Genomic DNA, 144,179 nt, shown 5'->3' with positions numbered 1-144,179 from the left:
GGGTGTACTGGACTCCCCAAAGGATGTATTTGAAAGGATGGACATCAGATTTCCTATGCTAGAGGTGCAAAAAATTTGAGGGTCGCTGACCGATGTGATATGGGCATGTGATCATTAAGCATATTTTTGGAATAGTGTATTAGTATTTATTAATAGATTTATAGGAAAATCTTTAAATGTTAAAGATGTTAATGCAATGTTGAATTATATACCAAAGCTTCGGAATTTGACTGTTTATCAGGAATGGTGGTTGTTTCGAATGAGAAGGGGGTTGGGAGGAAGAATTATATTAAGAAATTGGAAAAGTGATGATATTCCAGTTACCAACGAATGGTTGTTGTTGGAAATTTGTGATTTATCTGTTTTGAAAAAGGCAGTAGTCTCTACTAATCAAAGGATGCGGTGTGCAGGGGTTTTTTTGTTTTTTTTTTTGAGAGCCAGTTTGGTGTAATGATTAAGACACCAGACTAGAAACCAGGAGACCGGGAGTTCTAGTTTTGTCTTAGACATAAAGCCAGCTGCATGACTTTGGGCCGCTCACTCAGCCCTTGGAAGGAGGCAGTAGCAAACTGCTTCTGAAATCTTGCCAAGAAAACTGCAGGGACTTGTTCAGGCCGTTGCAAGAGTCAACACTGACTCAAAGGCATAAAAAAAAGTTCGTATTTTTAGTTTATATTTCTATTTTTTTTCCTGAAAATTAATGATTGTTTTGTAAAAAAAAAAACAAAATTATTTTAAAAAATGATATCACTGCACAAATAAAAAATAATATATACCAAAAATGAAAATAACTTTTTCAAAGGTATGGAGCATATAATAAATTAACACATTTCACAGCCTTCTGAGGATTGTCTTACTTAGCTGCAATATGAAGCAAGCTCCTCTTCACACGTCCAAATGCATAATTGACATCAAACTTTGAATTTGACAGCAACTCTGAAACAGATCTAAGACATATTTTAGTTAGTGAGAGAGCTGTATTTTCAGCTACTTTTAATAGGGACCAGATGGCTATTGTGTATGACACGCCATTGTAAGGCAAAGAAAATAAGAACCCCACCTTACTGCATAGTTTCAATTTGAATACCCAGCTGAATACTAATTGCATCAGTGGAATATTTGAAGACAGGATGCCCAAGCGTTCCTTAATTGTTTTGCACAAGACAAATTTCAAGAGGTGTTGATTGCCATGAAATTTACTCACCTACATAACCATTATCAGCCACCCTGTAATCCAGTCAGCCTCAACACTTCCAGGAGCAAATTGTGATGAGCACCATTAATTGTTGGTATTAAATATATGGGTTAAACTTAGAAAATAGAATAGGTGTTCCAACAAGGTATAAACTGAAGAATATGTAGTCAGACCATAAGATCAATGTAAGGAACATACTCTGTACCCTTAAGTGACTATGAATCTGGGAAATAACAAGAAGAAATAAGGAATATCCTGAAAACGGAAGGGGAAAAAGGAGTCCAAAAATTTCTAGTAAGACTGAAGTTGTTTTCAAAATAAGTTATCATAATAGCCAGGATGAAAGTTTATGGCACAAAAAGAAAGCAAAACTAAACATAGATTTTCAACAGCAAAGAAGAAAGGACAAAGACACCTCTGAATATCAACAAAGGGAATAATATAACAAGAAAAGAAAAAATGAGAGATCTTTTAAGAAGATCAGAAGAACCACAAGAAATTTAACAGCTTTTATAGGAATACTCAAGAATAATCACAGAAGAGATCTGGCAAGTGCAAGACTAAAGGAAGATAGAACAGTTTTACTAAAATCCTTTAAAAGAGGATTATAGAATGATGGTATATTTGCTGAGAAAGAATCTGATTCCATTGTATCAGAAAAACAACAACTAGCAAGAGAAAAGCACCAGACACAGTTGAAATACCTACTGAACTGTAAACTTCAAAAGATGCACTTGAAGTACTAATATTCTATGTCAACAAATACAGAACAAGACTCTGTGGCCCAAAAATTGGGAAAAAAAATCAGTCAATATACCTATACTGAAAAAATAAATGCAAGAGAAAGTGCAAATTATTGAACCATTGAAACAGTTCTTCATACAAGCAAGGTTTGGCTTAAGATATTAAAAAGGAATAAAGCCTCACATGGAAAGAAAAATGCCAGATGAACAAGCAAGTTTCAGAAAAGGCAGCCATACAGATATCAGACAGCTATTAAAAGAGGGAGCTAGCAAGATAATATAGGAAGGTTAAATCATGTTTTACTCATTATAGCTAGCCCATTTTGCAGAGCAGTGGTTCCCAAACATGTGGAATTCTATGCTGGTTGTGGAATTCTGGGATTTGAAATCCACACACCTGGAGCTAGCCAAGGTTGGGTAACATTGGTGTAGAACTTTCTGGCATAAAGAGATTCCTCAGAAGAACAATGAACAGGACACTATTGTAAGAACTTACTCTGAAGAAAGAGAATGGTTCAGAACAGTGAAGGAAGAGAGACAAGGATGCATATTGATCCCATACCTGTGTAATCTATACAGTGAAAATATTGTAAGAATGGAAGGACTGAAAAAGATAGCTGGAATCAATTAGGAAACCACAATGTTACTACATTTGGATATGCAGATGGTACTACATTGTCAATTTAAAGTAAACAAGGCTTAGAAGAACTCATTAGGGAAAAACAAATGGAAAGTAAAAAAAATCTGGATTAATGTTAAACATTAAGACAAAGGAAATGTCAAGAAGCATGCTTAGTGAATTTGCAGTTGTTCACAGAAAGGTGAAGATGGTAGACAGTTTTGTTTCCTTGGGTTTGAGAATATACAAAGATGGACAGTGTACCCAAAAAGTAAAGGGATCAGTTGTAGGACAGAAGGCATTAATAAGCTTAGACAAGATCATGAAGAACAAGAACATATCAACAATTGTATCAAAATAGTTAAATTAATGGTCTTTCTAGAAGTAACAATGGTTGTGAAAGCTGGACACTAAGAAAGAGCAAGAGAACAAAAACATAAATTTTTGAATCATGGATTTGGATGTGGATATTAAGAATCCCATGGACTGAAAGAATTACTGACCAATTATTCATGGACCAGATGACAGATGACCTGACTCCATCAGGGTGATAATCAGCAAGCAGAAACTCATATCCTTCAAGTATGTGAGGTGAGCAGATGATGGACTAGAAAAGATTACTGTGCTTGGTAAGGCTGAGGAAGTACAAGGGAAAGAAAATAGATATGGTAGATAGACAGGATGAAAGGGATTTTGGGAGTATCCTTGGAAAACCTACAAGATGTGCATTGCTTGAGATAGGCTGACCAAGCAAGCATTTGTTCATGCAGTCACTAGGAAATGAACCCAAATTAATGGCATAATTACAAAATATTTTTCATTTGTTTTTCTCACTATTGTATGTTTCACTAATAGAGCCTTTAAATAGTGTTTAAAAAACACTCCTATCAATTTTCTACTTTATATAGGAAACCATAACACTGTAAAAAGTTCTAGTTTAAATTAATTTGTGGGAAAGATTATTACACCTAAAACAGTAGTGTATTATGTTTTTAAAAATCTACCTGGTTTAAAAATGACACATACATTGAAAAATTAAGAGCAATGCAGTTCTAGCTTGCTTACCAGCAACTTTATTAGGTTATCACCCTCAAATAAGCAGTTATGAATAACTGCTCCATTTTTTAAAAAAGGGATGAGAGAAATATAATTTGTTCAACACAGACATTTTCTCCAGCTTTGGTTAAAATTCTCGTAATACTTTTCTGGATCCCAAGCAAGAACCATCCAAAGGCTATCACTTTTGACAAATCTATGATGATTAGGATGAAAACATTTCATAATTTTAAAAGTAAAACTAAGCATCATCTGAGATCAAACAAAAATAGCATTAGGAACAAATGACTGTACTAAGAAACAGTGCTTCTTGGGATCCGATGTGTAAAGCCTTAACCATTTTTCTCACAGGGTTAACCATGAAGACTCACCTGTGTTGATCAGCCATTACCATTGGCATTAAAGTGTAAACAGCAGTTTCACTATCTGTGTAGAAAATAAAATCAGAGCTATAACACAGTCTGAAACATAAAGTAACCTTACTGCTTGGACAATACTGCAGAAGCATCAGCAAAGTTTTGTCTGTAAAGATATACTGAAGTTATATGAAATATATATGTTAATCAGTACTGTACATAAAGTATGTTTGCACCTCCTTCATTATACAGTATCTTTCAAACAAGTGGAGCTTCCTGCCTATTAGGTACCCGGGGAATTCTTTAAGTAGCATTAATACATTTGAAGCTACTTCATTCAGCAACTAAACAACATCCTCATCTCCAAATATTTCTGAAGAAGCAATGGGTAAGATTATAGCATTAACAAAAAGTAGAAATAAATGTGCTGCAGCCATTTATTCACACAAATAATCTGAGCACAGATAGCATAGTAACAATGAAATTGTTCCTTGGTAAGGAATAACTCTTTTGAAGAGTTACTTTAAAATGGAAATCACACAGAATGAGGATGTAAATTGCAGGTTAAAATGACTAGTAAATACAGGAAAAAAAATAATATAATAAACTTAACAATCCAGACCACCTCAAAACCTGTTGATGGCTCTCTGGGCCTGGGAGAAAAGGGGGAGAGGTTTGCAGCCAATTCTCAGTTATGTCTCCTACACTTTTTAAGGGCAGGCTAGCATACTTGCTGCTGACCTTCAGAAATAATTTAATAAGAGTTATTCCAGAGGGCATTTGGGGAATGATACAGTCACCATACTGTTTATGGTACTGTTTTTATATTTTATTTTTTATTTGCAATTGTCTGCTGTATATGTTCATTTGAATTTCCAATATGAACCACTGAGAATTGCTTGGAATAAAAATACAAAAAAATAAATAACTAAAACTCAGATAAAATGTTACCTGCTATATCTCAGTACTGTCCCATTAAAGGTTTTAAAATAATGACCAGCACTTTCAACTGGGCCCAGAAACCTACTGTTAACCAATGCAGTAACTTTAACATTGCTGTAATTCTACACGGTGGGATTGTCCTGCCCACAATCTAGCCACCATATTTGTACCAGCTGCAACTTCTGAGCCCACTGCAAAGACAGTAGTCCAACTGAGTAGTGATCAGGGCTTGAGTTGCCAAGGCATCCTGGTCAAAGTGAGGGCATAAATGGCGCACAGCCAAAGTGCATTTGGGCCAGTTTCTACCTGCTGCTTCGACAGCAGTCAAGAGTCCAAGTCACAAGCCACCTCCTTCAGGAGAAGCTCAACACTGTGCAAGGACCAACGTTACTGAATTTCCTGGTAGTTTACTGCCAAATAGCAAGCCTGTCTTGGCTGACTTGAACCTGATCCTGTTTCACCCCAATCAGACCTTCACGGGCTCTAGATAGTGGTTCAGGTTTTCCACAGCATCCCTGGCTTGGCCCAGAGTGGCAATGTGTGACTAGGGGTCATCAGCATATTGATTACACTCACTCCAAATTGATGGATGACCACTCCCAGCAGCCTCTTTTAGTTTGCAAAAAAGGTACTACAGTAAGGAGAAACACGATAGCATTTTACAAACATTTAAAAGCTGTCACTTGCAAGAATGGGCAAGACTATTCTCTGTGGAAATCAACAGCAGGACAAAGAGGAAGAGGTTGAAATTTGAAGAAACATTCAGGCTTCATATCAGAAATGTTCTGAAAATTAAGTCAATAATAGCTACTTAAAAGAGCAACTGATTTCCCCTGGTTGGAGGTTTTCCAAGCGGGTCGAGGTAACCGCTGCCTGGGATGATTAATAGATTCCTGCTCCAAGCAAAGTGCTGGACTACACAACCTAGAAGAGCTTTTCCAACTCATCCATTATTTGACACAGGTTCCCAACTTCAGCACTTTGTTCTGACTTTCGCTGGCTGGAAACAAATTCCTAATGTATTTGGCGAGTAAATGGAAGCACAGAAAGAAGCTTCAAGCGATCCGCTTCCAAAAAGCTTTCTGCAACACTTGAGGCGTCTCGAGTTTTAGAAATAAGCACTTTTCCTCCCAGATCTCCGCTTCCCCGCGCCAAAGAACCTAAGACTTTCCTTGTTACTCCTTCCCACTTCCTGCGATCTTTGACCTGCAAATCGCGGCTCTTCTGACAAGCACACCAACCCCGCATCCCCCGTCCCCGGTGCGCGCGCTCTTACCCTCCGGCAGCTCGATGGTGCGGGCGCGACGCAGGGACCTGGTGAGACGGTTCAGCTGCTCCATGGCTCTCTCCATCCTCGGGGCCAGGCCTCTTCCAGCGCCGTCACTGCGGCCGCCTGATGTCCGGCCGGCCACGCCGCAACCCTGGACCCCGCCAAGCTCAGCCCATGACCAGCCACTCTGCGAAGCTAAACACAACCACTCTCCCACGCCGTGGTTCCTGGAACTCGAATGCTTGGTCTTCACAATACGCATGCGCCAAACTCCTAACGCTGGAACGCCATAGAGCTCAGTCAAAATAGACGGGAATGCTCTGGAGAGGCGCATGCTCAGATAAGCCCGAGGCTTGAGGAAAGCTTCCGCCCTTAAATCGTCCCTACCTCTCAATTGCTGGGCAGGCATTGAATATGCTGTATAGTGTGTCAGGACATACATAGGAGGAGCGATCCAAATGAGCCTACAGAAAATATCGTTTACTGAAGGAATCATAATCGCACAATATACTAAACCAGTGTTTTTCAAACTTGGCAACTTTAAGATGTGTGGATTTCCTCCCAGAATTCCCCAGCCAGCAAAGAGTTAAGAGTTTCAGTATGGCTTTGCTATCATCCACTGGTGGTCCAGATTTTTGCAGCCAAGTTCATAGGTTACCTAGAGTTACTGTGGTGATTTGAGGTGGCTTTAAAATTGATTAAATAAATCAGTAAATTTGGTACACCTAGGCCAAAACTACGAAAGTCACATAAGGACTATAGCATGATGAATCTAGGCAATACAAGTAATTTAGGGTTTTAACAAACAACATTTTGAACTGGATTTAAAAACTCTGTGAAAGACAATACTGTACTACCGGCACAATACCAGTCACATGATCCGAGCACCTGGCTTAGGGAAGTTCAGCCTAGTAGCCTTCTGCAGCACCAGTAGGAGAAGGGTGATGCCCAGCATTCGATCACTCTTTTGTGTATCAGCCATTTCACTTGTAAAACAAGAGAATGTTGGAGTTATCTCCAAGGTACCCCTTGCAGTTTTTCTTTTTGAAAAGAATTGGTTATAAGGAATAGGCTAACTGCCCTTTCTTCATAAAGCATCAGCCAAAAAAATGATATTGTAGAAAATTGCTACTTCCCCTTTCAAGTATTTCATGCTACCATGCCTACTGTTTTACCCATAAGAATTAAACAACATGGCATTTCACACTAAATCTGAGGCTTCTTTTTTAAGGGTACTGATTTTTTCAAATATTATACACACACACACACACATATATATGCTTACACCCTGTAATTAATTTGCCTTCAGTCATATTTGTTTATTGAATGTTTAGAAATAAAAGGATAGTATTTGTGTGTGTGTGTGTGTTTGCATATTCATGTGTACATGTACATGCAGGTCATTAAATGACCTTTCAATAAAACATCACTCACTGCTAGAATTAAACAACCAATCTTACTGTTCAGTCTGCTCAAAATGATGAGGAAAATAATGTCAAGAAAGAAATAATCCTCAAACTTGTTTAGCAGATAAGAAAATAAGAAGAATTCTGCTAGATCAGATCAAAAGCTGTTCTGGTCCATTTTGTCCCTAAAGTGGCCCAAGATGTCTATTGGACACTCATGAGGAACAAGATAAGGATGCAAAAACACTCTCTTGTTCATGTTTTCCAGCACTTGGTATTACTAGTAAGGCATGTTAACCAGGTTCACACACTGTGCCAAGCCATGGTTAAGCTCACACAACATGGTAAGCCAAAGCCAAACAAGCCACATTATGTTTTAGCACATGTACAAAGCCAGCTGATGGCAGCCAACTGCATAGGTGACTTTAGGAATACTTTTTTAAACCAATGCTGACTTTTCCCCCACTAGCTTGACTGGATTATCACTGATTCTAATACTTTGGGAGAAAAAAGTCTGTTGGTGTTGACTCTTAGCAACCACATACACTGATTTTCTCCTTGACCCTCTGTCCCTCACCAGGTCTTGCAGGTCTTCCAACAATGCATCGCCGTTGTAATTGAGTCCATCCACCTCACTGTTGGTTGTCCCCCTCTTTTCTTTCCTTCCACCTTTCCCAGCATTAGAGCCTTCCCCAGAGAGTGAGGTCTTTGCAAAATGTATTCGAAGTAGGATAATTTGAGCCTGGTCATTTGTGCTTCGATTGTGAACTCTGGGTTGATTTGTTCAATGATCCATTTGTTTGTTTCCTTGACTATCCATGGTATTCTCAAGAGACTTCTCCAACACCAAAGTTCAAGTGTCAATTCTCTTTCTATCCTGTTTCTTCAAAGTCCAAATTTCACTTCTATCGAGTGTCACAGAGAAAGCCATTGCTTGCACAATTCTGATCTTTGTACGTATCAACATGTCACAACATCTCAATATCTCAATGTACATGTCAACATGTCACAACATCTCAGTAGGGTTGCTTCCCTACCAAGTGGTGTATATCTTACCTGCTGGGTTTTTACTGTTGATAGTCAATCCCAAAGTTAGAAGCTATCCACCACTTCAATATCTACAATACATTGTAAACATGTCCCATTATTCTCTATTTATCCAAGGTAAAAATCCCCAAATACATTTACATTTTTTTTCTCAAAAAGAAGCTGCTCTAGTTCTATTATCATTTTGGCACCTTTTCATGCTATACAGTATCATTTGCAAGTTCATTCTAAAATATTCTCTTTGCTTTTGTTATTTAAGCCTATCTCATCTAGGAGCCAAAACATACCCTCCTGATTTTATAAGAAAGCACACCATGAAAGGAACTTTGGTAGATGTATCATGCAGATATAAAGACAAGTTGGAATGTAGGGCTGCAGTTCTCTATTCATTGAGTGTATACTAGCGGATAATTTTTCTATGTACACTAGAGACTTATTTCCAAGCACTTGTGGGAACAATGAATTCACTTTATAGCAGACTTTAAGATTAGCCTGAGTTAATAAAAATTAAATATTTCCACTTTCATCTAGTTGCAATTTAATTTTAAAAAATGTTTCAAATGCAATGAATAAGTATCTTTTCTATAAGCCTATTTGGAATCCCACTCTTTGTTAATTGAAAACCATGTTATCATTCAGCTTTCAGAATAACAATTTACCAATACTGATATAAGATTTTTCTTCTTTTATAAAGCACTTGATTTTAAAAAATCAGAAAAGAGATATTTAATCAGATGACAAATGTGTTGGTATTTCTTTGTTTTTGCAAGGACCAAGCCATTAAGGTTACTATGGTAACAAATCACTCTGGCAGGGTGAACAGGTCAAACTGAAGTATCCTTAGTTTTGGGTGTGAAAAGGCATGACCACATAAGGTAAAGCTTCTGATTTGCCTGGAGGGCAGCTTGCCTGGGCTTGTTAGTTTCAGTTTCCTTTCTATCTGCCTTCCTCCCAGTCCTCTCTGAGCGTGTGTGAATGCATAAGCTTGTAAATATGTTTATGTAAGAAGCTTTCTGTAAATACATTTATTTTTATAGAAATGCCTGGTGTGTGATTTTTCTGATCTCTCCTGGGCCAAAGGCTTTCCCAGCACTCTGCCACAAAATGAAGCTGTTTCCAGGCATTCACACAGAAAAACTCTGCTTGATCTGTTGGTGCCATTTATTGCTCAAAAAGTAGTAAAGGGGTATTTACCTTTTAAGTTAATGTTACTACAGTCTAACACTGCTCTGTATCTCTTTGGACCAACTTTCACATCTGAAGACCCTTCATCTCCCCACCCACCAATTTTGCTTGTACAGACATGGACTCAAGATCAGCCACATTTTTCTTCCTCTTCCTTTCTTTTTTCTTAGCAACTTGCCCAAAGAAACTTTTGAAACTCAAAAGCTTGCAGTGATTTTGTATAACATCAGTTGGCCTAACAAAATTGTTGACTCCAAAGAGTTTGGATGTCTTCTCCCTACCACCCACTGGCCAGCCACATAGCTCTTATTGCTTTTAACATTCCCTAGTTCTATAAACTTGATAAATTGGCCTAGCATGCAGTTCTTTGTTCTTCCAACTTCTGGGTTTCATTTCTTTTCAAAAACTGCCTTTAATCTTGCAGCCAATAATGCAGACCATGTGAAAAATGCAAGTTTGGGAATTTTTCTTTCTTTTGCTTAGTCTACTGAAAATCAGTTGACTTAAAATACAATCAATGCAATTTCACTATAATGTCAGTGGGACCTTTTAATACAATTAACTATTCATATGGACTGTGTTCATATTGATGAATTACAAATTGTAATTACAATTTGATCCGCTGTACTGAAAGTCTTCAGTCATGGAATTCTGAATGAAAGGAAAATTTACACCAAAGCAAAGGGAACTGCTCTAAAAGCCAATGAATTGGGGAATGAACCTCAAACCCTTAGACTAAAATCATTTATTTAGATTAACATTAGAAGGCTAAATCATATTATATTAACTACTGTGTTAAGCTGAAGTACATTGCTGATGTATTTTGTTTATAGAACATGTATAATCTCAACATACCTGAAGAGTCATTTTTCTGAAGATCCCCTTAAAAGCCCCAGATCTACCACAGAACAGTCTCACCAATACTGGTGACCCCATGCTCAGCTAGGATTTTTCTCAGTACAAATTCATGGAAGTTCAGGCATGAGCACCCTTCATACCGCTTGTAAAATCTGTTTATATCATTTGAGTCATAAGATAAGGTAAATAAATTATGAACTAGACAATGATGATGATTAAGAAAGGGTCATTGCCTTCCTCACTATGCTGCAAAGTTTCTCAAAATCCCCATAGCTAGAAGATAAAAACCAGGTGTTCCAGCAGAAATTTTAGAGAGTGGCTAAGCTTAATTGCCACAATGAAGATAGGGCAAATGTTCAGATTATCCCTTCTTTCCCCAGTAACAGCCTCCAGTAGAAATGCCTGCATTGCCTAACAGTTTTTTTAAAAAAGACGTTTTTCTTTGTTAGATTTTTTTTTTCTATTCTTCATGCCACATTGGGGAGACATTTTACAAAGGAGCATTGCCTAAAAGTTAAAGAAGAAGAAAAAAACTACAAAGGAGTCAGAATATATGAAGAGAGAAGGATTAGACTTTTCTTCTTTAGCTGTGTCCTCCTCCTTTGTAGAGCAATGAACCTTACAGGGAAATGCTTCTCTTAGTACCAGTAGAGACTGTTTTCTCTGCTAAGCCCAGTTTCATGAAGAGGAAAAAAGAAAGAAAATTGTGTGGAAAACGTGAAAAAAAAATGATTTTTTTTTCCTGAAAAAGCAATGAGTCTTGGGAAGAAAGTCCTTTTTTAAGAATACCAATATTCTGCTTTTTGTTTGTCTTAGTTCACATGCTGGGCTAAGCCCAAATAAGATGTCCTTGTTGGTGAGTTAATGTGTTGTGCAAACTAAGTCACTATGATTTATTCAATAAGCCATAGCTAAGCAAACAATGAGTAGTATTGTATGAATTCAGTCTATATGTGGATTTATGGTTATTGTTGTGGAAATCAAAGCTCAGCACAAGCACAATACTTTTCATTTTAGTTTTAATGAGGGGAGAAAAACTAATTCTGACTTGGCATGGCCTGTTCATTGAGAAAATTCACCCCTGTCCTGCTTGAATTTAACAGTATGCCCTTTGGGCCAACAAAGAGAGGGTGGCAGATACTTGTATCATACCTTTTTATTTGTAAAAAGGTAAAGCTGAACAGTTTGGGGCAGAAGCTCCTTTTCAGGAAATGGGTAAAATTTGACCCAAAATATCAGGAACATGTTTCAACAAGAACTACAAAGGATGCCCAGGTTTTGCCTTTTTTTACTGGGATCTCCATTTTCAGAACAGCACATTCAGAGAGGCATTTCATCATTTCCCCTCCCAACAACCAGCCAAGGCAACCTTCCTTGCTGGCTGATCATCCTCTGTTTTGTTGTTTGTTTGTTTGTTTGGCTTTTAAAAATGTGTTACATAGTCAGATGAGTGTGCCCAGAACTGCAACCTTGCAGTCTTACGTTTTTTATTTCTTTCAGGACAATTAATTTTTGTTCTTGTTCCTATTTTAATCAACACATTTCCTGTCACTTTTCTTGATTTTTAGGCACACGAATGCACACACACAGCCCACACACATATATCATAATGAACAGCTTTGAAATATTTCAATTATATGCTTTCTCTAGAATGACTACAAATATACAATGTCTGTAGTAGAAATCACAGTTGAGTCAATTTTCTTCTATGTAACCACAAAACAGAAAAAAATAAAACATGGTGCTATAATAAAAAATAAATATTTACATACTGTGACTAAAATACACACTTTCTGTGTGTAATGAAAATTGTGCAATCAGGTAAGACTTAAGTTTATATAACAAACAGAAATAATACAATGTCCTGTAAAGTTGTCTCCAGGAATTTAAAGGGCAAAAATCTCTTTCTGTGTCCAAGGTAATTAAAATCTCCATCCATACCCAAGGTTTGTTGTAATTTACTTAAATAATAACATTGACTGTTATTTATTACTATTTAATATGACTCTGGGCTATTCACAACGTTCAAACAAAGAAATTACAATGAATATCTTGTCCTGGATTTCGTATTTGTCTGGACCTGGAATAGTGGGTTAACTTAATATTAGTCATCTCTTCCCATCTCTGGCACAAAAAACAAAATCTAGTGCTACACCGCAAAAATGAGGGTACTCCATTGATTCTATCTTTGAGTCCATTCATTTTCATCTGCCCCACAATTGTTGAAGGGTGTGAAACAGGAACAGAGGATTTGGAGAAGGCAACCCCTCTCCCCCATCTCTGGTGACTCTGACCTCAATAAAGCTATTGTGGAGTAAAATGTATTTCACACAGCTGTCATGTACAAAACTGCTGTCATGTTCCCTGTTGCAAGGCATAAGTGCATCACAACGGGGAACATGCACATCAGGAAAGAGGAAGGGATAACCATTATCCTTTAAACACACACATCATCCCTTAAGCACCCAAACCCTTAAATAAATCATCAGGACAATAGAAGCACACCTCGGACAGGATCTGGAAACCATTAACAGATCAGGGGAACTCCCACCCATTACCCCAGGGGACGCACCTGCACCAGACGAAGGCAAGGAGACAAAGGGGAACATCGGAGATCGCCCGAATCACCCATCGCCAGACCCATACCAACGCTAATCACCCATCCGGACCTGGCTTGGGGGACAATAGGGGGTGGAGGAGAACAAGGTCCGCCACCAGGGTATAAACGGAAGACCCTGATACCACACCTGCATTCCTGTCTTTTTCTCCGCATGCATTCTGCTTCAATAAACCCGGAAATCCTTAAACCCTTTAAGTGAGTCCGTGTCTTATTCGGAGCAAGGCTGCCCTGACTTAAAGACAGGAATCGGAAAAAAAAATTTCCACTAGCATCAGTCCAGATCCAATCTGTGAGGGAACCAAGCTAGTGATGGAAGACTTCATCTCACGGCGAGGCGGCTACCCGGCGACCGACAACGGAACTCCCATCCCCACGAACGGAAGGTGCCCAAGGCCCCGACGGTGCGAGGCCCAGGTGAGCTCGGGATCGAGTTCGGAGGGGAAAGCAACGACGAACGCCACCCGTGAGTCCCATGGCACATGGGCCACCATCAACGAGACGGAAGGATCCTCACCCGGATCACCTGGAACCCCGGAGGAACCGTGGGATGTCCCATCATCCACGGCATCAGGAACCGAAGGAGAGCAGAGGGGCGACCGCACCAAGAAGGGCAGCAAGGCTGAGCGCGGTCGAGGAAAAGCTGGAGGCGATGCAGCAGCTGCTCCAGAGGTTAGCAGAGGCGTATGAATCCCACAGCCAGGGCACGGAAGGACCAGGCACCAAATGCCCGACACCCCTTACCCCCCCCCCCTCGGAGATGCACCAGCCAGGGAGACGGAGGAGAGGTCCAGAGGACAATGCAGCGCCAGGCAGAGTCCACTTCCAGGAACCCGCCAGATGGGCTGCACCCCACCCTCCCACCCCGATGGCAAGATGACCGGAACGAAGCGGGAGCCGGCAAGAGATGGCACCAACGCCACCCGACGCCCGATGGAGGGAATCCCCACATCAAGACCATGGAGCCCCGACTGCCCGAAGCACACCTAGATGCCCAGATGCGGCTTGGAGCCCACCGAGAGCGGCGATCAAGGACTTCGGCATTAAGTTCGATGGGGACCCCACAAAACTCTCCTTTTTCCTCACCAACGCGAGGAACTATATGGAGGAATGGGGCCCCTACTTCCGAACAGAGAAAGGCAAGGTAAATGCCTTAGCAATTAAATTAAAAGGATGGGCCGCCGACTGGTATGTCCAGTTATGCCAGGCAGGCACCCCGGAACTCGAGGACTGCAATGAATTCCTCTGGGCAGTGGAACTGCACTTCAGGGACCCCCTGGAAAGGGAGAGGGCAAAAAGAGCCCTGAAAGCCCTCAAACAAGGACAGCGCTCCATGGCAGATTATGCCATGGAGTTCTAAGCCTTGGCCGGTAAGGTCGAAGTATGGTCCCAGTCCGTCCTCATTGAGCGGTTCAAGAAGGGTCTAAACCTGAACGTGCTCAGGTGGGCACTGTGCAGAAATAACCCCGACACTCTGGTGGAGTGGATCCGGCTGGCAGGAGAGGCAGAGGACGCCCAGGACACTTTCCTCCAAGCAAAAAGGGAAGCGCAGCATGCAGAGGTGGCAAGAGGACCCCGCCCAACTGCAGGACCGGTGAAGTTGAGACCCCAACCTTGGAAGGAGGAAAGAGACCGACGGTTCGCCAAGGGTCAGTGCCTCAGGTGCGGGAAGGAGGATCACAAGGCGGCGGCTTGCCCGAAAGCGAAGGCGAGGGACAGCTCGGGGAAGGCACCAACCAAGCCAACCCCAGCACCCAGGAAAGTGCCAGTCGCGACAGGTGAAACCGCGGCAAAGGACTTCCCCTACTGCACCGAAGACGAGGAAAGCGACAACGACGAACTGGCGGAAAACGCCAGCCACCTGCCCTAAGGAGTGCCAGAGGACAGGTGGAAGAAAACAAGAGTCGCGACAACTTCGGGGTGAGTGAAAATTGTCCCACCCTATATGTGAAAGTCACCCTAACCCACGGTACAAAGATGGAAAAAGTTTGGGCACTAATTGACTCTGGCTGCTCGAAGTGCCTTATGCACCCGGACCTGGCGGCCGCGCTAAACCTCCGCTGCTATCCACTTCAGAACCATATTGTTTTTACACAGTTGGATGGATCAGCAGCGGGGGGGGGGGGGGTCACCCAATACATGGACAAAGTTGCACTGCGGCTCGGCAGCCACAAGGAAAGACTGCCCTTCATCGTGGCACCAGTGGGCCAACCCCTAATCATCCTAGGGATCCCGTGGCTTGTGCAACACAACCCACAAATAAACTGGACAACCAGGGAAATCACGTTTTCGGATGGGCGCTATCAAGCACCCACAGGGGATCGGGTTCCCCGTGCTGCAATGGGGAGGGTGGCAACTACCTCGATGCATCTGGAGGCAGTGAACCTGGAGGGTCTGCCAGCCAGATATGCAGAGTTTGCCAATGTGTTTGGCGAAAAGGAGGCTGACAAACTCCCACCCCATAGAAAAACAGACTGCACCATAGAACTGGTCCCTGGTGCAACCTTACCAAAGCCCAAAATCTATGCGATGACCCAGAAGGAGCTGGCAGCATTAAAGGAGTTCGTCGATAAAAATTTAGCGCGGGGTTTTATTGAGCCCGCAAACTCACCAGTCGGAGCCCCCATCCTCTTTCGGGAAAAGAAGGACAGGTCACTGAGGCTCTGTACCGACTACCGCGGTTTGAACGCCGCGTCCATCTCAAATAAATACCCCCTACCCATAATAAAGGACATTCTTGCCCACCTGGCAAAGGGCAAGATATTCTCAAAACTGGACCTGAGGGAAGCCTACTTCCGAATACGAATACAGGAGGGGGACGAATGGAAGACGGCTTTCAACTGCCCGCTGGGGTCTTTTCAATATAAAGTTTTACCATTTGGGTTGGCGGGGGCACCAGGAGTGTTTATGCAGTTAATTAATGAGGTCCTGCACGACCACTTATTTAAGGGGGTGCTTGTCTATCTCGACGATGTTTTAATATATTCAGAGACCGAAAAAGAGCACGAACGCTTAGTAAAGCAAGTGCTCAGGAAACTCCGCAAGGCAGAGCTATACGCCAAGCTCTCCAAGTGTGAGTTTCACAAGGACCAAATTGACTACCTGGGCTATAGAATCTCGGCAAGGGGGATCGAGATGGACCCAAGTAAGGTCCAAGCCATACTGGCGTGGGAGCACCCACGCACGAGGAGGCAACTCCAAAGTTTCCTCGGTTTCACAAATTTCTACAGGGGTTTTATCCAGGGGCTGGCAGAAATTGTGCTGCCTCTAACTGACCTACTCCGGACAAAGGGCCTGGGAGACACACATAAATCAAGGAACCCGGGGGTGCTCCTGAACTGGACAGCTGATTGTCAAAGGGCTTTCGAATGCCTCAAAAGCCTCTTTACAGCAGAGCCAGTACTGCAACACCCCGACCCCACCAGACCCTTCGTTGTGCAAGTCGACACATCCGACTTCTCCATTGGAGCACTCCTGCTTCAGCGGGATTTTGACAATCAGCTGAAGCCCTGCGCGTACCTTTCCCGCAAGTTCTCCGAAACGGAACGGAGATGGCATGTGTGGGAAAAGGAGGCGTTCGCAATCAAGGCAGCCCTAGAGACATGGAGGCACCTCCTGGAAGGGGCCTCCTGCCCCTTCGAGGTCTGGACAGACCACAAAAACCTAGAGGCTCTCAGCACTCCAAAACACCTCAGCCCAAAGCAAGTACGCTGGGTGCAATTCTTCAGCCGATTTAACTTTAAATTAAAGTTCATACCGGGGAGGAAGAACTTCCTAGCAGATGCTCTTTCCCGACGGCCTCAGGATGCCAGCCAGGCATCGGACATTGTGGGTACTGTGTGGACCGACACACAGCTGGGCTGCCCTGCTGTCACGCGCAGCCAAACAAGAACCCAACGCACCCCAGCACAAACACCCACGAACGGAGGGAGCCGCAGGTCAATTTCACCGAACTGGCAACAACGACTCGTTCAATCCCTCAAGACAGATACATGGTTGCAAACCAACAAACACCATGTATCTGTTACAAACGGTTGAGCCTGGAGACAGAAGAACCTGTATGTGCCAGAGACATTGCGAGCGGAAGTTTTAAACCGCTCCCACGATGACAAGACGGCCAGGCACTTTGGGTTTGTCAAAACATTACATTTAATCAGGCGACAATTCTGGTGGCCTACCCTCAGAAAGGACGTTAAAGAATATGTCGCTGCTTGCCCCACATGTGCCATGTCAAAACGAAAGGTGGGGAAGCCCCAAGGACTGCTGCAGCAAGTAGCAAGCCCCTCCCATCCCTGGGAGGAAATTTCCATGGACTTCATTGTAGACCTACCACCCAGCCAAAGAAAAACGGTCATCTGGGTGGTAAAAGACTATTTTTCCAAGCAGGCACACTTCATACCCTGCGCGTCCATTCCCTCCGTGCAACAGCTGTCACGCCTATTCCTTACCCACATCTATAAACTCCATGGTGCCCCCTCCCGTTTGGTGACTGATAGGGGCACACAATTTACATCTAGGTTCTGGAAAGAATTTTTAAAACTTATTGGGACCAAGCAGGCACTGTCCACGGCCTGGCACCCCCACACAGATGGCTCTTCGGAGATTCTTAACTCCACCCTGGAGCAATTCCTACGATCATTCATTAACTATCAACAGGACAATTGGGTGGACCTGCTACCTTTTGCAGAGGTAGCCTACAACAACGCAATGCACCAGAGCACAGGTCACACCCCATTCAAAGTGGTTTATGGCAGAGACTTCGTGCCAATCCCGGAACTGCCCCAACCAGACACCCCGCCCTGTTCCCCAGATGACTGGGTGGCACAACTGGCCACGGCTTGGCCCGTCATCCAGCTGGCTCTCGCAGACGCGCAAGCTACATACAAAAAGTTTGCAGACAATCACAGGGCGGCACAACCAAACTACAAAGTGGGAGATAGGGTCTACCTCTCCACTAAGTTCATCAAGTCCCCACAGCCCTCAAAGAAATTGGCACCCAAATTCATTGGACCGTTCCAAATCATAGAAATTATCAATCCAGTGACCTTCAAGCTGGACCTGCCCCACAATTTGCGGTGCATACACCCAGTATTCCACTGTGCCCTACTGAAACCGGCCACCCCTTCAAAATGGCACAATGAAACCCCCCTGCCTCCACCCATCATGATAGATGGGCAACAACATTTTGAAATTAAGGAGGTACTAGACTCCAGGAAGGGACGTGGTGGCGCTGCGGGTTAAACCGCTGAGCTATCGATCGAAAGGTCGGCGGTTCGAAACCGCGTGGCGGGGTGAGCTCCCGTTGTTAATCCCAGCTCCTGCTCACCTAGCAGTTCGAAAACATGTAAATGTGAGTAGATCAATAGGTACCGCTTCGGCGGGAAGGTAACGGCGTTCCGAGTCGTCATGCTGGCCACATGACCCGGAAGTGTCTATGACAACGCTGGCTCCAAGGCTTAGAAACGGAGATGAGCACCGCCCCCTAGAGTCGGATTCGACTGGACTTTACGTCAAGGGAAACCTTTACCTTTACTTAGACTCCAGGAAACAAAGGGGCACCCTACAGTACCTCATCAAATGGCGACATTTTCCACACCCAGAGTGGGTCCAAGCGCAAAATGTTTCAGCAAAACGGCTGGTCAAAAGCTTCCACAAAGCATACCCGAACAAACCGGCACCTTAGAATTCTCTTAGCGGGGCAGCATGTCATGTTCCCCGTTGCAAGGCATAAGTGCATCACAACGGGGAACATGCACATCAGGAAAGAGGAAGGGATAACCATTATCCTTTAAACACACACATCATCCCTTAAGCACCCAAACCCTTAAATAAATCATCAGGACAATAGAAGCGCACCTCGGACAGGATCTGGAAACCATTAACAGATCGGGGGAACTCCCACCCATTACCCCGGGGGACGCACCTGCACCAGACGAAGGCAAGGAGACAAAGGGGAACGTCGGAGATCACCCGAATCACCCATCGCCGGACCCATACCAATGCTAATCACCCATCTGGACCTGGCTTGGGGGACAATAGGGGGTGGAGGAGAACAAGGTCCACCACCGGGGTATAAATGGAAGACCCTGATACCACACCCGCATTCCCGTCTTTTTCTCTGCATGCATTCTGCTTCAATAAACCCAGAAATCCTTAAACCCTTTAAGTGAGTCCGTGTCTTATTCGGAGCAAGGCTGCCCTGACACTGGCTGAAATACTATCCAAGATGGATGATCCCAGTTTAATTTTGGTTCTCCTGAATTTCTTTGCTCATCTTTCACCAGATTACCAGGTTAATTTAGTTCAGGGTTTCTCAACCAGGGTTCTGTAGAACCCTAGGTTTCCATGAGAGGTCACTAGGGGTTCCCTTGGAGATCACAATTTATTTAAAAAATTATTTCAAATTTGGGCAAGTTCACATTAAAGAGGTAAGTTTCATTCTTTATTTTCAGTTTAAAAACACTGTTAATGCATATATACAGGCCTACACATGAAACGAATACAGTAATTTTGTAACTTCTGGCCTATATTTGAGCCTGAATGTGCAGGGGTTCCCCAAGGCCTGAAAAATATTTCAAGGGTTCCTCCACAGGCAAAAGGTTGAGAAAGGCTGATTTAGTTACTTAAGGTAGCATTAGACAGGACAAGGTGAACCCATGGAGAGCATGAAACAGTAGAAAGACAGGGGCAGCACCAGACAAATGCTGAAAATATTTTCTAGCACCTTAGCTTCAAAGCAGATCTCCAGAAAATAGTTCAAGACATAGGGGTGTGCATTAAACAGGAGGTGTATCTTTTTCTGAACCTGGAACAAAGCATCACATTCTGTAATTTCTGCCAATCTATTTCAGATCAGCCACGGTATAGCAGATACAAGCCCCAGATTGTTAGGGATATTCAGAACAAGATCTGGAGGGATTCCAGGGTGATTTTACAAGGCAGAGATTTTACAGGTAGGGGTATGCTGGTGCATGTTACCCCTCTCTCCCTCTCCTCAGCAGTTCCTAGTCTTACTTAGTCCATGACCCACCTGCCTTCTGATCTTTCCAGCATTTTTCCTTCTCTTTCTTTTCTGCCTCCCCTAAATTGCCATGACCTATGCCCTGCTCCTACCAGGCCTGCCCACCCCCAACCACTTTTGCCCAGACCAGAGTTTCTCAGCCTCAGCAATTAAGATGTATGGACCTCAACCCCAGAATTCCCACAGCTAGAAAGCTAGCTGGGGGAATTCTGGGAGTTGAAATCCACATGTTTCTGAGGTTGAAAAATGCTGACCTAGAGTTTTGGTCTGTAACTGGAACAAAACAGTACATGTTTCATTTTGGGGACTGAATACCCTTATCCAACTTTCAGTGCATGGAATGGCTTGAGCAGAGAACGTTTTGCGTTCCACTATTATAATGGGTTCTTTATCAGCTGACTTCACAGGATTCACCAAGTCAATAAATGGGGGGGGGGATGTTTGTTTTGGTTAAAAGTCTGTGTCCAGTATGGCCCCTGAGGGTATCATTGTGCTCACAAATACCTCCTTTGGTGCCTACCAGGCTCCCTGCCCACCTGACTTTTGACATGTCATTTTTGTCTTTATTTTTAAAGAAAAATAAAGCAGAATCTCATTTATTTCCAAAAATGCTTTTACCCATTCCTGTAATCCTTGCAATGTCTGTTTCTTGGCCTGACAGGATTGCATCCCAGATTTTTGCACTGCAGAGTAATTTCCCAGGTCTGAACTTGGGATCTGTCATATGCAAGACTTCTGTGTTTAAACTTCCTCAGATGATCTTCCTGGGAATAGCTGGGTCTGCTGTCAAATATTCCATCTTCTACTACTGCTATGGCTGAGTGGGGTGAGGGCACTGCACACAGTGAATGGTAGATCTATCTTCTGTTAGTTTTGGACATTTGCACAGGGCTGTTGACTGTATCTGCAAAAGCTTATTTGAAAAAGGTAAAGATGACCTTGAATTGTGGTGATTGCATCCATGCTATTTTCTAGGCAGCATTATTCAAGTAATAAACCACTGCCTTCTTTAAGGTTATTTTTTCCATTTCCCAACCAAGCCTAAAGGTTTTGTTAGGTCATACACCCATCCTGGTACCATACACACTTCTTAAGCTATGCTCAAATCTGAATATTCTATTTCCTAGCAGTGTTTTGTTTCCATGAGATGTGGGGGGGGGGGGTTGGAATAAGGGGCTCTTTCAAAAGTGCTGCTTAAGGCTTCCTTTATTGTCTTATTCCTTTTTCTTGTTCAACCTAGCAAGAGATTTCTTTTTTGCAGCTGCTCCAGTTGTTGTTTTCTCTGCTGAGGGAGACTGTGGAGATTTTGGAGATTCTTCTGGGTGTCTTTTCTTCCTTTCCTTTTCCTCTCAGCAAGTCACAAAGTCATTTATTTGGACAGTCTGTATGTGTAAATTGCAATATTTGCAGGTCCTTCCTACACCTGTACTTTTATATCACTCCTGCGCAGACCGTCATGTTTATGAAGTCTGTGTTGTGACAGTTATATCGGGTGTTCATATGTATGTGTTCTAATATTACCATGAACGTATTGGATTCTTTCATGCCTGGAGAGTGGATGAAGTGGAGATTCTGTACATAATGCTTTGAGACTATTATTTGTCAGCAGTGTTGCCATGGACACAAGGGGCATGTCTATCAGGGTTGCTATGTTCTTTGTTGTTTGAAGCTATCATTTTCATTTTCTGCTGGAGAACTCAGCTAAGCTACACTTAATTTTTACTGATTCGAGATTACTGTCATAAAGTGCTTCCCTTATAAGCTTCCTAGTTACATTAGTTCCTAACAAGTACATAATTGACTATTGCATTTTGTATATAATTAAATTTTCTTCTCTAAAGACAAATAAAGCAAATACTTCAGGCTCCATGAACACAAGCATTCTCCTGATACCTATTTGCTAAAGTGAAGATTTGCTGTTTATGCTGGAAATTAATTTCAGACTTCAATTTATATTGAGAAGAGGCACTATCACTGAGGCTTTATTCACCCATTTACCACAAGAGGTCAGTCTTAACAAAGCATGTTGCTGCTTCCATTCAAAAAACCTGCACACAATAATTTTAGAAATTAGGTTCCTTGTTTTGCTCAGTATTATGGATTAGAGATGTTTGGTGATGATGCCAAAAGAGTATCTTTTTAACTTCAGTGTAAGATGAATAAAAAGTAAGCAGGAGAACTACGCTGCAGTCAACTCCATTAAATTATATTTGGTTAAATACACATATATTTCTTATTGTAGGTTCCATAGTTCGTTGTTTAGACTTGTATACCTTTAAAGTACAGGATCCTACCCTGCACTGACAATTCTGCTTTTCCTGACCACTCAGAAATTTGTTAATGCTGGGAATTGCTTCTCTGACACGATTCCCACAAAGGAAAAGTTTGCTGCCTGGTTGGAATATATAAAGCAAATAGTTCTAGAAGTAAGTGTTGCGTTAAGTACTGAGTATCCCTATGCATCTCATCCAATTTGTCTGGACTCAGAAACTAAGGAGGATGAGACCTTTAATGGGAAATTTCTTAGGAATGCTAGAGCGGTAAACTAAACTGGGGAGTAAAAATGAAACATCCCAGAAGGAGGCATTGGCAAACTGTTTCGGTATTGCTGCCAAGAGGTCTACATCACCAGTCATCAAACAATACTAGACTGACTTCATGCCTTTCTGCCTGAGGCTAGAGGTGGCATACGTAACATTCTCCCCTCCAGTTTTTCCCTACAACAACAGACCTGGAAGGTAGGCTGGCTCAAAGGGACCTGGTGAGCTTCCATGGCTGAAGATGGACTTGAACCTGGATCTCCACAGTTCTAGTCCAACCCCATGACCACTATTTTTCACTGACTTGAAGAATTTACCATTTATGCCTAAGTATTAGTTACCCCACCCTCCCCCACCAAGGAATATTGGATGCCATTCTTATCATTTCCAGCAAGAATAGCAACTATTACAACAGTATGGGAGGAAATTGCTGAGTTATATATACTTCAACACAATTAGAGGGAACCAGGCTGAGAAAGATAGTGCTCTGCTGTTTATACAGTTCATAGATACTGAAAAAATAGTATTGGCAAATGGGGCAGTGCTATCAAAGGATATTCAGCTGCATTCCTTTGCTATTTTGTTCATAAGTTTCTCCTTTTCTTTCTTCTCTTTCTTTTGCGGGGAAGTGGGGAGACTCGAGAAGCAAGTTTTTTGAGGCAACATAATACGGTCAGCAATAAGAGAAAATATGCAAATACAGCTACTATAATTTCTCTTTTCACAAGAAGAAAGTAGCTTTATGGCTGCAATCCTAAGCACATTTATCGTGTGTGGTGAAGTTTCTGTACAAAGGAGCAAGTAATTATGCAGGAGTGAAACTGTATAGACTATATACAGGTTTATGACCTGAATAAGGACCAACTGTTTCTGACTGTGGATAATACATTCTTCCATAGATTTTCTCATCTGATTGCACATATAAATTCTGTTAGAAGCTTAGCATATATATCCCAGTGTAATATTAGCAACAGAAGCATTTATGCATGAATAGCTTTAGTGCTTCATATTAAGGAAAGATAACACAGATGCATCAGTGGTGGGCTGGAGAGTCCACAAAAGTGTTGATAGCTGTTTAAAAGGAATGCTTTGGGCACATCCTGAGAACCAGTTTGATCTGCTTTCTTCCTGTCTGGGAGGTGATCCAAAAGTATGTCAGCATTATTTACTCTGTCTGCATAGCCAGCCTCATTAATGAGGCCAGTGAGTGGTGCTGCCCCAGCAGTTTATTGCAGGGCAAATTAAGGTGCAGTGCTTGGTGGATTTCTTTGCTGGCAGGAAAACCTTCCACAAATCTCTGTCCCTGATGTTGGTTGGGGTTTTGGGAAAAGGCAAGTTTTGACGGAGAGCTTCATTCCGTGCTTTGGCTCCTCGTATATTGATATTTTCTGCATTTTCTGCCATAGCTGATGCCATCAGTCAGACCTGAATGCACTTTTCATTTCTATTGCTTAAATCTCCTGCTTCCCTTATATTGGTGCCTTGCCTGTCTGATCTTTTGGAATTGTTCTTATCTGTCCTGGCTCTTACCATATTTGTCCATTTTCTTTGCAGCTCTTCTTCTTCCATTCAGTGACAGCAGGCTGTGCTGGGGTGGCACTGGTTGTGTGGTGTGCTGGCTGGTCACACAGAGTTGACATCAAAGTGTCCTATTCTCCTCTCCCATATTCCCTATTTATCTTAGGTTACTGAAATCAAGACAACAAGGTAAGGTTTCAGATCTTCCTTCCTAACAAAAGCATGTCAAGTTCCAAAATGAAAGGGGAAAAAGTGCTCCTTATCCAGCCACCAAGATGCCCTGGGGTGCATATCATGGCTTGAGCATTTCTCTGTTGGAAGCAAAGAGGGAAGTGGGGACTGCAAAGGTCATCTAGACAGAAGAATAAACTTGGGGAGCCATCACAACCTACTGACATATCTGCCAGCACATTGTGCAGTATATCTGGGAGGGGAGAATATGGTTTCCAAGATTCATATTTCATCCTCCGGAACCACTACATGACCCACCGGCACTTCATTCTGTGTGTGGAATCTTTGCTGGCTGAAGGAGGAGTACAACCTCCAGATGATCAGCAGATACACCTGCTGGCAAGTCACAAAGAGATCTGGGAGGCAGCCACTAACCACTGCTGGTGACTGTTCTGCCACGTGTCCAAGCAGTGATCAGGTGCTCAGACAACTGATTCTTTTAGATCCAGAGACAATAAGCACACCAGTGGATAAAGAGAGTTTAAGCTTTATTATAAACTTAAGCAAACAAATTTAAACAGAAACACAGTTTAACCAGAAACACAGTTTAGGCAGATTAAACAAAAGCATAAATAGTATAGCATAAAGAAAGGAAATCATAACATACCCAGCAAGTTGAAACCCTATCCCTATTTCAGGAGCCTTTTGACCAAGACAGTGGAGATACCCCAGGATGGCTTAATTCCACAGCACCCAGCACTGAGGTCTGTGCAGAACTCACAAAACTCAAAAAACAATCCTAAGAGTTTTATCAAAGTCTGGCCCTAAAACCTTGTGACCCTGTTTCCATGGTACTGAGGTTGCATGACCCGACCTTGACTAGGATGGTTCCCAGGGTTTGGAGCACCTGTTTCCAAGAGCCTGGGAGGCTATACAGATAAGCTAGTGCTTAACAAAAACAATCTGGGGGTTTTCTCTTATCTCCCCACAATGCCAAACAGAGATAAAAAACAAGCCAGCTAAACTTTAGTACAACTCAAAATAAACTCTAAGCTTTTTCATGTGAAGGAAAAAATAAAAATATGTCACTTAAACTCCTCAAAATAACAATGGTCTTCTGCATTGCCACTACAGTGACCACAGGAGATGGAGAATGCCTACATCAGCTGGAAGCAGCCAATAATTGCTGGGCAGATCCCAGCTCCATCCATGACACCAAGTCAGCACCAAATCACTACATATCATGCATATAGCAAGGTTTATATCATGAAAAGGAGAATGTTACTTCCATCAGATCAGAAAAAAAACAGTTAGCTGGTCTCAGCTATGGACTAAGAAGGAGAAGAAGGTTTCATCATGTGGACATCTCCATAAAGGACATCAGAAAGGCATCCTTAAGCAGAAGTTAGGAGGATGTGTGGATGTGCTTTCACCTTCAAGAAATATTAAGTTTACCTCAGAAGGGGAATAAATGCCAAAACTACAGTAGTCCTCACTAAATGACCACAATTGGGACTGGAATTTCAGTTGCTAAGCGAATCAATCATTAAGTGAATCTGACAGGATTTTACAACCATTTTTGCAGCGTTTGTTAAGCAAATCACCACAGGTGTTAAGTGAATCGTGCAGTCGTTAAGTAAATCATGTGGTTTCCCATTGATTTTGCTTGCCAGAAGCTGGCCAGGAAGGTTGGAAATGGTGATCACATGACCACGGGATGCTGTGATGGTCATAAATGTGAACCAGTTGCCAAGCACCCAAATTATGATCATGTGACTTCAGGGACGCTGCAATGGTTGTCAGTGTGAGAACCAGTCGTCAGTTTTTTCAGCACCGTTGTAAGTCCGAACCATCACTAAACAAATTGAACTATTTGCAGTTCAATTCAGCAAAAGATACAGCTATAAGGTGTAATGGGAAAGTATCAAAATACTTGCAGCTGCTTCATCTTTTGGCAGAATGGGATAAAAACAATAGAATGAAAAAGGACATAAATCCTGTAAAATTGTTGCTGGATAACTTCAAGGGTTTCCCATCAGTCTGTCTGTCTGTCTATCTATGGTATCTATCTCCCCCTTGCTCCAACCTGAAGACAGAGATAGTCATGAGGGAAAGACAGCATAGCAGCCTCTGGGAAAGAGTCAATCCTGTAGACAGAGCTTACCAACTGAATCAATGAAGAAAATATCCTAATCAAACTTAGAAATAACAACTTCCAAAATTGTTTAAAAATTATTACTAAAGATCAGGTAGTCCACCCTTCTCTGACCACTTGATTTTCTGGACTGGCAGCTCTGCTGACATGGAATTTTTGTGGCATAATTTTCAGAGAAGTGTGTATGTATTTTCAGCATTGTATATCTAATGCACTACAATCTAAAGAAAGTTTGTATTACACAAAGTAGTTTAAGAATAAGGTATTTCAGACCTGCTCATGCCATGAAGAAAAGTCACTCAATATAAGAGAAAATTATACATACATACATACATACATATGTTGTTGTTCAGCCATTAAGTCGTGTTTGACTCTTCGTGACCCCATGGACCATAGCATGCCAGGCCTTCCTGTCCTCCACTGTCTCCCGGAGTTTACTCAGATTCATGTTCATTGCATCGGTGATGCTATGTAACCATCTCATCCTCTGCCGTCCCCTTCTCCTTTTGCCTTCAGTCTTTCCCAGCATCAGGGTCTTTTCCAGTGAGTCCTCTCTTAGCATTAGGTGGCCAAAGTATTTGAGCTTCAGCTTCAGTATCTGTCCTTCCAATGAACAGTCAGGTTGATTTCCTGTAGGATAAACTGATTTGACCTCCTTGCAGTCCAAGGGACTCTTAAGATTCTTCTCCGGCACCACAGTTAGAAAGCATCAATTCTTTGACGCTCAGCCTACCTTATGGTCCAACTCTCACAGCCATACATCACTACTGGGAAAACCATAGCTTTGATTATATGGACCTTTGTCAGCAAGTGATGTCTCTGCTTTTTAATATGCTGTCTAGGTTTGCCATAGCTTTCCTCCCAAGGAGCAAGCGCCTTTTAATTTCATGGCTCCAGTCACCATCTGCGGTGATCTTGGAGCCCAAGAAAATAAAATCTGTCACTGCTCTCATTTCTTCCCTATTTGCCAGGAAGTGATGGGACCAGATGCCATGATCTTAGTTTTTTTAATGTTGGGTTTATATAGTTATATATAATAAAAATATATAAGAAATTCTTATAAAATATAAGAAAATATGGTTCTGTCAGTGGATCTGGAGACCCTAGGCCAATATGGAACCAATTAAATGGATAGTTTAGAGTATGCTTGCTTCCATCACTGGGTGTTTTATTGGTTTTAAGTCTTTTAAGCTGCCCAGAGTCACTATGTGTGAGTTGGGCAGCGACATAAATTTATTTAATAAATAAACAAATAAAGGAAAACACGTCTTTAAGGAGTGGGGAAGTTGAAAGAGAAATGAATGGTTACAAGAACTGTAAACTGATGAAACACAATGATGTGCAAAGACTATTCCACAGGTCACTCAGAGAGTTTGAGAATTAAGGAAGGATAAGGATAAAGACATTGGGTTTGGGGAAAGTTAGGGTGTTACACAGAGAAAGAACAAAGGCAATGTGCATTCATTCCCAGATTGTAAAGAGCTGAAAATCAAGAGAAAAAAGCACACGCCCCAAAACTGGCCCTGTCCTTCTGATTTAAACCATTTGTTTGGCTGCCCATCTCATAGCAATGTCCATGACATTGCAGCATCACCAAATGGGTTCCCTGTGGCTCTTAAAATGCAAGGATCCATAAAGTATGTCTCCCAAGTTAGAAAAAAAAGTTGCTCAACTTTATGTAGAAGTCGTAACAGTCAGATACAATAGCTACAATTAAAGGATCATGGTTGGTTTTCCCCACTTATTACAAAAAGCAGAAAATGCTAATCAAGATGTGCAATAGTATAGGTTATGCAAATGTATAAATATCTGTGTCAGTACAATCATGTTTCCCTTTGGAAAGAAATAACTTACTTTATTGAGTCATCAATTGCTATTTAAACTAATCACCTAGTACATATATGTGCATGTTTTCTCTTCTGTAGAATGTTCAGCAATGCTGATAATTTATCTGAAAGCCTAAGAATTCTTGACATACTACCATAATATATATGTGGTTCCGAGCAAACCTGGGATTTTTTTTTTGTTGTTGGTTTGGTTGCTTGGTTTTTTTGGTGGTTTGTTTTCGTAAACTAAATGTTATGAGGTCAAATAATTTTAATTTGTTAGCTGTTTTGACAATTCTATTGTCAGAGCTCCTAATGCCAGTTTATTCCAGAATCTCTATATTTCCATTTGTAAATCCCAATATTTTACAGTCTTTTCCAGTTCCTTTTCAGCTATTCTGCTGTCATTTGGTATGGCCACATCTGTAAGTAAAACTTGCTTTTCTGCAACTACTGTGATGTCTGGTGTCTTGTATTCTAGATTTTACATGGTCATTCTGGACCATGTTTTTTAACATTATAATATTAATAAATTGGAGCATCAAATTCACACTTGTTACATACATTCCAATGTACCATTTTTGCTGTGTGATTGTCTTTTATAATCTCTTTTGGCAATTTTGCTACAGCTGCTTATTAGGTGTTTAACAGTCTTTTCTTTATTGTTGTTTCTGCTTTTTCTTTTTAATTTTTATAGCATTTGTTGCTAGTGCTTGTTCTTGTGCTACAAATATTAAGTCTTCTGTTTCCTTTGTGATGGAACCAATCTGAAGCTATTTCCAAGTACTATTACAATTAGCTTACCTTCTTTCTTTCTTTTTTCAGATATTGACTATGTAGAGGTTTATCTTTTCTATATTTCATTCGCCCAAAGGATGAGCAGCCATACAAATTGATTAAAATACTGTAAATAAAATTAAAACAATATTATTTCAGTGGAAAAGGAAGCCTGGATGGCACCAACAGAGGACAAGCACATAGGGTCTTGCAAAACGCTGCATTGTCTCTCCCTGGACCACCAATTGTACTAGATTTAACGCTGTTAGTTTCTTTTATTGGAGATGTCTGTAATGGATAGCTAGTTATTTAATCATTTAATGTTAGTTGAACTGACCAGAAAGGGATTCTTTTGTGAAATACTTTCAATACTTTGTATTTTTGAATAAAAGAAAGCATGAACAAAACCTGCCTTCTCTAGCAAAGTATTTTGTAATACTCTCTTCTTCATTTATGTTTCTTACATTCATTCATGTTTCTTTAATTTACATTATGTTATATTCAGGTTGTTGTGAAAAGCTGACACATTCATTCATGTATTATACTGTACTTCAATTGGGTTGGATTTTTTTAAAAAAAAAGTCCTCTAAACCCCACTGGTTTTGTTGCAAGCTTCCTTTAGAAAGATCAGAAATGCTGATTTAAATGGCAGTAATAATATTGCAGTGATTGAAATGATGGTAGCAGATGACTCAGACGAAAAGAAAAGCTAATTTACTGACCAGCAATGATGTACCACCCGCAGACTCCTTAGAAGGCACCTTCTCTCCTCTCCATCAAGTCATCCCTTCCTGCCTTAATTACCAAGGACTCTGAAATGCATTTTCTATGCCAGCAGACAGTATAACCATTTCTGAGCAGGCAGTTCCTCAAAGCAAGTTATTTATTCTTATTGGATGATCATGCTACAGATGGTGTTTGCCTTAAACATATTTATCGCTTTTAACATAATAAAATGAATAAATTGTAGCAATGTAACCTTAATCTTGTTTTAGTAAATTAACATTTCCACATCACTATCAAATACAACTGATAAGCAAAGCTTACTTTAAAGATCAGTAAATGATAGATATTGAACATATTTAGTTTCCTTATGAAATATTTGTATAAAAGCAAGATATAATCATTCCTTAATCTCGTTTTAGTAAATTAACATTTCCACATCAGTATCAAATATAACTGATAAGCAAAGCTTGCTTTAAATATCAGTAAATGATAAATATTGAACATGTTTAGTTTCATTATGAAATATTTGTATAAAAGCAAGATATAATCATTCCTGTATTTTAATGATTTTTTTTTTACAAATGATTGCTTTTACTGATTAGGACTATAAAGGCAGACTTACATTAAATGAGATTCTATGTGAAAATTGGCAAATTCAGCTTTTCCTCTCTAATGGCTGGGTTTACTCTCCATGCCAAACCTAAAGTGGATGGTTTGACTTTTTTTAGCATGCTGAATCCAGCCAACAATGAAATTATTGCTTGTATCAGAAGACGAGTGGGAAGCAATGTTGTTCAGGGGCAGATAAAACATCCCAGGAAATTAGGCTGAGCCAGAGTCTACAGCAAACAGCACAGGGGAATCTTATGGTGCAGCAGGTATGAAACAATACATAAAATATAAAATGTCACACTTACCCATGATGTACTCAACCCAATTTTTTGGATTTGAACAACAAATTGAACCAGACAGACTGAGCCCATACAACATACTAGACTAAAATATGTTTGGTGAATTTGTGATTGTGTTGTGTAAACAGCCAGAGAGGACATTCTTGGCATGTTTACAGAATACATTAAATCACTCTTTGTTGTTAATGTGAATGCACACACTGCCTTCTTACCCCTGATTTATTAACCAGAGTTAAATGGCTCTTCTGTAGTTTAGTGTGACATCCAGAAATGAAGTAGCCAGTATTTCTGGTTATCACCAAGCAGAACTTACAGCATATAATTCCATTTCAAATTCAATTTAGTGTTAATTGGAAGTGATGTTTAATCCATAGTTGCATATCACACTTAATACAAAGAGATATTTATTTTCCATCAGTTATATACTACTTAAAGTACTTACCAAATTCTAGGTGATGTACCAATGATGTTACTTAGTTGAGTAATGAAATGTCTGCAAGCAAACAATCAACCTCAGAGAGCACCAAGAACTCTACAATCAAATAAACCTAAAACCATTGAAATTCTCATATGAAAATATAATAAACACAATGAAAATGGAATAAAACAAAACCCAACAAAATTCAAAGTGTACGGCAACAACCTTGTGCCTTCAGTGATTATTCAGCGTCAAAGGCTTGCTGGAAAAGCCAAGTCTCCTTCCTGCAATATTGCAAGTATGGGGCCATCTGAGTCTGAAAGGAGTTTTTTTCAGAGGGCTTCCGGCCTCCACATCTCCCAAAGTGAAGGGGTATAAAGCATCCGAAGTCACAAAGTTATCTCTGGCCCAAGTCCAGAAAGGGTCCATTGGTCAAAGCCAGCATCTTCAGATCTACTTAGAATCCTATTGGCAATACCCTCAGGATATGTATTATACTGCTGAATTGGCCATCATCCAGCTGCCACATTCTATAGTCTCCACAGTCTTCAAGAGCAGGACAGCCCCACGTCCAGCACAATACAGTAATCCCATTTCAAAGTAAATAGGGCATGAGTTACTATTGCTAAGACCTCCCTTTCCCAATATGGCTGTAATCGATACAGCAGCCACAGCTAGGCAAAGGCACCCCCAAATCCTGGGCTTGCTCCTTTTGGGGGAATCCAACCTCCTCCAGAGCTAACAGAGGGCTGACAACGCATCAAGTGGTTTGTAAATGAATAGCAACTCTACCTTGCTTGGATTCACTCTGTATTTGTTTCAACCCATTCAGATACTTACTGCCTCCAGACCCTAGTTAAAGACCTGTTGGATGAGACTTTGCCCCAAAGTGGTGATCTCCCCTCATAGTTTCATACAGATTTTAAATGGGGTGGGGTGGGGAGAGAGCCTTGTGCCATCTCATACTGGAATAGCCATGGGCTCAAATGTTTTTCACCCATTACAACTCAATGAAATAGTCCCCTCAGGAGGGAGGAGGACTTCTGGAATATAACACAACGCTGAACCCATGCATGCTGTCCAGGATACTAGTGTCGAAGGCACCTCACACTGCTGAAAACCTAATAGGATCTGGAGAGCCACGCTCACTCTGTCCAGGTCACAGTGGAGCGACTAATGTAGTTTCATTCAGGCTTCAGACCCTGAAAGCTGATGGTATAATGCAGTGGAGAAAGGTTGTTCTTGGCTATTCTTTGTTCTCACCTGTCTCGTCAACAGTGTCAGTGGGATTAGTCACTGGTGGGAAACCAACACCACCCCATATAATGGGAAGAAAGCCCATTCATAGGGGGAAATAGATGAGACCTCTCTCTGAGCTTATGTAACACATTAAGCTAATACCTGACATTATGGCATAATGTGCTGTGCAAGTAAGCCATTACAACTTACACAGCGAAGCATGGTTAAATGATGGGGATCTCAATCAAGGTGTGGCTGCCTGCACAGAAACTGTTAACACTGAACAATACCGCAATACAGTACACAATTCTGGTTCAGCGGCTGCAGAGCCGTATCCCCTTTGAGTCCAACTACAGCAATACAGCGAATCCGTAGTAACCTGTAAAGTAGGGCACAATGGAACTAAAAATGATACCCGTGTCCTGTGAATGTAAGCTTGCTAGCTGTGTTTGCAGGAAGCTACTTAACAACAGTTTATGCAATTATCCCCACCTTCTGGATTCGCATGACCCCCACTGACTGGGCTTGCCCGACACTCTGGGCAGAAACGCGGCGGCTGGACTGGGTGGGTTGCGGTCCAGTGTGTCACGCGAAGAGAGCCGCCAGCAAACGCTCCGCAGGGGTTAAAAGCAGCCTTCGAGGAGGCGTGGTCTGGGAGATAAGGAGCCGAGAAGATGCGCGGAGGATCCCGGCGAAGCAGCCGGGATCGGAGGCCTCTGGGGCCCCTGCTCGTCGCCGCGACCAATGCGGCACGCGGGCGGGAGAGCTTCAGCAGGTGTGCTTAAGTGGTGACTGAGCTGCGCCAGCGCCCCGGCTCTGCTCAACCTCGTCCAAGCTTCCCGGCCAGCGAAGCCTTTCTTTTTCCTCCGCCTGCCCATCCTGCCGCCGCCGCCTTCTCCTCCCGTTACTCCCTTTCTCGCAAGTCCGAGCCTGCTCAGCTGAGTGACCATGACGCGCGCAAGGTGAGCAAACGTTTCGCCCCTCACCCGGCTAAATGGAGGGGCGGGGTCAAAGCGAGCTACAGCCGCAAGACCGGGGGCGGAGGCGTGTTATTTTCTGGCAAGAAAAAAAAATTGCCGGCAGGAGCGTGCAGTTAGGCGCCCGGCTGCCTGAAGTATGCTAAAGAGGTGGGTCTACTTCCGGGTGTGCACCTTTATTTCCCTCCCTCCTGCTAGCCCTCAAGTCTCTTGAAGCCGACGGCCAAGTCCCGCTTTGCTTTCCCTTCAGTGGAAGCAAAGCTGTTTCCTTCCAGCCCTTAAGCGGGAGCGCCAAGCTTGAGGTTAGAACGCGTTCAATTGCTTGCGCTACGGTTGAAACAAACAGCCCTTCCGCAACGTGGCCGCCAGGGGGCGCGCCGTTCGTCCCTCTGTTCCTCCCCTGGCCTCAGCCCTCTCCGCCTTGTTGCGCGTGTAGTTTCTTTGTACGTATGAAAAGCCAGCGAGGAAATAAGGCTGCGGTGATGGGGGTCAGAGGCTCGGGAAATGCCACCCAAAACTTGAGAGGAGACAGTGCGAGGAAGCTGGAGCTTAAGATATCGTACGTGGAAGCCCGAGGCAAGAAGCAAAGGGATGGATAGCTACATTGTTTGCTGTGCGAGGCGTGAGGCTTGTACTGATGGCAAGCTCCAAGGATGGAGTCGGTCTTTCGCTAAAGAGACTTTTAAAAAAATACACCTTGGTAACTCCTGTGGGGTATCTATGGGGGAAGAATGGGAAGGAGAGGTATATCATTGCTTGTGGTCTTTTGTATAAATGGGGGTCCCTAGAAGGGATTTTAAAACGTAAAGTAATGGGACGCCATCTTGGACTATTTCATGCACTAGAAAATGAACTCCGAGGTCTTGTGCGCTACTTTTAAATATAAATTTTTTTGCTCTCCCCTCTCCAACAGAATGTTATTTTCTTGATTGCTCCCAGGGCCGCTGTGTATAGGTTTGTTTCATGCAGGTTATTGCAATACTATGTAGCGAGAAGTAATTCCTTGTGAAACTGAATGTATCAGATGTTATGTAATATGAAAGGGGAAAATAAAGATCCTGAAGCATATGCTGTAAGCTCTGTCGTCTGTTTTCTAATAGCGGTAGAAATCTAGTTAGATTAATTTGACAGAAATATCACCATAAGGGTCCAAAACGGTGTTTGTACGGTGGGATTCTGTATTATTTCTTTTAAACAGGGAAATGGTTTCCTAGTTGCCTGTATAGATAAACTCAAATTTGCCCTGGAACACGTTGTAGTACATTAGTACATTGCAGTAATTGGCTGGCTTCTTTCTCAGTTGTGAAGCTCCCAAAAGACAGTTACTATTTTTTTTCTGGCCAATAAATTATGTATAGGCAACCACTATATTATATGACCTTCAAAAACACATTGAAGCCAGAAGTAAAAGTGAATTATCTTAAAGATAGTTTAGCTAACATCTTGCAAGACATTAGCCATACAGTAACATATAGGGATACATTATCAGGATGAGTACATTCAGTTAAAATAATGAGCACACAAGGGTTTGTCTTCCAACAATCTTAACTAGCTCAAAGGCAAAAAGAACTTAATAAAATAAATATATATTGGCCCTGCGATAACTATCAAATACTGTCACTTATTATTTACTATAAATACTGCTATTAGAAAAACTAAAGATGCAATAAAATATGTTCCATTGTCCAATCATCCTAAATACTTTTCAGTTAAAAGTTCTGCTTTGCTCTGAAATATTAACTTATGGTTTTAGTACCAGATAGGTTTGATTAAATAAAAAGAGGAAGTCTCTTCCTGCAAAATTATCAAATTTCAAGCAAGGCTGCATACAAAAACTTTATCTGACCATTTATAAACTGTATATCAAAAGGCAATCCCTGTTAAAGATTGACATTTTGAAAGATGACATGTTTAAATATAAACTCTGGGGAACAGGGAAGAACAGTCCATGTCAAAATCGACACCTTCATAACTATAGATATTGGTAAAAATTTCAACGCTGCCTCCCAATCAGGAGAAACTCTTGAACAGAAAGGTGAATTGCAAAGCTTAACAGCAGGGTTTTTTCTGTTATTTATTCTAAACCATGTTATATTCCTTACTTCAAAAATTGTCTTAAAGAAATTACTTTGTTGGCTTGGATTTTTACCAGAGGAACTTGCTGCTTACAATATTCATTTAAGCGGAGAAGACAGCTTCTGAAGAGATTTATAATATTCATTTTAAAGCTCACAGCCACGAACTCTTGATGGATTATGTGACAGCTTTCTTACAGTGTTACAGTTCAGTTTTGCTTTACTCATGCTTGCAGTTATAGAAGCATATGCATTTACATAATAGCCCCTCCTATGACATGATGCTGTATCTATGATGTCGCTGGCCAAAGTGCTGAAGCAAGACAGCCATCTTGGTCATTATGATGTCCAATTGAAAACATTCTAAACTTCAGAAATGTAGGAATGATTATTTCAGTAAGTTGCTGTATTTTGCAGTTAACTCCCATTTTTAATTTTTACATTTTCAACATTGGTTGATTTGGTAAAAGGCAGATATACTTGCATGCTGCATTGTGCCTTGTACTTTAACGTTGAACAAAGTGTTCAAATCTCTTCTGTTTCTATATTAATTTATAGGAATGGCAAGTTTTAATTTGTTTCAATACATCCAACCTAAATCCTCCTGTGAAAAGAGACTTTAAGCATGAACAATAGTTTTTGGATGTTAAGGTTTTGAAAGGCCATCGTGAAAGTTGATGTTGAGACTTCTAGTCAGGGGTAAAGAATTTAGTTGAGTGAGACCTGTATTAAAGTTTCAGGTAAATCACATCTGAAATAATATGATGAGTAAATTGGTTTACCAGTGCTAATTAAATTTTGTTTTCACAGTTTTAACAAATGTTCTTTAGAAGCAGCTATGTACTGGTTCACTTTAATTTCCCACTTTGTTGTTTAAAGTATAAATACTTAAAACAGGATTGTTTGACATCTTGTTTCTAAAAATAGAATAAATTCATCCTTAAATTTTTGGATTTTCAGGTTAAAGCCAAATGTGACAAACTCTGATAAAAATCACACAGCCTATTTTCAAGCAATAATTTAACTTTTGCCAAAACAAACACTTAAATCTGCAAAGCAGCAATCTATAAGTTTTAACTAATAAATACAAGTTATATAATTTATAATGAAGTCCAACAAATTTTTGTATACTTTTTCTTGGAATAGGTATATGTGATATGAAATTCAATTTATCTATTTAAAGGAAACTATATCCAAATAGATTTTTTTAATATTCATGTCATTATGACACATGGCTATCTTTTCAAATTTCTGTTATATGATTGGCACAGAATCTCCAAGTTTATAAAATTAAAGCTAATTAATTGGTGGAAATTCAATGCTCTAAAACTGAAAGTTTCAAAATCACAAAAATAAAAACTTCCAAAATAAGTTTTTAATTTTTAAGTGCTAAATATTTTGTTTTGCTCTAGGAGATCAACACTTGTATCCCTCTGAAAATTGATATTTTCCTTCAGCCAAAGATAATGTTGCAAATATTAATGGATTACAATTTGTCACCCTCAGTGTCTTATATTATTTTTTAAGTTTATAAAATCTGAAAAAAATGCTAACATTTAATTTTCAGATACTAGTTGTTTTTTTTTACTAACAATTTGTTTACAAATTTGTGTGAAAACATTTTTAATGCTGCAACTGCCTCTCACTAAACTCAGGAAAAAATCACTGTATGAGGTATAGATCTTTTAAACTAACATTTTAGAAAAATGTGTAGAATAAAACTCACAAGTTTTAGCTGCCTTGAAGCAAAAATTTTAATTGTTTGCAAAAAATGAATACCTTAATGTTGTGGACCTAATTTTTATCTTTTGTTTGATATGAGAATATATAGAATTAAACAAAGTCAAAAATCCTGCATTTATACAGTATTATCATCTTTGCACAAATGTTATTACTGTAACCAAAATATTACTACTGTATATGAATTTTGGGCTATTTTTCTCTTCAGTAAAATATTAATGCCTGAAGCAGTAGTTGAGTACAAATATTCTATGGGATTGTTTTTGTAACAATGAAAATGTGGGATGAATAAACTTCATATAACTTGAGTTTGTATTTAAAGTTCTTCAGTAAGAAATGGTGTTACAGAAGCTAGAATAAGTCATTTATATTAAAACTATGACTCCTATCAAAAATGCAAGATACACTTTCTGATAAAATATAATTATACTGTATAGATAAGTTATTACATCATGTAATTAAAATTTTTGATTCTACAGTGATTTGTAGATTTATTCAGAGAAGTGCCTCTGAACTCAGTAGGTCTTACTGGAAAAATTTCAGCATTGCTTTGATTCCTTTTAGGAGGCAAATTGAAAAGGTATCTATAGTTAAACATTTTTTAATGTTCATATATACTGCATTTAGAGAGAAAATATCTAGTAATTTGACACTCAAAGACAATATTTTCTTTTAGATATAGGCCATAATGGAGGACATGACAATGGTTTAGATGTTAGTATAAAATTATTATACTAATATCAGAATCTACTGTTCTTAAACTTGAATATTTCTCTCATTATGCTCTAAATTTAAAGAAAACTGTGGCTTGCTTCCTTTTAGAAAACATGAGAAACTTAAATTCAGTGAATATATTATTACATATTCTAAACCATCTTGAATGTGTGTGTGTGTTTATACACACACACACACATACACCCTTATGTAGTCAGGAATTGTAGATAGTTTAAAAAGTGGAAAAATTGGGGAAAAAATATTAGTTCATTATTTTCTAGCTCCAAGTATGAAGTTGCATGTCTGACTCTGACTATAATGCCTCTCAATAGTGTGGTAGTATTTTGCTAGGTGAATATACGTTGGTTCCATTAAATGAAGAATAGAGAACTATACAATCATGTAACAAATTCAGTATGAAGAGAAACATTGCTGTTAAAAAACATTATCCTGGCAGCAGTGATATGAATTTTCACTGACATTCATAGAGATAAGAGAGATGGATGTTTGGCCATCAGTATGAAAAGTTGTTTGCTGTTTATTGAAATAAATGAGCATTATAATGAATTGATATTTTTATCTATCCTAAATTCAAAATATAACTTCGTTTGGATTTAATGACTTTGATATCTTAAGAAGAAACAGAGGTGATCAAATTTGGTTCTAATACATACTGAAATAAAAAAAAGCAGAGAGGCATAGTATATTTATCTTAGCAAGTAGAAGTAAGATTGCAATCTAGCTAAGCAGAAGTATGTTATAAAATCTATTTTATGGAGAGTGTTAAGAATGTGCATAATTCTTAATGTGCCATCCTGCTATAGAAAGCAAATTAAGTTTGCATCATTGTATATTAAATCTTTCATTTAGATAATTCAAGTGCCTTGAAATGAAAAAAAAATGCTAAGATATTGTTTGATTTAGTTTTTTTATACTATTGAAAACAAAGTAAAATTTTAGTGTCAATGTCTGGCAGTTGAGAACAATTCTAGAGGTTTTCTTTAAAAAAATCCAGAAAATGTTAAAGGGCTGAATTTACTTTCTAGAGAAATATATTTCAAGCAGTCCTAATATTTCACTATAGCTTGTAAAATGAGAATTACATTAAATAATAAAAACATAATAATTACTATAATGAAATATATTTTTAAGTAGGTGACTTGACCATTTTAACATAGAAGTAAATGGGAAAAAACTCTGAACAGAAAAACAGCAGAACATTGCTACATTATTTTATTTATACAAAGCTTTAAAATATTAGTATATTGTGTCTTACATTTTCCCACAATTCTGTTATTTATGTATTGTCTCAGTTTGTGTTTTTACCATGTAATTTCAGTAAAGTTTTTATTTAATTGAATTTATACAGCAACTTTCCATTGGTAATTCACACTTCAGGCAGCTAACAGATTTAAGCATAACTATAACAGATTAAGGAATTATAATTGAAACATGATGGTATTTAAAAGATCGTATAATACATTGCATATATTGTGTTTTATGTGCTGAATAAATGTTAGGATTGGACCCTCTGAACAGCTCCAAAATGATACCATCGTTTTCCAATTTTGCACCTGCCATTTGAGTATTGGAAGAATTTTACAATCAAGCTCATTTTACTTACATTACCATTCCAGCCAGTGCAATTTGAAGTAGCAAAGGGTTAAAACAAATAACCTTATCTGAGGGTATGCTTGACTGTTCAGTATTATTCTTCAATGAAATAATTAGTTGAACAATGCTTTACTAAAGACAATGTAAACTCAAAAGTAGAATAAAACAAGTTACATTAGATATACTGCAGCACTACATGACAACAACTTTAATTTGCAGGGCAGATAAATATACAGGCAATCAAATACAAACACACTCACACACACACACCCTGCAAAGAATATTTAAGAGCTGTCTTCTGTATAATTTGCTTACTTTACCTACTTTGCTATTTATTTACATTCTGCCATAGTTCAGCAAAATGATTAAAATGCAGGCAGAATAGGCTGTGTAGTTTGCACTGCCCAATAATACAATCAAGAGTTCAGCCTTTTCTTCCTAGTTTGCTCATGCCTGTGAGAAATTATCACAACCCTGTTGGAGGAGTTGGTGCATTGTATTGCAGTCCTTGTTCTCAGAAGACTCCTGCCAGCTCACCTTCTTCTGTTTCTCTCACCTTATTTTGCTAACAGTAGTATCAAGGCTAGTCTATATAATAAAAAAAGGGTTAGAATGTTCCAAAAGTTACTTTTATCTTTTCCTGATATCCTTGGAAGCGATCTACCCCACCCCAAATTTTATAAATATCTGTTAGTATTTGACAACTTTTATCTCTTGATGTTTGGCGTTCTTTTTAAGTATGAAAAGGTAAACTTTAACCTGCTAAACGAAACTGAGCTGTTTCATGGGAAATAGGACCTTGTTTTGAATTATTCAGAATAGAATCTCAGTACTGCATATTTGCTTTGTAAATTATATGCAGGGAAGAGAAGCTGGCCCTTCTGACTGCTACATAATTATTTCCTTTATATCTTCTTTCTAAAAAGGGAAGTATTGGTGCTTTGAAGAAATTCATCTTGTAACATCAATTTTATTCTTTTCCTTCTTGAACTCTGTTCCCTTATAACTATTACACACCTGAAATATATCCCAGTGTAAATGTCTGTATTGCTAATAATTTTTTCTCTTGTTTGTACTGTTCAAGTTCAGTTTTGTTAAATTTGTGTGAATAATTTCTGTATGTTACAGTTCTTTAACTCAAGACAGAACTGTTGGTTTATAAATTCAACCTATAATTTACAGGGTGTAAATCCTAATGGAACGATTTACAAAATAATTTAACTTCATTCATTTCATAATCTTCCATTTGCAGAGAAACCGAAATGGAAGGGGGTAGCAGGGAGACAGTTTTAAAAAAAAACAGAAAAGGAACTATGCAATGGTTTGTGAATGTCACAATTTATTTGCACAACCATTGTTATATTGACATTTCTTAAATATGCAGGGCATAATAGTCAAATAAGCCCCCTTTTTGTAGACTAAAATGAGTAATGGGATGTAACACATTAACTTCATCCAGACAATATTATTGCTTCTTACAGATCTATGAGACAGTTTGGATGAAGATGCATGGAAAGATTTATTTATCATATATGTCACCTGCCTGAAAAGTATGTTCCTATTGCATTTTGCTCATATTTGGCCAAAGTGAGTGCCAGTCTATTTCATGTGTATTTGTTAATCTGGCTAAAATACTTATAGCATGGTATGCCTTGTAAATGATAAATCCAACAACTGAAAGACTTTCAGCTACTTCTGCAGTTACTCAGTGAACAATGCATTGCTATCCACTTATTATTAGATAACTTACTTGTGCAGAAGACCAATTAAAGGATAAATATTTTCATTAAAAGATGAATGTCTTCCTTCCTTAGACTGATGAGAGCACCACCTATTATTTAATTTGTGGGTTGCAATGAGTTAGGTAAGCCTCAACCTGTTAAAAAGTTTATAGGTCACTTCATAGAGTCAAGAACTGGCATTTTACAACCTTCTAATGAGCCATTAAACTAGAGAAGGAGAATTAAACAGAGTGCTCTGCTGGAATTAACATAGTAGTGACTGCAGCTCTCTGATTCCTAGGTCCTTCAGAAGACTATGAAATCCTTCTGGAAAGTTTCTTCAAATCCAGGTTAGTTCTTATTCCACCCCACCCCTTATCCCATTCTGTGTGGCTGTCTTAGCTGTTTGTTATGGAGTTGAAATAGATTTAAACATAGCTTCCCTAAGGAAAGAAAGAATAAAAATGTGCAATGATGCCTTATTTTTAGTAGAAGGAAGTTTATGTCCAGTAGACAATATCACGTGATGAGCACCAAGAATGTTGCCCCCTTTTAGGTTCTCCCTTTTGCTCCCTTTCTCTTATTGGTTCCCCGTGATCTGAGGATTTTGACCAAATTTGAGCTCCCAACTCTGTTTATGGTCTTGTGGAGACAGGACACATCTTAGAGGTTGGATTTGTTACATTCTTCCCCTTTCTCCATTCCAAGAGATGCATTTTCTGTCTCAGCTGTCTGTGATCCAGGACCGAAGGCTGCTCCCTGGTTAGCAGCTGCTGAAGTTGACTGTCCTGCTGCCTGCAAGATGCCCTCTCCCGGGCGTGGAAGAAGGGTGGCGAGGTTCAGTGGCGCATGCGCCCTGAATCTCGGAAGGTGCTTTTTCGGATGTTTATAGGGCGGAATAAACCCTCCCTCCATCCACAACGTATTAAGCACGCTCAAATAAAGCAGTGCATCACCTTGGACGGCGAAGTTTAACACCGTAAAGATGCTTGTCTCTACAAAATAGTCCTCACTTTCCATCATCTGGCTCTTTCGAGTAGACTACAAGCTTCCGATTCTTTCTCTTCTTTTCCTTTCCACGTGGACCGCCTTGTCCTCCCACAGAACGGGGCCGGTGCAACGCAGAAAACCTGTGCCGTGGTGGGGAGGACAAAGCCCGCAGTTCGACCGTACCCTGGCCTTCCTGAAAAAGGGCGTCCCACTTTTTTCTGATTTTACTGTGCAGATTTCAGAAGGAGGGAGCTCTAAGCCTGGTATACTTGCTCGGGACAACGCCGCCTGCCTCTAGCTGCCCCGACCGCCTGTTGCTGACCTCACTCATTCCTTTATCGCATCCTCCTCCAACCCAGTTTGCAGAATTCGACTTAATGGCTAATATTAGCTCAGAATCTCTTCGCCTGGAATGCCAACTCTTCCTTGCAGGAAAGGATACGGTGCCTGGGAATAAACTCAACGTTGTCTGGGGCGTTTCCAGGTGGCCCCTGCTTCTCCTGGGCCGTACTTTAGCGGAAGTGAACCTCCCTCATTTCGCTGAGTCTGCGGCCCCACGAAATCGGTCTGGGATAAGCAGCCTGCTTGCAAGCCGCCCCGCGCCGCTCGCTCCCGAAGGAGCCTCCGCCTCTTTGTCGCAAAGCCACCAGTGAGAAGTGGCCTCCAGACACGAGCCACCTCTGGTCGGCCTCGCAAGCTCCCCCGGGGTCCAAGCGCCCACGGGTTCTCCCGCAGCCATTGGAAGTGGACGGCTGTAGTTGCTGCTTCGCAGACACTCGTCGAAGTGGGCGAGCTTTCTGGCAAGGGAAGGTTTTGCGATTGTCTTTAAGTTAAAAAAAATGTTTACATTAAATATATGGTTGGGTGGCACGATCTTTGTTCCCTCTCTTCTCTGCTCCTCATAGAGATCCTGGGTATATTTGCTGGGGAGCCAGTTGTATGGAATTCGGGGGTGGCTACTTTGGCCTAGGCCTAGCTGTCCTTGATTTGAGATTTCTCTTTGCAGAATCCGTAGATTTCATTCCTCCTTGACGGTGACCAGAGTTGTAAAACGAAGCGAGTCTCCCGGATCCAGGCCTATAGAATGAATGAAATACGGCTTCCCTTTAAATTTTGCAGATAACCGTATTCAATTTATTTTTTTTAAATAACCCGATGGACAAACATGAATCGAAACTGAGTCCCTGTAGGCAGAAGGTGGACCTTGCCGTGTTTTTGCGCCTTTCCTTAACAAAAAACGTCAGTGGGCGGGGGAAAAGCGTCAGCTGATTTACAAAGCTGTCTCTCTCCCGCCCTTTCCTGCCCCTCCCCCTTTCGCGCCATCCGAAACTCGTCTTGACCACGAGGGTTTCCAGGTTCTAAGGATGCTGATCGATTCTTGTATAAATTGGAACCCCGAGTTTCCACATCGCTGGACCGCCCCACGTGCAGTCATTTGTGGGCTTTTGCCCGCCAAAAAAAATTGCCTGCCATTGAGTTTCCCACACCAATCGATTACGGCTTCTTATTTCGGCTGTCTCCCGCTTCCCCCACACCCCAGTCGAAGAGTCGCTTGCGAGATGGGCGGTACAGAAATGTGAGAAATAAATAAATGGGTACGGGTTACCGATCGACGGTTGACAGTTTGGCGGCCGCGCCGTAATCACAAGGATATTGCACCAGGTTTTCCCAGAAGGCAAAACCTTTTTCGACGTGAGATTTTAACAGCAGTAGGGGGCAAAGAAAGGAACGAGAGTCCACGCGTGTAACTCTTTTCAGCCTTCTGCTGAAACGTGCAGTATCGGGTGGGTGAAGGAAAAGTCACAGTTCCGCGGTTTAAGTCAACAGAAACAGCGGTTGCAGGGAAGATGGTCGGGATCACAGAAGCTTGATCCAACAGGTCTTAACAGAGTTACTCCCTAACCTCAAGAAATTCGTGGATGCTTCTCTCATTGCGGCTACGCTTTAATAAGCAGGCAAACATGCCCTCTTGTCAGGAGTCTGCGAAGGGAACGGTCGCAGCCAGAATTTCAGATTTTTAGCGTAGTTTCTCTATACTGGAGCGGCTCAGAGGGGGCAATGGCTGGATAGAAGTAATGTCCTCGTTTCTGTCACACCTGAGCCAATAACGGGTTGGCTGCTGATAGAGTATAAGGAAATTTTCAAACCCATTTAAGAGTTGCATAGTTTGGGACGTGCCTTCTGTAGTTTAAAAAAAGGAGCAACGCGGGTGATTTATAAGGAAAAAGAACTGTGCAAGGTCACATGTTCTCTTGAGCCTCCCATTCATTTCGATGGGCTTCTCAGCAATGAGTAGTTTAATGGGATGACAGCACGCTGCAGGCGAAAGTTGGATGAGGAGATCGTCGAGATTTTGTCTTAAATCGTTTTCGAAGAGCGCAAGATTTTCCCCCTCCATTTAAACAAAATAAAGCTGCGGACATAATTCAGCAAAAGCCGTCCGTGGAGTGCATACACCAGCCGATAGCCAGCAACCGTATGAAACGACTGCGTTTAAGTCGAAGGGTGGGACGAGTGCTGATAAGGTTGGACTTTCTCTACCCGCGCGCATTTTATTTTTGAAATCTGCCTTGGCCATTTGTGAAACAGCCGAAAATTTGTCCTCTGGGCGGTATTTAAGGAGTCTCTTCTGGTCACCGTCCTTAGCGAAGTGAGCTGTTTGACTTTTCCGGGTTAGAACCGCCGCCGCAACTCTCCGTTTCCTAAAAGGGAGGCTTTCCTAAACCGTCAGCAGAAGACTCAAACGCACACGCCCGCCTGCCCGCAAAAACACATCTTTGTCGGGCTATGAAGCCCCGAGGGACAACTTCAAGAGGGCTTTTGTTCGGTGTTAGGTGCATTAGCTTCTGGAGGAGTGAAGACAAGTTCAGACAGACAGACAGACAGAATGTTGTGCAAATATTGGATGCCGCCGTTAAGTATTTGTGGTTGCTGCCACATATGGTGGAACATGAGCACAGAATAAACACACGATCCGAAAGCTGTAGGAAATTCCGGTGCCGGTAGAGTGGAGGGGCAGATGTCCATCTTAGCTAAGACTTCTCTGTCAACAAAGGAAACCTAAGGGAAAGAAGGAAAGGGGTTGATCTATGCGGAAAAGGGGGAAAATGCAGAGCCGGAGCAGGAATGTAAGTTTCTCTGAGCGCGCCCTCATTGCTTTCTCTTTCCAATCTATCTAAGGTTGGGAATTTCCTTCTGGAGAAGGTGGCCCGAAGGAGGCTCTGCTGAAGTAATAGGTGCCCGGAAGTCCTTCTCAGGGAAAGAGGGCTTCGCTAGGCGCCGCCGAGTCTCGGAGCTCGGCTTGGGAACCGTCTAGTCTAAGCGTCCGCGACCCCCCCCCCCCCCCGCTGCTTGTCTGAAGCCCCCGTACCTTGAAGGGCACAGACAAGAGCGTTTTCCCCTCTACGCTTGTTCCTGATAGCGGGGGTTCCAGATAAGGACCGCAAAATCCCAATCGACCGCTAGATGGCAGCCAATAGTTATAGCTTTATGGATTTCTTCGTGGCCGTTTAAATGCTCTTCAGTCCTAGTACTGTACTACAAACCAGCGGTCCCAAGCCATCATCACCCGCCGCCATGCGACTTTTTCAGAACAGCAGGTGCGGTCGTCGCCGTCGAGAAAATATCACAATGGCCCCAAGTTGCAGGAATGCAGCAGAAGTCAATTGTAGTTTTTGGCGGTATGGCGGCTTCTCCCCTCCCCAAGCCTTACTTTGCGCTCTTGGAGGTCACGCCGAGACCCGCTGAGTCGTTCTTTCACCGGGCGAGCCCGCATTGCTAGAAATACGCGCTTTGCCTGGGAAGCGAGATGCGGCGGTCGTCGGAAACTAAAGCTTCACGCCTGGATCCCCGAGTCCTCGACCTTATAAAGGAAGAGAGACCTTCCTCAAACCGTTCAGATCCGCAAGTCAGGGTACAACTTTTTGGATGTTGATATTGTCACCGCTTTTCAGAGCGCGCGCTCTGAGTTTGTTGAGGGGGACTTAAAATCCCCTGGTGTTTTTGCAGGAAATGAATGAATGCGCCGATAACATCTGACACTGGTGGTCATGCCGTTGACCCCAACCTTAATTCCGCTAATACTGGAGGCTTCCAACTTTTAAGGCTGGTGGGAGTCATTTGAAAATCCGCTTTTTTTTTTTAAGACAACCGCCCGCTTGTCTGCTCTTCCCTAGTGGCTTTCATATTTGACAGCGCCTTCAACACTGCAATTGCTTTATGGAATTTCCCACTAAAAAAAAAAAAGCCAGCCAAGTCAAGCCTCTGCAAAGCCGAACCGTATGCTCTGAACCAAATGTCCCGTAACTTTACTTTTTGGAGCGGGAGGGTGCGCTAACAGGTTTATTCTGCGCTCTTAGACTTTCACCCACCCTGACGGTGGAGGCATTGCGTTTCTAGTATCCTCCCTGCGTACAAACTCTTGTGGACGGGTGTATTAATAGAACGGTGGTATACACACACGCTTCCATTTTTAGTGAGCTTTTACTCCAGACTGAGTGTCCCTTTTAGATTTATAGCAGAGATACTACGCAGAGTGCAACTTGACATTTTATATACCTCAGTTGCGAAGGGATTCTTTGAACGGGCTTTCATAAGATAGTTCTGCTTGTCTCGCAAACATTGTCTTGGCTTTTAGAAGTCGAGGAGAAAATTGAACGGTCGCGCCCAGAACTGATTGCAACACTAGGTGAATAGTTTGGTTAGGGCAAAAAATGCAAAGAGGAATCCACGCATGCAGCCTTCCCCAATGAGTAGAGCCAAAACTGTTAACTCATTTTACATGGGGGGGGGGGATCAGAAGTAAAATGCGTTTCTTAAGCCCTGCAGATGCTTCCAGCACCAAACTCCCTTCCCCAAATGGGTCCCACCCCCTCCCATTCTCGGAACATGGCCCCCAGCGTGTCCTGCAAAGCTTGGGAGAGAAACAGAACCATGCTGGGTAAGGGAAGGTCAGCACTGCCCCTTCGTCTCTGAAACGATGGAAGCCAGATGCGTTCTTAGTTGCGCAAGGTTCAGGCAGCCATGAGGTTCCTTAAGCCGAAGAGTGGCTACAACTGCCCGAGCTGCCTCAAGATACAGGCCCGTTTCACGACACGTATTTGGACGGACTAGATCCCTCAAAGCATGTTCCACCAGCCTGCCAGTTTTTTAGCGCTACCAAAACCTTTGAAGGCTCTTTATTCCCCTTGGCAAAGAGAGCTGCAGACATTCCTCATTTCTAGTTTCGCCACCCAGCATCTGGTAGTAGGAAGACATTTAGCTAGCCATCTCTTTAGCCTAGCCTCTTTTTCTGGTAAGTAAAGACGTTTTAGCTGTTTGTCTTTCCGCCTCAACTTTTCATGCCCTCCCGCAAATCTCTTGCTGTCCTCCAGTCTCAATAAACCTTTTAATGCTTCGAATTAGGGATTCGCTTCCCTCTGGGCTGACTTGGAAGGAAGACCCGTTGAACTCCGAGAGCACTTACTTCCAAGCAAATGTTCCCAAGGGTGGGCTAAGACCTGCGTCCCGAGCCTCAGAAGGAAGCGCCGGGGATTCAGCGCGATTTGACTCCCCCCTCCCGCTTTCCTGCGCGCTATTTAGTTGCGTGAAAGGCTGCGCCGGAGATGAAGCGAGGAGGGCGGGGAGGAGGTGGGGCGAGAGCTGAGCAAGGCGACCTCCAGCACCGAAATCACCGGTGCGGAGCTGGCGGTTGAAGCTGGCAGAGGAATGCTGCGGTAGAGAAGTTCAGCTCTCCTTCCGCACCGAAAAGGAAAACAACCCGACATCGCCACGAATTAACGCGTGGATGTTCTCATGGCAGAACAGGCGCACGGAAAAGAGGTTTACACTTTTCCCTCCCTGGAACACACGCTTATGCACTAACCCGGGAGTAAATAGGCCCCTGTAGCTAGTCCGGAGGGCCTTTCACTGTTTGTTCAGACTGCCTGTCGCCGGGTTTAAACCTTGTGATTTCGTTTGTGAAAAAAAACCGAACATTCAGGGCAAATCAGAGTGCGGGGGGGAGCGAGAGGAGAGGGGGAGGGTGGGTGGAAGAACCTGTCTCGACCTTGCAAACGATGATCGGACTTGAGAAACAAGCATCGGGGTTTTTTTCAAGGGGGGCAAACTGATAGACGGGGTATCGAACTGTATCTATTCCAGTGCCCCAATGGAGTACTGCATACGTGCTTCCATGAGTATATACTTAACTATGTACTAGAAGGCGAGCGACCCCGGGCACATTTCCTCCGAGCGCTAATGCGTAACACATCAGCGGGACTCCTAAGGAAGCGTTCCTCAAAGGATCGAAGGCCATTTCAGCCCGACGGAAAGGGACGGGGAAAGCTTCCTTGGAAGTAACCCCGCTGGGCTGCCTTCGAGGTAAACACGCCCAGGACTGGGCTGCCAGCGTTCCCGGTAGCGCCAACCATCCTAGAGACAGAGGCGTGTACTTCTTATTAACCTCTCTGTCTGTGATCCCTCCACCACTTCGCCTGTGGGTTGCCCTAGGGATTTTTCTGATGAGTTTGGAAGCTCTTTGGGGCTATGGACGGGTTCTCCCCGTGTAATTTTTGGAGGGGCCTATGAAGACGTCAATCCCACTGTATTTAGGGTGACGGACTCCCAGGTAAAGCTTGGATGAGATTACAGTCCGAACGATTGTCGGCTCCCTCCCAAGAAGGGGGCCGGTTCAACAGCAATTTCTGGCCCGGCTTCATCCCTCCAGTCTTTGTTTTCCTCCTCTCCTCCTCCCCCCACCCCGGTGTTTCCTCTTCCCTGGCAAATTCTCGTTTCCCCTTCCAGTCTCTTCCACCGTTCTCCCGCCTACTGGAGAACAATCGTTGCCGAGGGAAGCTCGTTGAACGCTGAGCTTGCAAACTGACCTTTTATTTAGGAAGTCATTAATCACATCCCCTCCCCCGGAACGAGACGGCAGTGGAACCTGTGAAGCGCCATCCCCCTCTCTCCACCCCCCCCCAACCCCCGCGCGCCGCTTCCCTAAATGCTTTGAAACGCTTGGCTGCCTCGCATCCTGAACCGAATTGAGATGCCACCGCGTTTCCGGTAGGCGTTCCATAATGGAAGAGGTGCAGACCCGAGGAAGGCGACTTTGGTCCCGGAACGGGCTTGATCGACCGAACCTACGCAAGGCAGGGCCATAGCACGTTCAGAATATTTATCTGCAAAGTATGCAACGCCTATATTAATGCTCGCCTATCGTTAAAACAGTTTCTGCATTTTAGGAATGTAACGCTGTTATCAAAAGAAGTATGATGTTAACAGATGCTTCTCCTTTGCCGTGATTCATTCTCTGTTGATATTCCACGAAAAGCCAAGCCTTTTATCTGCCTTTCCCTTTCCCTTCCAGAAAACACATTAAAGGCTGAGAGGGGAATAAGAGGGCGCGTTTCAATGTGGGTCACACGGAAGATGGCTATTACTTTATTACAACAGGGAACGGAACCCCAAATAATAGTTCTACGTTTCAGGAAGGCAAATTCCAAATGAACTTTAGAGGGGGGAAAAATGTCCTAGTAATTAGTGCGGTTAAACCAGTTACTCCACGAGTCAGAGGGCTCGTCCTCACAGGATGCATCGCCCATGGCCCCGTCAGCCGTTTGTGTCAGATGTTTTAATTTGGATTCCTGCACCGAGCAGAGGGTTGGACTTGATGGTCTCAGTGGCCCATTTTCAACTCTGGGATTCTTCGGGATAAGATTTCAGTCCCATATACGTCTGCAGGGCAGTCAGATCCACGAAGTTCAGATGGGTTTACTTTTCGGGCGAGCGCAGGCCGCTGCAGCCAAATTCTGCGCGTCGTCAGTGGAAAGGAAGGCAGCTTACTTCCAGGTAAATGTGTACAGGAAGAAGTAAGACTGCGCCCCCTATTTCTCCCCGTCGCCGATTCCAACGGGACGCGACTAGCACGCTTACGCAAAGACCCTAAGCATCTCCGAGCCAGCCAGTTAAAATACTGTGCAGAAATGATTCCAAGTTAATCAAAACCAAACCACCGATTTCAATTTAGGTAAATTCTATCTCCTAATTTGTGGATCAGCTTCAGTGCTCTTTCATCAGCGCTTTCCACCTCCCAAGGTCCGCCGTTACGAAAGTGCGCGGAGCGAAGGGCAATTTCTTTGGCGTTTGCACGCGTGTCATCAAAAGCTTCGCTCTGGAGATCGCGGTACACTGCCTGCGCGAGGCTGACTGGCTGGCTGGCTGGCTGGCTGTGTTCCGACAAAGGCATTCCCCACCCTTACGAGCGTCATACGGATCTGCGTAGAGAAACGTGCCAACTCGCGGCATGGGGAGCGGATTTTCAAATTTCGATGTTGATTCATAAATTATTCCGGCGTGTCAGAGCCGTTGGAGGTGCCGATTGGCTATTCCTTCTTTTTGCCAACCCCCCCTCGGAAGACCCGGGGTGAAATTAGTAGTAAGAAGGCAGTAATTGAGCGAGTCACGTGCAACGGGGGCCCAGAATCCCAGCCAGAGCATGGACGATGCTTGGCCGGGCGGGGGCGGGGGGAGTGCAAGTGAAAAGAGCAGGGCCGAGCCAGCCAAAGCGGGGATCGCTCAAAATCAAGATGTTAAGCTAATTCCTAAGATCGCTTCTACTAACCAGAAAGGGGGCACTTTCCGCCTCGCTACTTTGGAAGAGGGCCAGTAGAGCAACATGGCCGAAGGTTATCCCCTTATTTTCCTGGGTTGCATTTACTTTTAAAAACTGCATTACTTTCTTTCCCTCTCCTACCCTCTTTTTAAAAGAGGAAAGTCCTTCAATTTGGACAGTTCGTTTAAGAAAACAACAACAACAGCGAAAGGGGAGATTCGAAGGGGGAGAATCCTATTGTGGCCGAGATCTCCTCTGTGCTCTGCGCCGCCCACACCGATTCACCCAAGTTGAAAAGCGTTCAGAGGGACTATTGTTCCTGTGTGATTGAGCAAGCAGTTGCTGAAGGCAGGAAGGGAGGGAAACTTTTATACACCTGCCCCCCCCGCCCCACTCGACTCTGTTAGAGTCATTCCAGCGTACAAGAAAGGAAGGGGGGGTTGCCGGAGGAAGAGCGCGAGAGGACGAGCGCAGTTGGAAAATAACACCCGGCGCTCGCTGCCGCTAGATGGGCTGTTCCAAGCGGTTGTGCAATCGCCGTCTCCCTCGGCTCGGTCGCCCCCTCCCCGCCCCTCCTCGCTCGCTCGCTCCCTCCCTCCCTCGCCAGCCAAGACTCATTCGCCTGCGAATTCCTCTGGGGAGGGATGGGATCGGTGCTCAACCAGCAGTATCCAAGTAAAGTATCGTTTTCTGGGGTGGTTTATGTGGCTGAAAGATGGAGTTAAAGGGCAGGATCGCACGTATGTACAGAACAACGTGGGGTGGGTTGGGCTGCTGTGTGTGTGCGTGCATGTGTGTGCGTGTGGAGGGGAGTGTATGAAAAATGCAGCCTGAGTCACAGCAGATGCTGCCTTTCCCTCGGAGATGCCCTTCAGCACGGCTCCTTTTCTAAATGCAGTTTATTTCCTCCTTTCTCGAGATCTGGGTGTGGGTGTGAGTGTGCTTTAAATGTTTTTGTGGTTCGGAAGGAAGGAAAAAGGCTCGATTTCGTAACGTTGAACGTGCGTGTATGTGCTTTCTGTCCTTTCTGTAGCAATCGCTCTTGTGCAGCCGCCAAGGAGATGTTGTTAGAATTCAATTCTCTCTCTGTGTGTGCGCGCGTGTGTGCGTGCGCGCGTGTATTTACGTAGTTTCTTGTTTTTTCCGCCATCCCTCTCCAAATCAGCGGGGGCGCGTAAAAGTGGAGATGAACCCGGGAAATTGCCGGAACAAGAAGAGGAAGAAGAGGAGGAGGAGGAATCCCAGGTTTTGCACGGAACAGGCCATTGCAAGTGGTTTAATGTGCGAATGGGATTCGGATTTATTTCCATGCTCAACCGCGAGGGAAGCCCTTTGGAGTCTCCGGTTGATGTCTTTGTACACCAAGTAAGCACTTTTTGTTACTTAAATTCTCATCTCGCCCCTTTTTCGCCAAAATTAAAAAAGTTCTAGTTTCGTTTAAGGTTGCTTCTATTTCACAAGATCTAAGCATTTATTTATTTTTTTGCATAAGTAGATAGTATGCCTGTTCTGCTAGGAACTAAATTCAGATAGCAACACCAACAGTCCCATTGAAATCAGTGTATTAGGTTGCTTGGTCCAAATAAAAGCTAACAAGATACATTCCCAATACAAAATTATACTATGAAGCCTTGCTGTCTTGCTTCCAGTGTGATTCTAAATGAATTTTGTAATCTATTAATCATCTGATAGATTACTCTTTATTAAAATAGGAGCAAGAGAAAGCCAGGCATAAGACCTGCAATTCTGTGCATATTAATGTGAATGTAAGCCTTAAAAAACTTAAAGAATGTTTTTAAAAAATAGGAGAAGCAACTTAAAAAGAAAACACTAAATACTGTTACTTTTTTGTGATAATGTGTATAAATAGTAATTGTCTTGGTCTGCTATTTGGAAACAAATGCATCTCATATTGTAGAAAATGACATATCAAAGCCTAATTTATGCTCAGATATGTCAAATCCTATGCTAGGAAAAGATCCTCTATAGGGCAGTAGGGCCTCAAAGTTTAGAAGTGCAATTATGAAAGGTGGCATTGTGTATATATAAAGACAAGATCCCTTCAGAATTTGAAGGTCCATTATGTCTATAAAAACAGTAACAGTGGGAAACTGTTAATTCGATTTAGCTATATTTGACTGCTACATATGTGTGCCTTTCACTTTCTCTTCTGTCCTTTGATTATTTAAGTCCTAAATATCAGGAATTAAATTTTGAATTGTACTTACTTGTTATATCATTCAGTAAGCTCAGAAGGGGAATTAAAGTGATACAAATTCCTGCGCACATAGTTAAATTCCCATTTATTTTATTTTAAATCTTCATTAGGTGTGTGAGGACTTGGGTTTTGATTGGGTATATCTGCAAAACTTCAATAAGGTTTGTGCCTTCCATGTGGAAACATCTAAAGGCAGCTTAACTGTTATAACTGTGGGGATCTTCTAGCAAACAGAGATACATTTTTTCTGTGTTAGGGTTGCTTTTATTTATTTATTTTTCCTGGTTTGACCAGAATTTAAGACGGGGGGGGGGGGGGGGTCTGTTGTCTGTGGGATTTTTATTATTATTTGGGTGGTGGGGAGGGAATGCATTTGCAATAAAACAAGGTAATAAAAACCAAAATACTTTCTGTGGCAATAATTCACTGAATTCAGTGGAAATATTCTGGAATAACTGGAGAGAGATTTGCCAGAATATTTATTTTGTTTTTCCCACCCTTTCCATCTTGTAACAAAATTAACATTGCTTTAATTATAAGTATGTCACCTTGAAACGAAATTAATATTGGTTTAACTTTCTATAAATATGGGTAATAACTGTGAAATGAAAAACTTGATTTATCATTTACATGAATTTGTTTATTTGATTTAACCTACAATCCATATACTGTTGCCAGTGCTGATTTCTAATGGCATTTGGCCCTTCCTGTTCTTTTTCCCCCTCCCTTTTTAAGTCCTATCACCATAGTTTTATATATGTAGCAGCTGAATGGATATGTGGAGTCACATTGTTGCTGAATATCAAACCCCTAAAAGCTGATAAAATAACATTTATTCAAAATACATCTGTAGTTTGATTACTCAAACATTCTCATGCTGTAAGGTACTGTGTATCTTGCTAGGCTTCTGATTTCAGGCTTCTGTATTTCACAGACTTTAAAAAGTTAAAACCAAAATGTTGGAGGGAGGATTGCAATGGTAAGGTCTGAGGAGCAATTCTTCTCAGTCTGTCCCATGCATGCTGGTGTTTGTTTGTTTTTTCATTCTGAATACAGTAGTGCGGTTATTGCTAGGTTATGATAATTAAATGGAAGCTATGTAATTATGTGTAAGGCTTGAAAATCTATTTAAAAAAACAGCTTAATTTCTATATTCTACTTTCATCTATAAGTCTCTGGGCAAGTACTACTTTTTAATCTAGGTCTAAGATAATGTTGTACAAGTCATGATCAATCCCATTTTAAAGATTTGGAAGTTAGGTATGTTTTCTGTGCATATGTATATTTGCCACTTCCTAATTGAAAAAACTTTTGACTTTTTAGACAAAACATAAAAGGGGTTTTATCATTCTAATCAGAATTCTTTACTGGGGGTAATTTGAAGATGTACATAAACACATGCAAAAAAGAGAGTGCTGCATATCAAATCATGGATTTTCAAATATTATAGGTGCCTAGGTGAACTATCCAAGTGATACCATTTCTAATAATTCCTTGGGAAAAGAAGTGCATTTGAACCTCCTTATATCAGATTCAATTTACTGTTCTGTCTACTAAGCTGTTATACCTAGTTATGAAGAGTAAAGAAAGCTAATAATTCTAAGAAAATTAATCAATGAATTTATGACAAATGATTGTAAAATTTAGTAAACAAGAACAAATAATCTCATCAGAAGAAAACTGAAATATATACTGGTGTTACTAATATCTTTAGACATCTGAAGGTAATTAGAAAAAAAGCATCTTATGAATACTTCCTAATATGTATGCATTTATAAATGAGCAAAATGAATTATTACTGTTATAACATTGAGTGAAAAGGGTTTTTTGATGATAAATATGGGACAAATTTAGTTTCACTGGTAGGTTATGAAAATCTGGAGAGATTCATGATTTTGCAGTAATCTGGGTGCCTTTGAAGTTTGATTAAGCTTTTTGCTTCATTGAGGCAAAAAGCATTCCTCCAGCATTTCCAATAATGTTGATTAAACCTGATTTGTGGAAGAAGTTTTAATTATTTTGTAGTCAGTTCTTGCTTGCCCAGAGTTTAACTGTGCTGCAAAAGTAGAGCTGAAATGAAAGGGCTGTATTGAGTTATATTCTTTCCTTTGACAATTTAGGCTGATTCCACTTCCATCTCCTGCACAAATGGGTCACAAATCATAGTGGGAAAAGGGGCCCTAGAAAGGGGGGAAGAAGAGCACAAGGAAAGGGGGAAGCCACAAGCAGCTTGTAGGCATCTCTAGGAGTAAAGGAAGACCATCATCTGCCTAGAGGGAGACTGAAACTCTGTGAGCAAGTAAACGTGCCCCTTGTCTGCCTAGGTCACTATTTGAGGCCCTTTCTTCTGAAACAGACTAACAGCTATCCTTGGCTGCTGCTTGATGCAAGCATCTTGGCATCTCTGCCTGAGTCCTTGTTTTCATGTGATGTATTACTGCTTGTTCTGGCTGCCCTGGGCCAGCAAATTGCATTCAGTGTTGCGTTGTCACCAAATGGGCAACTTTAGGGGCTAAGGGCTCCATGTTGCAGTGTGTATGTGTGTAGGGAGAGGCTGCCTTTTTACTGGCAAACTGCTTGTATGGCTGTTTTTGCTGGAGCCTAATGTTGAGGAATGTGTCTGAGTTGAGCAGGACAGGAAATGGCTTAGGGGCAAGTATTCCTGGAAGGACAAATTTGGTGGCAGGGGGAGCTTTCAACCTGGCCAATGCAGGAAAATAAAGACAGGCTGCTGGTTGGCCTCCTTTCCTTTCAGTCTAAAGTCTAACCAAGGAAGTGACATTCCTATGAAAGTTGCCCATCTAGGTTATAGACCTGTCTTTTGAGTGCCAAGCCAATTGTTGGTAAAACATCTATCACCCAGCATTTAATGCCGAATGGAAACTCCAATTTGGTATGTATAATGGAGACTTAGCTGAGGGTAGAGGGAGCAGTTCATCTCACTCAGTTCTTCACAGTGCTCTATGATGTAGCAGGCTAGATCTGGAGAGCGAGGTTTGGAATATGGGAGCAAATCATTGTTGGTTTGTAAGAATTCCATCTTCCTAACAAGAAGTTCTCTCAAACATTCTGCCAATTCTAAGTACATATCACTGTTGAGACAGTTACTCTGCTGGTATCTGTTATTATATCAGCTATCTTACTGCATAATATTTAGAACTAGTTTGGGCAATGTTAGAGGCGACATTAGGTTGCAGTCTATATAATCCTTCAAAAGTGGTGCTTTGAAAAGTGCAAGAGGGCATGAGACACCCCTGTGTTTGACCTATTAAAGAAGCTGCATCTTTTTTTAGGCTTGCACAGAATGAAATGGCTATGTATGCAGAAGCATGTGGAGACAGCCAGGAGCAGCATCCGAAGCAGCAGTTTGGAAACATTTTAATAATTCAAAAAGAGGTGCTTCATACATCTACCATGTGTTCTGAAGCATCTGTTCTGAGAGATTTGCACAGGTTTGGTAGGCTGTCCTAGGCATCTTGGCCTGGAGGATTTCAGTGTACACACCAATGCTGCTCAGTCAGAAGTCATTCAGAAATTCTTGCCCACCTAGTAACTGTAGACATGTCCCAATTAATATCTGCTGCCTTGCTTATGGCAGGGAATACCCTAGATTTGATGTCAAATTACAAGAACAGCCTCAATTTGGACTTAAGTATTGGAGTAGCATATGATCATGCAACATGATCCAACCAATTATTTTAGCATTTTTTTGCTTGGGGATCTTGAGGTTGTAGAAGAGCTATCTGGCAAGATGCCCCCATCCCCCCACATTATCAAACTGGCCAGGATACAGCTGACCCCATTGAACAGGGAAGAGAATGGAGGTTTCCTTGTGGAAAGTGAATACCCCTTCCTGTTTAAATGAGTTGGTTAGAAATCTGTTATTTCAAAAGCCATCTCTTGATTTGGGAATTGGGAATTGATTGACTTTCTCAGGTCTACCAAGAAGAGGGAAGCCTCAAGGCACAGAACATATCTAGGAGATCCTGATAATCTGGATTTATTTCATTAGGCTTCTGGCTGGATTTGGGTCACCTTAGTAAATGACCTCTTCCTGAAAATGGATGGAAAGAAATGGGTTCACATAAACTTTATAGTGGCTTTCATTAGCATTGCATATGATTTACTGCTAATCACCTGGTTTGCAATGATTCCAGTCCTTTCTGTGGGATATATTCAGAGGGTACTGCTGGGGAACTACTGTTTACATATGGCATGTTGATCTATGGTGTCTCACAGAGTTATGCCTTGTCTCCTTAGTTGTTAGGCATCTGTATGTAACCTCTGGAAATTTTGAAGTGAGGTGCCATTGATATGCTGATGAGGGTCAGCTTAGTTTGTTGCCTTCCAGCTGCAGAAAACAGTTGACACCATTTGATTCCTCAAATTGCAATTAAATCCAGATAAGACAGAAGTGCTGTTGGTCAGCCAATCTTAGGAATTCGGGTGCAGATTTTTCTGGAATCATGCATATGTATTGGGCTTGGATTTTCTATGATTTTTTTTTCTTTCCTGTTTGAAACCTTTAATGTTAAGCCTATTTTGGTCTTACTTTCGAATGTTCTTCAGTTGAGCAGTTCAGTTGCAGAGGGCTCAGTGGACTAAAGTAAGAGGTCAAAGGCTGAAAGCTGTGCATTCCAGCTGGTTTAAGTAGAAGTCAATTTGACTGCTATTTATTTTAGGTTTTTTATTTATGAATTTATAAACTGCTTCAGTGAAGGAGATACTTAAGCAGTATAGAAAAGCAACAGCCACACCTGGTGCAACAGTAACAGTAAAATACAATATTAGATACAAAAGAAATACAAAATATAATTACAGTTAAAAAATAACAATATACCATCCCTGGAACCAAGAGTTCTATGGTATATATTAGAATAATTTCAGTTATTTCGAATAACTGGTGAGAAACAAAAAATAGAAATAAGTTGCATTTCATGTTTCGCATTCTTGCTGAAGTAACACATGAAGAGGAACTTGTGGAAAGAACTTAAATCTACACTTTGTGGTGATTTTCTCAAATTTCCTTTTTAAATAATATACTGGAAGTGAGGCAAGAGATGGAATACAATTTATCGGAGCTTCTTTCCCAGCTAGGTAAATGTTACTAGCTAATTTAGAAAACTGATGTGTTAACTAAAGGATGGAACAAAACTCCTGTTTAAATCACTTGTTTTGTAAGAAGAATGTTGCCTATTGATACGTGCTGTATCATTAGTATACCTAGGAAGGGCAATGAGGTTTCATTAAAGCAGCTTACCGCCCCACAGTAAGAGAACTGTGGTCTTCTTAATTATTTCTAAATAATAATTGTTTTTATTTATGTTTAATTATTTAAGTGGTTTTATAATATGTTTTGTTTGTTTTATTGTATGCTGCTGAGTCACCTTGTGTGAAATGGACAGCCATATAAATTTGATAAATAAATAGATAAAATAAAAATGTATAACCAGACTGCTATGAGATATTTAACTTTATATTTGAATAAGTTACTTTATGTATATTACAGGAGTATGTTCTCAAAAGCCATAAAAATCAAGCCATAATGGCTTGTATATACGTATAAAATGACTGTTTCATTTGTTCTTAATTATGTGATTTTGCAAATTTTGAATTCAAACATCTTTTGCAGTTTTACTGGCTTATTGTAACAGTAGTCATATGGCTAATACACTGCATTTATGAAACATTTACTGTGCCACAAATTAACAAGTCTGATTACAGGTTACATAAATGTATGAAGGTTTTCATTTTATTGATTTGTAATAGGCTACTTATCAAAATTATAATGAAATCCTAACTTTCAGAATAATTATTCCAGCATTGTTTGTATTTCAGTGTAAAGCTCTGAATATAAATTGGGGTTCAGTGATATGTTGACAGAGCAATTTTTCAATATCTGGCTATTTCATGGTGCTTAGCATGGGGTATGAATGTTCTGCCAGCAAGGAAGCCCAGTCTATCTTTGAATAAATCTCTCCCACCAGGTGGTCCGGGCCCCATCATCGTTTGGAAAATTCTCATGTTTGAGGTTCTAGACTATTCTGGAGCTGGTGGATTTCTTCATCAGTCAGAATTGGGGAGAAAAGGCTTGACAAGAAACAAGAAAACTGCCTCATGTATTCCTTTCTTGGGTGGTATCTATGGACAGGACTGTGAAGGAGGAGGATATATGCCATTTTTAGACCTCTTTTCTCTTCCCAACACATTTTGGAAAGGAAGCATAGATGTAATCTATATTCATGTAGAAGTTCATCTAGACTTAACAGTGGGTGCTACACTCATAACTTCACACAATTATTAAAAATTAAAAAAATAATATGCAAAACAAATCCTTATTTTATGCTTTTGTTTTGGTGCCTTTGGGTCTTTGTTGACTCTTGGTGACTGCCTGGATGAGTCCCTGCAGTTTTCTTGGCAAGATTTTTCAGAAGTGGTTTGCCATTGCCTCCTTCCTAGGGCTGAGAGAGAGGGACTGGCCCAAGCTGGTTTCATACCTAAGGTGGGACTAGCACTCATGGTCTCCCAGTTTCTAGCCTGGTGCCTTGACAGGACCAAAATTACTTCAAATATAATGGGGTGAAAAGTTAAAATAATGGCTGCTTCATCCATTATCATGGGTAGAATAAGAATTTAGTCTTCTTTTCATTCTTTCCTAGCCTTCTGTCAGGGTCAGCCTCGCTCCGAATAAGACACGGACTCACTTAATAGGGATTAAGGATTTCTGGTTTATTGGAACGGTATGCTTGACAGAATGAAAAATGGGCATGGGGGCATGGTGTCCTGTTTTATACCCCCTTGCCAGACCCCGTGCTCCTCCGCCCTCTATTGTCCCCATTCCCCTGACCGGACGGGAGATTTAGATGTTGATGGGATTTGTGATGGTTGTTTGGGCGTTTTCCCGGCTGCCGTCTTTGTCCTATGGGTGCAGGTGCATCCTCCAGGGCACAAGGCGTGAGTCCTTCTGTGTCTTCGATGCTTATCTGAAATACCTTGTGATGTCCTTCTATGAAGCTGTAGATCAGGTCATGGGTGTGGGTGCTTGGGTGATTAGTTGAGCATTGATTTGATTATATCCTTCCTCTTTTCCTGATGATCATGATCCACGTTGAGGCTCTTGTGTGCCTTGCAATGGGGTCATGACATGCTGCCCCCCGAAGATGTCTTTAGGGTGCTGGTTTCCCTAGGTATGCCTCGTGGAAGCATTTAGTCAGTTGTTTTGCTAAGACGTGTTGTGCCTGGACCCACTCTGGGTGTGGGAAATGCTTCCATTTGATGAGGTATTGTAGTGTGCCCCTTTGCTTTCTTGAGTCCAGTATCTCCTGTACCTCAAAATGCTGTTGTTTGTCTATCATGATGGGTGGGGGCAGGGGGTTTTCCGTGTGCCATTTGGAAGGGCTTGTTGGTTTCAGCAGGGCACAGTGGAATACCGGATGGATCCGTCGTAAATTGTGGGGTAGTTCCAGTTTGAATGTGACCGGATTGATTACTTCTGAGATTTTAAAGGGTCCGATGAATTTCGGTACCAGTTTCTTCGAGGGTTGTGGGGTCTTTATGAACTTAGTGGAGAGGTAGACCCTATCTCCCACTTTGTAGTTCGGTGCCTCTGCCCTGTGATTGTCCGCAAATTTCTTGTACGTGGTTTGTGCGTCCGCTAGGGCCGTTTGGATGATTGGCCAGGTTGTCGCCAGTTGTGCCGCCCAGTCGTCTGGTGAGCAAGGTGGGGCGTCCGGTTGAGGTAGTTCTGGTATTGGTACAAAGTCCCTTCCATAGACCACCTTAAATGGGGTGTGGCCAGTGCTCTGATGTACTGCATTGTTGTAGGCTATCTCTGCAAAAGGTAGTAGGTCCACCCAGTTGTCCTGCTGGTAGTTTATGAATGCCCTTAGGAACTGTTCAAGGGTTGAGTTTAGGATCTCTGTAGATCCGTCTGTGTGTGGATGCCACGCAGTGGACAGTGCCTGTTTGGTGCCAATGAGTTTTAAAAATTCCCTCCAAAATTTGGACGTGAACTGTGTGCCCCTATCGGTCACCAAACGAGAGGGGGCACCGTGGAGCCTGTATATGTGTGTGAGGAACAGGCGTGCCAGTTGTTGCGCGGTGGGGATGGTCGCACAAGAGATGAAGTGTGCCTGTTTTGAAAAGTAGTCTTTTACCACCCAGATGACTGTTTTCCTTTGTCTGGGTGGTAGGTCTACTATAAAATCCATGGAAATTTCTTCCCAGGGGCGAGAGGGGCTAGCTACTGGCTGCAACAGCCCTTGGGGTTTCCCCCCCTTCCGTTTGGAGGTGGCACATGTGGGGCAGGCGGCAACATAGTCTTTGATGTCTTTTCTAAGAGTCGGCCACCAAAATTGCCATCTTGTTAAATGTAGGGTTTTTACGAACCCAAAATGTCCCGCAGTTTTATCGTTGTGTGAGCGGTTTAAAACTTCCCCCCGCAATGACTCTGGCACGTACAAAACTTTCTCTTTCCAGGCTAGGTTGTCTTTGAGAGATACATGGTGTCAGTTGTCTTGCAACCATGTATCCGTTTGTAGTGCTTGAGTGAGTCTTTGTTGCCAGTCGAGCGGAATTGAACAGCGGCTCCGTTCATTTTCTGGCGTTCGTGCTGGCGTGCGCTGATTCCTCGTCTGGCTGTGTGTGACAGCTGGGCAGCCCAGTTGTTTGTCAGTCCATACTGTCCCCACGATGTCTGAGGCTTGCATGTCCTGTGGCCGTCGGGAGAGGGCATCTGCCAGGAAGTTCTTCCTTCCCGGTATAAATTTCAACGTGAAATTGAACTGGCTGAAGAACTGTGCCCAGCGCACCTGCTTGGGGCTGAGGCGTTTAGGCATGCTGAGAGCCTCCAGGTTCTTGTGGTCAGTCCATACCTCGAAGGGGCAGGAGGCCCCTTCCAGTAGCTGCCTCCACGTTTCCAGGGCTGCTTTTACTGCAAACGCCTCCTTTTCCCATACGTGCCATCTCCGCTCTGTTTCGGAGAATTTGCGGGAAAGGTACGCGCAGGGTTTCAGCTGGTTGTCAGAGTCCTTTTGGAGCAGGAGAGCTCCAATGGAGAAATCGGAAGCGTCTACCTGCATCACGAAAGGCCTGGTGGGGTCGGGGTGTTGTAATACTGGCTCTGCTGTAAATAGGTTTTTTAGTCTCTCGAATGCCGTTTGGCAGTCAGCTGTTCAGTTTAGTAGCGCCCCCGGGTTTCTTGATTTGCGAGTGTCCCCCAAGCCCTTGGTCCTTAGTAGGTTAGTCAGGGGTAATACAATTTCCGCTAGCCCTGGGACAAACCCCCTATAGAAATTCGTGAATCCAAGGAAACTTTGGAGTTGTCTCCTTGTGCGTGGGCGCTCCCACGCCAGTATAGCTTGGACCTTGCTTGGATCCATTTCTATTCCTTTTTCCGAAATCCTGTACCCTAGATAGTCAATTTGTTGTTTATGAAACTCGCACTTGGAGAGCTTGGCAAACAGCTCTGCCTTGCGAAGTTTCCTGAGCACTTCCTTTAACAACCGTTCGTGCTCATGCTCTGTTTCCGTGTATATTAATACATCATCGAGGTAAACCAGTACCCCCTTAAAAAGGTGGTCATGCAGGACCTCATTGATTAATTGCATAAATACACCCGGTGCCCCTGCCAGTCCGAATGGTAGCACCTTGTATTGAAACGACCCCAATGGGCAGTTGAAGGCCGTTTTCCACTCATCCCCCTCCCTTATTCTTATGCGGTAATAGGCTTCCCTTAGATCTAGTTTAGAGAATACCTTACCCTTTGCCAGGTGGGACAAGATGTCCTTTATTAGGGGCAGTGGGTGTTTATTGGATACAGATGCGGCGTTCAGGCCCCGGTAATCTGTACAGAGCCGCAGTGACCCATCCTTTTTCTCGCGAAAGAGGACTGGAGCTCCTACTGGAGAGTTTGCAGGCTCGATAAAACCCCTCGCCAAGTTCTTATCCACAAACTCCCTTAATGCTGCCAGCTCCCTCTGGGTCATTGCATATATTTTGGGTTTGGGTAGGGGCACCCCCAGGACCAGTTCGATGGTGCAGTCCGTTTTCCTGTGAGGGGGGAGTCTGTCCACCTCCTTTTCGCAGAAGACGTCTGCGAAGTCCGCGTAGTTGGTTGGCAGGCCGTCTGGCAACACCGCCTCTCTGTGCTCCGAGGTCGTCGTTGCCCTTCCCATTGCTGCCTGGGGGACCCTGTCCCCTGTGGGTGCTTGGTAGCGCCCGTCAGAAAACTTGATCTCTCTAGTTTTCCAGTTGATAACCGGGTTATGCTGCACGAGCCATGGGAACCCTAGTATAAGTAGGGGTTGCCCCACAGGTGCCATGATGAAAGCCAATTTTTCCTCGTGGCTGCCGAGCTGTAGCGCGATCTCGCTGGTGTATCGGGTGACCGGGCCCCCTCCCGCTGCTGATCCATCAAGCTGCGTAAACACCAAATGTTGCTGAAGTGGATAGCAGCAGAGGTTAAGTGCAGCTACCAGGTCTGGGTGCATTAAGCACTTAGAGCAGCCTGAATCGATCAGTGCCCAGACCTTTTCTGTCTTTTCCCCATGGGTGAGGGTAACACAGACATAGAGGGTGGGGCATTTTTCACTCACCCCTCCGTCGGTGCACCTATTGACAGGTGGAAAACCTGTCTTCTGGCGCCCATTAAGCCAGGTGGCTGGCGTTTCCCGTCGGCTCGTCGGAGTTGCTTCCCTCCTCCTCTGAGCTGTAGGGGAACTGTTTGGCTCTGTTCTCCCCCGTCGCCACTGGCAGTTTTCTTGGCGCTGGGCTTGGCGTGGCTGGTGCCCTCCATGTGCTCTCTCTGGGTTTAGTTTTGGGGCAAGCCGCCGCCTTGTGATCGTCCTTGCCGCACTTGAGGCACTGGCCCTTTGCAAATCGCCGGTCGTGTTCCTCCTTCTGTTGGTGGGGTCTCACCTTCCCCGGCCCCGCAGCTGTGCGTGATGTTCTCATTGCCTCCGCCTGCTGTGCTTCCCTCTTGGCTTGGAGGAAAGTGTCTTGGTCATCCTCTGCTTCCCCCGCCAGACGAATCCACTCGGCCAGGGAGTTGGGGTTGTTGCGGCAGAGTGCCCACCTGAGTACGTTCAGGTTGAGTCCTTCTTTAAATTTCTCGATCAGAGTTGATTGAGACCAGACTTCCACTTTTCCTGCCAGGGCTTGAAACTCCATGGCATACTCCGTCACGGGGCGCTGTCCTTGCCAGAGCACTTTCAAAGTCTGTTTTGCCCTTTCTTTCTCCAGGGGGTCCCTGAAGTGTAGTTCCATCACCCGAAGGAACTCATTGCTATCCTGCAGCTCCTGGGCACCTGATTGGCACAGTTGGACGTACCAATCCGCAGCCCGTCCTTTCAATTTTATGGCCAGGGCATTAACTTTGCCCTTTTCTGTCCTGAAACAGGGGCCCCACTCTTCAAGGTAGTACCTGGCATTAGTCAGGAAAAAGGAGAGTTTCGAGGGGTCCCCGTCGAACTTTATGCCAAAGTCCTTGGCTGCCATTCTGGTCGGGCTCCAGGTCACATCTGGGCTGTGCAGCGTGCGTCGCGGGGGCTGGCGTGGGTCGTCTCGTCTCCTGGCGTCTGGCGGTGTCGGCGTCCTCTCTCGCCGGGTCTCTTCGTGAGCAGTTCGTCCCATCGACAGGGTGGGAGGGTGGGATGTCGTCCATCTGGTGGTCTCCTGGAACCGGGCTCTCCCGTAGTTGCCGCTGTCCTCTAGGTCGTCCCTCTGTCTCTCCTCCGGGTGTGCCTCCACTTGTCGGGTGGGCTCCTGGGACCGGGCTCTGCCGTAGTCACCACCGTCCGCTGGGTCGTTTCTCCGTCTTTCCTCTGGGTGCGACTTCAGACCTCCGGTGCCCTCCTCGATGCTGCTGCCGTGGGATTCCTGCGCCGCCGTCAGCTTCTGAAGCAGCAGCTGTACCACCTCCAGCCTCTCCTCCAGCGCGCTTAGCCCCGCCGCCGTCCACGAACTCCTTCGGGTGCGCTCGACTCTCCGCTCACCCTCGACTCCGGCCGCCGTGGATGACGGTCCATCCCTCAGTTCCTCCGGGGTGCCAGGCGAACCTAGAGAGGATCCCCCCGTCTTGTCCACGGTGGCCCGCGGGCCACAGGACGCCTGGGTGTTTCCCCCCCTTTCCTCTTCCTCCGAGCTGGATCCCGCGCTTACCTGGGCATCGCGCCGCCAGGACCTCAGGCACACCCTGCCCGAGGGGAGGGGAGCTTCGCCGCTGGTTGCCGGGTGGTCACGTCACCGCACTCCGTTGTTCTCCATACCTAGCTGGGTCCCTCACAAGCTGGCTGGATAGGTGCTAGGTTAAAAATTTTTTCGATTCCCGTTTTTATGTCAGGGTCAGCCTCGCTCCGAATAAGACACGGACTCACTTAATAGGGATTAAGGATTTCCGGTTTATTGGAACCGTATGCTTGACAGAACGAAAAACGGGAATGGAGGTGTGGGGGCATGATGTCCTGTTTTATACTCCCTTGCCGAACCCTGTGCTCCTCCGCCCTCTATTGTCCCCATTCCCCTGACCGGACGGGAGATTTAGATGTTGATGGGATTTGTGATGGTTGTTTGGGCATTTTCCCGGCTGCCATCTTTGTCCTATGGGTGCAGGTGCGTCCTCCGGGGCACAAGGCATGAGTCCTTCTGTGTCTTCGATGCTTATCTGAAATACCTTGTGATGTCCTTCTATGAAGCTGTAGATCAGGTCATGGGTGTGGGTGCTTGGGTGATTAGTTGAGCATTGATTTGATTATATCCTTCCTCTTTTCCTGATGATCATGATCCACGTTGTGAGGCTCTTGTGTGCCTCGCAACGGGGTCATGACACCTTCTGAGAGAAATTTTAGGTTCTAGTCCAATTGTTCTGGAGTTGTCTGTCTATGTATTTGCCACCTTCTCTCTCGTTTTTATTTAATATGGTCAGATTCCTGCATGAGAAAAGATTGATTTTTTTTTTTGCTTTAGCACTCAAAACTCATTTGAAAAAAGAACTGTCAAGGTACCTTCTCACACAAGATCTTGCAAAATTCACAAATATGATTCTCTGAGGTCTTGCACATGAGCTCAAAGAACAGCACCAGAATTTCTTCCACTAATGAATCTGTGGTCCAGTCCAGTGTCGTTTAATGTATTAATTATGATACTATCTGAGGAAATATTGGGTACTAGGAAAAAAAGGCCAGGTATATATGCATATATTTTTAATTTAAATGGAAAAACAGGTGTTTGGTTTGAAAATAATATGTATTATAATATTTTAAATTTAGGCTTAGTTCCCAGTGTTATTCTCCATTCGCATATTGGAAGAGGTCTTGCTGTTCTACCACCATCTGAAATCTATGTACCATTCCCAGGAGTACCCCAACCCCTGGAAGCAGGTACTCAAGAGGCAAAGTGGCAAGAACACAGACTGGTTCATTGTAGGAAAATACAGTAAAGGAGAAATTCAAGCCACTGTCTCTATTTTGGTCTCTATTATCTATGCGTATGGACTGTTTCCCAGTTCCAGCTAGGTCCTTAGTTGATATCTTGACATCCTAGAGTGTCAAGGACTGAACACGGGGTCTGCCACTGAGTAGCGGCCATTTTCAGGGTTTGCATCTGGCCTTGATATAAACCCTGTTGAGAATTATGTGCGAAAGGCTGTGGAAGCTGGGATGAAACTGAAGATGTTCCAGCCTTGCTGTAGAAGTGTTGGGAGAAGTCAGCAGCAGAACAGACAGCTACATTCTCTTTTGGCAAACTGAGGAACAGTGAGCTTCCTGCCCACAAAAGCTTATCAGAAAGGCATATACTTGAAATGGATAGGAAAATGCCTGATGAAATCACAGAAGCAAGAGGTGTATCAAATAAGATATCCAGAATCTGGCAGTGAAAAAGATCAGTGTGCTGTAGAAAACAAAGCTCTCCCTGCCATGGCTAGAAAACCCCAAATAAAATACGTGCCCACAAAAGTTTAATTCTAAGCTAAGAGAGTCAGAATTAAACACACACACACATATGCATACACATATAGAACAAAATCTAAAAACAAAATAATAACCCAAAGTTGAAAAGAAAATAAACTCAGATAAAATCAAGCACAAATTAAAAGCAAAATACTAATAGGGAGTTTGGAGAATCAGGACCCCCCCCACACTTATTCATACATTAGGGGCTTTAAGTCCTCTCCCAGATTTCATTATGCAAACCAAAGCACTGTTGCCGGCTCCACGTATTTTATTCAGGGTTTTCTAGCCATGGCAGGGAGAGTCTTGTTTTCTACAGCACACTGATCTTTTTCACTGCCAGATTCTGGATATCTTACTTGATACACCTCTTGCTTCTGTGATTTCATTGGGCATTTTCCTATCCATTTCAAGTATATGCCTTTTTGATGAAAAAGTATAATTCTCAGGATGATAAAACTTTATCCAACATTGCAGTTTTGCTGTTCAGTGTTCTTGTAGTTGGACAAAACTGGTAAGTTCTAACTTCTGTCTTCCACTAGCTAAAAGTCTGCAAGATGGTTTGAGTGAAAGTGGTTGCTAGATGAGTTTTGAGTATGAGTCTTCCAGGAACCACTGTCATGTGTTCTGCACTTCCATAATGACAATACAAGTGTGCACAGCCCAGAACGTTGTGCCTTTTCAACACTAATAGCACATGAGACTAAAAGCTTGGTGTAAGTTGCATTTGCTCTCTTTCTATGGATCACAGGTTGTGCATTACAGGGGCCTCCTCAAGATGATATTGGAGAAGGGAAAATAGCTTTCTCTGAGACCTATTAAATATATTCCTATTGTTTTGTAAAGTATCATACTATTAACAAATACTGACACAAATCCCAATTGCTTGTCTGCAATGCTGCTACTTTAAAAACCCATTCAGTAATGGTTTTGCTTAATGCTTGGGGAATTCTTATTTACACAATTGCACATGGTTTTATTAGTTTGTGCAAGAGCCTAACAAAATTTCTGGACACAGTTCTTGAGAGCTCAGTGCAGGTGCTCTGAGATCAAGCATGTGCAAGAATGTACAGCTGAGTGCTTTCATTTAGTTCAGTGGTGTCTTCAATAGAAACTAGCTTCTTAAGGTATCTGTAATGTCAGAGAGAGAGTCAGCTTGATCTAATGGTTGATGCCCTGAAAGCAGGGAGACCTGAGTTCTAGCCCTGCCTTAGGCACAGAAGCCAGCTGGGTGACTTCGGGCCAGCCATTCTCTCTCTGCCCTAGGAAAGCAGCCATGGCAACCCACTTCTGAAAATGTTGCCAAGAAAACTGCATGAATTTATTCATGTTGTTGCCAGGATTCAAGACTAACTTGAAGACCCAAAACTCAAAACTATCGGAAAGCAAAACCAGCCATGCAGTCACATTCTCTCTTCTAAGGCAATGTAATATATTTATTTATTTATTTATATTTTATTTTTATCCCGCCTTTATTATTTTTTTTATAAATAACTCAAGGCGGCGAACATACCTAATACTCCTTCCTCCTCCTATTTTCCCCAGAACAACAACCCTGAGAGACAGTGACTGGCCCAAAGTCACCCAGCCGGCTTTCATGCCTAAGGAAGGACTAGAACTCTCAATCTCCTGGTTTCTAGCCCAGCACCTTAACCACTAGACCAAACTGGATGGATAGATGGATATATACTTATACATATACATATACAAACCAGAAACAAATGTTTGTTTCCTGTTGATGGAACTAGGAAGGGAGAGCGATTTTTCCTCCTCTCTAGAAATCCTCTAAATCAGCTGCAAGAGTTTGAGAGGCTCCAGAGTACATTTTGTAGGATGCAGGATGCTGCAGAGAATCTCATTGCCTAAGAGTCCCCCAGTGACCTTCCCTCACTTGATGCCCTCCAGATTGCTCCCAACCAGCATTCACTACTTTATGAGTATTTCTTTTTGTATGTCTTGCCACTTTCTGCCAGTTGTCCACATCTTTTTCTCCTTTTCTTCTTGAAGTAGGGCTTAGATTTTAGGTAGTACCTGCCATGACAGCTATAGAGAATGGCCATTCAGTAATGATTTCCACCACTTTTATTCAGCTGTCTATGTTGTCTCATGCACTTTTTTATGATTATGATCATTAATTTAATTAAATTTATATGGCTGCCCATCTCACTAGGAGCGACTCTGGGCAGTGTACAACAATCAGATAAAACAATATATTAAAAATCATAAAACTATAAAACAATAATTATTAACAGTTAAAATATCATTAAAAATTAAAGCATGCAAGTCACAAGGCATGGAGATAGTATATATATCAACTACAATATGGAGCCATTTGAACTATATAGCCTTTGAACTATATTCAGAAGTGAATACTCCTAAGCATCATAAATTTGGATTATTCTTTTTTGTCCTGTAGTATTTTGAACAATTGAAATAAATAAGGGGTGGCCTTATAGCCAAAGTACATTTACTTGACAATTGATTCCATTAATTTTATGAGAGTGTCTTATAGATTGAGCAATTTGTGCAGTCCTTGAAACACAGTACATTATAGTTGGTGGAATTTGTGTAAAATCATTTAGGGTGAAAAATGGTAGACTTCATGTTATATATTGGTTATTGCCAGCATTGGTTTTGCCTGCAATCCTTTCTGATACAGACTGAATGCGCAGATGAAGTATTCATTTCATTGTAGACTAAAAAAGCCTGTTTGGGAGCATGATGGGTTGGTTTATGTAGACCTCTGTTACACGTGTGCTTGGAACTGCACCTTTGATCTAGTTCAGACCTTGTGCTGTGCCATGGAATCTGTTGAATAAGCCATATTGAGCTGGGTTTATATGACATTTTATATTCGAATAATGATGGTTGGTTTCGCTTGCCCTCTTTTTGTTATTTTTTTATGCAGCATTATTCAGGCTTGAAAACCATCCAGCAAGGCTCCTTGTTATGTTTGCTACTTTGCCATTACAGGAATCCTCAGTTTTCCCCCTTTTTTGGCTGGCTGAGTGGTTTCCCATTTGCATAAAGTCTTTTGTGCCAAGGGCACTTCCTCATAGCCCTATTTCCACTCCCCCCTTTAAAGTGATTTGAAGAAGACCTGCTGATTGGCTTATTGCATTTTTCACATTCTAAGCAACTTTAACTGACCAATCAGAGACTGCAAAACCCAAGCTATTGCAAGCTACCACAGATCCTGGAGCAATAAAAATTCCCTCATCTCCATCCCAGACAAAAATGAAACAAAATTATGTCCTGACCACCATCCTTACCTCTGTTTTCTGCACAGTTCCACACCATCCCCACTTCCACTGTATTGAAGTAACTGTGCCCCCCCCCCCCGCCACCTGCACACAAAAGAGCAAGACATGAAATAAAGCCAAGCTGCCTAGTAGTTTGCCTGCCTGCTTGTCCCCTGCCATGGAGAAGGAAGCAGGCAGAACACCTCTCAATTTCACACTAGGACCAACCAAGGTTTGCCAGGGCAATTGAAACTTGGGAACCAGGAGGAGGGAAGAGGCAAAAGTTGTGTTCAGTGAGGAAATGAGCAATTCCTCAGCTCTGCTAGCTTCATTACAAAAAGACAAAAATGTGGGCTTGGGGGGAGAGGGCATTTTCAGTTACACCTCAGCCGAGCAAGACATAAATTAGCTCATCTGCCAAACTCTGTTGTCCCAGAGATCAGAAGCTGATCTTGAAGTAATGTGGAGTCCTTGTGTGAAAGTATCCTGAGGTTTTCCTTCAGCCAATACCTCTCTTCTCTTCTCATCTCCTAGTTGCAAGGAATAGCAGTTCTATGCACTGTTTCTCAGGGTCTCTCTCTTCCTCCGTTGCACAGAGGGAAGATATGTGCTGAACTGCAGCTATTGTGCATCCAATGTTAAGCATAAGTTTAAAAAACAGTAAAGAACACCCACTATAAACTCTGTTCTTCTCAGTTTTCCATTCATCGTAATTGGTTGTAAAAACCAATCTCAAATCTGAAAAAAGTAATCAGGCATTAATGATTACTGAATAAGGCATGCATACATTAAAATGAACATTGTCTATGCTGTCTGCTTAATCATATTCTCTCACTCATTCAGGTTTTTGGCTCTAACTGTAAATTTTCTTGATCAAACCAGGGAAGTGATAGTTCACTTCCTCTGGCATTTTGTAGCCCACTGTTTTGCTACCTATTAAAACTGTGCGGGTAATTATTCTTTGTTAATGTGATTAGTTTCCTGAAGCCACACCAGCCCTAATTTATTATGTTATTAATAGGATAACAACTTTATCTAAAATAAATAGTAGGATTCTTTAAAATGATAGTTCAGTTTAAGCCCTGTATCTTTTGCAAAAAAATGTGAGTAATGTACAGCTTTTCTCTGGATCATAATGAATAGTTTTTGGAACATTATATTGAATCAGGTCTTGAAAAAATAAGTTAGAACAGATTCCAAGATATCTTGTCAGGATCTGTCTTTGCAGTTAATGTATTTTGCCTCAGACTTGGTTTACTGTGAATAATGTGGGAATAATTGTCTATCAAGTAACTTTATAGGATGGCCGGAAGTTTATATAACACTGGAATGGTGAAGCACAGAGCTATTGTTAGCTGTTTCTGCCAACTACTGTAAAAGGTTTTGCAAATTAAAGGGTTGAATCCAATACTGTCATGCTTAGAATAAATCCACTGGAATTAGTGGGACTTAGGTTAATCACGAGTCTACTCTATGTTTGTTTAAATCTAAATTCAACCCATAGTACTGTATGAAGTCTAAATAATCACAGAAATGCCCTTTATTTAGTATTTTTACTGGGAATATTAAGTTTAACAGTACTGGCATAATACAGTAAAGTTAAATTGTCTTTTAAAATCCCTTAGTTTCAGGAGGAATTTATTTGACTGTCTTAAAATGGAAAGATAATTTTGACAGAAACACTATGTTGGTGAAAAACAGTGAAAATTAATGCTGTCTCCCCTTCTTAATATTTCTTTGGTCACATATGTTCAGATACAACATGCCCTATGAAAGCCACCAAATAGTTTTAACTGAACCTCTGATGAAAACAAATGCCTTATCTCTGCATCCCAAACACACAGCCTTGGAGCAAAATCTTTTGGGTCACATGTCCTTCTGGTTATCTGGGTTATCAGATACTCCTATTTATTCAAGAAACCTTTGAAGTGTACACGGGGCTGGGAGGGGGAAGAGAGGTGGTTGTTTTGTGTATGTGTGTGTGTGTGTGTTCTTTTTTAAATGGCAGCACAAGTTAAGGTGACTCAAAAACAAAGAGGCTGTTTTGTTTGGAAATGATGAATTGATGTCCCAACTGAAGTCTTTGATTCTAGCTGTGGGGTTAGATAAAATGCCTGAATAATTGCTCTGGCTGTGTGCTGGAGAAGATGCAGTTTCACGTGTTTAAAAAATGGATGCATTTGAAAGGTTGAAGTGGGGCCTCTTGGTCAGATTAACTTGCAGCCCCATTATACTGGCCCCACCCACAAATAGCCCTCAGCTGCTAATACCATGCCTTTGTTTCTTTTTCTGGCCAGGAGTTTATAAAATGCTCCCTCCCTCCCCTGCCCCCCAGGAAAGAAAACCTGCTCTTTCCCTTTCAGGGCCTTGGATCACATGACTTCCCCTTTTTCCCAAGTCATGGCGAGGGGTTGAAGGTGAATCAGAGACTGATTCAGGGATCAGAAATCCTATTTTGACATTCCAAACAAATCTGGCTGAAATGGCTGGTAATTGAATTCATAACACAGGATGCAGGACACTCACCTACCTTAATGGATGTTTATCTTGAAATCCTAGCACACTCTCTGAGAAGAGAAAGAATATATCGCCTTCTTTTTTGGCAAAGCTTAAGCTGTAGAACTCAATAAGATAGTTCAAAGGAGGGGGGAGGGGGAACGAGAGGAGAGGAGAGCGAAACCCAGGCCAGGCCAGGCCAAATCGCTGCCCTTCTTTCAAGTATGTGCATTGGGGGGGGATGGGTGAGGGAGGCAGATGGAGAAATGTTTCCTTCTCTCATACCTTTGAGGTTAGTGGATTTTGTTCAGAATGTATGTGGCTGGGGGTTGGGGGGAGAGCACTGACATTCCCACCCCCATGTAGCTTCTGTGGAGAAAGTTGGCAATGCTTTTCTATCGGACTGAAATCTGATGATAAACACATTTGAACAATAGCATTTCAGGTCCTGTCATTTTGCTTGTTCATGAAACACAAAAAGTAACCATTGGGTGGCTTTTTTTTTTTAGATCAGCACTCAAACCAAGTTATTTGCCTGCATGATTAAATTATTTTCCGCACCTTAAAAAATGCCGGTGTAACAATTTGTAATCCCAGTTAAATGCTTTGAAAATGGTTGCAGGGTGTTCTTTGTGTCTCTTGTCTTCAGTGATTTGGGTTATATTTCACCCGGAAGGATCTTAACAAAATCCTGTTGTGTATTTTGTTTGCGCCCTTTCTTTTTCTTTGATGTTTTTGTTTTCTGAAAGTCTTATATAGTAATTATATACAATTACTTATTTATTTATATAGAATTATTTATTATTTTACTTTTATCCTTCCTTTATTATTTTTTTTAATAAATAACTCAAGACAGCAAACATACCTAATACTCCTTCCTCCTCCTATTTTCCCCACAACAACAACCCTGTGAGTTGAGTTGGGCTGAGAGAGAGTGACTGGCCCAAGGTCACCCAGCCAAAAATATTCCCTCTTTATTCACTCTCAAGTGAATAAAGATTTGGGGTTGTGGCATAGAATGAATTTAGATTAAAGTTTGTTATAGATGTTTTACCCTTATCTAGCAAAGATTAATCTCTATACACATAACACATATGTCATTTCTGGCTTTTGTGTGCATTGCAACACAGGTGGCTGGCACTATCAGATCATCCTTGAGATGAGGTAGAGCCAAAGACCATCTGTAGCAGTTATCTATATTCAGAGTTGTTTTGTCAGCTACTGAAAATAATAATCATTGCATTCCATCTTCTGACCGTGGTATTGCTTGCAGGAGAGGCGTGCATGAAACAACAAAAAGTTTTGTTCGGAACAAAGCAACCCCACTTGGAATGTTCTGCCAGTTGTTCAACATTCTGATGGGAGAAAACTCAAACCAACTTGTGTGTTCCATTTTCTTAAAGAATAAACATTTGAAATGTTTCAACAATTTTGTCATTACAGACAATGGAAAGTTAAAAGAACCTTCCTAATTTTTCATCGTAGGGCCACAAAAGAATGTGGGGTGACAGCCTTTGCAAAATACTACTTTCTTCTCAGCCTACAGACAAAGTGGTGAAGAGGATGTTTTTAAAAAAGAAACCATGTTTAAACTAGCCATAGCAAATAATGGTAGCAATTATGCATGTTTTTTGCACCCTGGTCTGCCTGAATAAACAGCCAAAGAACTGAGCCTGACAAAGAAGCAAACAACAGCAACGAATGAACAATTCCTAACCCACAGACAATATAACAACCACAGAAATATGCTTCTCTGCCTATAGTGCTCAGCAAGCAAAGCAACATCTTTTTTTAATTTTCAGTTTTGGAGTATAACAGCCACCAGTATTTGTCATGTACATTTGAATTGGCAGAGTTCCACAAAACAACATAGTTTTTGCATTTACAGTCCTAAAGCACAGCTCACACTGGACCCACCAGAACACCATTACCTTATAATCCATGAACTATTACCCCCCCCCCCATAAGAACAACAAATAAATGAAAGGAATCAGTAGACTTTCTTACTAGCCAGGCAGAAATCTTTTCTTTGCACTCAAAATGGTTCTCAGTCTCTGGACATGTGCTCAACTGACTCCACTGCAGTTTGCCTCTCCCCCCAATTAGCTCTAGCCAGCAACATAACCTTTGCTTTAAAAAAAAAAAAAGCTAATGTTTCCTCAAGACTGGACAATCTTGAGGATTTTGAAGGAAAACATACCGATCACAGAACATAAGGTTGAAACAGTATAGAATAAAATGCCTCCATTTTATCCTCAATTTGGGATGAGCACTGAGAATCTTAAGTATTCAATTCTTTTGGCAACTATGGAAAAGCATTGTCGGTATCATATTTGGCTTTGGTGCTTCTGGTAGACTATCTACATGGGAGATTAGAAGCTTTAGGTTTACAATAATGGTTGCTATATTTTATCATAACTGATAATATAGGGACAAGTGATTCAAGCCTATATTTTGGATTGAAGCTGCCAAATATGTCTTTTAGGAAGATAAAATGTTTGCTCAGAGTCTATTATACAAGTGAGGTTTATTTACTAATTTAATGTATCATATAAATCATATAATCATATAAATGTCTCCATAATTTGCTGCCTTTGGGATTAATAGTTAAACTTTGGTACACTTGAGCACCTACCACACTTTACTGTATGTATGTATGTGTGTATATATATATATATATGTGTGTGTATACATACATACATACATACATTCATTCAGTGAGCTGTTGGAATTTTGGAACATTTTAACATTGGAAGAATACACAATAAAAGGGAAACTGATCAAACAAATATAAAGTAACACAGTCAGTTTTCAGTGTGACAGAAGGAAAGGTTCCACTCTTTCTCAATCTGTTACTATATACCACTGTCTGTCCAGGGAGTTTGTTAGGAAGATGGAAATAATTTTCCTATCTTAATCCTTGCAGTATATTGCCCATATCCCACCACCTCCAACGGGAGGGGCACATTCCAGGTCCTCTTCATTAAAGAATGCCATCTAATGGGAACTAGGAAGCAGGCCTTTTCTGCCCGCTGGAACACCATACCCCAAGATTAGATTGGCCCCAATTCTGCCAGCCTTTTGCAAAGTGCTGAAGATCTGGATTGCTCAAGGCTGTGGGGGTTGGGAGGTTAGATGCCCCTGAGATGCTGCTGTTATTTCTGAGTGCTGATTGGTTTGTTCTCTGGTGTCCATTGTAGGTTTTTACGCTGCTGCTGTTCTTACTGTTACACTGTTTTTACTGTGTTGTTAGCTGTCCATAGTTCCATCTGCAAGATGGGTGATCATATAAATCAATTAAATAAATATCAAATAAACAAATATATAAATAAATAAAATGTCACTGAACATGCACTCAGATCACATGAAACCAGGGGAGGGTGTTTGTGTTCGCCATTCAGTGAACCTCCTTAGAGAGAGGCTTGACTGAGTTTTCTTGACCTGTTCCCCTTTCTTCACCCATAAGTTCTATCCATGTGCAACTTTGAGGGAACCGGAGAGTTTAAGGGCAAAAGAGTTTCCTTAAGCTTTACACAACACATCCATAGTACTCTTAAAATCCTTACTTTCTCCAAAAAGTAGTTGGATCAACTTTCCCATTTTGTGTGATTTAAAATCACAGTAATAAAATGGGTGCTGCTTTAAGGTGTAAGGCACCAGTTTTGTTCCTTAAACTCTCCAAATGGGGAGGAAGGAATAAGTCAGGAAAATATTACAGAATTGGTGTCCATATTCATATGTCATGTTAAACCACAATCATTTGTACTCAAGCAAACTATGATTTCAAATAGGTTTACTTCCTTAAAACAAACAAAACAAATCCCCAGTTACACATCATGTGGTGCCAAGAACAAGCAATCCACATTATGGAAACCCATCTATGACGGTCGTAAATCCCACCTGCTTGACAGTCTTCCCTTGGTCAAAGACCCGGTAGTGTGTCCCACTAGATCACATTGGCTGTACCTTTGGAATGGATGCTTCTGCTAGAAAAGAAGAGTAATCAGATCAGTAATCAGCAGCCAAGTAATTTTCTTTTAAAATGCTGTGTCTGTCTTATAATTCTGGTTTGAAAAACATTACAGCGTAGTTTAAAAAAATGACTTTACAGCAGTTTCTTTCTTAGGCCAAATGTAAGATCATAAAAAAGCAAGACTGGAGAACATCAGATCTCACCAAGGTGGGATTAGAAAAAACATAATTTTAATCAACATGGACAAAGGAATGAAAATGAGGCTGACATGATGTGACAGTCTACATGCCTAAGTATGTAGACTGTTGGGTCTTGTGTCTGCATGCTTAAGTATGATGGTGGAATGTAGAAGTACTATATTTAAAGAACAGGCAAAATTTTAAAAAAAATTGCTTAACCTATTGGATGGAAGATGTGGCCTCCAAAAATGTATTCCCAATTTCAGTGATAAGTAACATTCTCTTTCTAGAGCATAGAATTCTGCATATTTGTGGAAGCTCTTAGTTGGCCCAATATTTTTATTTATATTTATTGTCTATTTGTAATGGCATTTTTATATATCGCATTTTTATATATTAATTATATTGTATACTTATTGTCTTATTGATCACTTTGTTGTAAACCACCCAGAGTCCCTCTGGTGGGAGGAGATGGGCGGTGACAAATTAGATAAACAAATAAATAAATGACTTTTGATTTATTTTAATGGCCAGTGCAATTTATTTTTCTGTGATTATCCTTACAGCTGTCTTTCCTGAATGGGTACTTTCTTTGATCTATTGAACTACAGCCCCAACATTCCCAGCCAGCTTGGCTAATGGCCAGGAATGGGGGGAGTTGTAGTTCAACACATACAGAGGCACTAGGTTTAGAAAGATTGAGATTATGCCCTTATTTTATAAACTAGGTGACTTTAGGCCAGTCTCTCTCTCAGCTAACTTCCCTTGTGGGGTTTTGTTATGGTGGGGGTGGGGGGTGGGAAATAGGGGTCAGTACTGCGTATGCTGCTTTGAGCTCCTTAAGGAAAGGTGGCATATAAATCTAATAAATAAACTGACAAAGTCATCCCATGGTGGCATATAAATGTGATAAATAAATAAATTTCTTTAACTTGGAACTGAGTGCCATTTAGATATTAATGTCAGACCAAGAACTGTAAATAGGGCAATCAAATCCATGGTGGGTATTCATCTTGCTACAGGATGAAACAGCTTTTATATTGAACTCAAGGATGTGGTTCAGCATTTGAGTGACATCGGTATAGATGGCTTTGTTTTTGTTTTTTAATTAAGACTTGTTGAGATGGAAAGGCCTAGAAACATCAAGCTTTTTTTCTTGATTTAAAAAAGAACAAAGATACAGTCTAAGGGTTGAAAAGTCATTCTCACCTTATTTTTTTATTCCAAGATGCAGAGGAGATAAGAAAGCATTAATAGGATTTTTTTAAACAATGGAGCTACAATTGGCTGGCTGGCTGGCTGGTTTGCTTTCTTTTTCTTTCTTTCTTTCTTTCTTTCTTTCTTTCTTTCTTTCTTTCTTTCTTTCTTTCTTTCTTTCTTTCTTTCTTTCTTCTTTCTTTCCCCCTGTGTAGCTTTCACTCATGCCCACAATTAGTAGAAATAGTGGAACTGTTTTTTGGGGAAAGAGGGTTTCTTTTATCTAACAGGATCATTTCTAGTATTAGAAGAGGGTATACAATCATAACTTGTGAATTAAGTTAGCTGTACAGCATGGTATAGTCTAAGACCTGGTCTATTGCCTCTCATCTTGTCTGTTATTATGCAACCAAAAGTTAAGTTGTTAACAGCTTTTCTAAAGAAATTGTTTTTGAAAATGGTTTGATTGCTTTAACCAGATATTAGACTGCAACTGCCATATCCTTTACCACTGGCCAAATGGAGTTCCACATCTGGAGAGCCATATGCTGACCATCCCTGTTTCATGCTATATGTTTTAGAATCATTATTAGCTACTGCTTGTTAACTAATATTTTCAAATAATGCTCAATATTTTTGTTTTCCCATTTTAAGCAATATAGCGTGAGTTTTTTTAACCAGGTAGAAGCCCCAGTGAACTTGGCAGAATGTCTTTTCAAATATGTGTGGATCACTCTGCACCGCTGTTTCATCAAACTCAGACAAAACCTGTTCATTTTTTTCCCCATGTCTTTCTTCCCTGACACCAATGTGTGGGGTGGGAATGGCCTGTTGCATTCACAGGTATATCAGGACTTCTTGCTTTAAGTCTGATCTGGTTCTATGTGGATTCCCGCTCTCTTATTGTCTGGAGCCATCTGTTTCTACATGGTTCTTTGCAAATGATTGGTAGTTCTTCCAGCATGTTTGCCTTTGGGCCTGTGAAACTAGTAGCAATGTAGTTTCAAGAAAGAGCTGAAGAGTATGCTTTCAACAGATAAGGGCTGATTCAATAGCTGGTCGTGGTGACAATACTCTTCTGGGAAGACTGCAGAGGTAGGGTAGGAAAATGAAATGGTGTCAAGAGGAATCAAGTCTTTTCAGAAAAACAAGAGGTGGTTTCAGAGCTGGACACTAGGCATAGAACCCAAGGTTAGTCTTCCCATTAAGCAAAATATAGTGGCTGCTGCAAACACCTGCTTGGCCCAATCATACTGGCTGGACAGAGCTATTAGATTTAGTCAGTCTCCCAAATAGCCAGGCCCTATGCCATGAAGGGCTTTATAGGTAATATAAGGGGGCTACAAATCAGGGGCTGCAGGCTTCTCCCTCTCAACTGGAACTGACCACAGAGGAAGGAGAAGACTCACCATAAAACTGTGCTAGTAGGATAGTATTGGTCAATTTTGCTACCTTTTGGCCAGTAAACCACAAGTGCAGCCAGATCCAATTTTACCCCAAACAAGCTCACCTTCTTCTATGCAAGCTGGAGTCCAGAGGCTCCCTTGCAAACCAACCTACTGGCTTATTGCCTGAATTTAATTTTGGAATGTATCATTTACCTTGGGCATCATGGGCTATTGTTTTTAATTGTTGGGTTTTTAATCTTTGTATGCCACCCAGAGTCACTGCAGTGAGATGAGAGGCCATATAAATTATTTGTATAAATAAAAATACTATCGCTAGCATCTGACCAACTTGGAGGTACATGCAGTATACTGAAACACGCTCGGGATGCCATTTAATAGTATGCTGAAATTAACAATGCTGTTATCTGTTAATGAATTTTATATCCTGCTTATTGTACTCTGTCACAGAGAATGTTAAATAATTATTTTTAGAAAAGGACTTGAAGTTTTAGGTCTCAGTGGTATGTGAGTTGATGGATGTATTCTGTAAACAGCAGCCTGAAGATCAGAAACCCATGAATTATTGCATTTTTTATTTTCTACAATGGCTCTTTTATTTTTCTTTGCTGTTCTGTTCCCCAAAGAAAGTGTTTCATGGAATTAAGCCATTTTTCCTTATATAACTCAGAGCTGATTTTGTTAAAAAATATACAGTATATACTAGAATGGAAGTTCAACAACAATGTACTGGGTTTTCCAAAAAAAGAGGGAAAAAAAGCCTTCAGAAAGATAGAGATATCAGTTGTTAGCACATACATCCTCTTGTCAAGGGTAAAAAAGTTAGCAGTTCTTTTCTCAGTTTTATGCTATAATGTGTTATCTTAACTCAAAGCATCCTGAATTATCAACTCTTGTAAACAAACCCAATTTTTTGAGACCGTTGATCTGACTTAGTAAGGATTTCGTTTCAGAGGAGGTTTTTTTTCCTTTATGGACAATGAAACAGTTTTCACTGAGATAGAAAGTTTATAATATTATTTTGACATTAGGAGATGTAAACAATTTCTTTTCAGGTTGAACAGCTTGCTGTGTTTACTGTATGTTGATAAACTAGTTAAAAAACAGATGAAAAAGATGATTTTTTTTGCATAGTGTGAAGAGCTAACAAAAGGGATTTTGAACCTGGTTCTTTTTTTAAAAAAAAAAAGAACTTTTCTTTCTGCTTTCTTTTTTATATATGTATTTGTAAACGTAAAGAAATATGAAAAGTTCCCCATTTCTAAAACTGTAGTGATAATCCCTAAATGAGAGGACAGTATAAGAACATTAAGCCCACAGTTTTAAAATGGCAACCTCAGGTCTTCATTTGCTACCATGTTGCCTTCTCTGGTGCAGCAAACGAACAAATATCTGCTTAATTCAATCAGCAATTTATGAAGTCCTTTGCTAGTGAGTAGCATAGAAAGTAACCAACTGTTGCTCCTGCTAGTCTTTGCAAAGGAGGTTTGAAGGTCAGTGGTTCAAATCTGGTTTATGTCAGGAAATGTTAAATATACATGTGTTTTTCATTCTTTCAGCTTTGCCTGTGGAAAAAAAATAGCTGGATTTTTTAAAAGTTCAGCTGTAATAGGTTTTTTAAAATGTACATTGATTGTATGTGTCCATGTGCAACTGAAATATGGAATATTTGCTTTTTACACACTCAATAAATTGTAAAATAGGTTTATTTGTCAGTACTGTGTTAGATGTACAATTATGAATGTGAGCGTTGAGGCCCCAACAGAAAAAAACAGGGCAGTGTCTGGAATCAGTTCCTCCTCATGCAATTAAAATGTATAGAAGTTGAAAGTGAGAAGTTGCACTGAAAACCTTTTATTGAGTATATACTCATTTTGTTTATTTGTTTGATGGTTAACTTTGGTAATAATTTCACTGATGGTATAAAAGTCTGATTATTTTTACAGTTCAGCTGGAAGATTGCAGGTGAGATAGAATGGAGGAGGCTAGGGTTGTGCAAACATCTTGGCGTACAAAACGTTTTATGAAATAATATCTGGATTCTGTTTTTTCTTTCAAATTGTGTTTATCTCTTATTTTGTTGCATTCAGTTTACTTGGTTAAACACACTAAGGATTCTCATCTGAAAATATTTGATTTTTGATCCATAAATAGCTTAATAACACTAGTGTTCTTTAATTTTATGCAGTACATATATTAGTGTTGTACAAAAACAGCAGACAGACCTGACAACACACTTGCAATTTAAAGTGTAGGACTGAAGAAGTGTAAAGAAAGAATAGTGAAGTGGTTAAGAAGAAAATACCAGAACAAAAACTTGGAGTTCTAAGTGCAAAGTTACAACTTGAAAAAATGTTTCAAGAAGAGGGGACTTTATAACACGAAAAAGTCACACAGAGCAGGAGAGCCTCATTTTAGGTAACTGAAACAAGGCATTGAAAGGAGAGATTGAGGCTGAACTGCAGAAAAAACTGCAGTGTGGTACAACAGTTAGGTTTGAATCTTAACAACTAACTTTATGAAATAATTTGTTAGTCTTTAAGACTAACTCATTAGAATTGCTGTTTTTAAGTGTGGATGGAAATTAAACATACGTACAGAAGTGGAAATTTAAAGTGGACACACTGGACTAGAGGGCTAAGAAAGACAGAGTGATAATCTGTGCACACACAAGTTAAAAATGCAGAGAATAGAATGAATATAACTAGGGGACATTTGTAGGAAAAAGAACTATTTATTGATCAAAATAAGAACACAAATGAAAGAGTGGGGATTAAATTGTATTAATCAATAAAACCATTAGATTAAGAAAAACTAATATTATTAGAATATCAAAAGGACAGCAAAGGGCTTTAATGGTGGACAAGTGTAATTAAAGAAGATGTGAAAAAAAATCCAAGATGATACGGCTGAAAGGCATGTCATTGAAGTATAGATGGAATTACCTATGTGAAAAAGTGAACAATTAAACATAAATTAATAAATCAAAAGAGGAAAGATGGGGGGAGGGGAGAGCATAGATTTCAAAACTCAGCCCTGAAAAGAAAAAGACCAGATATCCAGTCTCTCTTGCAATCCAAGCCATAATGATCATGGAGGTCAATATGAAGTCAATGAATGGAGAAAGCCTCAAGAGCCAGTCAGAGCTGGGCAGATTTTAGCCCCTGACTTTCACTACCATTGTCACTGAATTACCCTAGATCAGAGTCTCTCAACCTCCGCAACTGGGGGAATGCTAGGAGTTGAAGTCCGCGTGACTTAAAGTTGTGAGGTTGAGAAACACTGCCCTAGTCCACTGCCTTGTCCACATGGCAAACTTTGTGTTGGAGAAGAAGGAAAACCCCACTTTTCACACCAAAAGAGCTAAAGAAGACTCTAGGCTGTCTGACATGGACTTGGAGGGGTGGTGAGATGGAGGCAATGAACTGCAGCATCCAGGGGCAGGTGAGGTTAAAATCTGCAAGATGGCAGGCTCATTATCCAAACTCCAATCCTTTTTTTCTTGCAAGCAGTGTTGATACATGCACGAAAGAGGCAGGGCCTGCATTGCAGTGCTGCACCCTCTAACTTGCAGATACTGATCTCCCTTACAGATGTTTCTGGTGGGAGCTGTCTGGATATATGTTCCCACCCTGTGGAACATTATTCCCCCACCCTAGGTGAGACTTGCCCCCTCTTTGATGTCCTTCCAGAAGTCCCTCAAACCTTGGGGGGGGGGTGTCTTGCAGAAATAGGGATTTAATGAGGTGGCTACTTTCTTTGTAACATCTATGCTTTCCCTACCCTTTGTAGTTTTTTTTATAATAATAATTGTGTTTTCCGAGGTCGGTAAAATGAGTACCCAGCTTGCTGGGGAAGGTGACAACTGGGGAGGGCAATGGCAAACCACCCTGCTATAGTCTGCCAAGAAAACATCATGAAAGCAGCATCCCCACAAAGGGTCAGACATGACTCGGTGCTTGCACAGGGGACCCTTCACCTTTCACCTTTAATTTTAGAGTATTTTTGTAATTATTGCTTTTTATGGTTTTATTGTATGCCACCCAGAGTCACGTTTCTGTGAGATGGGTGGCATATAAATATGAAAAATAAATAATCAAAATGTTCATTTAAGTGTGACTTATTACAGCAGCTTAGGAATCTGCCTTAAAATGGGTCAGGTTCTTAGGTTTATCCAGCTAAGCTGAAGGATACCCAGAAACAAAAGCATCCAGCGGTGTGATCAAGAGATCAGTAGGACTGGACTGCGGGCAGCATTAGCACTCAGCAGGGGCTCTCAGTTGTGTTGCTGGATGCTAGTTCTGCCTCCATGCTGCTTGTGGTGACCTGCCAATCACACTGTAGGAGGCTAGTGCTGCCTGTAGATGACTTGCAGGAATCGGATAAAAGATGAGTGATCTCTGGGTAGCACCAGCATCCGGTGGGGTGGTCAAGAAACTCCTCCACCAAGATTGTGAAAGAGTTGCGTGAGACAGGGAATGCATCATGAGCCATGTGGCATGAGCAGAGCAACTTCCTTCATCACCTGCCCCCTGAGAGTCACTCAGAAGAAGAAGGATGCTAAGTTCAAGGACAGCAAGCAAAAATGGGGACAGCTAGTCCTCAACTTATGACCACAATAGGGACCAGAAAATTCATAATTAAGCAGTGCAGTTGTTAAGTGAGGCATCACGTGACCAAACCCAATTTTACGAGATGCTTTACAGCAGTTCCCCATTGATTTTGCTTGTTGGAAGCTGGCTGGGAAGGTCGCAAATGGCAATCACGTGACCCCAGGACACTGCAACCATCGTAAATACATGCTGGTTGCCAAGTGCCCGAATTTTGATCCCATGACTGTGGGGATGCTGCAACAGTTGCAAATGCGAGGACTAGCCGTAAGTCGCTTTTTCCAGCGCCATTGTAACTTCGAACGGTTGCTAAACTAATGGTCATAAGTCGAGGCCTACCTGTACAGTACATTGGGCAGATGATCATATTTACTCTTGCGTGGAAAAGGAGCCAGATTGATCTATGTGTAGGTGCCATTTCACCATATAAAATAAGAGATTATGCAAAAAGTAGGAAGAAGGAAATGGGAAAGTTTGGGAGGACCACAGTTTTGTGAAGCCATATACAGTAAATGCCTTATAAAATGAGAAAGCAAAGCAGGGTGATTCTCAATTATGAAAGCATTCTTAATCGGAAGGAGGCAGGTAATATCTCACTGGACATAGTTCTCTGTGGATTGGTGGACCTGCAGCTGACTGAAAAAAGCATGAAGGTCCACCTTGGAACACTTTCATAACAATTTATAAAAGGATATTACTAAAGCTGAGAAGGAAGAACTGTAACTCTGCCCATACATCCCTCCCCTTCCTTGTAGTGTGTGGTCTTTTGGCATGAGAAGGAGAACAGCCACTTCTCCAGCATTTCCTAGAAATGCTATTACAAACTGTATAGTCTTTCCCTATAGCCCTTCTTCCCTCTTGGTATCCTGCCCATGCTTTGCGTTGCCTGAACTGACCCTTCGTACTAGCTCTGCATCCCCAATGCCCCATGACAGATTTATTTTGTCATGCTGCAACATAGACAGTATATAGGACACATTTAGTCATGGTTTAGTTTTGCTCTTGCTTCAGACTAAATATTGCAAGGTTGTTTAAAAGAATTTAAAGGATTTTAAAAGAATTTAAGAATTTAAAGGGGCTTCCATGCAGTTACTGATTTTGCACTCATACCTCCATACAAGTACCCTTAGCTCTGGCTGGCTGAACATTCCCTCCCACTGACCAGGGAGAGCATTGGTGCCAGCGCCCTAGCTAATACTTTTTACTCCCCTATTCTCATTGCTGTCCCTCCAATTTTGTGTTGTCGCATGGAAAAGGAACAAAACCAAAGTGCCATTATGTGGGGGAGTAACAGCCACCCCTTGTTTTTACTACGAAGATGGAGCATAGCACCAAGGTACCAAGGCACCTGATTCTTAAGATGGGAGTAAGGGGGGGTAAGGTGGGAGTTCCTATCAATGGAAACCAGCCAGGACATGCTGCTCCATCATGATTCCTCTGGAGACCAACTGAGCTGGCAATTTGTCAGCTCACTGGCATTATGGGAACACGCTGATGTGCCAGTCTCAGATTTATGCAGCCCTTGTATTTGGAAAGGGCTAATCATAGAAGAATTGTAAAATTTATTTTAAAAAAATAAAATTGTAAAGGAAATCAGGTAATCGTGGTAAGAACTTCATATCAGAACTAGTTTCTCATTCCATGCTAAGTTACTGTTTTAATTGTGGATTGTTGAAGTAGCCTTATTGGCTGGATTCAGACAACCTGCTAAGCTAGCAAACCATGATAGCTAATTTTATGCAATATGCTATATAAAAATCAGCCAAATCATGTTATGATTTTGTGCGGTGTGTGAATCAGATGTTGCATTACATAATTTGTTCTTGGCTTCTTACTCTAGCTTATGCTTAAGTCAAAGTTCCTTCTTCAGGAACATGCTAAATAATGTTCCTGCCACAATATATTGTAAATATTGTGTTAAACCATCATATTGTTTATTATGTCCTGCAAATCGGTTCATATTATCTTGCTTTTTCTATGGCTTTCTTAATGATGGATGAGGCTTTCAGGCTTGAAAAAGAATAGTGTCTTAAATATTTACACAAAGGTTTGTCATCAAACTGCCAAGGCATCAGTATGAAGATAGTATTAAATGAATAACATATGATCCATAAAAATGGGTGTTAGGGGTTAAGATGATATTCTAACAACAAGCAAAGAAGGATGCTGTAAATGTTTCTTGCTTCCGTGTAATCTCTAGGCACTCTGGAACATTGCATTCGTGTTCTGGGCATCTTGTCTGGCCCCATGCTTTTAAACTGATAGTTAATCTGTACTTGAATTTAAACTCAGTGATATAACCTGAATATGTATGCCAGTCATCACACACTCACACACATACACACACACACATGCTAATCTTTAAAAAAAACAGTTTCTTATTAATTACTAACTGCTTTCCATATTTAAAATTAGTATTAAACTACAAGTGAATGGAATGAATAATGACTAGATGCCATTATGGCATTATGGGGCATTATGGGGACATCGTGCCATAACTATCAGAGGGCCAATATTCTGTCATGTAGGAAGGATTAGGAATTCTTGTAGTTCTCCTGTTACTACCCAGTGAGGGAATAAGTATGCAGAGCTGTCCAACTGAACTCTTAAAACAGTATTAATGTATCAGATGGGCGTAGAATGCATGAGGAATTTGGCTTTGAGGACATTTTGACTGAAATTATATTGGAACTTGGTGATTAAAATAAATTTTTATTTTATTTTAATTTATTACATGTAATCCTTTATGGAGCCTAAGACCATTTATTACATTGAACTAGGCTGATGCTCTGCAATGTATTCTGTGAAAGTTACTTATGAGCAACATATGCACTCATTGGGAGAAAAGCATTTTGGAACTTAGTACATTACATCTGGTGTTGCCCTATTCAGAATGTTTAAAGCAATTGCAGTTAATAAGCCTAGGATAATAAAACAGCAACCCTGTTGCAAATTCATTTCAGTCCATATGGCCATTCTCATTGGCTTGTCTATAATGCATAGCTGGTCCTAACAGTGATACTGTGATACTAATACTGAGAGCCAGTTTGGTCTAGTGGTTAAGGTGCTGGGCTAGAAACCAGGAGACTGAGTTCTAGTCCCACCTTAGGCATGAAAGCCAACTGGGTGACCTTGGGCCAGTCACTCTCTCTCAGCCAACTCACCTCACAGGATTGCTGTTTTGGGGAAAAGAGGAGGAGGGAGGAGTATTAGGCAGGGCTGCAACTGGGGGGGGGGGCAAGCGGGGCATGTGCCCTGGGCGCCACACTGGTGTCATGAGTACGGATGCTGAGCAGGAGGAGGCCTCTATCCAGGGGGGAAAACACATGCCTAGCTTAGAGGCTTTGAGCTGTCATTCAAAGAAATCCAGAACAGACCCGCCTTGAGTTTTGGGATTTATCTATCTGGGTTTTCCCATGCTTCTTCAGTTTGATAGGATTTTCTGTCTACAGTAGCAGTTAATAAAACACTAGAGACTTTCTCCTCATCTCGGCGTGGTCTTTGCTTAGTCAGGACAGCTGGGGGGCACCAAAATGAGCACTGGGGGGCGCCAAAATGGCCACAGAATCCATGTTTGCCCCGGGTGACACAGACCCTAGTTGCAGGCCTGGTTTAGGTATGTTTGCCACCTTGAGTTATTTATAAAAATAATAAAGGTGGGAAATAAATAAATAAATAAATAAAATAATTCATGCAACATATTAACTGCATTTCAGCTGATATAATTTCCATAGATACAACAGGTTCTGTTGTAGATTGATAAAATAGGGGCAGACAACAAAACCAAGAAAAAATGATCTAAAGTTCATACTTCATGAGTTGCAATCACTTATACATTCTGCATAAAATCTTACTTTGTATGCCAAATAGAAGTTTAATATGATCCAATTACCCTGCCTTATTGGATAGTCAAACAGTTTCAATTGCGGAAAGGTGAATCACTTGTGTAAAATGTTGATGTATGAGTACGAGCCATTTTCGTGCATAAATTAATGGAGAGCAAGTAACTGCACTATGCAGCCAATTGCATATTTAAATCTAACCATCAAAAAAGCTGGCTGAGTCACTACAAAAAATTCTGCACTGCTGCTCAGATTTCTTATGTTACTGTTTTTATATAATTTATATATTAATTCCAGTTCAACCATTCATTTCCTGTTACGTAGAATTTCTCTTACAGTAGTCATCATCGTGAGTTCTCTGTTCAGATACCTGTTATATGTTTAAGCAGTATGTCATTTTAAAGAAGCTAAAATACAAATTAGGTTGTTTCTGCTCCTTTTAAGGCTGTGATGTATATATGCTGCTAACTTTGTTAACATTTCTAATGTATCCAGTCATCTGAAAGTTTTTATAAAATAATTTCTGCTGTGCTAAATGTATCATGAGTAAAATCTGCTTTGGCAATGGACATCACTATTATTAAATAATAATAATAATAATAATAATAATGTAAGCCAATACTGTGCTTGAACAAGCTTTTCTTAAATTAATGAAATATAAGATAGGAAAAAAATAAAAAAAGTAATCAGACATCCTAAATGAGTGCAATGCAAATGTTTATTTAACCCATCACATTATATTTCAGAATTTATTATCATAACTTCAGTCTCTCTTTAAAGCCATACTAAGTATGAATCACATCCCAGTTAGCAATCACATTACAGCTTTTTTTAAAAAAGTTTTTTCTGTATTTACTAAAACTCATCCCCCAGTATCATTTGGTGACCCTGTCAACAAATTTTTGGCTTTATGCAAATCTGGGCTAAGAGGGCTTTAATTGACAAGAATCTTGTCAAGAGGATTTTAGAGCCGAATCGCAGCTGCTGCATGGGACCTCGCAGATGTGGCCATATGCACAAGTGCTTTCTCTTGTTAAGGCCATGAAAAGACTTGGACAACAGAAGAAGGCAAAGGAGAGAGAGCTTGCAAGGGAAGCACTTTTCTCCCCCTGCCACCGCACCCCCACCCCCCGGCCAGCCTCTATCCTGCACAACATTTACAAGTTCTTTCCCTTTAGCAGTTCAGAGCTGAAGTCTTGGCTGCTTTGCTATTTGCTGTGTTACGATTAAAGTGACTGACATGTTGCTTTCAAACATGACACAGAATACTTCCTTAAGTTGTGTGTGGTAAATTGAGCTGTGCTCCTAGAAGCCTGATTCAGAAATGTAATCTGTGCCTTGTGATGCAAATGGTTTGGTGGTTCATTATGTTTGTATTAAAAGGGTCCTTCGATGTTGGCTGGAGAAACATTTCCACAGTTAAGCTTTGTGGAATCATAAGTTGGCTCACTCGGCTGGCAGCTACAGTAGTTGCTTGCTTGTTTGAAAACAGTAAATCCTGGGGGTGGGGGGCGGGGTGGGCAGGTCATGGTAATCCACATCCATACAAGTATGGAGCAAGTGAATGGGAAGCTGGCAGACTGCATCAGTCTATAACTCCTGATGTTTTGAACTGTGCCATGAATCCTGGCACAGTGGAGTTATATTGCTTGTGCAGATAGAGGCAGAAGTGGGAAGCTCTCCCCAAATTTAAACCATGAAACAGCATAAAATGGAATATATCTTTGGATGAGCTTTATATTCAAAATGCGTATTAATGGTATTGTGAAATTGCCAAACAATCTTGCTTAATAATATGATTCAGCTTGGAAAGACAAATAGTATATGAAGACATTTCCAAAGAAAAATCACCACCCTGCTTTCCATACTAGATCAGCAGGTGCTTAAGCTTTGACTGGAAGCCCACAAAAGACAGGAAAGTCTGAATTAAGCCTCATTATCGGAGCCGGAGCCTTTTCTCTCTTCAGTGGGCACATGCTAATAGGAGTGACACACAGATATCAAGAGGAGACTAGTGAGCCCCAGCTTGGTGTTTCCTCCTTTCTGTGAATTCAGGTCAGATTCTGAAGCACTCACTGACAGAAGAACTTCTCCTAGGCAAATGTTCAGATGACTCAGAAGAGCATAGAGCTTAGCAGAGCTGGTGTGGAGGATGCTTCTGACAGAATATGCGAGATGGTATTTGCAAGAAGGAAGGAGATTTGGAGGATCTGACCTTGAGCTACCTTTTGCTTGACTACTTACTTACTTACTTACACCAATTTATACAGCCGTCCATCTTGAATCATGACTCTGGCTTGCAAATGTTGGGATAAGGAAACAAAGTGGGCATTACCACTACATTTTTGTTCTTGAAAACATTTAATTTTAGGAATAAAACAAATGGTTTGGGGGATATTCATGAATTGACAGTGAAATACTAGCCATGTCTATTCAGAAGCAGGTGCAGCTAAGATGAATGGGCCTTACTCCCAAGTAAATGTGCATAGGATTATAGCCTTTAAAGGCTAACCTAGACTTTATTTTGTCAGATTGGTTTTTTGAATTATTATTGTTGGTTCCAATGTTGCTTTGAATCAGATGAAGTTCAAAGAGCTGTTGCTAAATTGGGAATTTACTAATGCAACAATAAGTCATTAATTTACCTTATTGTTGCATGTAAATGTAGCCATTGTCACCTTTTAGTCAAAATTGCCCCTACATTCGTTTTAGGAGCTGTATTGTAGGTACTTAAGGCAGGAAATCAGTTTGTTTCCTTTCTAAAGTTGAAAATTAATTTCGATTTTGAGTGAGGAGATTTTTTTGATAGGTATACACACAATATATCAGCTTGCCAGCAAACAAGCTATCATGACATTACTCCTACTGGTCTTCCTGCAAGAAGACCCAAGGAACAGAGAGTTTGGTTTCTATGTGTTGGAACAAGCAAGATCAAAGAAGCCAAGAATGGATAATGGATTATTTTTTCTGATTCAGATGGTATGGCTGACTCGTGGTTTGAAATACCCATAGCTTCCAAAGTCCCAACAGGGGTGTGCCTTACAAATTACCACTCGCTCCCTAAGAACATACCCTGCTACAGAGTCATTTCCATATACTCCCAAACAACCAAGCTCTGATGCTATCCTTTCATAGAAAGGATATAGGATGTATATTGGGAACATCTGAGTTCTTCTAACTGGCAAGTGAACAATATTCACAGCAACTAACATAGATTGATAAAAGGCTTGCACAGGGCATAAAATAAAACCAAAAGTAAGTTAAGACACAATAGCGTTGCCCTGTTCTCAGATCACACCGAACCACAGCTGTTATTCATATTATACAGCATGTAAATTAACATGATTTCAGCCTGTGGTTTACTACAGATCATTATGACTTAACGTGATTTATAAACCTGGTTCTAAGCTGCTTGTTTTCACTCTAATATAGGTTCCATTCAGACCTAACGAACATAACATTCTTAAACAACTGGCTGAGTATAGATTGAAAGTAAATCCAAGAATTTCATTGCTGATGCTCTTTGTATGTCATAACCCTAGTGAGAATATCCACTGCAGAAGATATTTATAGCTCCAATGGGGGGGGGGAACTTCTAGTAACTGAAAACATTACTATATAATATGATTTTTATTTTCAGTAACATTCCTACCTCTTCATTATTTTTTTTAAATTATCACTTTTCTTTTGCCTTCATTCAAAAACAGATGTTCAGCCCATGCAGGTTTCTTGGCAGTACTGGAGATATGGGTTGCCACTGCTACCTTCTGGCATGTTTTTCCAAATGGCCCAGCCTGGCCCAGATTTCTGGAATGCCATCCAAGTCCTCACCATAGCTGACCCTGCTTAGCTTATCAGTCAGCTAAGGGGGACTAGGTGCAGCCAGCTGTGGAGGCAAAAAAGGAAATTAACTAATTCATTGGAGAACAGGGAGAATATTATTCTAGACGTCTTTCATTCTGGAAACCCATTTGAATAAATGTGTTTGTGAATCCCATTTAGACAAGGAACAAAATTAAAAAGTACCTAAATATGTTCACAAAAAGGAATTTCTTCAATCAAAATGATGAGAGCTAGTGTTATACTGTGGTTAGGGGGCTGGGCAAAAATCAGGGAGACCAAGTTGTAAAAGTTTATATTAGCAGGAAAGCTCTGGATGACTTAGGGGCTGTTATTATCTTTCTACCCAACCTTTTCAAATTTATTCAAAAGATTGGGCAGAGTGAAGATAGAATGATCTCAAGAAATCATGCTCATGCTGTTTTATGTTGCTTTGTGGTCCTGGAAAAAAGAAAAATTGGAAAAATAAATAATTACATTCACTTTAGTACCTAATCAGTTTTCCTATATTTGGCATTCTCCAGATGTGCTGGGACTATACTTCCCAGAGTTTTCAGTGGTCACAAACAACAGCTTTGGAAGTTTCAATCCCTGCTCTTCAGATTGTGGAAGACCGCCCTAATCTGAAGCTGTTCAAGGTTGTGGCAGTATCTTCAAGTGACAACTGTATAACGGCTTTATTTTGGAAATCTCAAATTAATTGTACATGGCAGGGGAAATTATAACAGGTTTGCTAATATAATCCTGTTTTGGTTTTGACAGACTTTAGTATTTTGTTTTTCTAAGTCTGTGGTAACTAAGAATATTTTTCCTATTCACAGAGCAAGCTTTACATGGAAGGATTTAGAAGCCTAAAAGAAGGAGAACCAGTGGAATTTACTTTTAAGAAATCTTCCAAAGGCCTTGAATCAATACGGGTAACAGGTCCAGGTGGGAGTCCCTGTTTAGGAAGTGAGAGACGACCCAAAGGAAAAACAGTACAGAAAAGAAAGCCAAAGGGAGATAGGTAATGGAGTTACTAACTTTTTCTATATATGCACCTTTCTGAAAGTTTTTATTTGTATTTCTTAATTATTTTTGAATAAAAGTGTATCACTGAAGACCCAGTCGGTAGTATTGTCAAACTAGATATGTGAATTGCTTGATTTCAAAGATGAACCTTGAGAAGTCTTTGGAAGTTACATGCTTCTGAGTTTTTGATTCATCCCAGGGATGCATGTGGTACTTGTTTTAGGTGAACAAAATGAGTTTTGCAGATATTCAAAAACATGATTATGATTGTCATGTGTCAGGGTTAAGTCCTTACACTGCAAATGATCTCTCTCTCTCTCTCTCTCTCTCTCTCTGTTTATAATATTTGGATCCTGCCCTTCTAAGCCAGTTTTCCCATGGTGGTTATACATGTGTAATATGTGTCTCATAGCTTTAGTTATATGCAGAACATGGGTTCTACCCTAAGGGAAGAAGAGGAGAGATCAGAATATTATCCCCATCCCTGTTCTCATGACTCTCTACATGAGAAGTCTTGTATGCTGCATGGAACCTCTTCTGTCTATGGAGGCTTTTCTCAAGGTTTAACGTCCTGAGTTTCTAGGACTCCAGAGTCTCCATAGAAGAGTTTGTCCTCCACACATACAGGATGATGAGAACAGTGATAGAAGATGTACACAGTGAGAGAGAGAGAGAATTGTGTGTGTATCTGCAATCTAAGCATTTAATTGAAATTTGGAAATGAGTTGTACCCTGTATTTGTAGTGTTCTAGTGACATCACAGGGATTTAGTGCTGTAGAAACTGGAAGGCCATGATCTGCATATGATGACAAGCATGTAGTCATTGGTTTGTTCTGCTTGCTTGGTTTAGTTTAAAATTGTCTTTTAATGTTGTGCAATACGGTAATAACAAACCTTGTGAGTGTAAGGTAGGAACAGAGTTCCCCTGCCATGGGCTTGCAGAGAACATGGCTTATGGAGAAGGCTAAAATTAGATGTTGAAGAGAGGCAGAACTGCAAATGTAGAAACACAATGGTATTATAAATTGAGATTTCTTTTTTATTCAGTTATCAAATGGACACATTGAGTTGAACAAAATAAAAAGACCCAGCAATGATACTAGACTTACTTGCTTGGGATCTCATGCAGACATTTGTTAAACCCTTTTATGATTCTCTACACCACTTTCCTTTACAACATAATAATAATATAGCTCTCTTGCAATAAGTAACTGTTCCTATATTCTAAGATCAAAATACCTTTTGGTTTAAGGAAAGAATCACTTCCAAGCTCTCTCGTCACACAAAAAACATAGCTACTCTGCAGTTATATTTTTAAAAGCTTTTAAATATTTAATTCCAATAATTAAACATTTGCACATTCATTTTTGAACTGCAGAACATAATCCTGTGTTTATTTAACAAAAAATTATACAACTACAGTATTCAAAATTCAGCCCCCCTTCCCCTGAGTCAGTGTGTGATCAGACATGTCTTGTCCCCACTGAATAAAAGAAAATCTGTTTTGAATTATTAGGCTTTACCTCCTGATCTTTGGCCAATCCAGCAAACACCTCTAATGTATACTAAAGAATGCAAGCGTTTATTCCACCTTTCTCAAAGCCAACTGATGCAGTGGTTGATTTGCTGGACTAGGATAGGGGAGACCCACTTTTAGGTCCAGCATCAGCCATGAAACTTCATTGGAAAACTTTCAGCCAGTGAGTCTCTCCAGCCTGCTCTACTTTCAAGAGATCCCCAGGTGGGATATGAATTTAACAAAGAAGTAAAATAAATACATTTTGCTACTGTGCCTATTTGATTCCCATCTTTGTCTGTGTCTACCCACTTCTGTTCCTATCCCATTGGTCCAGCATAATTGGCATATGCTGTACTTCCTGGCACCACTGAAAAGATGTAGCACGAAACAGAGGATTAGTGGCCATTGAAATAGCACCTGGACTTGAGGAGAAGATGGAGGAGGGGTTGTGAGTATAGGATTCCTGCCTGGGTATGGTGTGTGAAATTTTAGGAAAGCATTATTACCTGTAGAGATGCTTCATGTATATGAATTTGTCAGTGGCATTCCATATTGTTGCTACAATCGCAACATGGATGTATCCTTAAAATCACCAGGAATCTAATTTGACCTGAGGAAGACCTGGGTAAAGTGGTTGGGGAAACTCCATCCATTGAAATTGTGACTGTTTACATTCTTGCCAATGTCAAGCACAGAAACCCAGGCAAACTGAGCTTAACCTGTAAAGCCATTATAATATAAGAGACTGAACAAAATCTTTACCATCTAGAGTATATGGCATGGAATTTAAGATGGTTGTCTTAAATTGTAGCTTAAATGCAAGGATCTTAAACTCATCTAAGCCAAAGAGATTGCATAAATTATAACAATGTGTTGTCTCAGAGAGAAAGAGAGAGAGAGATTCCTCATGTTTTTAAAACTCTGTGTAGGAAGATTGAGTGGGAAAGTCATTGGAGTATTACAGTAGGGGTTGGCCCATGCAAGCGAATCATGAATAGAACTGGGCTTGGATTAAGGTTTCAGACACATGGTCTCTAAAGTTTTATTTATATATCCATGGTTTCTGGAATTATGTTCTGACGGTCTGCTTCTTGTCCCCCCCCTTCCCCCCCATTTCCTCCATTACTATATTTGGTTTATATATGACTTTTATGTAAAAAGATTTTCTCAAATGGGGAAAGTTCTTAGGAAGGGTAAAGAAATTTAGTAAGCTATACTACAGAGATGGAGAGGTGACATTTTTCACAGGCTGCTAATTTTGCTAAGCTTGACAGCTCATTGTAGAAAGAAAGACATTAGAGAAAGTGGGTTGGGGGGAAGAAAAGTCTTTTTCTGTTCAGCTTTATTCCTGCCCTACATCCGGAGCCTCTTTTCACACTCCTTTTTTGTCCCTCATCCTTTTGTCTATATCCTTGTCTTCCCCATCCAGTGGGCAGCTAGAAGTCTAAACTGATCCCACGCAAAATGTTTTGGAAATTAGAGCAAGGATCACATGAAATTAGGCTTAGGGCCACAGGCTTTCTCATTCTAGTTTGAACCCTTGAGCTGGTGGTTTTCATGTAAGGCTTATATACAGGTGGCTTATATAATAGCAACACTTTGAAGATTTCCAGCAAATCTCACCTAATAATTTAATTATGCATATTTTATACAATATTAATAATACAATTGACAGTGATGAGAAGATGCAAAAGGAAAGAAAGGAAAGAAAGTAAATCAGTGATACAACCTTGATCTACAATTCCAAAAAGATTGCTCTTGAGAGCAAGACGATGTGAAATAAGCACCTTCAAGAACAGACAGAATTGGGCAGATTTCCTAAATGAAAGAAAACCATAATCCAGTCTTCTGAGAAGAAAATCCTGACTATGAACATCTTCCTTTGAAATGTTTTAAGCAATGATTTAAGCAATGCCTTATCTTTGGTCCTCATTTATTTGTACATTTAAATTTGTGTTGGTTCTCAGTGCACGCACCCTTTTGCAAATAGTACATTAGTGAAAAAGTTATTTAAATGTGGTTAGTTTCGCAAGGAAATCACTTACGTGGCTCAGAATTGACCAGATCTGGCTTTAGCTTTTGGTCACTTTAAACACTGATCAATTTACTTCAGAGAGTTTGGAAAACAATAGCAAACCTACATACTGCTTTCATTTCATTGCTGTCAATTAATGCACAAGTTGCTTTGCTTTCTACTGTGATGAATTGTTGCTTAATTGATATGAGAGAGTTAAATTGCTTTGTCCATTGAACACTTGATTTAATTCAGAATGAACTTACCTTTTCCCCTTGGTATTGACCTAAAAGAGTTTAGGGAAATGCATTTTATTAGCATGTGCATCAGACAGGCCTCTATCCATCTCTCTTTAGCAGCTGCAAAACTTATGTTAATATCAATAGTTATGTATTTGGAACTTTTCTTTTTCTACTTGCCTGTACATTAAAGCAGGGATCGCTCTAGAATCTGAGGGAGCAAAGAAGGGGATTTCTAATTATGAGGAGTAGTGGATCCTTTAGAAAACTGCAAGTCATGCCTTCAGCTATATTTCCTCCTTTGGAAGAAAGAGTAGTACAACAATAAAACAAATAATCGTAATTTTGGGAAGCCAACCCACAATTCCTGCATAATCAATCATTCTTCATGTCTGTAACTTAAGGGCTGCCGGGATACCCCCACCCCCCACCTCCAATTCAATAATAAAGCTCAGTGGGTGGCCTGGATGGCAATCCCCTATTTATCAAGCTGACTTACTTCAAAATGTTGTCACAATCACAACACATACTCATGAGCTCCATAGAAGACAGACCAAGGGTAAATGTATTATTTCATAACTTTAAAATCACTAAATTAATTTTGGAGGTGGCCCATGGGTCAATGAAATTGCTTTTCTAAAAAAATTCAAAAGAGTTTTATCACCTTTTCTGATTCATTTTGCCTCTTTGGGATTGTGTTTACTGTGCTAGCACTGCATTTTGAAAAGATGCTTGTTTTTATGCCTGCAGCCCTTAGGAGGGAGGATGAATAGTTGTTAAAAACAGCTAAAATAGAAGAGTTTTCTCCTTCCTGGCAAGCTAGATTGGCCTGCTTTGAATACTGTTGGATCTGTGCATATTTTTAAAGAAACCAATGTTTGGAAATTCAAAGCATGGAAGTCATATCACTTATAGCTGAACACTTCAGCTAACATGGCTGGATGGAAGCAAAGTAATATACTTTACTCTGGAAATAGTTTTAAAGATGCATTTATTTGCATACATTTGTACACCCTGTCCTTCTAGTGCTAGTACCCACTCAGAGAAACTAATAAGGATTAAAACTGATACAACATTTTAAAAATTGCAAAGTAGTTTACATAATATAGACTAATATTTCAAATTTGCTCCAATTTCTGTCCCTCCCCAAAGGAGTTGTTTGATTATCATTTTAATGAACATATTATAATTCTATGCTAGTCACTTTAAACACGTTTTTAAATATGACTAGTTTAGCACATTTCTGTAACTATAATGGGTTTGTTCTGTCTTAAGACTTGTTTTGTCAGATTTTAGAATTTGCTTTTTAGTGGCTTCTATTGTAGAAGAGAAATCTTTCAGGGATGAATTGATAGTCCAGATCTTCTGCAGCCTGTTTCTTCTAACCTCTGACCTCTGTTCCTACAAGGTCAACATTTTAGGGCAGGAGATTAAGATAGTTTCAAGACTGGAATAGGAACTGCAGAGGAAAAAATAGCTAGCACATTTTGGTTGAAAATAGTCTTCAAACAATTTTTTATAAATAGTTTCAGACTAATAAGCTAATTGTAATGCATTTTTCAAAGATACGTATACAGATTGAGATTAGGATGGAAGTCATTTTGCTTTTCTTGAGACACAGAGTTTATTAGCAGCATCATAAAGAGGATTTTGTGTTTGCACATGTGTGTGTGTGTTAAGCAATGTGCAGTATAGCTAGGAATCTGGTCTTGCAACTTCTTGTTACCCAATTACTTTTCCCACTCATTAGCTGTAGCACTGACACTAGTCACTGCATTTCCAGGTTTCCTAAGATAGTGTGCTATAATTGCTTAAATGTCTAATAATTAAAACAAGGCCTCTTCAGTTGCTGCTGCACAAATGCTTTCTGTGTAGTCCTGGTGTTTATAAGAATCATTTTAAACAATGCCGGCTTTTCTGTAGAAATATAAAGGTTAAAAATAAGTGTTCACCCATCAGCATAATTGTGATTAAGGTATGTTCTGCAATTGTGTGTGTTTGTGTGAATGTACATCAGCACACATCTGTACATCAGAAGAGATTGTAAAAATCAGATGCAAAAAAAACTAGCTCCCTTTTACACATCTTAAATGTGAATAAAATATGTTCCTGTTTTGCATAACTGAATAGGCAAATAATGTGTAAAAATATGTCCTTTTTGCCTATCTCTGAGGATTTGAGGGACATTGTCATAGTGCTGAAATTTACTAATATGTTTCTAGATTATTTCAAGTTTCATAAAGCTGATCTGTTGTGCACATTAAATACCTCTGTCATAATGTTGCTGAATAGCCTTTTGGAAGCTGCTGCTTCCCTAGCAGCCTTCCTGTTTCTCTCCCATTTGCAATATGGTGTGATGAAGACAGTTGGGAGCCTTTCAAAAGAATGATAAGGATTACTGCAATAAGATGCATAAAGTGGTCTGAATTCTTGGAATGTTCTTTACACTTCCTCTTTTTGCTGTAAGTAGAAATATTTGTGTTAGTCCCACCATGTGGTGAAAAGCCAGTTGGATAGAGCAAAATTATGTAGTAGAATGAGATAAGTTGGGACTCAGGGAGTAAATATATTTGATAAATAAATTTAAAACAAGATTAAACCAAGCTTCAAATTTTGTACACACCTTTCCTGAACCAATATGCATTACAGTAATTGGTTGCTTTAGCAACAACAAATGTCTTTGTTGTTTTGATAGTGGTCATAAACATTCATAATCTGAAAAAAAAACTTGGACTACAGAGCTTCCATAGTTAAAAGGCATGAAACAGGAGTACTGGAGGATTCTGGAGAAATACAGGCTTCTATCCTAGCACCTAATGCCAACATGCCATTCCTGGAGTCTAGCGGAAAGTTCACAGTGATCTAATAGGTATAATAAATCACTGGGTTCTTTCCAGTATAAATAATTAGGCCATATTTTTAAAGTAGAGATGTCTTCCTTCCTTCTCCTCTCCCCTCCCCTCCCCTCCCCTCCCCTCTTTCTTTCTTTCTTTCTTTCTTTCTTTCTTTCTTTCTTTCTTTCTTTCTTTCTTTCTTTCTTTCTTTCTTAAGTCTCTTAACAAGTCACTGATTAATACGTCATAGATTTCGTTTAAGAGAAGTACAGATTTTAATATGTTTGTCACATTTGGATTTAATTTTAAATCAAGCTATTTTTTAAAACAAATTGTCACAATAATTGAAATACTGCTTTTCCTATCAGACTTTCCATTTTATGGTCCTTACTAGTTCATCCTAAACCTCTTTTTCAAGATGTCTTTAAAGAAGCCCATTCGATCAAGTTATCAAAATGAGGATATACATTCTTCAAATGTTTGGGTTTCTTTTTCAACGATCTCAGATGGTGACTTGATTTTGTTATGAGAGATGTATGGAAAGTAAGAGATTAGTTAGATTTGACTGTTTATGATTTGTGTACATGTTGGTATCTTTCTGTGGATGTTTATAAAAGTTTAGAATTTTTGAAAACGGCTTCAGAAATCTTTATAAAGGGGTGAGGGGCTTAATAATAAAACATTGGCATTACAAAAATGGGCATTTGAAGAGTATTAATGAAATTGCAAAAATATCTCTATTTAAGAATGGCTCTAGTATTTTTCTTACAATATGTAAATCTCAGTTAATTTTGAATTCCACCAACATATATTAGGTGTACAGTATTTCCAAAGTTTCAGTTTGTCTTTCTTGTGCCACCTACTCTGGCATTTTGAAAAAATTGTGGAAACGAACAAAGTCATTTTGGTTATAATTTCGCTGATATAGCACTTTCCCTGATAGAACTTAAAAACACAGGGAAGCATGATTTGTTATTGAAGCATTCATTCTTGAAAAATGATTTGTTACAGATCATGTAAGCTTCCAAGCTAAATATAGCTCTAGTTGGTGAAAACACAAGAGTGGTTCTCACCTATAATAGAAGCATCTTGTAAAGAAGTGCAGAAAAAAAGTTTTCATAAGCCATTCTAATCCAAGAGTTCAAAGAATTTCTCTGTTTACTCATGAGTCCAACAGTACCCCCAATTAAAGATGGCATAATAAAGTATTTTTGAAACCCAAAGAATTACAAAAATGGTTGGTGACATGACAGAGAGTTAATGAAACCTGGTGATTAAATGTAAAATGTGCTTTTAAATTTTTTTTCTAGTCGCCTGCTAGTTTGGGAGCCAATCAGGTTAGGTGAACGTAACATTTTGGGTATGCCACACAGTATTTCTGTATCAGTGAAACAAAAACTTACTTCTGATGCATGCAAGAGTAGGACATATGGAAGGAAATACTGTGCTATATAGCGGGCTAGTATGTACTTGCAGACTATTTATTCCACATACAAAGATATTCCACCTTAACACGTCTGCAACTATCAGAAACGAGGCTACTGAAATAAGTATGCTGAGAGTTTGCAGAACTGATAATATAAAGGTATGTGAAAAGTAAATATAAACAAATAATTGGGAAAGAGGAGGTCCCTTTGGGGGTTTTTCCCCTCCTTCCTCCAAAATGCTCAAATGCGAATCTACTGCATCTATTTTCATAAACTTCATGTAATAATGAGCACGTGACAGGGCAAGCGTGTTGCTGGGTCAAAAGAAGCTCTCGTTTTTGGATTGCCTCCTAGAATAATTAAATACAGAGTTTTGTCTTTTGATATCCTCACAACTAAACCAATTTTAATGTTTTTCTGTCTTGCCATGTGTGTAGATGACTGATTGATAGACAGATGAATTAAAAGCCTGTTAAATGCCTTTCACTGAAATAAAATCATTTGAAATGCCAATTGGTTTCAGTATAGAGGGATTATTCTTGATATGTTAGAACAACATAATTTCCCAGAACAATTAAACATTTAACATTTGCTATATTTTAAGTACAAAGTTTTTTTTAACTTTTAAGCATTCTAAATTACCATGATTTTCAAATCTGAGGAAGAGGAAAAAAGGTAATATAAGTTACATATAAAGGTTTTGTTTTCGTTTTTAGTATGTATTTATTTACTTATTGCTACTACTTGTTCTCTACGATTATGTTTTGTTGGTTGTGAAAGTCATTTATGAAAAGAAAGGATATTTCAGAAGATCAGGAAACAATTTTCTCAGCATGATTGAAGACCTGAGCATGGTGAGATGTAGATAAGGCATCTCATAGATTTATAGGAGATGCTTAAAGGCAGCAGACCCTGATAAGAGCTTTGCTCTTGTGGTCAAATGTGGCCATAACAGTGAACTCCTGGACACAGACAAAATATGTAGTCTGGAAACAATATAATGTAAATTTCTGGCTTCTTAAGGGATGTTAAATGACCACTTTGAAGGGGGGAGGGATGCATATTTCTCAAAAAAGCAAGGGTGTTGATCACAATCCATACTTGTTGTTTCAGTTTAGAATTAAGTGGGCCACCATTGGCAAAACAGATCTCACTCCCCTTCAACCTCCCTCTGTTCTCACCGTCTGCACTGGGAGTTTGGGGCAGGGCTGAAGGGAGAAAAGAAGAGATGAAGAAGTCCTTTTGTGCAAGCAGAAGTATCGTTATATGAAGTTGGAGGAAACAGATTTTTAAAAGCTGATATTAAATGAGGAAAGCATTCCAATTTATATATCATGTGTCTTTCATTCACATTTCAGTCTTGGAGGAAAGTTAAAACTCAGACATTAAAAAATGTATTATTAAAATATCAAACTTTCGATTGTATATTAAAAACAAAGATATGCAGGATTGCCTCTCCCTGAAGGTATCTGCCCATTCCACCAGATGGGGTAGAGTGAACATGCTCCAGGTCCCTTCCCATAAATGTTACCATTTAGTAGGATCTAGGAAGTGTGCCCTTTCCATAGCAGCCCCTGCCCCATGGAATACCCTTCCCCTTGAGATCTGGCAGCCCCCCCCCCCCGCTTAACCTTTTGGAAGACAGGAAAGAGCTGGCTCTTCCTCCAAGTTCTGGGATAGAGTGTGTTGGAATTTGAAGATAGTGGTATTGCTTGCATCAAAGGAGATCGATCGTGCTGCCGGTTTTATTGCTTTTTTGTTTTTATTGTTTTTATGATGTTTGGTTTTATGCAACTGTTGGGAGGCTCCCAAAGTTGTGTTTCCTAAGTCAGACAGCCATAGAGGTCAAACAAACAAACAAATGTTGTCCATAAGATCTGATGTCCTAAGCAAACATATACAACTATTTACTCCAGAGTCGTCATATTCAAATCAATAAGGTTTAATAGCATTTTCTGCAAGAAGTCCGTCACTGACCTGCAAACTTTGTTACTTATTCTATTTTTACCAGAAGTCTTTTATTTATAGAAAAAGGCTAAAAATGTGGGCAGATATCAGTAGCCTTCGGACCAGACATAAAATCACAGCCATGAGCTACAGGCAGGTATTCCAAAAAAGATACTACTTGCCTGGGTCTTGCATTTATATGAACAGAAAGAAGGCAGGAAAATGTATGCATACTCAGGGAAATAATTTAGACTAGCTAAATGAACATTTGTCATTAAAGCTTTTAACAAAGTCCAGTCAAGATTGGGGAAGGGAAGACAGTTATTTGGAGTCAGGCTTAGCCTCTGAAAGCAAAACTGAAAACAGGAATAACACTTCATGGTAACCAGAGTTATTCGTGGTAAATAAGTAGAAGAGACGCTGCCCTATTCAGGTTTGGGGGTGTTAAAATGCAAGCAGCTGGTATTTCAATGCAGGAAAGTCATTTATGAAAAGAAAGGATTTTTTCTTTAATAACAATAATAATTTAAAAAGTAGGTTGCAAGATTGCAGAATGGAAGGTCCACCGTGAATGGCAGTGGGGCAGAGCTCAGTGTTCATAAAGGGGAAGGAATTAAGCCATGTAAAAATGCCACAAATTTCCTGTACAGCCAGCACCCTTCACTGGAGGGATCAGGATTCCGAAACAATGCAAGTTCCACAATGCTCTTTCAGTTAGTAAGGGCTGAAATGTCCTTGTAATATGCCAGGCCAAGGACAGAAAGCTTAAAAGTTACTGTGCAGGTTCTGATTAGGAAATCATGGACTTTTTGCTGGAAGATTCTCATCTCTTTTTTGACCTACGGAACAGCTTTGTTTGCTTTATCAGGAAGGAAATTTCTGCTCATGGGTCTCTTTGACATAATAGATGGCAGACCTAATAACTTTAGCTTGGACTATTTATTTATTTATGAAAAATGTAAAAGAAACATGATTTTAAATGTCATCTTTTAATGACCTATTGTTTGAGAATTTTGTCTGGCAATTGCCAAGGCCACTGGTTAATATAATAATATTGAGAATGATTGTGGAAGTAAAATACCAGTGTAGCTTTTCTATAGATGATCTGACTGTTTTACTCTCTTCCAAAAACCTTTTGTACTATTTGGACAGTAACTGCTGGGTCAGCTGAAGCAGATGTCATTGCCAACTTGACAACAGAAGCATAGCAATAGTGTTATAGTTAAAACCACTGATAAGGTCTAGTACAGTCGTGCAACTCACCACTGAACCAGTTAGAAGAAACATTCGAAGGCAGTCTGTCACAGATGTGAACATATTTTAAAAATCAACATGAATATTTTGAAAACGGGAGGAAAAGACAATGTGAAATATCTCAGTGAAATATAGCAATTGCTGAGGCAATTCCTACTACTAACTGCCACAGTAGCACATGGATTCTGAAAGATGGAAAGTAAGTAGTGGAGGACTGCTGTAGCTTTGGACCTAACAGTATGCATGACACAAGTAGGATGTATGACTTTTCACTTCTGGCCCCTTCTTATCTTGGTTTTATTCCTTTATAAATTAAAAAAATACCTATTGATTACAGTTGGGAAAAGATAATAATGCCCATGGGCTGGTATAGTTTTTTCCTATTTTGGTTGGGAAAGTGCTTTCAGAATGAGAGGACTTTCAATCTGGCAGATGTGGGCCCTCTCCTGAGCTCACCCTGACAGTTCCCATCTCACCTTTTTGCCCAAACTGCTAGTGGAACATTGACAGCAGAAGGAGGTTATCTTGTTGTGTAGCTCCCGAGCCCTTCTCCTATAGATCATTGAGTGGCATGCTTAAAGATTAATTTTTGAATACCTCTGGCTGAGATTATATATTAGCTTTTGTGAAGGGAAACTATTTTAAAATACAGATTTATTCATTATATTTGAGGGTTTTTACGTACATCTGGTTTGTTATCCTTAGTTTTAAAACTTTGCTTTCAAACTGATTTCTGTGAGGTTATAGATTATAAATCTTTTAAAACAAAGAGCAAAGAGAAATATAACTCCAAGTAGGCCAGTTGTCTCTGCATGCAGACCTAGTTGAATATTATTTTTCAGTTACAAGGTACCAGGTAATACATGTTACCATGGAAACTAGTATGCCTTTTGCGGAGCAGTTCTGTGTTCTCATCAGAGCACTTGATTGGAGGAGCGTTCACGCCAATCAGAATGGCCAGCTAATCCTATCTATTCATCTCCTCCTCTTTTCTTGCAGAGGGAGTTAAAATATGGATGAGCCAAACTGCTCATCCAAATGACCTACAGATTGAGGACATAGAAGAAGTCTGGGTTTCTTAGATCCCCTTGCATGTCCCCTACCTCCCAACCCCTTTCCACTGTTCAGATTTCCCCAGTGTAGAAAGGGCCAGCCTCACAATTAGCTGAGAGTGGGAAATCAACGTTAGAAAACCCCTCCACTGCAGAAGGAAATGTGAGGAATCCAAGTGTCCTAAACAAGTAGTCACAACATAGTAGGGCACTGTTAATAAAAAAGTTAACATTAGATGCATGAAATCATACATTTACAATAGAAGGATATATAACTGTATACAACTGTATTTCTAGCAGCGAACCCTTCTAGTCAACACGGTCTTCTGTAAACCAAAGAAACACACCACATTATTCAAAGTTTTATTGTTCTACGTTTTCCAGAAAGGATGCTTATTTTTGATAGCAGTGGCTAAAAACACAGAAGCAGTATTTGGGCAGAATTACTTTTCATTTTAAATAACACCTTCTACTAAGCATTTGATAACTTTCAAATTTGCAAATATTTGTTTCCTTGTATTTGCTGAAACATGCTTTTGATCATAGCAGTCTATATGAAATCCAGTGGAAATACCTGAGGAGAGAATCTTTTTTGTTTGAAGAATGTGAATGATGAGCCAGTCATTCATTGTTTAAGCTATACTATTTTTCTATAATGCCATAGTATAGGTCCATAGGGCATCATGGATATTTGTATGTGTGTCTGTGTGTATTCATTCATTTGTTCCTTCATTCATGATGACCTGTGGACCTCTCTCTGTGTGTGTATATCTGTTGAATATATTCCTGTCTGGCAAGTTCTGATTCAGGAACAGCTCTTGTTCCCTCCCTCCCTCGCTCTGTAGCAAATATTGATCTATCAGGCTTCAAGTCAGGACAAACTTTAACTGCAGTTTGTCAGTCACATAATAAGCTATGGAGATACTTTGTACCACATGTTTTCTTTAAAAAATGTTGTTCTAATGGATTCCTTTCTGTCTTTCACTAAGAATTAAACCAAAATTTTGGATAAGGGGGATTGCCCTTCTGCTATTTTCTATAGTTTTTCCTCAAAGCAAGTTAGACCCCATGAATTTCTGAGCATTTAAATGAAACCAATCTAACAAGCACATAAACAAGGATGGGGAAAGAGTTGGCAAGCTTATTCATAAAGCTGGGAATAACTGCTCAAATTTTGTAATAAAATATTTTGGATATATCACAGAATAAAATGATGTTTCTTTCTGTTTTGCTTTTGATATATACATATATATGTACTCAGGAAGAAATAGTCATTAGTGGTTAGAGTCAAAATTCTGGAGAATTTCACTGCAGCAAATCATGTGCACTCACAACACAGGAGGGACAGAGAAAGACTACTTTTAACTTCGCAGAAAAAAAATGTTACATGAGAAAATGCTAAATTCGTTTTTATACCCATACAAGTTTTTGTGCACTTTTTGGCCCAGTAGGCTCGCATTGACTTTTTATGGACCAAAATAACTTATATAGTTGGGTGCTGGTGTTTTGTACTTAAGATTAGACTGGTATTGAATGTCTCAGCTTCAGATCTTTTCTTTTGGGACTCTATAATTTCAAAACACACATGAGTGGCTTTTAGTAGAAAAATGCAAATTAACAATAGATTATTTTGATAACTGCTTTTTATTTTGTTTACTTGTTTGTCTTCTGATCCTATAAAGTGAATTATTTGCTCAGAGATCATGAACTGAATGCATGTTCATGCATGTTACTAAGTTTATATGGGTTCTATAGAGTTTAATGCAGATAAGGCTGTACACGACTACTTGCCTGTACCTACCAACAGATTTGAGTCACTGCACATCAGATTGGAACAGTTCAATATAGAAGGGAAGGCAATAAATTCATTGCAAGTCACATATTAATAGTTCTGTTATATTTTGGAATGATATTGCTGTCACATAGAGTTAATTGTTAAGGATTATATAGTACTTAGACTCATTCTCTTCCTGGCTTGTGAATTGCTGTTGGTTAGAGTTAACTGATCTAGGAAATAAAAATCACTGATGTGGTTTGTTGATAGACTGAAGTTCTGGTAAACACTGGGCTGAAGCTGGCAAGGTGATAACCAGTGGTTTTGAGGCTAAACAGAACTGTAATATAAACATTGAACATACATCTCGCGATCTTAAGGCAAAGAAAAGAATAGCCATTTTTTTTGTTGCTGAATTGGAAATTAAATGAAGATGAAAATGCCTAACATTTAAAACTTGGAGCAGACATATATATAAAGGACTTGATTTCTGTGTTCTGCTGTAGGCAAATTTTTTCTATAAATTAATATGAATTTATAAAGCAACTTCTCTAGTTGTGTTTATATTTAAAATAATGGTTTGTATAATTTAACATTTTACTCTTCCTAAATTAACAGGACAGAACTTGAGCAATAACAAAGGGTGAACTTGCATTAGGTAAAGGTAAAGGTTTCCCTTGATGTAAAGTCCAGTCGTGTCCAACTCTAGGGGGCGGTGCTCATCTCCGTTTCTAAGCCTTAGAGCCGGCGTTGTCCGTAGACACTTCCGGGTCATGTGGCCAGCATGACGACACGGAACGCCGTTACCTTCCCGCCGAAGCGGTACCTATTGATCTACTCACATTTGCATGTTTTCGAACTGCTAGGTGAGCAGGAGAACTTGCATTGCTTGTTCCAAAATTACACAATTTAAATATCTTTTTCCCTTATTTTTTTTTCTCAGATTAATGTGTTAATTTCAAAAGTGCAAAGATATCCATATTCCATTCTATCCATCTGTTTTAAAAACTGTCCTTACATTTTCAGTATTCTATAGTAATTTTTGGCATTGGAAACTATTAGCATGAGCAAAAGCATTTTTTAGTTTTGCAGCTCATTGTCATTACCATATCGTAAACTAGTTATGATATAATATCTGCAGAATTGGCTAGCCTTCAAAGATATCTTCACTCAAGCAAAAACCACTTCCAGTCATACAAATTTAGTAGGGCACTAAACTATGAAACCTGCCTTGTAAAAGTGTTTTCCACCTGCATGAAAGCAGCTTTGGATATAAGCCATTGCTTTAAACCGATGACTTGTTTGATCTTGCACTCTGAATAAAATCATGATTTCTGTTCCCAAAAGTTTCCTGTGTGTGCTTGACAACCACAATCTCAGTCATATAAGTAAAGGTCTGCAGCAGATGATAACATTTCACCATTACAATGGGAGATTTCTCACTTTTATTTATTATCTAAGAGGGTTATGAATTCTTAATATCCATTGCAAAAATTACATAATTAAGTTGTAAACAGGGGAAATGGTGGCAGCATATGAAATGGCTCCACCTGTTATAAAAAGTTACTTTATCAGAGTAGCCAACAGCTGAGCTACAGATCAGGAATGCTGTGTCTCAGCTCCTGTTCCTTAAGGCTAGCAGATGGTCATAGACAACCCCAGCCCCAATATCTGCAATATGGGGTCATCATCATCTAATTTCTTGGGCCCTAGAAATCTGATTTAATTTTAAATTAACCTGATATGCTTTAGGTTTGTTGCTGTTTCTCATGCTGGTACAGTACATTTACATAAGATGCCCCTTTACTCTGAAAATGGTTATCCAGAGAGGGTGAAAAACCCTGGTGAATGAGGCAGATTGAGGTACAGAACCTGGAGGCTGTACAGACAACTGTGGCAAATGGCTGGGGACTTCTGCTTCTGCCATCCTCCAGTAAACAATGAAGTAGAAAAGTCTCCTCCCAGTTGTGCTCAAATCCTGAGGTTTAACAAATACATCCTGGGATTTTGCTGGAAACTGTATGGAAGTCGTTTGTAAATGCAACCTCCCATTCCAGCCTATAGCCCTAAGATTTCCTCATGGTCTCCCATCCAATTATTAATCAGTAATAACAGAACATCTGAAGTATTTGAACTCCTCATAGAATCTCATCCCTGAGAGTTTTTAGAACTCATTTGTCCATAAGAGAAACTGAGGACCTTTTTATATTGGTGATTCTCCTACATGCTATTTGGGTAACTGTTTGCTTTAAAAGAGGAGAAAAACATCTCTGGAACACATGCAACTCTGCTTAGGTTTTTGAGATGAGTGACAATTGGCCTGATGCTTCCACCTAGCCAGATCCAAATCCCCTTCCTTGCACTCAGATATAATCCAGTGCCATCACAAAACGACTTGTCACAGCAGAATTATTTTAAGGTTTGTGCCTGGAAATAATTTTTTATGATGGCTGTATAAATTCAGTGCCAATATTTTTTTTCTGGTTACCTTCATTTGATTTTAGCAGCCAAAATTTCAATTTGCTGAGAAGTTATTAATTAGTAAACCTGTCCTCATAAATGAAAATGACTGTCCAAATGGAAAGACATATGCAATCTGTTAATGTGTTATTAAAATTAGTTTTGTTCCTGGTTGTCCAGTTAGTTTTTTTACCAAGGGAGCCTAATTTGATCATACTTACTGCCCTTCAAGACTTTTAAAATACAAAGAAATATAACTATGAAGGCATGGAGGAGAAAATGCAAGTACATAAAATAACTTTAATCCCAAAAGAAAGTAAAAGGATTCTATTTTGTAAAACATACCTAGATGCTTCCATCTCCTTAATGAATTAAAGGGTCAAACATACATGCAAGATCAGGGACTGACTGAATCATGATTAACAATGAAAATAATTTATGTATCGTTTAATACAGAGATGAAAAGATCTAAAACGCAGAGTCTACCTAAAGGTCACATGTTTAAAGTGCTGCAAACTGCATTTACTAAAGGAAATGGGGAAAATATGTTATTTTTCTTTCCTATACCATTTTACCACTATAATTCTTAAAACAGATTAAGTTTGTTATAAAGAAAACAGAAGTATAATTATAATCCCCAGTAGCTACAAACAGGTAGTATGTTGCCAGCTTCTTGCTTTTTAACCTCTCGATTCTTTTTAAAGAACAGAGCTTTGTTTATTAGTGAAACATATTTATCGTCTTAATCTTTTTAAAGCCTTCCTTTATTCCACAAGTGTTTAAAATAACTTTATAAAAAGGGGGCAAGATGAAGAAGCAGCTAAAATCTGGATACTCAACAATTTGTGCTCTTGTGTTCCACCCCAAACACTGTTTCTAAGGGGGAACATTAACTTTTAATAGAGGAGGGCATTTTCCCTAATGCACTTAGAAATTGTATATGAGATCTCTGGATTTAAGAAGCACTGTGCAGGAAAAAATAATAATAGCCAGCTTTTAGCTACAGAAAACCAATAACATCATTTTGATGGTGGGAGGAAATGTCAGATTAGGTGTAGTCAGACAGTACAATCTCTGTAATGTTAATTTGACTGTTCTATCACTAACTGTGAACCACTAGAGACCTTTTTTGGAAATGTGTTATTTGATGTCAAATACACTTTTCATTTCCTTAGTGCTGAATGTTTGCATAAGACTATGGCATCCTTTTTGAATTTGTTCCTCCCCAGATTCTTTTTTTAGAACATCTGAAGTATTTGAACTCCTCATAGAATCTCATCCCTGAGAGCTTTTTGAACTCATTTGCCCATAAGAGAAACTGAGGACTTTTTTATATTGGTGATTGACCTACATGCTATTTGGAGAACTGTTTGCTTTAAAAGAGGAGAAAAACATCTCTGAAACACATGCAACTAATTCTAACCTCCCTATATATTTGTCAGGGGAGGGTAATTTTAAAAAGTTTTCTGGAAACACAGAATTGCAAAGAGTGCTTCCAAATGATAACTCTGCTTGCCATGGACATGGATTAATAGTCCAAATCATCTTAGAGGCCAACATGAAAATAACAATTGTGCTTGCTCAGTTGTTACTTAAAGCCAACAATGTAAAAGGTCTTTTCCACTGGAAAATGTAGGTCCCAGGTAGTGTAGAATCCAGAATTAAAACTATCTTCATGTTAGGAGGGTGGGAAGCCAGCATCGTAAGTGTACATGTGTGTATACAAGAGGTACAGTTTGAAGAGTAAACTTTATTTCGAGCACAGCTTGTACACAAGATGACAAATAATTTACTATATTAAAGCAAGTTTTAGTGTAAGGCAATTTAGCTTGTTTGCTTTGCAACAAGCATTCATCTGAAATGTACCCATCATCTGATATCATTCTACATCAGAAGTGTTGATTTTCTTTGTTACTGAATATTTGGTGGAACCTCATATCTTACCATCTTTTCTGTAGCATTTTTTTTTCCTGGAAGACAGTAAGAGGAAAGGTCTTCTCCTGTTTCATTTTATCAATCGTGAAATACCTACTCAAGTGCTCTGCCACAGCATTAAGGTTTTTAAAAGCAAAAATAACTTTGGCATGTCTAGAACATATTTTGTAATATCAAAAGTCAAACTGAGTATTTAGTGTGTTATAACAAACTAACTCAGCTAAACACACAGAGAACTCTGGTGCACTGACTTTTAATTTTCCAGTTTGAATCCATTATCTTCACCTTCATGGAGGGTGCTTACAGGATTTGTGTCTACAAACAGTTCTCTGCTTTTTAAGATGTGTTTCAGAATGGGTGTGATTGGATAGAACTGCATGATTGATAAGACTTCTATAAACAAAATTTAAGACAGCTGAATTAAGATTATAAATCCATAAAGTCTAAATGTAGAGAGATAGGCACACTCAGAGTGTAATGGAATGCACCAGCTGCAAGTTTGCTTGCTTAGTAGTAAACTAGAAGCACCAAATCTTAACCATAGCATTCCCTATGTAGAAGTAAAAAGGAGACTCAGACTTTCAAATTAATTTAGAAAGTATGTTTCTTTCCAAACAGTGCATAAGTGGATGGAGGGATGACTAATTCATACCCATCTGTATCTCCAAAAATGAGGAGGCCCCCTTGGCTAGTTGGCTTTTGGTCAGATGGGAAGGTAAAATAGTTCCCTGAATTGGGTAACGGAGCACCTACTCTAGTGACTGATTAAATGGATTTCTCTATGGCTGCCGACTGGTCTGCTGATGAAGCCCTTTAGCCTACTTCAAAACTCTTAAAGAAAAGTGCTTCTGTCTGTATGTGGGCCTAACGAAAAGGAGCTGGCCTCAATTAAATTCATTGCCAGAACAATGCTAGCTTTGTTTTGTTTGTTTTTGTACTGGAGCTTATAGATTTCTCCCCGTCAAATAGATTTCATTTTTTAATGAAGGTAATATTACAAGCTGGCTTTTATTTTCTCCCATCAAGAAGCACAGCAAAACAGCATTCTTAAATTGTCTTAACTGAGTATTCTTCATCTTGTTTTAGTCAACCAAATCAGGTGAATCGAAGGGATGTTTTTAGGTGAATGGAGAGGTAGAAAGCCAAAGTAACAAGGACTGTTTGTTAGTCAGACAAGCTGCTGAAGCGAGGGAGGAAAATTAGCCGACATACTAGTTAAATATTATTGTTGCCTGTGATACTTTGGACACACGCAAAGACCCAGCTCTCTGGATAAGTCTCTAATGCTGAGAAAGGTGGAAGGAAAGAGAAGAAGAGGACAACCAGCAGCAAGGTGGATAGACTCAGCTGCAGTAGTGATGAGTTCACTGTTGGAAGAGCTGAAGGACCAGGTTAGGGGCAGATCATCATGGAGAGAATCTATCTGTGTGGTTGCTAAGAGTCGACAATGACTTGATGACATGTAATCATCCTAATCATCATCATGATACAGGATTTAGTACCTTGTGTCTGAAGTAAAACATTATTCACCAGTCCTTTTGCTGGCAGGAAACTCTACTGGTGCAAAATTTGCTTATTCTGCCACAGATACAATGCAAGCAAATAATGCTGACCTTCTATAGAAGGCATAGTGATTGATAGATCCTCTGGCTTTGTCTCCCCTCCCCCCAGCTGTTGGGAAAGCATCCTTCAGTCATTTTCCTTAATATGGGATGGAGCCAAGACTTGGAGAGGAAACCAGTTTGAAAAAAAAATGGCTTTCAGAGCAAGTTTGGCTATTGTCATGTTCATCATTTCAATGTTCTGTATACATCGTAACGTTTCGCATGTCACTTTTCTAACCCGTGTTTGCGGGTTGGAAATTTCCAGCCATGCCGGGCTGTAATCTTCTTACTGCAACTGTGGAATGTATGTTTGGGTTAGTGACTCTGTTCAAGGTTACTTTCTCAGGCCGATGTGGGTAACGGTTGCTAGCACCTGGGAGGGGGTGGTTGCTAGGAGGACGGAAGGGCGGGACTGGTTTGAAAGCAAGGGGTTTTAGTTTGTATTTCGCGCACTTTTGCTCATTCTCAGCTTTCTCTGTATTTGCACACTATTCTTATAATAAATCAGTTATCTTGAAGCTCTGGCTTGTGAGACTGAGTATTTTGGAGTAGGCAACCATTACATAAAGCTGAGAATCATAATTCAATTTTACGCTAGCCCCATCCAAGTCTTTGGTGAAGGGGAGCGCTAGCGATGTCAGAACCCAGGCTGCAAGAGAGCGAAGGGGGCGAAGAAGAACCAGACACCACAAGGACGCTTGTGGTCCCGAGCTCCCGAGCTCAGAGGGCAGCCCGCCGGGATAAGCGGGGTACCCAGACGGAAGACCGGGGTTTACCGTCTGAGGTGAGCGGCGCTACAGGGGATGACTATCGAACCGGGGAGGAAGGAGACTCTGAGGTCGAATCGCCGCAAGCGTCCTAGGAACCAGAGATCCCGTTGTCGCCTACGGTGGTGGTGACCACGGGGCCATTGGAAGAACCTGTTACCCCCACACGCATAAAAGCACTAGAGGAAAAAATCAAATCTCTAGTTGCCCTACTAAAGGAAAACCCCGGAGGGTCGGGGTCCCTGCGAGAGGGTCCGGAGGAAATCCCAACCCGACAGCCCAAGCCGGTGGTGAGGTCCCCATCACCCCGGGGAAGTAGTCGGACTTGGGTTTTCCGGCAATTGAAGGGAAAATGGCCGGGAGTGACCAGGAAAGGGTCGCAGACGGCGGGCAGGTGTGTGTTGGCATTCGCGGAACCACTGGAGCCAAAAGAGTCAACAAGAACCCCTTCGCCTTTCATGGTAAAGTTTGATGGCGATCCCACAAAGTTGTCCTTCTTTATTACCAATGCCAGGAACTATATGGAGGACTGGGGGCGAAGCTTTCGCTCAGAACATGGCAAAATTAATGCCATCACCAACAAACTAAAGGGGAGGGCAGCGGATTGGTATGTACAGTTATGCCAAGCCGAAGCCTCGGAATTAGAAGAATTTGAGGAGTTCCTGTGGGCATTAAAACAACACTTCGAAGACCCCTTGGCCCAGGAATGAGCGAAATGGGCGCTGAGGAAACTTGCCCAGGGATCTCTCTCCATCGCGGACTACGCCTTGGAGTTTAAAGCCCTGGCTGGAAAGGTGGAGGATTGGTCCCAGTCAACTCTAGTAGAAATGTTCAAACAGGGACTGGAGACGGAGGTCCTCCGATGGGCTTTGGGACGTGACGATCCGAAAACGTTGTATGGGTGGATTCAGCTGGCGGGCAGTGCTGAAAACGCCCTAGAGACTTTCGCACATAACAAGGAACTGAAGCAAGGGAAGTCAAGCAAAAGTGTCCGTGCCCCGGGATTCCCAAGCCGCCCCAAACCGAAAAGTTGGGATGAAGAAAGAGAACGGCGTTTTGCGAAGGGGCAGTGCCTGAGATGCGGGAAAGAGGGACATCGCGCAGCTGTGTGCCCAAGAAAGAGATCCGAGGAGCGGCCAGGGAAGTCGCCCGGCAAGTCTCCATCAGTACTGAGAAAGATGAGGGCTGCCCGCATGGAGGTCGATCCTGACGACAACCAATTCGGGGGAGAGGAGGAGGAACTGGATTTCGAACAGCTGGCAGGAAAAGGCAACCACCTGCTCTGAAGGGCGCCGTAGGGCAGGTGGAAGGAGATGGGGGCGACCATGATTCGGTGAGTGGGAATTTTCCTACCCTGACGGTCAAGGTGAAATTGGGATCCAGTACCCAAACGGTGGAGGTGTGGGCTATGCTTGACTCAGGCTGCTCGCGTTCATTAATGCACCCAGATCTCGTAGCCACCTTAGACCTCCCTAGGTTCCCTTTGAAGCAGCCAATGATCTTTACGCAATTGGACGGGACTATGGCTGGGGGGAAACCGGTCACCCACTCCACAGGACTGGTGGCACTACAAATGGGTAGTCATTGGGAGAAATTACCCTTTGTCATAGCGCCGGTGGGGGGCCCATTGGTCATTTTGGGGATGCCCTGGTTTGTCAAGCAAAATCCTCTTATCAACTGGCTGCATAGGACTGTGACATTTGCTGATGGATTTTATAAAGTGCCAGAAAAGGATTTACTGGGAGACAATGAGGGTGGACGGGCAGCCACAACGACTGTACAAACGTTTGAGCCACTAGAAGGGCTGCCGGAGCAATATCAAGACTTCGCAGATGTGTTTGGAGAAAAGGAGGCGGATCGCTTGCCACCTCACCGAAAGACGGACTGTGCTATTGAATTCCTGCCCAATGTAAAATTGCCTAACCCAAAAATCTATGCTATGTCCCCGAAAGAGTTGGCCACATTGAGGGAGTTCATTGACAAGAACCTGGCCAGGGGTTTTATTGAGCCAGCTAACTCTCCGGTGGGGGCACCTGTCCTTTTTAGACCGAAAAAAGATGGGTCTTTGAGGCTATGTACAAATTTCCGTGGGCTCAATGCAGTTTCAATTTTAACCAAATATCCTTTGCCCCTCATCAAAGATATGTTATCACATCTGGCCAGAGGTAAAATTTTCTCAAAACTGGATCTAAGGGAAGCCTATTTTCGTATTCGCATAAGGGAAGGGGATGAGTGGAAAACAGCGTTTAACTGTCCTCTGGGGGCTTTCCAATATAAAGTATTACCTTTTGGTTTATCGGGGGCGCCTGGGGTTTTTATGCAGCTCATCAATGAGGTCTTGCATGACCACCTGTTCAAAGGGGTGTTGGTATATTTGGATGATGTATTGATTTATACTGAAATAATGGCAGAACATATTCACTTGGTGCGACAAGTGCTCGCTAAACTGAGAAAGGCTGAGTTGTATGCTAAACTGTCAAAATGTGCTTTTCATCAGTCGGAAATTGATTATTTGAGCTATAGGGTTTCAGAAGGGGGCATTGAAATGGACCCTGCAAAAATTGAAGCCATTGTCGCATGGGAACCCCCACGCACGTGACGCCAATTACAAAGTTTCCTTGGCTTCGCCAATTTCTATCAGGCATTTGCCCAAAATTTCGCAGAAATTGCCCTCCCCCTCACTGACTTACTAAAAACTAAAACTCAGGGGGATACGCGGCGTTCAAAAAATCCAGGCATGCTACTTAAGTGGACCCCAGCCTGCCAACAGGCGTTTGACGCGCTCAAACAGCTATTTACCACTGAACCCATCCTAAAACATCCCGACCCAACTAAACCGTTTGTGTGCAGGTCGACGCCTCCAACTTCTCTATCGGAGCCCTTCTGCTCCAAGCCGACCGCTCGGGCAGTTTGAAACCCTGTGCATATTTATCTCGCAAGTTCACGGAAACAGAGAGAAGGTGGCATGTTTGGGAAAAAGAGGCGTTTGCTGTAAAAGCAGCCTTGGAAACATGGCGGCACTTATTAGAGGGGGCTTCTCACCCTTTTGAAGCTTGGACTGACCATAAAAACCTTGAGGCATTAAGCACTAGTCGAAAACTCAGCCCTAAACAACTCAGATGGGCTGAATTTTTTAGCCGCTTTGATTTCTCTCTTAAATTCATTCTGGGGAGGAAAAACTTTTTGGCAGACGCCTTATCCCACAGACCCCAAGATGCTGGCCCTGTGCCAATCGTTCAGGGTACAGTGTGGACTGAAAAGCAATTGGGCTTTGCGGCGGTGACGCGCAGTCAGACGCGCACCCAACCAGCGCAATGGCCAGCCACTCCTCCTCCTTCCAGCCCGGGACGTTTGCCAATTCTGTCAGATTTGCAACAACAGTTTCTTCTCCACCTGAAATCTGATACTTGGTTGCAGGCAAACTTAAACACTGTTACTTTTGATGGGGATTTTGCCTGGAAGAATGATCGTCTTTATGTACCTGAGGCTTTACGAAAAACGATCCTGGTGCGCTGTCATGATGATAAACTGGCTGGCCATTTCGGGTATACCTTAAGACCCTCCATCTCATCAGACATCAGTTTTGGTGGCCAGCTCTCTTGAGGGACATTAAAGCTTATGTAGCTGCTTGTCCTGTTTGTGCGGCGACTAAGCGCAAGGCTGGAAAACCCCAAGGCTTTCTGCAGCCTGTGGCTAACCCTTCCTATCCTTGGCAAGAAATCTCCATGGACTTTATAGTTGACCTACCCCCCAGTCAGCGTAAAACGGTGATTTGGGTAGTCAAAGACTTTTTCTCTAAACAAGCGCATTTCATCCCCTGCGCTTCCATTCCCACTGCGCAACAGCTGGCCCGCCTATTTCTCGTACACGTGTACCGCCTTCACGGGACCCCCTCCCATTTGGTGAGTGACAGGGGCTCACAATTTACGTCACGATTTTGGTGGGCATTTATGAAACTGGTTGGAATCACACAAGCCCTCTCTACGGCGTGGCATCCTGAGACAGATGGATCTACTGAGGCTGTTAATTCCACATTGGAACAATATCTACATGCGTTTGTTAATTATCAACAAGACAACTGGGTGGATCTTCTTCCCTTTGCTGAAGTTGCATATAACAACGCCGTACATCAAAGCACTGGCCAAGTTCCTTTTAAAACTGTGTTCGGCTGTGATTTCGTCCTGATACCGGAACTCCCTCACCCGCAATCTCTGCCTTCATCTCTAACCGATTGGGCACAGACTCTGACAGACTCTTGGCAGAAAATCCAACAAGCACTGCAACATGCCCAAGCCTCTTATAAAAAACATGCGGATGCAAAGCGCTCCCCGCAACCTACATTTAAAGTGGGGGATAAAGTCTACCTTTCCACAAAGTTCATCAAATCACCACAACCGTCCAAGAAACTTGGTCCTAAATTTGTGGGTCCTTTTCCTATTGTTGCACAAATAAATCCTGTAACCTTTAAATTGGATCTGCCACATAATCTTAAACGTTTGCATCCTGTTTTTCATTGCAGCTTACTCAAGCCGTTTCTCCTGTCCGACCGATGGCATCCCCAACCATCGCCTCCCCCACCAATTATGATTGATAGCCAACAACACTTTGAGGTCAAGGAGGTACTTGATTCTCGTCGCCAGCGGTCTACCTTACAATATCTCATTCGTTGGAAGCATTTTCCCCATCCTGAGTGGGTTGCCGCTCACGATGTCCGCTCTCCGGACCTGGTTGCTAGATTTCATGCTGCCAATCTGGCCAAGCCGGCTCCTTAGCATATGTCATGTTCATCGTTTCAATGTTCTGTATACATCGTAACGTTTCACATGTCACTTTTCTAACCCGTGTTTGCGGGTTGGAAATTTCCAGCCGTGCCGGGCTGTAATCTTCTTACTGCAACTGTGGAATGTATGTTTGGGTTAGTGACTGTTCAAGGTTACTTTCTCAGGCCAATGTGGGTAACGGTTGCTAGCACCTGGGAGGGGGTGGTTGCTAGGAGGGCGGAAGGGCGGGACTGGTTTGAAAGCAAGGGGTTTTAGTTTGTATTTCACACGCTTTTGCTCATTCTCAGCTTTCTCTGTATTTGCACACTATTCTTATAATAAATCAGTTATCTTGAAGCTCTGGCTTGTGAGACTGAGTATTTTGGAGTAGGCAACCATTACAGCTATCTATCAAAATTTGCTCTGGTTTGACCCAAGGGTTTTCACGAGCATATTCAAAATTTCCTTTTGGGCAAGGTTTTGTGCAACTGTGGAGTTGCACAATTCCAGAATAGCACTGCTTTGGAATAGCACTAAACCAGTGTTCACAATCAGCTGATAGCCAGGCTCTCTTTGAAGAGAATCACAAAAGTGTGCTGATCCAGACCTGATTGTCAGATGCCTTTTAGACCCACAGGGTGCTTCTGGGTTATAGAAATACAGTATTTTCTAGTTCTGTGATTAACTTTATATTCCATACTTATATATTGTCTAACACTAAAATAGAATAGATTGTTTCAGTGATAATAAAAATGGCATTACGTGTACCTCACTGGGCAGAGAAGTCTAAACTCAAAGGTCTCCAACAGAAAAATTCTGTTCTTGGAGAGCTGCTGACCATACCTCATACCAAATATGAGCTGGGGAGGGGCGGTCCTTGTAAGGAGAAGTAGGTGTGAAGCTGCCATCCATACTTGTAACCTATATTTATAGGGAGCAACCTACTCTCCCTTTGAGAATTCCGAGCTGGGCCTAGGTGGGCCTTCCCAACTTCCAGCAGGGTCATGTTTTAATTCATTCAAGTCCTGCCAAAATGGGACTGAAAAAGAAAGAAACCAAACTGAATGAATCAAACCAAAAAAGTACAGGCCTTGGTGAAAATCACACTCCAGAGAAGAGTGGGAAGGGACTACAGGTTTCAAAACCCAACGGAAAAACAAATCTGGGGGGCGGAGGGAATCCTTTCTTGTAACCATAAAGAGCAACCAGACCAGAACCTCACCTAATATTCAGTCTAAAAAAAATGAGTAGATTCTAACTACTTGGGTGAGAAATAAGATTTTATATCTCTTGTTTCTGCCTCTTGCTCACGCAAAAATAGGCACAGCTATGTTGTGACAGTTACTTCCCACCCCATTAGTTTTATAACTTCTAAAAGGGACTTGTATAATCTCCTTTCCTTATAAAATACAAGCCTGATCTGCAAGCTCCCTTGAAATGAATGGCAGGTGTGAATGACTGCTGTTCTTTGGAAAGCTCCTGTTGTTTCAGAAGCATTTGCTCAGGGAGTTTTGAAGACTTACACCCCTTTACAGCAACATAAACAGTATGAGGCTGGTGTTTTTTATTTCAAATTCCAATCTATTTTAGAAAGTATGTTTGGTTTGGAATTACATATTTTGAGATATATAAGCAAATTTCTTAAAAATATGATCTTACATCTTTTAATCTTTAAAACTGTTGTTAAAATGACCTGGCTTTCCTCTCCAACAGTAATTTTTGAAATGACAGTTAAAAGCCTTTCAAGGATGAGGGGATGATCAGATGGTTGCTGCCCTCTAGTGGGCTGCTCTGAAAACAGGTAAAGACGAAATCATTTAAATCATGCAAAACAACTATTTATTGGAAGCACGTTATTTTTTTTTTCCTATGTGACTTTCTTTGTGCATTGCATGTGTGGGTTTTACCCCAGCACAGAATTCCTTATCGTGATAGTTGAGATATAGTATAACGAAAAGCCCCATCACTTTTGCCTATGACTAGGGGGCATCTCCTTAGTCCTCAGTTCCTTTACATCCATCATCGCAGTCACGTAATTGGGGCTAGTTATCCAAACTTCCCTGAGCTTCCTCTTGATCTTCTTTCTTCCATCTCCCTTTTTTCTTACCTCTTCACAATCTTTCACAAGATTTAATGACTGGGTTTTTCTAGCAGAGCAGACCATGATCCAGTTCAAGACATGCATTCCTGCACTATTGGACAGATTATCTCCTCTGTGTCTTCCTCAACCCCAGCAATATAAGTGCAGACATACACAGTTCATAATTCAAGTCCTACACCAGTGTGTCTCAACCTTGGGAACTTTAAGATGTGTGGACTTCAACTCCCAGAATTCTCCAGCCAGTCATGCTGGATGGAGAATTCTAGGTATTGAAGTCCACACATCTTAAAGTTCCAAAGGTTGAGACACACTGTCCTACACTAACTCTCCTGAACTCAGACAGCAGCATTCTGCTCACACCATGATAGATCAGACTGCAGCATTTCACTACTCTTCTCTTGTAACTGTGGGCAGTAACCTATAACTTCTGCCTCTGGACAGCCTCTTGTCACAAGAATGTCAACAACCAGATCTTGAGTCATGCTGTGTCACAGCATGGCTAGCACAGCCCAATCTGTTCTGTTGTAGAGAATTGTGAGGTCTCTGAAGCAGAAGACATCCCTCAACCAGAAAATCCTACACAGTCCCATTTCATTGCATTTACTTTGTATTTTGAGACCGAAATTAAGGACATCCTTCAATTTATTTTCTCATTAAAGAAAAAGAACTTGCCCAGTCTTCCGTCAAGGTATATCTAGCAGCCATTTCAGCTAACATGAGCATATTCAGAATCTTTAAAAATTCCTTAATTAAGAGGTTCCTCAAATGATTTACAAACCTTCGTCCTTTAGTAAAAAACATCCAGCTCCACAGTGGAGTTTCTGCTTCCTTATGAGAACTTTTGAAACTGGCAACAAATGGTCTGCATCCTTCAGAATAGCATTTCTGGTGGCAATCATCGGTGGAAGGGCAAGGAACAATATAGTCAGTCTGCCTTTGAGGGTGTTTCCTCCCCCCCCCCCCAAACAAGATAATTTTGTGATCTGTGATTATTTTCCTGTCCAAGGTATCTTCAGGTATCTTCCCACATCAAGATGCCTTTCCCTTTCCCTTTGCCATTTTCTTAGTAGGAACCATTCGTACATGCCCTAGACGTGCCTAAGGACTGTCTTCCTGTGTTAATATTATTAAGTCATTCTGTCCTTCCCACAGAAGGCATGTTGGTTTCAACATAAATGTTTGCCAGTTGGGTCTAGAAAGCCATTAGATTGGGATGCTAGGTAGCTATGTATCTTTCACCAGAGTTTCTTGGGAGAGGTTTTAATAGCTTCAACAATGACAGTGATCTTTTAAGGACTGACCCTTCTTTGTCTTTGTAAGGCATCTGTCTGGTCTATCTTCAGATGTTCATTCAGCACTCCTGCCTAGATATCCAAGTGAAAATGACTTCAGGCAGACCTGCATTGCCCTTCATACTCTGCTGATATCACAGCTTCTCATCTCTTGAAGCTAAGTTTGATGGACAGAAACCACAGCAAAAAACATTTTGTTTATCCGTGACTATGTCCCAGGGATCAACTGTGCATTCACACAACCCACACACCTTTCCCTCTTCAGATGCATGCTCAGGCCTGCTGGATCAGTCATTCTAGTGTCTAAAGGAAAGGTGGGGCCACCTCTCTGGAGATGCGGAGGAGCAGGAGGCTTCCTGCCAACATTCTCAGCTGTAGTGAGTTCCAGGTAGGGATTCTGTACAGGTGCAAAATCCGTATCTGTAAATGCACAGATAATCGCTCAGTGAACCTCAGCTACCTGCCCTCCCAATTGCAATTCTCGTGGTCACTAATTCACAAGACGGTCAGTTCCTTTATCCTGGTTTAGATATTCTCAGAAAAACCCACAACCCTCTCAGTTTTGTCTTGAGCTCTGTAAAGTTTTCACAGAACTATTTTTCTTGTGACTAATTCACATAGTCACAAAAAATTATTTTGGTATAATACACCACAAACCTAAGAAGCATTTGAGATACCAAATTCATTTCACAGGAGGTTCTGCAAAGCGTTCCTCCCCCTCCCTTGGAAAAACCTTCCTGGGAGATCACAGTATCCCTCAAACAACATAAGATGCTGTATTGGTGGCTCCAACAAAGAGGGAAGGAACAGAAAAAGTCCTTCTATGAACTTCAGGTTATCTCAAACTCCAAAAAATGGCAGCTGTAATCTGTTGAGCTCCTTAACTTTTGCTTACAGGTTGTTCTTATTCTTAGAAAAGTTTTGATTTCTGTGAAACAGCTCAGCAGTGACAACAACAACTAAATACCTATTGCTGCATCTGCTTTGATTGATTTCCCCCCCTCTATTTATTTATTTATTCAAATTTAATTACCGCCCATCTCCCCCAAGAGAGGGACTCTTGCCTTGGTTATCCTTTTTTTATAAGAATTTTATTAAATTTCAAACAAAGATAAAAGCTACAGAAAAATAAAAAACTACATAAAAGGAAAAAAAACAAAAGACCTGAAAACACAAAAAAGAATTTTTTTAAAGAAATTACAGAAAAAGATGACTTCCGACTTTTAACAGCAAGAATATACAACAATTTCCTTAATCCCTTACTCCCTTACCAAAGTCACATTATTTCTATAAGTCATACCACTGGCACATTATAAAAATCACTAAATACAGTTGCTCCCTCCCCTTGTATTAAAATAAAAAAGAATATATAAACCTCCTAATGTAATGGTTGCCTATTCTAAAACACTATCAGACTCATGAGCAGGAATTCAAAGATATCTGATTTATTAAAGAATAGTATGCAGGATCACAGAGAAAGCTGAGAATGATAAAAGTGCGCCAAATGCAAACTAAAAACCCTCAGTGTAAATGAGATCCCTCCCCCCGTAGAATCTTCCCACGTTCACAATCCCAGGTGCTCCTAACGGTTTCTGATAGTCTGCGGGAAAAGTCCTTGAACAGAGAACATAACCCAACCACATTCCATTGTAATGAACACAGATACAGAGCTTGGTACAAAGTTTCACAGCAGTTCCCTCCCAAACAGAAATGCGCGTCAGCACCATGGCATGTGAAACGTTACGATGTATACTATACATTGAAACAGTGAACATGACATACTGCCCCCCCAAAAGAAAGAAAACACTAAGCAGCAGCCTTCAAAGGATAAGCAAGGTGGAAACGGCGAACTAAATCAGGAGCATTAACATGGCAAGCAGACACCCATTCAGGATGAGGAAAATGTTTCCATCGGACCAGATACTGGAGGGTGCCTCGAAGCTTGTGAGAATCAACGACCTCCTTGACCTCAAAGTGCTGTTGGCCGTCAATCATGATCGGAGGAGGAGGTTGGGGATGCCAGCGGGAGGAGTGGTGGACAGGCTTGAGCAAGCTGAAATGGAAAACAGGGTGCAAGCGTTTCAAATTGTGAGGCAGGTCCAATTTAACAGTAACTGGATTGATAAGACCAACAATAGGGAAAGGACTAATGAACTTGGGAGCAAGTTTTTTAGAGGGTTCTGGTGACTTGATAAATTTGGTAGATAGATACACCTGATCCCCAATCTTGAAGTCGTGTTGCAAGGAACGATGCTTATCGGCTTGAAACTTGTAAGTAGCCTGGGCGTCAGCCAAAGCTTGTTGAATCACCGGCCCGGAATCAGCCAGCTTAATAGCCCAGTCAGAGGCAGAACATGTTTGGGAAGGGGGTTGTGGCAGTTCAGGGATGGGAACAAAGTCATGACCAGAAACCACATGAAAAGGGGTTTGCCTGGTACTTTGATGGACAGCATTGTTGTAAGCCACTTCAGCAAAAGGTAGTAACTCCACCCAATCATCCTGATGGTAGTTAATGTATGCTCTAAGGAATTGTTCAAGAGTGGAGTTCAAAATCTCAGTAGAACTGTCAGTCTCAGGATGGGAAGACGTGGATAGCGCTTGTTTGGTGCCAATCAATTTTAAAAATTATTTCCAAAACTGGGAAGTAAACTGTGTCCTGTGGTCACAGACCAAACAGGAGGGGCTACCGTGGAGGCGGTAGATGTGGATGAGAAATAAGCGCGCCAATTGTGGGGCTGACGGGATGGATGCACATGGAATGAAATGTGCTTGTTTGGAAAAAAAATCTTTTACAATGCAAATGACAGTTTTCTTCTGACTGGGAGGAAGATCCACAATAAAATCCATAGAAATCTCATCCCAGGGATGGGACGGGCTGGCCACCAGAACTGACAACAAACCAAATGTAATGTTTTGACAAAACCAAAGCGCCCAGCAAGTTTATCATCATGGGAACGCTGTAAAATCTCAGCTCTTAAAGTTTCAGGTACATAAAGGCAGTGTTCCACCCATGCCAGACGGTTTTCAAAAGAAACAGTGTCTTTATTGGCTAGCGACCAAGTGTCAGATTTCAGCGCCTGGAGAAAGTCCTTCTGTAACTGACAAGGAACTTGCACCTTCCGTTTCCCAGACTGGGCTGGGGGCAGGGTTGCTTGCACACGGGTCTGGCTCCCAGTGACAGCAACCAAACCCAGTTGTGGTTCAGTGAGAACAGTCCCAACCACATCTGCCCCCTGGTCAAAATCCTGAGGTAAACACGACAAAGCATCGGCCAGAAAGTTTTTCTTTCCTGGGATAAATTTTAACTGGAAGTTGAAACGACTGAAAAACTGAGCCCAGCGAATTTGTTTAGGACTGAGACGCCAGGGGGTGTGGAGGGCTTCCAAATTCCTGTGATCGGTCCAAACCTCGAAAGGGCATTTAGCGCCTTCAAGGAGGTGGTGCCAGGCTTCCAAAGCGGCTTTTACAGCAAACGCCTCCTTTTCCCAAACTTGCCACCGGCGTTCGGCTTCAGAAAATTTTCTGAACAGATAAGCGCAGGGTTTTAAGTGATTTTCAGAATCTCTCTGTAACAAAAGAGCCCCAACTGAGGAGTCAGAAGCATCAACTTGGACCACAAAGGGGCGTTCAGGATCGGGGTGCTGTAGAATAGGCTCAGCAGTGAAAAGGGTTTTTAATTTCTCAAATGCTGCCTGGCATTCAGGCGTCCAATTCAACACTGCCCCAGGGTTTTTTTACTTTGCGTGTCTCCCCCAAGCCGTTCATATGGAGTAAATCAGTGAGGGGCAAAGCAATCTCAGCGAACCCCTGGATAAATTGGCAATAGTAATTACTGAACCCGAGGAAACTTTGCAATTGCCTCTGGGTGCAGGGATGTTCCCAACTTAAAATCGCCTGGATTTTTGCAGGGTCCATTTAAATGCCCTTGTCAGACACCCTATAGCCCAGATAGTCAAGTTGGGTCTTGTGGAATTCACATTTGGAAAGTTTGGCATAGAGTTTGGCATTTCTAAGCTTGCGTAACACCTGTTTGAGGAGGAGTTCGTGTTCCTCCTCAGTTTCAGTGAGAACATCATCTAAATAAACCAGGACCCCTTTAAACAAATGATCATGTAATACTTCATTAATCAATTGCATGAAGACTCTGGGCGCCCCTGCCTACCCAAAAGGGAGGACTTTGTACTGAAATGAACCCAATGGGCAATTAAAAGCAGTTTTCCACTCATCTCCAGCTCGTATGCGGAAATAGGCTTCACGAAGATCAAGCTTGGAGAAAATCTTGCCCTTAGACAAGTGAGCTAACATGTCCTTCATGAGCAGAAGGGGGTACTTGTTGCAAATTGAGATGGAATTTAACCCCCGATAGTCCATACAGAGTCGAAGCGTGCCATCTTTCTTTTCCCGGAATAGCACAGGGGCCCCAACTGGGGAATTTGCAGGTTCAATAAACCCCCTTGAAAGATTTTTGTCAATAAAGTCCCGTAATGCCTCAAGCTCCTTCTAAGTCATTGGATAAATTTTTGGCTTGGGCAATTGAGCATTGGGAACCAACTCTATCGCACAGTCAGTTTTCCGATGGGGGGGGGTAGCTGATCTGCTTCCATTTCCCCAAAAAGTCTGCAAAGTCTTGGTATTGATCGGGCAAGCCTTCTAAATGTGCCAAGTTAGGGCATGGTGTGGTGGCCGCAGCCCTTTCAACCCCCACACGTGCAGCTCTCTCTGCTGTAGGAGCTTGGTAAAACCCATCTTTAAAAGTCACGGTTCTGTGTTCTCAGTTTATATATGGGCTTCGATAGGTCAACCAGGGGATCCCCAGAATTACCAAGGGATTGCCAACAGGTGCTACTACGAATTTTAAAGTCTCACGATGGCTGCCCATTTGCATTGCGACAGTTCCAGTGAAATGGGTTGCCCCCCCCCCCCACCATTGAACCATCCAATTGTGTGAAGATCAAAGGCTGCTGGAGGGGGAAGCTAGGCAGGTCCAAAGCAGCAACCAGATCAGGGTGAATTAAACACCTGGAACACTCAGAGTCAACCAAAGCCCAGACCTCTGTAGTTTTTGTGCAGGAGCCCAATTTCACTTTTACTGCTAAAGTGGGACAGTCAGCACTCACCATAGCATCCTTGCGCCCATCCTCCTCCACCTGCCCGCAGGCGCTCTTCATGGCAGGTGGCTGGCGTTTCCCACCGGCTCCTCAGAGTTGTCTTCAGCCTCTCCCAAGAAGTAGAATACTTCCTCAGCATCGGCTGTGCCCTTGGCTGCTGTCATCTGCCGCAAGGGGGGCGCAATTTGGCCGGCGGCTTGCCCGCTCGATCTCCAGCCTTGGCTTTTGGACAATCAGCTGCTCAATGCCCTTCCTTTCCGCATCAGAGACACTCACCCCTCGTGTAGTGCCGATCTCTCTCCTCATCCCAGGCTTTATAGCCTGGCCAGGCAGCAGTTGCAGCACTTCAGGGTCCCCTCATGGTGGCTGGTGGTTTTTCAGGTCTTCTGGTTTGCATGAAGGTATGCTGAGCATGCTCAGCCTTGCCTGCCAGACAGATCCATTTGTGCAATGACTCTGGGTTATCCCTACACAACGCCCACCGTAGGATGTCCCAGTTGAGTCCCTCTTTAAACCGTTCTATTAAGGTTGACTGAGACCAGTCGGGGATTTTCCCAGCTAAAGCCTTAAACTCCAGGGTGTAATCAGCTACAGACAGTTGGCCCTGGGTAAGTTCCTTCAGCGCCTTCTTAGCTCTTGCCTTGGCCAGAGGATCCTCAAAATGCAGCTTTAACGCCCACATGAAGTCCTTGAAATAATCAAGTGCAGGGGAGTCAGCCTCACTTAACTGAACATACCAGTCAGCCGCTCGACCCTTCAACTTGGTGGCAATGGCAGTTATCTTAGCCTGTTTGGAAGGGAAGTATGCTCCAAACTGCCTCATGTAACTTTTAGCATTAGTTATAAAGATAACTTGGTTGGATCCCCTTCAAACTTGACAGAAAAGTCTCTCACACCCACTCCTGTTGGCGCGGAATCGGCAGCTGCTTGAGTGCTTGGGCCCCAGGTTACAGTAGCTCTCCCTCTTTGGGGTGGGGACACTGGTGGTCGAGCCCTGCAGTGTGGAGATTCATCCCTGAGCCGTCTCTGGCCCCGCTCGGCCGGCAGTCTGGATGGGAGGATGGGGGATGGTTGCGTGAATCTGGGATCTCCTCCACGCCTCCCCTGCCCCCCCAATGACAGAGACAGGTTTCTTAGCATGTACTCCATCAATTCTATTTTGGCCTCCATCACTCTTAGCCTTTCAGGGGTTTGAGATTCCTCCCTCCCTCGTGTGTTAGGCTGTCTCTCTGTTGATACCGTGGTAGATTCTATGTCTGGGGTCAGCAGGAACCGATACTTCCAGGACACCTGGGACGTCCCTGGCTGGGGTTCTCCCACTTCATCCCAGGTGATCAACTCTGCAGGCGATTCGCTGGGTGCCGGTTGCTCTGGTTCTCCCCCATCGTCAGATTCCTCTACCTCAGGACTGGAACTCGATTCCTCCTGGAAATCTGAAGGTTCTGGGGTGAGGCTCAGTTCTCCACTCTTGACCGTCGACTTGGGCATCAAGCTAGCCATCTCCTTGAGTCCCCCGGTCGTGAGCTTGGACTCTGCCATCATTAACTATTTTCCCTCACAAGAAACTAATCTTGGTAGGAGCTAACGGTACAACTTTGGTCATTCTCAGCTTTATGAAATGGTTGCCTATTCTAAAACACTATCAGACTCATGAGCAGGAATTCAAAGATACCTGATTTATTAAGGAATAGTATGCAGGATCACAGAGAAAGCTGAGAATGATAAAAGCGCGCCAAATGCAAACTAAAAACCCTCGGTGTAAATGAGATCCCTCCCCCCGTAGAATCTTCCCAAGTTCACAATCCCAGGTGCTCCTAACGGTTTCTGATGGTCTGCGGGAAAAGTCCTTGAACAGAGCACATAACCCAACCACATTCCATTGTAATGAACACAGATACAGAGCTTGGTACAAGGTTTCACAGCAGCTCCCTCCCAAACAGAAACGCGCGTCAGCGCCATGGCATGTGAAACGTTACGATGTATACTATACATTGAAACAGTGAACATGACACCTAATCAACTTCCCCCCCAAAGATAACATTTATTTATTTCCTTCCTACTACTATTCTATACATTCTGGTCTACTATAATAAAAATCAAACTAAAAAACATATAAATTGTCTACCATTATACTTAGTAATACAGCAATTTTGACAAACTTGATCATGTCAGACTCAAAACCAGCCTTCATCGTTGTTGTTGTTATATCTTGATAATCTTAATTCAAATCATTAAAAGTAAATGAAGTCAGCCAAACCCTTAAAGCAATCCAGATAAATATACTTAAACCCTTATCTCACTTCAAAATAAACCAAAGCATTTGCATATCTCCACATTATGCACAGAGCTTTTTTTCTTAAATCAGACAGCCCAACTGCCCCCCTCAAAAACTCCAACTTCTCTTCAAGAGAGCTCCCATACATTTTAACCCCCTCTTTTCCAAGGGCACTCCATCAAAAGATCCATTTAACTCATGGCTTGCAACCCAACCTATCCCTTTAATTCCTTCAACTCCACTGTCCAATCTTCCTCCAGCATCTCAGCAGAAGTTGAAGAGACATTCCTGATGCTGTTAAATTTTTCCATTTCATACATGACATCCCCAACCAGATGAGACATTTTAAAGTTCATATCTTCTACAATGTCCTGAATGCCTTGCATAAAAAGTTGGTAAGAATCAGAAAGAATTTGTTTAAGGTCTCAATGGAATTCAGAGAAAGTCTGCTTGAATTCCTCCATGTCTCACACAGTAGATTATGGCACCCCCTAGGAGCTTAATCAGCAAAAGTCAAAGATATGAGGATGTTTGAAAGTTGTTTACATGAAGTGAGAGTGATTGGCAGACTGTTCTCAAGAGAAAGTGGACAGGAATCTGAAGGTTCAAATCAGCTGATTCAGCATGTAGGAAAATGGTATTTTCTTCAAATCCAGTACAAAAATAATAACAGGGAGACAATTATTTACTCTCAAATCCTTGTTAATATTTGGATGAGAAACAAGCCAAAACTTTAAAAGATTTTTTTAAAAAAAATTAACCCCAAAAATAACAATAAGGCCAAGACAGCCCGCTTCTCCTTGCTGTGAAAAGCTCCTCTTAGGGTACATAAACTTAAAAATATATAAATTGGGTGATTTAGAAATGGGGTGGCCAGGCTCAAGTGTCTCTTTAAGGCTACAGCATGGCTTAGAAATGGTGACATCCCAGCCTCCCGGCAGCTCTTACCAGACAAGTGCGAATGCCATTTGTGATCCTCTGGCTACAAGTCGCCATTCTGGAGGATGAATGGGGTGATTCCAAGTGTTTTCTTTGACTGTGAAAACACTCCTGGGCTTCAGGAAAAACCTGCCTGAGCCCCCTAAAAATGCCATGTTGTCAGTTCTGCCTGCAGAGCCCACAAGCACAGCTGTTCAGTCTGCCATGTCCCCACCAGAAGCCTTGGTTATCCTTCATGACTCTTTCAAGAAGCAGTACAATTAATAGTAATCACCAATAACTTTCCAATGTTTCTAGATATCAGTACTAACCATTATGTATCATATCCAGGGTTTTTTTTTTTTTTTTTTGCATATTCTATATCTCACAGCTTTATTGACTATTCCGGGTAGAATCCCAGCATAAATTGACTATTGTCCATATAGTTGATATGAATGCATAGTCTAAAGTTATATAGATGGATGCTTGTCAGGATGATACAATCAGTTTCTAGGCCTATACGTCTTTACCAATTACTTTTGATGGCGGTTTAGAAACAGTGAAGAAGCTCCATTGTACTGCTTCTTTCCTTTCCTTTATACCAGGGTTTCTCAGCCAGGGTTCCATGGAACCCTAGGGTTCCGCAAGAGGTCACTAAGGGTTCCCTGGGAGATCGTGATTTATTTAAAAAAGTATTTCAAATTTGAGCAACTTCACATTAAAGAAGTAAGTTTCATTCTTTATTTTCAGTTTAAGAACACTGTTAATGCATACATACAGGCCTAAACATGAAATGAGTATAATAATTTTGTAACTTCTAGCCTATATTTGAGCCTGAATGCGCAGGGGTTCCCTGAGGCCTGAAAAATATTTCAAGGGTTCCTCCAGGGTCAAAAGGTTGAGAAAGTCTGGTTTATACCCTGAAAGCAAGAAAATGACACACTCCTTTCTTACAATGCTGAACAGAAGACATTAACTATCAGCCTAGGTGAGACATTTTGCTAAAGCTTCTTGGCTATCATGAAGTAGTTGATCTTGTTGACTACTTTGGGAAACCCTGGAGTAAGAGAAAGCAGCTCTCCAAAAAGCTGTCAGAAAAACATAGTGTAGTATAACAATTCCAAATTTGGTGGTATTTGTTTCCCTTGGCCCCTTGCTATTTTTTAAAGTTGAGGGTCAAACATTTCTCTTGTAAGCCTCTTTAATTAAGGATATATCAACCTATTTGTGTTTTGCAGATGCTACAATTGTGGTGGCTTCGATCATCATGCCAAGGAATGTATTCTACCTCCACAGCCAAAGAAGTGCCATTACTGTCAGAGCATCATGCACATGGTGGCAAACTGCCCACTTAAAACTGTCCCACAGCAGCCCACAAGTTACCAGGGAAGATACGAAGCTGAGTCCCAGCCCTCCACATCAGCCTTCCTGAGGGAAGGAGGAGGAGGGGCCTATGGCTACACTTCTCCATCCTATTCTCAGGAAGGAAGGCCAGATGTCTTACAGCATTCAGGCAAGTCCCCTCAAGAAGCTGCTGCAAGTAAGTTCTCTCCATCACCTGAAGAACAAAGCCGGAAGGGGCCATCGGTTCAAAAAAGGAAAAAGACTTAAAGAGCTTTGTCACCACCTTTCATTACCCTCTTGTGATGTCTACCTCATTCAAGCACAAGGAGAATAATCTCATGTATTATCCTGCAGCAAACCTCAAATTTTAACTACTGTTGAGGACCCAGGGGTCTTTTGAAAACAAAAAACCAAAGCAGACCAGTCACTCCAAGCAAATTTCAGACCAGCTAAATAGCTAGCGGGTTTCTAAACTGTTTGAGCATCAGATTCTTACGTGATTTTTAAAGTTAGACTAAGCTGTCTTTGGGCGTATGTTCTCCCCTTCTCCCCTTCTTTTCCAGAGCAGCCCTATGGAAGTCTGTGCTTCCATAGCTGCTTGAGTTCTCTGTGGTTAATGTTAACAATGGTTTGTTTGGAAAAAAGCCAGTTTCAAACCGTGAGTTATGACAGCTTTTTGAACAAACCATAATTAAGACTAAGCACATGATAACATTTGTTAATTCTAAACAGCAATTAGTAAGAAGTGGAAGTGAGTATTTTTGACTTCTTTATGGCCATCCAAGGGAATGTGATGGTGGGGAAGCAGCACATACGCCCACTGTGCACTGAAACTCATTCCTGTCACAATAAACCATTTCGTATTTTGATGTCCAGGCTGGCCCATTGCCTGAATGTACACATTAAATACTATGTTTCTTAGAACACATGATTCATGGAAAAGTAAGTTTTGAATGAAGTTTTTTTTAAATATGTTGCCTTTTTCAATTATAGAAGAGAAAGGGAGGGAATGATTTGTAACCATAATTTCCTGATAATTCAAATAATGTTTTACTACTTAGAGTCACCATGATCACGGTACTGAATAGATCAAGACATCCCTGTAGGGTTCAGGGTAGTTGTAATTGCTGTTGTTGAGAAGGTGGAGGTGGAAGGCATTTGTTTTTACTCCTAACCTTGAAAGGGTAATGCCTTGGTTTAAAGATGCCTCAGAATTGCCACAAATTTTTAAAGAATTAAAGGCGCTTCCCTGTCTTTTCCCTCCCTTAGACAATGAATGTGTTATTTCCTGTGCCAGTATCTGAAATACTGTATCAACTCAATATGGCTTATATACAGGTTAGTTGATTGTAAGGGAGAATGTAGATGTTAAAATAATTGTTTAAAGTGATATTGTGATGCCATTTGGACTCACTAAATCTTGTGCAAATCTTGAGGATTATGAAGGCAGGGGCGGTGGCAGCAGCGGCATCTTCCAACTCAGGGGCCATATCAGTGGATGGATTTCCACAGGTCTTTCCAAGACATGCGTCCTGGCCTTTTAATTTCCCAAAGATCAATCTTAGTACAATCCCGTGCATGGGTATAAGATCTCAGTGGCCTTAAGCTCAAGAAAAATTAGTATATAGGATTGCAGTCTTAAACTTATTTAATTGCTATATGATAATATAATAGTAACTTCAGTCTGTATACACGCTGAATTATTTAGAAGCCCGTGGAGTTGCCCAAGTGCTTGGAATTTGCGGGACTGATTTTTTAAATGAAGATTATAAAGCCAATCAATTCTCTATACATTATTTGATCAGGATCGAACTGTCACAACTGTTCCACACTCCCAAGAATGAACTAGGGCCAATTTCTTACCCATTTTACCAATTTTGGGAAGACAAGCACTGTGCATATTTATTATGGGTGGCCCTTCCTAGTACAACCTTTCGAGTAGAATAAAACCACATGATTTATTATGATGCTTGTAAACCCAGAACATCATTTAGGCATGGCTAAAACCACTACATGCAGTTCTAGAACTGTTTGCTTCCTAAAGAGCAGCAGCTGCTGCTGAAACCTTCAAAGGAAACCTGAGCTGGGTGTTAATTAAGTCCTATGGACCATGGTGTCTTCCTTTTAAAACTGGTCTTGAAGAAACACTTTTCCCTATTTCTTTGGCAAACAAAAGAGGAAGAGAATGAAAATCAAGAAGATCTGATGTTGTAACGTAGTTTGGGCCAAATCTTCAGAGCATGCTTTCTTCCGTTATGTCATTGAGAACATCAGGGCTTGTTTTGATAGGCTTCTGGCCAAGCTGAGAGGACTTTATTCCCTGTCCAGGAATTATGCAGAGAATCCTTTCTGGGTGTTGTTGCTCATACTGCTGCCACCACTGCCCCACCCTCTCTCAGGAAATGTGCATGGCTCAGTGGCCTGAAAGGTAGGCCCCGCCCTCATGACGGAACTTTGCTTGAACTTCATGACAGTGTTTGAGGGGAAAAAAGAATCTCAGTGGTTTATACTGAAGTTTTCAGTGTGCTACAATGCAAAGCGGGGTGTTTTGGTTTTGGGTTGTTTTTTTATTTTATTTTGACGATACTGAATGTGATGTATGTATAGAGAACTACTTCCTTGCCTTATGTAAGGATTGTAAACTTATTTAAGTTATGTAGACAAATCGAAGTGGCATTGCCTAATCTTCTAGCAAGTATAATAACTGGGTTATAAAACAGCAACAATGTCAAGGGTAAGGTCACTTTGAAAATATAAACCAAAGTTTGTTGACCTTTATGTAGAGTATAAGATGGAAATGGTGGATTTGAAAACTGACCATTCCCTGTTTAGCTACTTTAAAATTCCAAACCTAAATTTTTTGGTGAAATAAGTAATTCCAGCAGCCACAGACTGAATTGCTAAGAGAGCCTAGCAGACCTATCTTATTAAAAGTTTACATTTTATTTTTATATATTGGAGGATGGTCACTATTGCAAAATATCCTTCTCAGGACAAAGAACCTTGCTCAGGGAAAATGCCATGTAATTATTATTTTTCTTTTCTTTTACAGATTGCTTGCTTGTTCAGAACAAACCAAAAATGCTTTTATACTGCTGTGTACTGTGCTATTATATACATATTATGTGCTAATGATAGTAACTACCTCTGTTTACTAATGAGTTTCTTATGACTCAGATATCAGCTTTTTGCATAATGTTTTCCCATGTACTGAAGTGAACACTTATGACTTGACATCATGAGCATGGCTGACTTTCAGGGTTGTGGGCAGGGCAGTTCCTCCCCATTCCTGAATTTCTAAGCCACATTGTTTATATAGGGAAGAATATAATTATTTCTGTTTACAGCAAACAACTACCTCATACTTACCACATAAGCAACACCTGCGTGTTGCTCTGGCCTTAAATGTGGCTTTTGATTCTATGGTACATACCTCTACTTTTGAAAAAAATTGCTTGTGGAACATACAAACATTACAATTACATTTCGTTTTGAAAATGATGCATCTGTTCAAAATGATGTGAGAGTCTCTCTTGAAATTTAACTTTGCTTTTCCACCTAACTGACAGAGAAAGAGGTGCTGTTGACATACCAGTAGCACCTGCAAAGGAACTTTTTTTCCCCCTCTAAGAAAGAGCCAACATGTGGGAGTTAACCAATTAACTCATTATTCCTGGATGGCAAGAGAATTGCATATTTTTTTCCTTGCTTCCTGTTAATAAGATGTGATTATCTGCTGAAAGTAAATAACCTAGCAGATTCCTGGTGAGACCGATACTCTGTTTACCCCATTTCAGCTAAAGAACTATGTTTGCCAGTTTGTAAGGGATGTAAGAAAACCATATTGTTCCAAAACAATGCACTCCTGAGTTTCCTTGCTTTGGTAATGGGCAGGCTCCAGCAAGAATTGGCTGCCCAGCTCTGGGCCTTTCGCCTAAATAACCCCATGGCCCAAATCAGGCAAACAATCTCAATGCAGAAAGGGCTCATCAGATTCCCAAAGGGCTTTGGGTTTCTGCATGCGCCTTCACTCCCCTTCTTTCCTCTGCTTGCAGACCCAGATAAAAGGAAGATACTGTGATTTGTTAAATCATAGTTCCCAATGACATCTGAACCAGGTTTAAACATAGCTTATCAAACAGGATCCAATTCCAACTGGTAAGAACACTTAGACTACAGTCTCCTATCATGTCTGAACAAGGAAACTGATTTAATAAGTCCCAGTAGCAACACTGTTGAATGCAAGAGTGGGCTGATGTCCCCACTGCATCCATTCCTGGCCCTCCCACCCTGTCTGTGATGTGAGCAGGGAAGCATGATCTGTGCACAGAGGCTCCCTGTGTGAAGATAGAGAAAAGTGGACAGTGAGCAACCTCAGAGGAGTGCCTGGAGCATCTCTTTGCCCTTGGAGTGATGGCAAAGGTTACAGCCAAAGGCAAAACACACTGAGCCACTGGGAGCAGCCCTACTTTCTCCCCCTCAGGTGTAACTGCACAAGGCACAACATCTGGCAGCTTTACCAGTTTTGATTTAAGGCTCTGCAAGCTTTAAGGCATTTGTTTTGCTCTTTAACTGCCCATCCCCAACACACACACACACGCAAAGCCCTAAGTATTTGGCCCCACCGGCTATGGGCATCACCAAAGAAATGCAAAGAATTTGCATGCAATTACCAGCTTGGACTTTTTAACCCCCAGTGTAAAGACATAATAGCCCAGTAGGCCAACACTTGCCTCTGTGAAAGTTACGTGGCTAAGAAAAAAAAATGCATGAGCACAATTCATGCTTGGAAGACAGATGCCAATATTTTTTCATCTTCTAAGATTTACAACTTTACTGCAAAATTTAAATATTTTATTTTAAATCATCTTGTTCGGGAATCTATATACTGTCACTTTCAACAGTATCCTGAGCATTTGTTGGCATCTTGCTTTATGAAACATTTTGAACTTTCTAGTGTCAGTAAGCCAAAACTTGAAACAGCAAGTCTGTCATATGAATTGCAATGGGACTCTCACTTGCACAAATGTTTTCCTTGTCTCCCTGCCCTAGAACTGAGCCCCTTGTGCTCCAGAACTGATCTCATGTTGGATCATACAGTGAAATCAGTAGGGGCTGTGCACACTTGAATAGCATCTTTAAAAAAAAACTGAGAGGGAAAAGATAACAGGACAATTACTAGGGTGCTGTTTGAGCACTAAAATTAGTTCTAAAGATGTGATGTTTTTGCTAAATACAGGCTACTCAATTTTTAAAAAATCTTAATTTGTCTTAGTGCTATCCCAAAGTTACTTCCTCTATGTAATTTTGTGGATAGAGACCCATAAAAGTGTTATAGACCTGGTGACCTTTATATGAAAAAATATAAAGAATGTGGAAAGCTCTCATTAAGTCTTAAAGCTAATTTAAATTAATTTATCTGTAAGAAATGTTTATCAAAAAGAATATATGTGTGTGTTTTTCTTCCCCTTTTGTTATGATGGATATGAACGTCATTGGGAAAATGTGTGCGGATGCACAGGATTTAATCTTGCGAGGTGTCTTTAATGAGATTTGATTAGTTTGTCTTTGCTCACTTTTAAAGACTTGTTAAATGTACCTTGTTCTGTTTTATATCAGCAGCCTTTTGGAGATAGGCTAGTAGTGTTACTCTGCCATTATGACCAGTTAGCAACAAGGTGCTGACAGAGGGAGCCTCAACAATTTTTCACAATGCCCTGCATCAAGCCAAAGAAGTTGAAAACAAGCAATGTGTGAACCCAGATTCAGTCCTCTGGTGCAGATGGATCACACCCCTAACACTGCCACACCCAGACTGTAGAGGAGCAAATTTGGGGGCAAGGGGGCCTGACAGGCAGATGTTTTAAGGGTATATTAATATAAGGACCCTTTTCAGCACCAATAGTTCCTGACTAAATATTTATTGCTAAGGAAGTAAGCTTAAAGCTACTTTCCCAAGCATGCAGCTTGTTCATTTGAAGGTGCAATCTGCCATCCAGCACAAGAAACTGAGAATGAAGCTGAATATTAGAAGTGTTAGGACATCTGCTCTTAACTAGTGCTAACCTACAATGGCAAACTAAGAAAAAAAGTTCTAATAGTGACTACCTCTTTAAGTTTCCTACTTTTTAACAAAATGGCTGACAAGTATTATCAGATTGACTTGAATTTGTATATTACTCTAGTAAATGAATTCAGTAACCAGAGACCAAAGTGAACACTGATATCTGTGTCTTGAATATTGTCTTTTTTATCTAGTGTTTTTAAAACTGTCCTCTATAGAATATAGATTACCTCATGGTCCATTTTTAATTCATTATGTTGTTTACATATAATAAAAACAAGTCACTTGAATTTTGGGGTCTTTTAAAAGAAAAGACAGTGATGAGGGGGTTGAGAAAGATCATGTTTCCACATGTTTACTGTCTCTATCTTGTTGGGATGAAGCACTGATTGTCTTACTACATATCCTGTATTTTATATTTTCAGTTAACGCCTGTTGCTCAATGTTTATTTCTATCAATATCCATTTGTGACCGAGGTTTAAAAGGATTATGTGATGAAAAATAAAACATATAACATTGGCATTTACCATCAGTTTCTGAGAGTTTGTTAAGTGTGTGCTGGGTGGGAAAAGATGGTGCTGCATGTATCGTCAAGCTATTATTTGGGCACAGCCCTAAATAATTTCTGTCCCATTCCAAATCATCCATTGGCTTCAATTCTTTATGTTTGAGATTGAGTATTCTCACCCTTTTAATATTTTCAATAAATTTGCAGTATCCATAATCCTGTTTCTTTCATTCATTTATTATAATCATTTTTCTCATTGTTGTACATTGCACAGGTAACACTGTAAGCAAAGAGAATTCAAAGGGATCACAGTACCAATTTCCCTCAGGGATGGACACAAGGCAGATAAGCTAGAGAGCCTTAATTGCTTTATGCGCACATATCCTGCTTACATAAAACTTGTCAATAAAATAAGGAATTGCGAGCCTATTCGGCGTTTCTTTAAGCATGTTGGTCTCTTAGATGCAGTTCGGGTATTTATTGGTATACCTACTTGCTGTATTTTTGTACCGCTTTTGTGTCCAGGAAGGCTATCAAAGTGGATTGCAGTTCTCTTAAAAGATTAGCACTGCTGTAAAGTCACAAGAAAAGAAAAGCTGCAATGATGCCAAAAAAATATCACAATCCACCAAAAGCTTGGCAAAACAGTCCAGGTTTTACTGAACTTCTAACTCTCATGGAGCTACCTTTATTTCCCATAAGATTGAGCAGCCACAATGGAAATCAGCTTCTCTTGATAGCACTTGCAATATGCTGCTGATTAAGAAAACTAACTGCCGAGTCCACGTGGAAGAAGGTGTTCTCTTAAATGTCCTGCCTTTGTCCTAGGTTGGTAAATCCAGATATGGCTGAAATGCAGCATTCAGCACCTCAGCCAGCCTATCCAGGGTGAAGGGGTGCTGTTCTGACTACCAGTTAAACAGACATACAGCTTTTGCTACAAACTCAAGGTATTTATTGCAGTTCTAACTCTTGACCAGAAGTAACACAAATGCATGTTGCACAGTTTAACCTTCCTATCAAAAGCACAGAAAATGTAGGCACAAGAGTTACTTTTTTGCAGAATCCAGAGAGAGAAATCACAAGTTCAGGGAGGATCCAAGAAGAGTCAGTTTCCAATCCAAGGTTTCAGCCATATTGACAAAATTTCAGGAAGGCAGTGGAACATTGCCAAGGTGCTAGTTCTTTTTCAAGGCCCTGACTACCAGGTTAACTAATTTACTGAATCATGCTCTTTTCTTAGATGGCTTGAATATCTTTGCTCTTTCCTTCTTAGTTTGTGATTAAGTTGCCAAGTTCATGTCCTTGCCTAACTTAGATTTGGGGTCAGCCAGTTCAGTGCCTCTTCCATTGATGCACCTTCTTCTATTATTTCTTGACCAGACTGAGAATCTGAATCTGAAGACTCAGACTGGTCCCTATCAGGTGCAGTTCAGCAATATCTGGAGAGCCACAAATTCTGCAAGCCTGCATTATAGATTATTTGTCTGTCTGTCTGCCTGTCCGTCTGTCTGTCTGTCTAATTTGTCCATGCCATCTCCTCCCATCGGGGGAATCCAGGCAGTTATACTGATCAAATAAGCACCTTGAATTAGGAGCAGAACCAAATTGGGTATCAGTATAATTGGCTTATTATATATGTTTTCTGAAGTGCGTACTATGGACCATTGTATTAGCTGCGGTTCTGGAGTACCTTTCATGGTACTGTGCAATACAGTACTGTATATTTCACTAAACTAAACAAGGAACATATCTCCTTCCCAGGAATAATCTATTTGTTGACTTCCAAGAATGTGCTTTGCTACAACTTGTAAATTAACAAGCATTCCATCTTTCTTAAAATGTCATGAAATGGCTATACACAAACCATTTTGCTATGCTGTCATCTCGATTGATCCATTTGATCAGGGTCTCATAGGCTTTCTAGCCTAACCTGCTTAATGCATGAAATCCAAACCAGAAGCAGCTCTATTCATTGCCAATAGAATACACACACACACACACACACCCTTCTCACCCCTATGGGTGGTATGTGTGTCTTCCTCAAACTCAGGTCCTCCTCCTTTCCATCACGTAATTATCATCCTAAAATTTTCCACAACCTCTTTGTCCCTTTTTAATCCTCAGATCCCAGAATCCCTTTTTTTTCTGCGTTCAGCAAAAAGTCCATATAAAGTTTCCAGTCTTAAAAAAAAAACAACTTTATCCTTTTTTCTCTGACCAAACTGGTCAGCTTCGCCATTTCTGCAAATTCAGTTAATTTTATAATCCAGTCTTCCCCTGTAGGTATTTCATTGCTCTTCCAAGTTTTTGCATACAATAATCTTGCCACAGTACCATACGCAATATTAATTTCCCATATTTCTTTTCTAATTCCTTGGCAGTAGAATCTTTACTTGAAGACATCCAGCCAGAAAGACCCATCCAAATATTTCTCTTAATGCTCAGCTGAAATCTTCCCTCCTTTAAATTATGATATAACTTAGATGCCTTGGGGCAGAAAAGAAAAAAGACTTCAGCCTTCTGTGCAATAACACTTCAGGTCCTTTCTGCCAGCTAGTTCCCATTCCTTCAATCTCTTCCTTATGTGACTTTTTTTTCCCCATAGTATGATCATCATGATTGTCAACATCTAAATATTTTTTATTTTATCTGCATCAGCATTTCCTACCTTGTACCCTCCAGGCATTTCAAACTACAATTCCAAAAATTCCCAGCTAGAATGTTTTTGTCTTTAACAGTGTAGCACCCAAAACTGTGCATAGTATTCCAGATGACATCTGCATACTGAGAATAAAGTAGAATTATTTTATTCATTCTTTCAAGATACTTCCCCTGCTCCATGCTTACACTCTAGCAGCAGGCTTTATGGCACTTTAGAATCACAGACTCATAAAGTATAAGAAAAATACAGGAAATTGCATCTGTCACAGATAAAGTATAACCTTTAGATAAAAAGAGCAGAGGCTTTGAAGAACCAGTACTTCTTGAGACTTGGAAGCTGTTGGATCTCTCAATGCAGCTTAAAATTTCTTTGGCCTTTTCTGCAACTGTGATAAGTGTCTTTAAGAAAAACATTAAATGCTGATTTGGGGATGGGGGGGTGGAAACCCAGGCTATAGCTGGAAAAAGCAGCTCCATTTCACTTCTGGAGAAAAAGCTGTTAAAAAGAAGTCAGGGAAAGCAAATCACCAGCCAAATAAAGTGCATCCCTTAACTGATCTTACTAAGAAGGCTTAAACCCATGAAAGCCAGATGGTCAGCCCAAGGAGTGTGAGAGGGATTTTCAGAGTTTGAAGCAAGCTATATGCCTAGCATTGGTCCTCAACAATTCAGATTTTCACAAGACTTCACAGTGAAGGTAGACACCTCAGCAACAGGTATGGGGCTGTCCTCAAACAAGGCACAGGAAAACAAAAGGTAGTGTACATAAGGTTGCTCTGCGGACTCACCCTTTGTGAGAACAATTTCAAGTGATAGCCTTTCCATAATGTGACTTCTGACCTCGGAGCTGGACTTGACCACTCTTGAGTCCAGATCCTGGACTCCCATTGATAGGCTGCTGTATTTGCCTAGCCCCCTGCAGTATTAATGAAGAGCTACAGACTGATTTATGGTTTTATGAGCTGACTCTGAGTAAATGACTTGATTTTATGGCCACTCAATTCTACTCCCTGACAGAATCTCACTAGGCTGTGAAAAATGCCAATGAAGTAACTTTAGGTTGAAACACTGGGTGATACCTTGATCTGTGGATTGTCATAGCACCTGTCTTGTGACTCCCTTGGATGCCAATCTTTTCCAATAGCATTAGTTAGAAATGATTAAATATCTAAAGAGAGCCAGTTTGGTGTAGTGGTTAAGGGATAAGGCTAGAAACCAGGAGACCATGAGTTTTAGTCCTGCCTTAGATACAAAGCCAGCTGGGTGACCTTGGCCAGTCACTCTCCCTCAGCCCTAGGAGGCAGGCAAGGGCAAATCACTTCTGAAAAACCTTGCCAAGAAAACTGCAGGGACTTGTCCAGGCAGTCACCAGTGCCTTGAAGGCACCAAAAATACCTTTAAAATGAAACCAAAAACCACTCTTCAAAATGCGTGCAGAGTCAGTCCCTGCTAAGTATTGGCTTCACCTATGCACTTGTGATTGGTTTAACCATGGTTTTTTGAACAAGCCAAAGTGGCCAGGTTCATTCATAACACTGAACAATACACATTGTAATTGTTGGGATCATGCAGTTTGCTAAGTCCAGTCCAACCCAACCCAAGCCCATTTGGTTTAGATCAGTATGGGACCCAGAGCTAATAGGTATCTAACATTTTCCCTACCACACAGAAAAAATTAAGTAAACTCAATATTTCATATACTACATACCTATATGGTTGTGCTGAGGATAAAATAGGAGGGGGAATCCTTAATCCTGAATCATGATTGAAGCATGTATAGCCTTATAAAACTTAATCCATCTGGATATCATTTTGATTTAGAAGATATTTCAGTATATGTGCATTATAAATATACAAACATTGTTCATGATCCTGCAAATATAATGAAGATGCTCTGGCTCAGTTGCCAGAAATACTTAGTCTGCTTTGAAGGGCCATTCAGTGGGCATGTTTGCCACCTTGAGTTATTTATAAAAACAACAAAGGGATAAAAAATATAAGCAAACAAACACATAAATTTATTTTTGTTGAAAGGGTAGAAAAGGAAATCTGGATGAATAGCCAACCCTGGCACAGCTCTTTTGTGCCATAGGTGACTGACTTAATCATAATTTCTCCTAAGTCAATACATAGTTGAAATGTCCGTTCTGCATCCCTTTTACTAGAGAGGATGAAGGGGAATTCATATCACAAGAGTGCTTTGAACAGGAAACCAAGATGTGGTCTAAGTATATGATTAATCTCTAAGGGGGAAATGAAGGAGGAGCATTAGAAACTGAAGTGCAGTCAATTACTACAACCGGATGACATTCAACTCAACATGATCACATGCTGTGGGCTAGGAGGGCCTCTTGTACATCTGTGAAGTCATGCTGTCATCCTGCCTGCTGGTCCTTATTGCCAAGAGACACAATTTGAGACCCAGGGCTGTATGTGCTTTCAATTCTTGGGGGCATCTTCCAGAGCCCCAGTTATAAATGTTAATGTCACAAAAAGGGGAAAAAATCATAGGACATTTTTAAAAATGCTTACTAAATTTAATTCAATTTTAATTCAAATGCTTTTCAACAAATGTTCCCATCTCTTGTTTTCAGTGGAAATCAAGGAAGCAAAACATCACACATGATATACACTGTGTAAAAATAGAGAAATAACCCCATCTCCAAGAGGGTTGGAAGTCATATAAAGCCCCATGCGCAGGGGCATGAAATAATGTAACATCTGCAATTCTCTGCTGTGATTGCTTAAGGGAAGGTGGATAGTACTGTATATACACCATTCCGTTAGATTCTATATATCCTTCCTGCAACTGACAAGAACCAGGACCTGGATAGCTCCTAAAGCTAATGCACTCTACATAGTTATCTAAAGTGCAACAGTCCAGAGGTTCACTTCCTGGTAGAGGGTTTGAACCTCATAGAATAATATTGGGCTACCTATGTCTGACACATCCCAAATAAGACAAAAGAGGTAATGTGGTGCCTCCTTCCTGGTAGCCAGTGTAACTGAGTTCCCCATCCACCTGACAGAAAAACAATGACCTGAAGATTTTCACTTTGTCTACATGGAGACATAGGACCTGGGTGGGGTTCAGGTGCTCATCTTACTTTACAGAGACTTGAGGAGAGGAGAGAGTGGCTGGCCTTAGATAATCTAAGAACTTGATTTTTTTAATCATATGGCATAGCAGTTCAGTGTTCATGCTGCTTTTTCTTGCTGGGAAATCCTTGTGAGGTCCAGCAGCCAGATGTATAGACTATTTAGCCATGACAAGTCAAGTTGCCCGGGGTGCACCATGAGGAGGCTAGTCTACATTGCACTCAGTTGGTCTGAGAGA

The 144,179-nt window shown here is 41.1% G+C and overlaps 2 protein-coding genes across 3 annotated transcripts in view; one reads left to right on the top strand and one right to left on the bottom strand.

Annotated features, from left to right (window-relative positions):
* HACE1 (HECT domain and ankyrin repeat containing E3 ubiquitin protein ligase 1) overlaps positions 1-6,396 on the bottom strand; it is a 60,186-nt gene extending 53,790 nt beyond the window's left edge. The window contains exons 1-3 of one of the 2 annotated variants that reach the window (XM_063311681.1): positions 6,188-6,396; positions 3,985-4,039; positions 858-947 (exon numbers count right to left, since the gene is read on the bottom strand). In XM_063311681.1, coding sequence (XP_063167751.1) covers positions 858-947; positions 3,985-4,039; positions 6,188-6,263 — 221 coding nt within the window. In that variant the 5' untranslated portion in view covers positions 6,264-6,396. The remainder of the gene's footprint in view (positions 1-857; positions 948-3,984; positions 4,040-6,187) is intronic. The other variant, XM_063311674.1, reaches the window with a different exon arrangement.
* A 45,231-nt stretch (positions 6,397-51,627) lies between these two features.
* On the top strand, positions 51,628-132,257 carry LIN28B (lin-28 homolog B). Its single transcript, XM_063290976.1, has 4 exons — positions 51,628-51,695; positions 52,186-52,385; positions 92,791-92,975; positions 131,500-132,257. Exons 1-4 carry the CDS (start codon positions 51,665-51,667, stop codon positions 131,870-131,872), a joined length of 789 nt encoding a protein of 262 aa, XP_063147046.1. The 5' UTR covers positions 51,628-51,664; the 3' UTR covers positions 131,873-132,257.
* Positions 132,258-144,179: the final 11,922 nt, after the last annotated feature.

Source organism: Candoia aspera, chromosome 1 (genome assembly GCF_035149785.1).
Source record: "Candoia aspera isolate rCanAsp1 chromosome 1, rCanAsp1.hap2, whole genome shotgun sequence".
In the NCBI taxonomy this organism is placed as follows: domain Eukaryota; kingdom Metazoa; phylum Chordata; class Lepidosauria; order Squamata; family Boidae; genus Candoia; species Candoia aspera.
This window is presented reverse-complemented; position numbering and strand designations above follow the sequence as displayed.

Bases quoted from the DNA above. Each gene is read 5' to 3' on its own strand.
- LIN28B (XM_063290976.1), top strand. From the start codon at position 51,665: ATGGGATCGGTGCTCAACCAGCAGTATCCAA. The intron at 51,696-52,185 runs GTAAAGTATCGT...TCTCCAAATCAG, and splicing joins GCTCAACCAGCAGTATCCAA to CGGGGGCGCGTAAAAGTGGA. The intron at 92,976-131,499 runs GTAATGGAGTTA...TGTGTTTTGCAG, and splicing joins AGAAAGCCAAAGGGAGATAG to ATGCTACAATTGTGGTGGCT.